General features: G+C 38.1%; 1 protein-coding gene across 1 annotated transcript; it reads left to right on the top strand.

Moving 5' to 3' along the window:
* Nucleotides 1-26,823: 26,823 nt before the first annotated feature.
* On the top strand, nucleotides 26,824-104,692 carry hs3st4 (heparan sulfate (glucosamine) 3-O-sulfotransferase 4). Its single transcript, XM_028600431.1, has 2 exons — nucleotides 26,824-27,419; nucleotides 104,038-104,692. Exons 1-2 carry the CDS (start codon nucleotides 26,824-26,826, stop codon nucleotides 104,690-104,692), a joined length of 1,251 nt encoding a protein of 416 aa, XP_028456232.1.
* The last annotated feature ends 39,487 nt before the right edge of the window (nucleotides 104,693-144,179 follow it).

The following is a 144,179-nucleotide window of genomic DNA, read 5'->3' on the forward strand; positions in this document are numbered from 1 at the left end:
ACTAATGGATATGCTCTCAATCCCATTAAGACGGTAGATAAGGTACTTAAAGGCCACTGAGTGTCGACTGCTATCAGATTGGAATCCTCTTCTCCGCTTTTTGTAAGGTAGCTCCATGGCTTACTAACAGCAGAGAAAAGATTAAAAGAGTCAAACAAGACAGTATTAATAGTAGAAGTAGTTCAGAATACAGAATATCTAATGTATTTTTTTTTTTTAACCACAAAATGTTTTTTGTGTTTTGTTTTACCATCCTTAAATGCAGTTTATTTGTTTAGAGTAAAATACATGTATAACTAAACATATTATTGTGTCTTTCATATACTGTATCATCATGGGAGTTGAGGAATAGATGATTCACAAAGAGAATGTGTTTTGGCCTCAGTGTGTGAGGTCAGAAAAATGCCTTACTGATGCTAAAATAAAGAAGAAAAAAACACTTTGTTTTGGGAAGGGAAGTTGGAAGCACTGATAAACAACCTTCAACATAGACTCAATTAACAAAAGGAAAATACATACTGTGATTCCCCAACATCCTACAATACATTTCCATTAGCAGGCCAATTATTCATGTTGCTTTGAGGTTGTTGATTTCTCTTTTGTTATCACTTAAGATGCATGCCATTAAAGTCATGCTTTGGTTTTACCTTATATTTCATAGTATAGTGATGCATTTGCTAATGGAGATATTGACAACACAATAATATCAGTTTCATTGACACCAGAATCTTGAGAAAAAAACAAGGAAAAATCAAAGGCAGGCTCGCTTGAGTGTAAAGTCAGTGTGTTGCCTTGATTGTAGGAATAGATATCTTACATTGTTCGGATGGATCGAGTCCTTAACCCTGCGTTTTAATCAGCGTAGTGACTGAAGATGTTGTTCAAGTAAAGATTTCCAAGTAAATGTGACTGTGTAGTTAAAGTGCATTTTAAATAGTTCTGAAAAAAACCAATGGAACAATTTTGTTTGAGAAAAAAAATCTGGTTCTGCATGGCGTGAAAAGAGCACCCACGGTAAACACATTCAAATATTTAGCTTCACTCCGTCTCATTCCCTCGCCTCGGAGTTAGAATAAATGCGGAGGAGTGGAAGGTCAGCTTTAGTGAGTGTGCAGGTGTGCATGTGTCAGAAGTTAATAGAGGCAACGGTGGCTCTGTAACAGATTACAGCAGCTCTGTCAAAGGAAGACGGCAGGCAAGGCCTGCAGCCCATTCATCACCAGCCCTGTCTTCTCCTCAGCTCCAGTCTCCTTAAGCCATATGATAAAGGTGCATGTCAGCTCCTCTCGGCTGCTCAACTGCATCCAGTCCCTGCAGAATCCACACAGAGGATCAGGTGCCTTTATAGTTTGACACTGTGGCCATAGAAATACCTACATTGCTGCCTGTGTGCTAATGTAATGTATATGTGGAAGGGGACTGCTTCAAATACATGGGATTTTAACTCTAAATACCTTAAAGTTCCCGCAGACTTTATAGTGCTTTGTAACTCAGGAATCTTTATTTTATGATAGGAGATTATATATGCCATAGTTTAAAGTATAGAAAATCCCCAATCAACTTGACTGCTCAGGGGACTCTGGTATTAAACTGGCCTGAAAATGTGTGGTGTTCTTATGGCATTAAAACCAGAAAGATAACTTCATTCAGGCAGCCACTTGGAAGTCATTTTTGTTGACCTAGATTATAACATCAGGGGATATTTTTCCCCCATTAATGACACAGAGTTGTGTTTGCTCTCAATCGGATGTGTAGGTGGCTGTAAGGTTGAGTCATTTTATGAAGGCTGAGCCATTAAATCACACCATGTTTCAGTATAAGAGTTGCATTTACACATATTAAGTAAAGGAAAATCACATCATCTTGATTCTTTGAAAGACTGAGTCACCCCTTTTCAACAACACATCAAATGTGTATAATCTTGAAAATAAATGCCCTTCAATAAATCAGTAATCTATGTGATAATTCCTTTTTACCTAGATAAATAATTTGACTTACCATGTACACGCATGATGAATCCCTAGCACTTGCAACATAAGAGATACATATCTGCTTGTTGCATTCAAGCAGCATTCATCTTTTTTTGAGATATTGTGTTTTTATTTCAAGATAAAACACAAAAGCCTGTTATGTTTTCCTAACACATAAACTGCCCCGGTGTCCACTACAGTCGTGACTGAAAGGACAACTTATACAGACGGTGAGTTACTAAACAAACATTAGGTCAGTCAGAGAGTTCAGGGTACTCACTGATGTGCAGTACTGATGGCTGTATAAAAGCCCTGTACGAAAACTATGCTTACAGCTGTTTTATAATTCCATGCTTTCTCATTTGTAAAGTTCTTGACATTAATTAATCAGGGTGTTTTGAATGTTTATCAGTGAGTGATAATGAACATAAAAACCTTGTTCAGTAGCGGAACCTTCATAGCTAGATGTTTTTTTGTTTTTTTTACAACAACAAATGCTACAACTCACAATGTTATTCTTTATCCTCAATAAATTCTTTGACATTTTATTCACAATAATCTATGTATTTATCTATCCAAAATGAAATATTTGATTTAATTTGGATGTTGTGTTGCATTTCAGGTATTCGTTTGATTGGTAGTTTTGGATAGCTTTTATTTCAACCTTAAACTGTTTAACCTTAACCATAACCTTTGTGATCTGACTGCCATCTTAATTAATTATTAAATCATATACATGGCTTGATGAAAGGCATTTCATTATATTTGGGATTAAACTAAGAAAATGTATTCATACTACTCCATTATTTATCCTTTTATATGTTACTGTACTATAGCTTCGGTGAGTGCAGACAATGTATCTACTAATTACTGAAGAGATTTCTTACAATTTGAATTTGTGTGGGATACAAAGGGTCCAAGAATCTGGAATCCAATTCCCTTGTCCACTTCACTTACTCATTTTGTAAATGTATCCTGGAACTTATGACTGGAGATTCTTTACTGTGCAAACAAACACACAAACATTTGCAGTAAAAATATATTTGTGACTGACTATAACAAAAAAACATCTTTGGAGCTGCATCAAACCCATAAAAAGGTCATGATCTACTGAAATTCATGACATTAACAGATGAATATAAAATATTATTCAGCCACAAGACAGCTTCCTACTTACCAGACCTCCTTAAAGACACACATGTGGATATATATATATATATATATATATATATATATATATATATATATATATTTACTGTATATATAACTGCTATTACGCACATTGCCAGACAGTTTAAATGCCTTTGTGTTTTGATTAAGTGCATGGAACAATAATCAATATTTTCACGCTTTGCTGTTTAAAAAACTTGAGATCACCAAATCTGACACATAATTTCCTCTATTGTTTATAGATCTTAAATGCCTGGAATTAATGCCCGAAGACCAATATGCTGCGGCTCTTATTTGGACTGTTTTATAAATGCACCATTTTGTTTTAATCCTCTATATCTGCCTTTGTGTATGCTAATATCTTTCCATTAGGCCTGAGAAACATGAATATTAAGATTGCAAGAAAAGACATGTGTCATACCTTTACATACGGCCATAAATACATGGTTCTGAATTGATTCACCTAAAAGAATTTAGCTATCTTTCCAGCAAGCTAAAGAGATTCATTCTCTTACAGACGCACAGATACAGGAATGAAAGATTGAATATTTCAAAGGAACAACAGTATCTGGCATAAAGACAGGCTGCAATATGATGCTCACACCTCATAATGAAACTTTACTTTTCATTCCATTTCATTTTCACCCCTTTACTACAGTATGTCCCGGTTCCTTGAGGTGCATTCGAAGAAATGTTCCCCCAGAGTGAATAAATGTCGTGCAGAAACCTGGTTAGGCCTGCGTTCATTTTGCAGTCAGTTCCCTTCTGTGCCTCCAACATAAGAAGAGTACTTCTGTTAACAACCCTGCCAGCTGAAATCTAACCCAGCTACTTGAGATCTGCTCTGAAAGGATATTTCCTCCTCCACCTAACAACACATGGTCTTAAAAATGCAACACAAATCAAAGTAGTGAGCAATTATTAGAGAAGTGTGCTGTCCGCCAGAGACAGCAGTTATTTGACTTATAAAATTATTTAATTTTAGACTGAGGATTAAGCTGGAGGAAACTATTTCTATGATGATGGGGATCAAACAGATCACATGAATTATTAATGACGAGCATTTTGTCCCTGATACCCTGAGGAAAATGTGGCTACTTCTACCACAATCCACATCTCATTTATTTTATGGAAAGTTATTACAGTATATACTTAAAATCAAACTGTTGGTGCAGGGAGGGAAACATAAAAATAATGAATATCATAACTGCGGTATCAGAGAATAAGGCATTCAATTAGAAAACAGAGATTAACTGCTAACCTATGGCCAAAATGAAGAAAAGTATTTGTTCATCTATTTTACTCAGAACTCCTAGAACTCATCCATGACATTTGGTCATTTTTTTTTTTTTAAATACAACATCAGGCAGCAGATGGAACACTCAGGGCCCTATCTTCTATGGAGGGTATATTTATTCATAATTCAAAATGAAAGTCCAAAGAGAAAACAAAGCAAGATCAAATTAAAAATATTATTATTTTCCTAGGCTACTAGGAAAAAAATCATGCCATAATTGATTTTAAAAAAGAAAAAGGAAACTAACAAAGCAAAGTTGAAATGTAAAATGATAATTTGAAAATGTTTTCATTGAATTATGAATTATGACCAGCCCATGGGCGTGCTGGTCTTACAGGGAGGTGTGTTCAGGTGAATTCTTGGCGTATTGCTATCTTGAGGCAGCGGGAAGTGCGCCATTGACCAACAAAAACCTGGTCTATAGTCAATAGCACAGCATTTCATTGTTATTTTAACAGCGCATTAGTAAAATGCGCCTAGGCTTATGCACAGCACACGCACACTATGCTTGTTACACACACACAGGGAAGCGCAGGACCACACAAACATGCAAAAGATTACAAATAAAAATATTACGGTGCAAATCCGCCATCATTATAGCAATGCGCCAAGGTACAAACTTGCCTGGCTTTTAAAGGGAATGGGAGATGACACTTTGATTGGTTTATTGCATGTTATGCCCAAAACACACCTATGAATTAATGAAGACACTAAGTACAACCCTTTGAACCATGCACCCGGCACACAGACCCTTTTTTCCACCATCAAACTAGCAAAAATGGATTTGGACACGCCCTAAATGCACCTGCGCCATGCACTTCACGCCGTGCGCTTAGATTGTTAAAATAGGGCCCTAAGAGTCTACAGATCCATCTGTCTGTACTAAGGCACAGCTGTGATTTGAGCTAAATGCTAAAGTCAGCGTGCTAAAGTGATGATGTATAGCAGGTATAATGTTTACCATGTTCACCATCTTCATTTAGCGCGTTAGCATGGGAATGTCATTAGCTCTGTAGTTAATTGGTCATAAACTAAAGTATTGGACAAATTGAAACTGTGACCTGATAATGGCTTTAAATGAAAAGTTAAGTGACCCCAAAGTAAATATAGGTCATTCTGAGGGGGACATGGATTTTAGAACCAAATTTTAATGCAATCCATGCAATAGTTGTCAAAACATTTCACTGTGAGCCAAACGTCACCCATTGGTGCTAGAGCAAAAGTCAGGGGTTATTAGGATTTGAACCAAAACTCTGTGCCAGTTCATTTAGTATATGTTGAGATCTTCCACTGGATAATTGACCTGCTGGTAATGCTACATGTAAACCCTGTCTCCAATAAATTAAGTTTATATACAAATGCATTTTGAGAGAAACATGGTGCCGTCATCATTATGTTTATGTTTGTATATGTAATTAGGACATTTTGTTAATGTGATACTGAAGGTATCAGCACATTTTTCATTAACTCAATGACTTTGCAGGATGAAACCTTTTTACGTTTCTTAAAAGCATAATCAGCAAAACAAATTAGTAGTAGCCTATCGCGATATAATTTCTAGACATGATTCCAGATGAAAAGTCAGAGGATCACTTCTTCTCTGAAGACCATGAATGTATGTACCAAATAGCCTACATGTAAATCTATATTATGGGTGTTGAGATATTTTACTAAAAGACTAAAACGGTGGCACTACAGGAAATGTGATGGACCCAATAAAGTCAAAAGGCTTTAATATCTGGGGACCATGAATGCTTGTACAACATATAATGGCAATCCATCCTGTATGTGTTGAGATATTTCAGTTTGGACTAAAGTGGTGGACTGACTGACTCACTGACATCTCTGGAGTCCCAAGACCAGCGTGGATTAACAGCGGGCAAATTAAATGAAACTTGAATAGAAACGTGATATAGCAGGGAACCTCATTCTCCTTCACTCAAAGCAGCTTCTGCTTCTGATGATACAGGTGCTGAGAAAATCCCTCTTGAGAACTGGTGCTGTTTTCAATAGTTTTTTTTACTGCTGTTATTACTGCATTTGATCTAAATACACAACCTAAAGCATGTGAATAAACCTTAACTGCGTCATAGAGTGCAGCAAAACATATCTGAAAACCATTAAATCAAATTGCTGCCGTCTTGCTGAATTATCGTCACCCTGCATTAGCTGTGTAGAACTACATACAGTCTGTGTTTTTCTTCCATACTCATTAATATAATAGCTTTGAGAGAAATATTAATGTGAAGCAAACATCCAATCATAGTGGCCCAGCTTGCTTGTGTTGATAAAAGCCCGTGCCGCATTACAGTGTGATGTAAACTCCTTGCAATAAAATTTAATTTTTTTCTATATCAACGCCGAGGGCACTTGGGCCTAAATTTTGCCAAGGAAACATCACTACAATTCAAAGCTTTGCACTCCAGAGTATAGAGCTGTTTTCCTGTCAGCCAGAGAGTCCGGTGCTTCCCTAGTGAGGATGCGGATGGCGCCTTCAGCACTCGTCTGTGATGGGGAGAACTGATGAAGAAGTACAATGCCATGGCCAGCGGTCAGCTGTGTTTATGAGGAGTGTCATCACGGCTGACAGCCTTCCCGCTCTATGATTTATACACTTCCAATCCACCTGCCGAGAACTAACAACTTGCCAGCGGAGGAGTGTAGAATTGTTTCATGCAAGAGGTGTCCTTGATGCCAGCAGACATAATGACACTGTTTGATGTCTGAAATTCATGCACTATAATACTGTGCAAACATTTGCCCGGGACTCGTTTCAGACATGTCGATCATCTGATAAAGAAGATGTGCATGCCAGTCACTTACAGTTACAGTGCCATCACTCCCATGAAAACATTTACCTTGACAGCAAATTGAATATTTGTAATAGTTCAGATGGACCTTGATATAGCTATGATGACGGATAGAATATATGGGCACAATCTTGTAAGTTTCCGCTGTGGTTAAACCAAAAGAAAATCACTCAAACTACAAAACCCTCCTTATGAATTCTCCTCTCTAAATTGCTGTGCTGCCCATTAGGAGGTTGATTCATCTCAGCGTTTCACTCATATCACTTTCTCCAGCAGTTTAATGCACCTCTAAGGATTGAATAACACACCTACTGGCTGTGTAACACTGTGTCTATAAGAAAAACCAGGATCATTTTCCCTCTTGAAAGCCATCTTTAATTGGAATCTTCGTTTGTCATATTGGGTACAATCGCCCATGGCACCCCATAAAACAGACACTGACACAAGCAGAGTTTTGAAATTATTTTATAATTAGGTAATATATTGGTGAAATATTCTGTTCTTGATTCTTTGGACAGTTACATTCACACATTTCTGTCACATTTTTCTATTAAATGACACATTTGTGTTCTTGCAAAGCACAGATAAGACTAATTGGACAGTTGAAAGTGATGGTATGGCTTGAGTTGCTTTTCATTAAAAACGTGGCATGAATTGATAAAGGTGCATGCGCAGCTTGTGCAAGTTCCCTGTGACCTTCACTGAGCTGTTTTTTGTTTGCTTCTTTTAGTTCCTTTTAATATGTGGGCCATTCAGAAACGCTCCATACACTTCACTCACACAGGCAAGGTTAAATTGTGGTTAGAATGGTTTGAAGATTTCATTTTCTATAACAATATTATAAATTAAACAACAACATGAAATCACATCGTGTCACTACTTCAAGGTGGTGATTGTGGCTGTTTTTATAGAGAGAATTTCAGTAGTGTTTGGTTAGACTTTACTGAAATGTATAATTCATCATTCTGCTTATTATTATCAGACAATATATCGAGACACTGTTTCAATATTGGGACCAATATTGATATTATGCCTGAAACAACCTGAACATTTTTATTCTATTTTGTTTATGTTTGAAAAAGAACAGATTTTCTAAATCCTAACACCTATAAAAATGTTTGAAAAATGCATGTGCAAAACATTTTTGAAAATGTTTCTTTATATTTAACTAAAAAAAAAGTAATTTGTGCTCATCACCTTCAGTTAGTGCACACTTAAGAAAGATTGCATAGTTTATTAAATAAGTCAACAGGTACAGGAGGTTCAACGTGTGTTTGTATCTCCCACAATTATCGTACTGTTGTCATCAAAAGGAGACACAGTGATACTGCAATAAATGGGATAATTAAATAAAAAATGTTGTTTAAGGAGACCATGGAAAATAGCACTTATCCGATTTTGGCAAAAATTTAAATTGTATGCATCTGCATTTGTTATGCTTCAAAATACTAACTCAATGTGACTCTAGTCTAATGATAACCAATATAATCACAACCACGCTGTCTTTAGAGTGATGTTCCGACAATCTTAGGCTTTCTGTTTTTCCACCATGTCACACTTTAGTGATAAGAACTCAGTCCTGGAAGAAATAGAAAAACCAAACCCAATTTTTTATCTCTCGACATAGTGGATAAACTTAACCTCTGTCTGGGTGTTATCAAACTCCAGTGAGCAGGACCATATTTCTTGTCCATGTGAACATTTGCCCTCTGGTCTTCTCTGAATGGAGAGGTACTATATATCCTGAATTTCACATCTGGACAAATGTTTCCTTTGCGCCCAGCATGTCTTGCCTATCATAAAATCTTCAAATTACTGCATGCTTGTTCACGGGAAGAAAACATGGAAGTCTTGCTCACAGTTCTGCCATCACACAGTAAAGAAATATGACCTATATGGAAAAAACTGTGGTGCAAACATACAACCAAAATAGCAATGTGCATTTTCACTCAAAAAGTCTGATCTTCTAATGAGGCGAAAAGAGAAGAGAAGAAATGTCTACTTTAAAGTCACTATACTATGTGAAAGAAAGGACATTTCAATTGTCAGTATAATGAAGACATAAGGTTAAAACTCCTGTGGTTGAAAGCTTTAAAAGGTACATCAGGAAAAAAAAGAGAACATGTCAGGCACAGTGAAAAGCAAATTAATAAGAATAGGGTTTTAGAACAGTTTAACCATTGGCTGATCTGATGCTTTGGGGAGAGCTTTCTATTACACAGTCTCAGGGCTGCTGCAGTTAACCCTTGTAATGTGTTAGAAAGCTGCACACATGTTATGTGTTAGCGGGTAAAATTGGACCCGTGATTTAACTCAGCTCCAAATACTCATAAAACAATGATTATCATCCAATTTTGTTTTTCACCTCATAGTTAACTTATTATGTATTCATTTACATGTAAACACTCTTTTAAATGTTATTTTTTTGGTCCCCATTGGCCTTTGATCTTAAAATATACCACCCGTTTTTAACCTAAATTCTTTTTAAATTTACTCACAATATTTCCAACAATGAAGACAATGGGTAAATGTGTTATCTCACTTATTAGAACACACCTCCAAACATTTTTTCATGTGGGCTTTTTCAACTTAATATTATTAACTGTACTGACATCTGTGGTGTTACGGGTCAAAATTGACCCGTATAGATTTAGGTTAGGAGAAGGTAAGTATTTGAACAAGAATACACATCTAATGAAGAGGAGAGTCCAAATGACCCAGATCCTTAAAAATAGTTTTTTTTAATTAAAAATAACTGGCATTTAATGGTTGTCAATCCCTTATCACACCCAAGGCAGAGCACCAACTGAGAACATCAACCCACTTGAAAGGGTGTTTGCTGGATGTGGATCGACAAAACACACCTGGATGCTAACATGGGGCGGTTGCTTCTTGCTGAGGTGTACAGATCCTGGAATGAGGTTACAGCTTATAAGATGCTTAGTCATGTCAGAGTATATTGCATGCTACCATGTCACTTCAGACTTTTATGTGTCATCCTCTGTGTCAAGAGTTATCTGCTTTCACATTCGGGAGACTAGAGTTGCTCACTATGTGAATGACAAACTTGCTCCTATTAGGGATATTTGGGTCAAATGGGTGGATCATTTGCCATACATGTATCCTCATTCGAGGATCTGTAAACCCCAGCAAGAAGCAACAGCCCCATGTAAGCATCCAGGTGTATTTTGTTGCTCTCCATCTAACAAACACCATTCCATGTTTGTTGTTGGATCTTCTCAACAGATGGCAGTATGAACAACTCAAATGCTCAGTTGGTGCTCCGCCTTGGGTGTTATGAGGGATCAATGACCATTTTGATTTGTATATTGTTCATGCCACTCCCCTAAAGATGATACTAACTAAAAAAAAAAGTGCTTCTGTGTGAGTTTTAAAGGTGCGTGTGTGTGTGTGTGTGTGTGTGTGTGTGTGTGTGTGTATATGTGTGTGTGTGTGGTGGGGGTGTGTTAACATTCAAGTTCATTTTGAGTCAAAATGTATTGATGTCCTGCGAGAAAGCCTGTGTTCCCAGGATTTTGGGGTACGTTGCGTGTAGCCTATGTGTGTGTAGGGGTGTGTGGGTGTGTGTGTGGTGTGTTTGGGGACCTTTGAGCTAAATTTCATCTACAAAGCAGCACACAACTGCCAATATTCTCTGCCGGGTCATATTTGACCCATAACACATATGTTAATTTTCTTTTAGAGACATTTAAAATGTACTAAACTTTTCATAACAACTTTTGTTGTGTTAGAATAGCCATGTCTGAGGATATCATGAGGCCTTGTTCTAATAAAAAAAGTAAATGGTAGTTTTTACACATCTGAACTTGAAAACAGGTCAAACTTGACCCTAACACAATATAAGGGTTAAAGCCCATAAGTCTTAACCAGTATGTTGAAAGAAAACAGAGCACAGAGATTTGGCCTTTCAACCCTAATTAAGATGTAGTTTTCAGATGTGAACATACAGGAGAGTCGCAGAGAAGTATATTTTAACTTGTGTCTTTCATTCTCAGTAACACTGCAATACATTGAGGAATGGCTGTGAAAAGAAGGAGGAGGTGTTGAGGAAGAAGAGATTCAGGTTGGGTATGAAGGTACCCAAGGGGAGATTTGAATCTGAACTCTTTCTGATGCCTGCAATAAACACTGACCCTCTTGTTTTTCTGACATCTGATGCAATATGTGAAACTAAATCCCAGCCCAGCAGAGCAGAACAATTGTGGAAACCCGCTCTGCATGTCAGTTATTGGCAAATCAGGTGGAGAATCAGAGACAGCTGCCTCCACTATTCTTTCTTTGCATGAAAATGTGCAGCGCTCCTCTGGGTCGCCATCTTTCAGAAAGCACTGTCATGCTGACTTTTAGACAGATTCAGTCAGGAGATATGTAATTTTTTTGCCAGAGATTTTTCAATTGATCTATGTTAACAGACATTAAACTGTGGATTATGAGTACATTATTATTACTTATTTATTATTCTTGTTTTTTGTTTACCAACATTTTATCTGAAAAAGTAAAGTAAATGGAACAACTAACCATGGCTGCACAGACAACATTTGAGGCACATTTTTCTGCGTCCATCTCACACATCTGACGAAACAGGTATACTCCTATTTTAATCATTGCGAATATCTACACAAGCCACGCAATGGCTCGGCCTTTACACATGTAAATCAATCCAAAGCACATTTTTACTCTCCAAGTCTATTTTCTTTAAGTTTTACGTGCATAATTGCAGTGATTATTATTGGGTTCTGAGTGCTGGCATAACATGGGTGACCTACACTCCATATTGTGTTTCAAGGTGTCCTGTTTAGACACAGACAGAGGACTGAGGCCGTTGCTGCTAACATGCTGATAGCAAGTATAAAGTTCATCTTATTTAAGCATGTTAGCATGCTAACATTTGCTAATTACTGTAGCACTTAACACAAAATACAGCTGAGTATGGAAATGGCATTAGTTTTGCTGCTTTTCACGGGATGACCAAAGTAATTACAACTCATCCTGTAGGGAACATAAATTACATTTTTTTTAAATACAAGGAATATAAGTTGAAATTGGTTGAGAGAAACAACAGTATAATTTTATTATTTAACAATTATTGTGCACACAGTAATTTAATCCAAGCTGAATGCATGTTTTATACTGTTAGAAGTTACATTATGCTTTAAGCTTCTATGAAACTACGGCTTGTCTGCTCTGCCTGGGGCTGGCAGCAGTAATACCAACCATTATGAACAAGCCAAGCAGACCTCACTATATAAAGAAATGTAATCTTTCAAAAAAATCTTATTTGCACATTAATAAGGGTTATTGGCCAAGTTGCCTGGCCATACCTACAAATCATCACTATGTGAAGGAAAAAAAAGAGATTTACATATGCATGACCAGCAGAATGCAGATGTATTTCTCTGCCAGCACTATTAGGGGTGTTCTTCATTCACTGCACATGGTTTGTGAACAGTATGGCATTCCAATTTGGTAATTTAAGAGGTATGGTGCACACTCCATGTAGCTCATGCCCCCGAGTCAGAGTCTACATGTCTCATCTAATGAAGGAGTTGAGGGTGAATGATTTGTTTGTGAAACACATCATGAAGCCAACTTGAGGTAACGGCATGGTGAAATTGGTAACGTCTGACACTGACTCATGTCTTTCAATTCAAAAGAAATGCTAGGAACATATGTTGTCATTCCAAATTGCAGGAATGTCAACCTAAAAATGAAGTGAGGGTCAGTTTAGTAAAGAATCACATGGAGTCGTCCAGCAGCCTAAATGACTCTGTGACCTGTTGCAAGTCTGCAGATGGTGTGCATTAAGAAAGAGTCAGCTAAAAGCAGTGACACAGCAATACTGTTGGGGAGGTGTGAAAGGAGGAAAAGGAGATTTGTTCACCAAATCTACCTATTTATCCGGCTTTTGAAATTCTCATTAACTCACCAGAAAGATTGTTGTTTTATTAGAAACGTATATCAGGTTACATTTTTGTACATTGTTTTATTTTTCCCAGAGTGTGAAGCCAACATTTCATATCTACCTACCTACCTAACAATGTGGACAGATTCCACATGGCACTCACCCATGCACCCACACAGGCACACACACACACACACACACACACACACACACACACACACACACACACACACACACACACACACACACACACACACACACACACATACACTCACCCATGCATCCACCCGCACACACACACACACAGTGCTGCCAGATCAGATGCAATGGCTTTGTATCATATAGAGCACATTCATGTAATTACACATCTTAGTTACAAAATATGCAAAGCCTTCCTATTGGAAGATTTCTCAAAACTGGAAGAAGACATTTTGATAAAAAGCCAATAGAAAAAAAAATCCATGGCTTCTTGTTCCCTTTTATAAAGTCTCTATTCATTTTTATGGATCATTCAGATATTTTAAAAGTACAAGCTGCAAAATGTTACGTTTTATAAGTATTCATGCTGTGCCAAGTTTCTGATGTGCTCTGCTGCGTATTTGTTTATGTCTTGGAGACAGAATATGTGATTTATAGTTAGACTGGTGGGGGTGGCAGCAAGGGAAGCTGTTATGTTCTTCCTTTGCTGCTTGTCGTGCGCCGCTGCTGTTCTCTCCAGCTTGCTGTATGTTCACCCCGATATGCACCCTCAGGCAGTATGCCTTTCATTTTTTCTTTTGAAACTTTCATCTGAAGTCTCAGAGGGATTAGCCCTCTTGATTCCTGACACAGTCAATGAAAAACAAGCCTCATATACAGGGAGGCTTACAGCCAGGAAAGCCGTGTTCAGCCTCCCCTCTCCTCTCAGTGTGAAACTTGGTACACAACAAGTGGAAGTTCCTCTCGTTTTTGGTCATTTTGAAATTTGCGTTGGATTTTGTATGCAAGTATTGTTTTGCATGCAGAAAATAATAATCTATATTTTTGATGTCATCTAGCTGTTGTGCTATAAAGGTTGAAGTGTATTTGAATTAAAGCATCTAGCTAAATAAATAATGCATGTAATGCAATTTAACTCTTCAAGCAATATAAACCCAACTCTGCAGCACTATAGAGGCTGTAGCTGCTTTTATGTGTTGGTGTCCCAAGCTGCACAAAGATAGTATGGTTTAGTCTCCACACTCTCTTTACCGCCGCCCCCCTCCTCCCCCCAATAAAATAAAAAAAATAAAGCAATGGGCATGATCAAATCATAGCTAAAGGGCCATTCACACCGCAGTGTGGTCACTCGCCACCTCCAGTTATTTCAATGAGGGTAAGGCTTAATATTACCTAACAAATGTATTAAAATTGAATTTATCAAATGACAATGTAAAACAATGTATGACAATGTGAAAGGGGACACTTTTAGTGATAAAGCTACATACAGTAGAGTTATCACTAAAATCTGCAGCTCCCCTGCAGCTTTCCATAGCTTTATAGGGAGTTTCAGCTCATTGTTTAGTTATCTGGCCCACAACTGTTTTAGTTCACTTTCACCACTCTCATAGCATCCTTTTTGGCTGCAGCCCTTTTCACTGAAAAAGCTCTTAAAAACCCACTGTACATGACCTGCTCTGCACCAATCAGCAGACAGACACAGTTAGCAACTAGCTGGTGAACAATGTGGAACATTTAGCAGCTAAAGAGACAGATATTTCACTCAGGAGTTGGTGGAGACCAAAAAACAGAGCTAAAAGATAGTAAATATCAGACATTTATCAACTGCTTGCTGTTATCTGTTAGCATTTGATTAGAACATTGAAATGCCGATGCTGATGCAGTCTGAATGGTCTGTCAGGTAATAAAGTGCTCATAATGTTTTTGCTTTGCAATTATCAGATTAGTAGATGTATTAACACTCTACAAAGAGTGCTACTGTGTGATTAATTAGGTAACACTGATTAGGTAACACTCACATGAAACACATTTCAAACTCTGTGTCTTTTTTTAAAGTGGCAGCGCATGATTATCAACAGAATCAATGTTAGCCAAACTGTGCTTGGATGGTGAAATGTTGCAATCTTGACTCCTTACGCTGTAAAAACGGTGACTTATCAAACAGTGTATCCGAGTCCCTTTAGGATTTACATGCTGTGTAATGACGCACTCCCCCCTCGTTCTCCTTTGAGCTTACTTTTGTCAGCAGTTTCAGTAGTTTGCACTTTGCTAATAAGCAGGTGGAGCTAATCTATCTAGTTTGCCCTTCAGTTATGGTTTACTGTCCGGGGAACTGGACACAAGTGTCTCCAATAATCCCTTAATTAGGCAATGATGGACTATTCATTTAGTATGCAAAGCTGCAAATCTCCCCATCCACTGAGCGGAGCCCTCTGCAGTCATATGGAGGCCAGCGCTAATGATCTCAGCAAGTGGCAGCAATCCATTGGAGCGCTGCAGCAAGTGCACATTAATCTTGCGGGTGATCCAGTTGATGAATGACCCTGGCCCAGAAGCCCTGGCAGATCCCACCTTAATTATGCTGAGGGAGCCACACCTGGGAGGCACCGGGGGACGTCTTGCTAACTCAGGAACAACGACCCAGGAGATGGCCTGCAGTCCACTGGCAGTTTGCTCCAGTCTCAGCGCCACTGTAATGCCTTGGGAAAAGTGAGCCTTTACAGCAACTCTGTGGAGGAAATTATAGCTGGGCCTGACTTCCGAAGCACAAGTTATGGAAAGGGCAAATGGATATCATCAATTCAAGACATTTTCCACTAATAGGTCATTAGAGGAAAGGGATTTTTAGGACAGCTCCAAAAGAAAGTAATTCAAGATGCTGTTTTTGTCTGTGATGATGCTTCAAACAGAACAATTTCACCCCTGTTCTAATTGTACCCCATTACTTGGCTGTGCTCTGACATGTGTAAAGAAAAAAAATCACAGCAGGCAAAGTGTTGCATCATTCTAACATTAACACCCTAAAGATAGCACACTTGCACAATGGAAGGATGAGTAAAACAGAACATGGGGTCAAAATGCATGAGTAAACAATATGAGGAAAAAGAAAACACTAAATCCTTTGCAAACTGTTTGATCAGACGTTACGAAGAGAAACACCATCCTCCAAAACAGTGACAAAAATGCATCATCTTTTAAGCCTGGCTCACACTACAGGAGTTTTAAAATCCTAACCGATTTTGAAATCTGGTTGCAGCACACCCTTGAGGAGAATCTTTGCAGATTTTCTTCCCTCAAATCTTAAACATGCTCACACTACAAGATTTGAAAATAGACACACTACAAGATATTCTTAAGATTATCTTACCAGATTTAGCACCTCACGTGACGCGATCTCACGGGGAAGCGCATGTAAATAAAATGGATACTGTGTCACGGAATCTTTTGTTAGACCTGAATGTAGCAGATGATCATTGACCTAGATCTAATGTTTACATTTGCTAGCTAGTGCGCTAGCAACTTTGTACACTCACCCGGTAGGTCCAAATCTGAAGCGATCTCTCCCTAGCTCTTCTCTTTATCATTCCGATTATGATACTCTTTTGATGATACATTAAACAGGCACTTGTGCTGTTGCCACATCTCCACCATCCTTTCTTCCAACTCAGTTGTCCACCGGACCCGTACTACAGCTGCTTTCGCGGACATTTTCAAAAGTTTCCGTCACTTCCGTGCAGACCTGTCTCTCATTGGCTATTGTGGAAGCACTGACGTAATCATAGTCGTGTCACGTCCGATTATAATCCTAGATATCAAACATGTTTGATATTATCGGGGCGATCTCGATTTGTCTCGATTCGATCTGTGAAAGCCTCACGTTACCAGATAATCTGCGCCGAACATCGGAACCGATCAAGGTCCTCGACAAATCGGGCATAAATCGGCCTAAAACTCCTGTAGTGTGAGCCAGGCATTAGGGAGCGTTCAAGGTCATACAGTTGGTATCTTTATATTTAAAAGGCAAAAGCCACTGATAGAGTGCATTACATTTTGGATATTGTATTGCAAAATACTGTACACTGATAACAAACTTGTTTCACGTTTGCCTTTTTGGCTTGAGAACAAGGTGGTTGAATTGTTGTCAGTGAGCAGCTGAGAAAGTGTGGGGAGTAGATGAGAAGAGGAGATTGGGTGAGTCTTGAAATGGGTTTTTGCTCCAAAACAGAGTATTGGTCATTTTGTGCTGTTGGAAAGAAATCTTGCTTTTGTCCCCTGAGAGACATTAACTATTTTGCTTCAAGGCATTCATTTTTAAATCTATTAAATATGCTTAAAATATTCTAAATGTACCATACCTTGATGGTAAAATAGGCCATATTAAAATAGTCTAGAGTTAATGTGTAAGGGCATTCTACTGTAGTGGCCTCTCACTGATCGTGCTGGGAATAGATGATCCATGTCAACTCCAAGCAGCCTTGATTTACGCCTTCTTCATTTTCCCTCCAGTAATGGTCAACTGGTCCTCACGTCCTCATTGGATGCTACTGAACATACCAGACCTGTTCATTGAGGTTATTGGATTATCTAGCACAACAATCTGCAGTAGGGATACGTTGTCCCTTTTCTTGCAGCAACGCTACTGTGACTTATCTGTGAGCAAATTTATGAAATCTCGTTATCTTGTGCTTGGAAGTGAGGATCAATAGGTATTTATCCTTTGTTTTATTCCTATAGGTGCTATGTGAAAATTGACTCATTGTGCCTTTTTTCAAAATTCTTTATCTATTGATTCTTTATCGATATATACAAAATAATATATATTATATTTTATATATATATTTAGTTGTTTTTTGTTTAGTGAATCAATGCAACAATTGCTGCATCAGGAACATCCAACAAATTGATATAACTGCATTCACCTACAATAAAGTTGGGATCCAAAAGGTCAGCTGGAAATGGGACAAAGCCCAAAGGAGTTCTCTTAAGTGCCAGCTGAATTTAATACACATTCCATCCATCACTTTTTATCATCTAATTAGTCCTTTGTGTGGCAGCCTGGTCAACATCGGAGGGAAGCAGAATTATTGATCAAGTAAAGGATAGTATCTATCATTTCACCTCAGCATCGACACTCCAGCCATTTGAAAACAGATAAGACAATGCAGCCGCATCATAGTGCGATGAAATCATGATTGCCATTCAAAAGAGAGACCATTTGTTTGTTTTCCTTGTTTGGGCCACTGACTAATACACTTGTTGATCTTGCATTGCGACTACTGGGATAAAAAACACCACAACTGGAGAAAAATAAGCAATCTGCATTTAGAATCATAATGTGAAATATAATACTGTAGTTTTTGATAATTACAGGATGTCTAAAAGCTGGAGTGCACTGTAAGTAATAGAACAGAGGTGGAAAAAGTACTAAAATATTGTACTCAAGTAACAGTACCAATACTTTGATGAAATATTACTCAAGTACAAGTAAAAATACCTATCTGAAAAAATACTCAAGTAAAAGTAATAAGTAGTTCATTTAAAATGTACTTTAAGTAAAAGTTACTTAGTTACATTAAAAAACTGCAAAACGGGGCGGATCTCTCCCATGTAATGAAAATAGGACAAGGGGTGATAAAGCCAAAACGTTTGTTTTTAATTAAAGAAAAATCTATACAAATGTATAAACATCTATACAAATGTATACACATGTAATAACAGCATAACACATGTCACACATGACATGTAAGACCCTTAGAAAGGTATAATGTGCAATTTTAGTTCAGACCATCCCATAAAACATTTATAAACAATCAACTGAAAGTGAAAGTACCACACATTGTTAGTTCTGAGGCCATCCCTTTCTTCACAAACAAATTCAGCCAAAAAAGGCTGCCATTCTTAACCACATTTGGAGTAGCCTTTGAAATGGGACAAGCTTTGTAGACCCGTTTTGATGTATTTGGTTTAGCAAATGTAAATCTTGACGGAGGTAGCTCCTGATTGGGACACAGCTACAACCATCTCCACTGAGATCTGTAATGTAAGAACAAACAAATCAATACCGTCAATCCCAGCATCAGTTAGTCACCCTGACAGTTGACCCTGCTGAGCCGCGCTAGCAAGTTAGGCAATTCAAAAACAGCATTCTAGCAATAATAATAAGATAAAGTGACAAATAACTTATCTAGCCCACTTAGTAATGCAGGAGTTATTGCAGCTATGCAACAATTACAACAAGAGGACAGTGTACAGTGTAACTATTCAGTGTGACTGTTGGAGTATGTGCATGTTCTGCAAAACTGTGCTCCCCAAACAGATTTATCTATTGCAAGATCAGAGCATTCATCAGGGTAAGAGTGTTTGTGAAGAATGACCAATAAAGACCAGTTCGCACATCGGGGGGCAAAAATTCACACACACTTTTTTCATTTACAAAATGATCTCATCAGTGCAAATGACCATTGCTATAAATCACAATAATGTGAAAGTGTAAATCAATAGCTGTCTGCTCCAACAATTAGCCATAATTTGTTATTATTTTAAATGCCTCTCTTTCTCCCTGTTTGGCTCTCTGTTTCTCTGTAACCGGATTCCACTGCATCCACATTCAACAGCATATCATAAATGGGTTAGATTTGGATCCTCACAAAATATAAATATATATTTGATATATATCAAATATGTCTCAACTTTGTCAAGGCAAAGTATTTTTGTCAAAAGCTGCAATATTGAATCTGTTAAATCAAGACAATAAAAAAAAAAATCAGCATTATGTCTGAATCCACTTTCCTGCCAAACTCTGCCGTTGTTTAAGAGTACCAACGCAGGCATTGCATCTTTTTACTTATAAATGTTATTTCAGTACAGGAACAAATGTTACAACTCTAAAGCTAGTTGGTTACTCCTCTCCCTTGATTTTTGTACTAATTTCTTTTTTGGTGACCACACCAAAATCAATCAATAGGACTTTTGCACTTGACTCTCTTGATTGAATTACGGTGCATCCAATTCCCCAATGTCCTATGGGACATGACAGATGAAAAAAAAGATCTCTTCATGTGTCAGAAACCTTTAGATCGGGCCGTCATTTCGGGTTCCAATAGGGTGATGACTTGACTGGATAAACCCAGCCTGATCTGCCGGCGATTTGATTTCGCCATGCAGCTCAGGCTGGAAACCTGTACATTTGTCTATCCTGCTTCCGTTAAACAATCTGCGGGGACCAATCACAAACTAGTGCGCTATTGGCGGGTTTAACACAATGACGACGGCAAGCAGCTTTATGTTTACATTCAACATGGCGGTCACTGAAGCGCAGCAATCCGTTGATGCCACTGTCACTGCTTTTTTAAAAGATTCCAAAGGCAAGTTTTCTCTGAAAATGGAACAGAAACTTGCCCTGGAGCAATTCCTACAAAAGAAGGATGTGTTTGTCTCACTTACTACCGACCAGCTTTGGTAAAAGCCTAATTTACCAGCTAACCCAGAGGGTGGCCAAAAGAATGGATCTCAGCTACGTCACCCGGATCATTGGTCTGATTGGTTGAAGGACTATCCAATTGCGTACAGTCATTTAAACTATTCCCGTTGATCACCCCTCTTGTGCAGTAGAAAATACAGAGCAGACGCACCAGACTAATGTTCAATCTTAAAAGATTGAGCTTGGTCTGGTGATAGCCAGACTAGGTGATGACCCAAACATACTGCTAAATTCAGGGTTGTAGCCTGGAGTTATGGGCTCAAAATACTGAGTGTAACTCTAGTCTGCCTCCATTTTATTCCCATGCCCTCACTGCCATTACTCATTGCTCACTACATTGTTTGAAACAATAACAGAACAATAACTGACTTGACCATCATAGCGAAACCTTTACTAGACATCTGTTAAAAATCTATCAAGAAAAGTTACATGAATTGTATTATCTTTTGCTCTAGATAATTTCTCCACACAACGTATACAAGCATAAAGTATTGTATTTCTGGGACACAAAAGCAATTTTAGTTAAGACACACTAATTAATTCATTAGCTAACCCTTTCTTTCATTGTTGTCATCCAACCAAATTCCTATCAAACTGTACAGTACATACCCAGGGTGCACAGCTGCAGGGTGGCACACATATTTGCACATTGTGTTTGTGTTTATACATCCCAGGTTTTCTTTATATGCATGGCCCCAGGATTTAGGTCTCTGCATGGAAGTGATATCTTTTCTTGGCCCATCTTGTTGTTCAGCTTACCTCCACATGTGCATTAACCAGATTTCTGATTATATTTGGTATGCTACTGGAAACAAAATGCTTTCTTCAGAGGTGTGTGTGTGATCCAAATGCATTTGCCAGGCTTAGAAATAAAGCATGACATTTTCACATCCCTCATTGGGCGGCTGAACGTAAAAGTGGTTAGTCGCAATAAATGTGGCATTCCTGTTTGGTGTTTCTATAGGCATTAATTCTTTTCTCAGTAGTTTGAAATTATGTGCTCCATACTGTTGTTCTATATTAATATATGTAACTAAAACAACCTATAACATATTTTAACAATCTTACTAATGGTCCAATACTGTATAAGAAATCTTTATTTATCCAATCTTTCTGCTGAGAAATTCTTCAAAGACATTCATGAGGAAAATGCCTTCAAGTATCACTCGAGGCATTTTCCTCATGAATTTTGTTATCTTCATTAAATGCAGACAACAAGACTGTAGGCTCATACTGAACCTTATCCAGCACTAAACGGTGTCGAGAGCCCAGGCTCATGCATGCTTCTTTACTTTATATAATTCTTCATAAGAATGTAACATTATTGTAACTTTATAGTACATGACTCTTTCAGAGGCTGACATTTGTGCAATAAATTATCAGGTCATGTAAATATTAATTTAGTATTACTTAGTGTTTAGATTTAACTACATTTCAAGAGAAATTTGCTTGTTTTTGTACCATCCCTTTCGTCGTTGTTTGGGGTTCCTCAGTAGGGGAAGTTAACTGATAGAGGGACAGTCACATCCTCTGTCTAATTGTAGTGTGGTAAACCATCTCTGCTGTCAGCCCCAGGGGAATGACAGGGAAAGTGCTCTGACTTAAATTACTCTGAGCACTGTAACAGACCAGACGGCTGAACCTGCCAAATTCTCCCCACATTGGCCCGTTCATCTCAGCTCCACCAGAAAGGCTCAGACTGTGGCAGAGTTCACAATCAGGTCATTTGATATTAGACGACCCTAATCTCAAGGTGGTTCAGCAGCTCTTGAGCTGTAACTATATTGAGAAAGTGCCAGGGGCCTGATGTACAGTATTTTGCATTGAAAGCACAGGAAATTCATGTGTGGCTCGTTCTTCGAAATGTGGACAGGAATTCCTTTAAAGTCTTTAGGTAGTTTTTTTTAAGCATAAAACAGTCCTCTAGGGTGTTACACATTGTGATGATGAATCAGATACTGAAGGCGCTCTCTCACCACATTAGTTTACCATAGAATCAATGGCAGGTGTTGCATGAGATGCAATTTAGTCATTAGCCTCGTCTGTGCTAACTGCATCCAGGCTGCATCCCTACCACAGCCCCCCAAAAGGAGTGCAAGTTATGTAAGATACCTTTGATTTTGATATTAAAAACACGTTGTTTTATTATTATCAATGGTTAATAATTGTTTTGTAAACTATTCATAAATATTATTTGGATGGCTATTATAAAGTTGTAACTAATGTTTATAATAATTAGTTAATAATTATTTGCTTATAAAGCATCATGGAACATTAAATGGGCCACATTAAATCTTTAATTTGGGAACTATAAAAGAGATGATTATTTGTGCACTGATAGCTATCTAAATAATGGTTATAGATGCTTTTCAAAATATGCATTAACCATTAACAAGGTATTATAATCATCATTTTATTGACATTTAAATTTACATTTATATGACATTATTTACAAATTATTTCTTAAAGGTTTACAAATCATTTGGTAATCATTAACAGCTAATAATATAAATGATAGCATTGCTAATAATAAGTCAACAATTTAATTACAATTGTATTGTTTGTTAACAGTAAATAAACTACTACTGTTTAATTAACTATCAATTTACAATTCATTAGTGATGGTAATTATAAGTTACCAAGATAAAGTAGACTCAGTGCAGTCTACTCTAAAGCTTGCGAGATGATATTTTTAATGAATTAGATGAATAATTCTGCCTTAACTGTGAGTGTATTGTCAGGATTGATGATTATAATTGAATTGGAACTGCAGATAATGTTGTGTAGCTGAGACACATTTTTAATTCTGGGTATAAATGTAATATGGATAATTCATACCTGAATACAATCTAGACACAAGGTGAATGTTAATGCGAGATTCAATTCCTGTGCTTATATGGCTCACAGCTTTGTCCTGAACACGGAGCGTGTGCTAGACTGTGACTGCAGTGGTTAGCTTGTGTCACATTTACCAAAACAATGACATAAGAGAGTCATTTCTAACTTCCTTTATCGTAAATCCTGTTAAAACTTTTAAACCTGTTGTTCAATTTGATATGGGCCTTTTCACACAACCAGTGCATTATTTTCTTCACAAAGCAGCTGCCATGACTTAAACTAAACTTTAATGAACTAAATTCTTCCTGAGTGACTTCTTTTTTGTAAATGTAAATAGACACAATCTGAGCACTTAGCTTCTGCGGGACCAGACAATGTCTGAGCGATTTATGAATGGCTCAGATAACAAACACAACAAAGGGAAGATAAAACGGGTCAATGTATTTCCTCTTGTGCTCTGATAATATTTTATTGTCAGCCCTTAGTAGCGCCAGGCATCTTAATGCCACTTCACTTTTGTGTGTTGTTAACACTGACACGTTCCTCTGCAACTGCTCCACAGCCAGTGTCTGAGCATGCTCAGAAATCACTGACAGGGTGACTCTTAGACAGGTAGGAAGTCTGATAATAGTGAGCATTTACAAACGGGGCAATTTGCTGTTAGAGAGCTCTCCACTTCTCTGAGTGGCATTTTACGAATACAACAATTTCAACAAACCCATTGAGCTCTCCCACGCTCTCTTGAATGCCAAACACCCAGTAAGCATTGTGCTCCAAACACTTGTCCAGGCTTTCCTCCCCCTCACCCAATCACCTGCATTGGTTGTATACAAGTTGAGTTTGCCAATAACATTATATTACATATTGGTTGGGACATAACATTGGAAATAATATCAGAATTGACAAATATAATGATTAAATCAATCATACAGTAGTGTTCTGGATCAGGTTTTCACTCAAGAAGATAAAACTGAATTTCCTCTCGGGATTGTTGATGTCAAGTTCTTCTTCTGCTACAAGCCATGAGAGCATCATGCAGGGTTATTTGACAAAAATGTCTGTATTTCTGTTATAACAGCAAAAACAGTTATAAACACACTGTTGACATGTCAACACCTTCTAAGTTGAAATGGCAAACTTGTTAGTTTAGTTACACATCCAGCAGTTATGGAGCAACATTATCATCCATTTGGAGTTGTGTTAGTGGCCCCCTGATGAATGCAAGTGACTGTATTCACTCTATTTTAGCTCTGTTTTGGTCTCTACCAACTCCTGAGGGAAACATGTGGATCTTTAGCTGCAAAATGCTCCACTGTGTTCACCAGCTAGTTGCTAACTGTGTCTGTTTGCCATTTGGTGCTGAGCAGGTACAATTGGATTTTAGAGCTTTTTCGCTAAAAACAGCTGCCCGCTGCAGAAGTAAACGACACTATGAGAGCAGTCAGAAAACAGTTAAGTTGCTGTCCAGAAAGCTACACAATGAGCTGAACCTTGTCATAGAACTCTGTAATGAGGGGAGATTCAGTTTAAGTGACCCCTTTCACATTGTAGACTAGACACATTGTTTTCAAAAATATAAATAGCCGCTTTAAGTTTGGACAACACCTGCAAAAAATGTTGACTGTACTGTATGTTAGCTAAGTCAGCGATGAGAAGATTTATTTTCTCTGTGCACTGGTAGCTCTCATTGGATGACATAGATTTTCTGATTTGGTGGAAAGGCACTAGCTGACTGCAAAAGAGTTGTCCTTTAGTAAGACTGCAACACTCACATAATCAAATGACTTTGTGTCACCCCTGGTTTGCATTACGAACCGACTGCACACATTTAGAATAGACAAATTTGGTCAAGCAACAGATATATCTAATTATGTTCTGAATTCCTAACATTGAACTTAAAATATAATAGTGTGCTGTTCTGAAATGTAGGGATTGCAAATTATTTGAGACCCAGTTCTTAGTGTGACGCTGGCTCTCCTGGTGTGTTGGAGGTGTGTGATGAATGAGATTCTCTAATACAGGGAGACAGTGGCATGTGATTTTAAATTCTCATATTGCAGCAACAAAGTGTACGAGTTAAGGTCTGGTGAATATTCTCATCAGTAATTATAGTCTGCACCCATGTATAATAAATTCAGTGTATAATACGCCTAAGCAGCATACCCGTTCTCAGCATAATGTTTTCTGCATGTGCTCTCTTGCATTTAGAAATATGTAGAGGAGAACTACGCCCCCCATGACTCATTGTTTTAATTTAAAATGCAGTGTTGTTTATTATCCATCTTGATTAATGAAATGCTTTTATATTTATCATAATAAACTTCTTTTTCTGTTTTTTTTTTTGCAAATTACCTTATGCATTGCTCCACAGAAAACCAGCAGGGTGCAGACATGAGCTTTCTGTAAAATGTAATCACTATTACAATAATCTTTCTGCGATTGAGTTTTATAGTGAACTTTATACAGTATGAAACAATTCACAATGTTATAAGATCTCGCATATCTCAGCACTGTGATTCCTATCTCTGCAAGCAGTCACATGAATGAGGAGACGCAACTATTTCAGATGAAGAAATCTGACGTTTACAGCCCTACTTGTTAACGGATAGAGGAAAAAGTGGGTGTACACACTAGTTGTGCTGTGTGGCTCTACGGTGCTTTAGTTCAGATGAGCTCACTCAGCCGATGCGCACATCGTAGGATTCTACCAATCTGAGAAGACGCAAGGACGGTGAGCAGAAGCCTGATAGTCAGTGGAAAGAGTGGATGCTTTTGTGCAAAGGCTGCGGACTTTCTGCTACACAAAGTAAGAGAACAGAAAAAGCATTCGTCTCTTCTTGGAAAGATACAATGGATTTTAGGTTGCCTGGATGGATGTGAACCACTCTTGTATCGCATACTAGACTGGACTTCGGACTAAGCAGCTGAGGAGAAGAAGCCCACTTAAACACTCTGCTGTTCATTTTCTTTTTTTCTTTCCCCCCTTCCATACAATGTCAGGATTCCGTCCTGTCCAGTTCAAGCCAGGCTGCTCATTTGGAAGGACGCCAGACCTCCAGCCTCTCAAATCTGCAAGTTCAGTCCAATAAATTGTGACATTGTCTTTCAGCCTTGGATTTATAAAACCAATACTCAAGAATACCGACGCGATATTCTTCCGGAATTTTAACGACCCATTTCCCGCTATCCTTATAAATATGCGATTTGGTTGGATTAGGTTGGTTTGGTCCATCTTCACGCTTTTTTGGCTGGAGAAGCGCTGATAGTGACTGATTATTGCTGTTGATTTTGTCCATGCAAGACTCGGGGTGGAAACATGTCTGGCCACTTCTTTGAGAGGATCACTGCTATCAGAGATGGCATTTTGGTCCAGCACTTCGATTTTCACCTCTAAAGTGCCCCGGAAAATCTTATTCATGTTCACCCTCTCCCTATCTGTCACCTACTTGTTCTATAGCTTGATGAGCTGCTACAACTCGCTGCAGTTCCCCCTGCAAGAGAACTACGCGTATCAAGGGAGGCTGGTGACGGATGAGACAACTTTTGTGACATTGAGGGAAAAACTTTACTCCGCTTCCCAGGGCTTAACCGAGTTCACCGAGACCGAAAGAACCACCGCAGTTTCCACCGTAAAGGATCATGCTGAAGCCGAACAAAGGACAGTGGAATGGATTAGGACTCAGGCGTCTCCAACTAAATCGGCGGCGGCGTATCACAACACCGCGGTGGAGAAGGAGCATCAGGAATTCAGCACCACGGACAGCGAACTCAGGGTGAACTGCACCATGGATTACGGAGAGAAGAAACTTCCCCAAGCCATCATCATCGGGGTGAAGAAAGGGGGGACTAGAGCCCTGCTGGAGGCTCTCAGGGTGCACCCGGACGTCAGAGCCGTTGGAAATGAGCCACATTTCTTTGACAGGAACTACGAGAAGGGGCTGGACTGGTACCGGTGAGTTACCATTTCAGTCTTATCTAGCGCCAGTGTTTTGTTTATACCCGATTTATTACAAATTAATGCATACTTAAAGCTGGTGTTTACCATTTTCCAAAGAATGCCTGTGCGTTTATATATTTCTAAATGCTTTTTTAATGATTTGCACATAGACACAGGTCTGCATTTTCTTAGAGGTAAAGAAATCAATTTGATAGGTAGGCTAATCAATCACAATGTTCGTCAAACTTAACATTGTTGCGTGGTGATGCCGCTTTACATTATTGTGAGCTAATTTTTGGTTCTGATGAAAAATAAACTCAACTCTTTTTTTGTTCACTGTGAACTGGAGTATGTATGATTGCTTAACTCAGTCCAGGAAGGAACTATTTGCAAGTTCATTTGTATTTAGCATATAGTGACATGCATGATGGCTTTCTTGGAAAGTGGCTAGTAATTCACATATCATTTGTAGAAATTAGTCCTTTAAGGCACTGTCACAGTAACTGAAGTGAGTTCTATACTCTTGTGTGAGTCTGAGAGTATACATGAACCCAGTAGTTCAGTTTTTACCTCGTTCATGAATCAGAAGGTGTATTATTATATACCAAACTGAATATGCTGAACAGGTCTGTCCATCACATATCAAGTTAGCTGAAGTTTAGAGTGTTGCACAATATTGTCACACACGTTGTGACACAAATACACACACACAGGAGTGTCAATATATTGTTTTGAGGTTTGTTTTAAGCTTTTTTTTAAATGTCTGATTCTAAGTTGTTAGTCTCCAAAATCACATTTTGTTTTACATGTTATATGAGTATTTTGAACCGAGCCATTGTGTGCTTCAGGTTGGTTCCTGTGTCCACTGGTAAAAGTAAAATACACAACACAAATCGCAGAAAATAATCTTATGATGTCCTTAATATAAAATGTTATATCCACATTAAATAATGGATATAATGTTGGTCCTTTCTAAATGCCATTTATCTGAGAAATTGTCTTATGTTTTAGTTAATTATTCCTCGGTTTTAGTTTCCCTTACACTCTCTTTCTATATATATGTATATATATGTATATATATATATATATATATATTAGGGCTGTCAAAATTAACACGTTAATTTTTGCGTTAATTTTCTCGTTAAAAAAAATTTACAAAATTAACGCAGCTGTGTTTGTTTACTTCATGTGGCGGCTGAGAAACGTAATACGTCTCCATAACAGCAGGCGGGGCTACTCTGTATTGTTGCCCAAGTAATGAAAACCGGCAGCTGATTGGACGAACGCGTCACATGGGTTTGTTTTCTCCGGATATTGAGAGCCAGACTGTCATGGCGGCCGTTCAGAATACGATCTCATATTGTACTAAGATAGTTCACTGAAATATGTTTCTGAAAATATTTTAAGCAAGAAATAGGCCGTGATGCAGTTGCTGAATCTGTCTTCATTTCAGCTCAACAAAGGTCAATTTAGAAGATTTTCGTCAGATTTTGAGAGACTAGTCACCTCGTTGCGCTCGCCATTTCCGGGTGATTCCCGACGGCCCTGCCGCCGACTGAACTCTTGGCTCGTTGGAGATGAACTGCGCCTCGCCTGTAAAGTAGACGAAAGCAGGCGACAGCAGCCGGGGACGGTGACAAAAATCTGCTCTCAAGTCAGACAGTTTCTAGGCGTTTCCAGCAGCCTTCAGCAGGACTAAGCCAAATTGTTGCTGCTATGTTGCTAAATCTACATATATTGTTGTTCTGAAAGATATTAAACATTCTGAACTTAGCAGAACCTTTCCTTGTTTGTTTTTTTCTTCATATTTGCAAAGTTAAGTGATTTAGCATTTCAATTTCCATTATTACAAGCTTCAGTCTCAATTTAAAAAAGCGATTAATCGCGATTAATTACAGCAAATTGTGCAATTAATTAGTTAATTCTTTTTAATCGATTGACAGCCCTAATATATATATATATATATATATATATATATATATATATATATATATATATATATATATATATAAGTCAGCCAGTATTCTTTCTTTCTCATCTGAACAGAACATTTCACCCATCAATTATTAGGCTAAATTGCAAATAATCTAACATGTTATAAGTGCTGTATTTTCTGAAAGACCTTTTAACTTTGCTGTGCAGCGGGTTCTCAAATAAGCGTGAATTTGTTTACACTACCATTTAGTGATAGTTGACATTCACTTTGAGTCCAGGTTTATATGCCAGAGAAGAACTTGTTTATCATCGCTGTGTTTATGGGAGAGAAAAAAAATCAATTTGAGGGTTTATTCATGGTCAGTTGGTCATGGCTCAGTTAGACGTTCTCACATAATGATGTTTGACCAAGGGGAATTCAAGATTTTTTTTAATGAAGTCAATGAGCTGATGAGAATGACGCTGACTCAAAGTCCCCTCTGTTTCTCCATGGGTCTGTTACGCTGGTGTTTGGGTTGCAGAGCATCTGCTTTCATCTTGCTGCATAGACATGGGAGCTCTCGGCTGTTCATTTAGCCTGTGTTATTGCAAGCTGTTTCATTACGCTCACGGTGAAAGGCTCATTAGACAGGAGGATGACATGCTTACATAAATAATAATAAGTGTGCTCGTGTGTTTTAGGGCCCCTGGGCAAAACAAACCCCTAATGGAGCTTTCATTTTATATCTACCATTGTCCTGTGTAGACCGCTCACCTCAGAATGATACGCTCAGGAGAAAGAAACATACATGTTGTCAAATTTGATGGTGAAATGGTTAAAACTAATCACGGGTTGAGCCACTTTTTCAGATACCAGACACTGATATTAAAATCCATTCAGACCACGTTTGTTTGTTTGCTTCTAAATGATGCATTATACTGCATCTCTCTCCTCTGTAGGCTCTGGTTAATGTAGACTTAATGGAAGTGAAATTATGATCAGTTACAGATGTTTGCAACCATTTGACATTGATGTAGTTGAATGAGACCAGCAATCTCATAAAATATGATTCATAAATTTGGGCCTGTCGCAGTAACACCTGCTCCACATTTTGATGGATATGATAGACTATGGGGAATGTAACCCAAAGGCAACTTGTAAGCGCATCCATACTCAAATACATTGAGTCTATTCTCAACACAATGAATACAATATCTTTGTTTTATCGCACTCAAAGCTTGTGTTGACTGATGATGTTTGTCCATTCACATATTCAGGTTTAGTGAACTTAAAAAAATAATTGAGATTGTGTATCTGTGTTTGTGTTGTTGTTGTTATTACTTATTCATGTTCTGTTACTAACTTACTTTGTGTTATGCTACGGAAGAAAGAAAGCAACACGAAGAAAAGTTCCATTGAATTTTGTGCTTTGAATTAATGAACCTTGAAGCCATTAATTGAAAATATACAGCGTGGATTCATTCAGGCTTGCCTGGATCCTTTGCCGCTGAAGGCACTGTATGTAGTACAGTGGAGATAGTATGGGACGTAGTGTTAGTGCACTTGAATACTAATAATACTCTAAAACAGACTGTATACATGTGTACATGCTACTTTTCAGCTGAATCTTGAAGATTTAGTTGCCACCCCTCTTCCAAGAGTAGTATAGTAAATGCTTTTTGTTGTCACTTTTCTATAGGTTAGACAAAGACACATCCAAAGATGTTGTGATTATCCTTGCAAATGTCAGAATGGATCAAACAGTAGGAAAAAAGGAAATATGTGCTCTTTTATGTAGGTAGCAGCAAACGCCCCCTCTAATTCCACAGCCGCTGTGTTGGGAGGTAAAAAAAACGCCAGGCTCTCGCTGAAGTAAATACAGGCAGCTTATACGGCTTTATATAGAGTAATAATCTTAATAACTGCACTTATATAAAGTACTGCACCTGAAACATTTTCTGGGAGGTTAGAATCTCTGTGTTGTTGTTATTTTATGAGACAATGCACAGTAAATTGCAGACTAAATCACAATTGTATCACTTTAAAAGAAATTAACATATATAATTTTACATGACTTAATTTGCATTTGATTGTGCTTCAAAAATTGCACAAGTTGGTTTTTACAGTTTACAAACTGGCCCATTCATTACTTACTCTGTCAGCAGCTGGGCGGATTTAGCAAAAGTAACTCAAACTATTCAGCATAAAATGCAAAGTAGGTAATCCATAATATATATCAGAGTATGCTTTTAAAGTTACCCCATTCCTGAAGAGAATGCGAAAAACAATCCTTTCAGAACTTTTTTATTTTTTTGGAGAGTTTGTTTTGAAATTTAAATTTAGTCTATCAAGCATTTCTTACAGTGACGATTTTAGCCTTCTGTGAAAACACAGACTTCCATGTCCATAAAAATGTCTGCACAAATACAGCACACATCTAATATTCACATCAGGATTCCAACTTTATTGTGGGTCTGGTATGAGCCTCCAGAGGTGATCCCAGATTGGTGATTGGTGCTGCTTTCTTGTTTTTAGCACTCTTGGACAGTTTCTCCAGTGTGTTTTGGGCTTACTTGAACAAGCAATTAGCAATGTAGTGCCATCGTCACCATACACAGAGGACTTTCATCAGCCTATTGGCGTTTTTAATGTTGCCTCTATTTCTGAATAAGAAGTATCGGCCACCACCGCAAAGATTTAACTTATCTATTCTCCTGAGCATGACCCAACCTGGTGAAAATGCCCATCCTGGAATAGGAAAAGTTTAATGCATGATAATCAATACAACAAATGTTGCTCCAGCTCTTTGCGAGCATTTAAATATTTTAGTGGAAAGGTAATGTGTCTCATAAATTGTGTTAAAGAATGTCATTGATTATCGATCATACATGAACATTTATACCTGCTGTGGGTAAGCATTCTCACCAGGATTTCACAATAGTTAGGGACCGCCCTAAAGCCTGGATTATACTCCCAAACGGACACGTACTGTACACGGACAGCTGTGGACACCACAGTTGCAATTAGTTGTGTGTCTAGAGTCCACTTGGAGGATGCATTCCACACATGCGAAGTTGTTCGCCATCTACAGGAAGATGTTTCCCGCGCATGCAAATCAAATCAAAATGGCTACATCCTTGCAAGAAGAAGTAGAGCTGCTTTGTCTGTTGTACTAAGCACAATTACATAAAAAAAGAAAAGCGTACAAAGCAAGAAAGTGGTGTGTGTTGCAGCTCAATGACAACAGGATCAAAGACGGGGAGTTGAGCACGTTGCTGCAGGCTATGCGTGCAATGGACGAGGGCTTGTTAGTTAGATTGACTGCTTGGTATTTTTGGCATTTTTGAAAAATGACAAAAAATTTGTTTACATTAGTGCTAACAAATAGGGTTTGATAGGAGCAACTGCCAGAGCAAGAAGCTATAAAGAACAAAAAATAATCACAAAAATGTTGAACTGCTGTCTGTAAACCTTTGCCATAATTATTTGAGACAGGTAGGAAAACATGGTCAATAACAAAACTTTTTTGATTTCATTACCAAATTGCAAATTACATATTTTAAAGCACTTTAACATTTGATTTAACTGGCAGATTAACTGGCAGTATCACTATACCACATTGTTAAAAATAACATAATTTTAAAAAGTGTCAGATTTAGATTAATTCCAGTTGAAAAGTCTGTGAGACCAGATTAAATAATTCATCAGAGAGAATGAGGTTTCCCATCTATTGAGGCTCAATGGAATTCTGCTCTGCATTGATGGGTGAACTGGAGAGTCAGCAAAGTGGGAGCAGTTATATCAGTCTTTTCACAAGGAGCAAGAATGGCTTTCTTCACACTCAAAGAACCTGGTATGGAGCAATTGTGTAATAGTACGCAGTGTAATAATGGAATTATTGAAATAAAAATGTAATTAAGTAATATTGAATGTTGAAGTATGAATGTGTCGTCAAACATCTCAGTGATTAATGAGCAAAAGCTAAGATTCAGAAGTGCATTTCACACTCTATGTGTTAGTACTCTTACTTTAGGCTTTATCAATATCTATATCTGCCAGAGGTGCAAAAGTTGGACTGATACCAATCAAAAAAATTAATACAAGACTATTGACACAGAACCACAGATCCAAACCAACTTGTGCGGGAAGTTCATCAAAAATCGATATGTTAAAATTTCAAGTAACCCTGTCTCTGTGTCCTTGTGCTTCTGGTGTGTGTGTATGTGTGTGTGTGTGTGTGTGTGTGTGTGTGTGTGTGTGTATATGTGTGTGCTACAGTACAAGCCCATGTGACACACAGTACCCACTATAAAACATCCACTTCCTCATAACAATCCTACTGTACACGGAAGAAACCAACTAAACTGTGTTGTGCAAAATGTGCAACAATAAGGTAAAATATACTAGTGGCATTTACTTTGTCACTAATTTAAAAGGTGTCAAAATATAGAATAATATGGTGCTGATGGAGAATTCCCTGATATGATCCTGTTGAATCAGTTTGAATCACAATGAAATGAGTTGTCCATTTAATCTGAACAAGCCTGTTTATAGTTTTACACTCACTTCATGTACCGCAATAATTGTCCAAAAGCTATAAATTATACTTCTCTCATAAAATTCTGCAGTATAAGACTTAACAGGACATAAAAATGAATTTATAAACTGTTCTTCATCAAATAACTGTCACTAAGAGCATAACAGCAGCCAGAAGAAAGACAACACAGAATGTATGAAGTAACATTTGTCCCTTTCTAGAACAGGAGTGTAGATCCTGCATATCAAACCACAAATAGCTTATCCTTCTGTCAACCTGCTTCTAACTCTATAGATTTGATCCAGTGTTAAAAGATTTATTGCAAAGCTCACCTGTTTATGGGGTGAACACATCATTTATCAAAATCCTAGCCCCAGAGTCGGGGCTGGCAGCACTAAATTAAGAGCATATTTTAGGGAGAAAAAGACGAAGGAGCGGCAGGTTATAAGCTAAACAACTTTTGTTTGAGGTAGTTTCATGACTTTCATCGCACTGCACAAAGTCCTGAACCTGATTTACCAGCATTAATAAATAATATGATAGTCAGTTGAAATTTATATTTCTGGTCAACATGTGAGAAAATCACCGCACAGGTCTGCGTAACATTTCCAGTGTATCCTTTGTCTTCTCTGCAAAGTATTTATACACAAGTTAAATAAGCTAACTGTGAACAAGAACTAACACTTTATTGAGGTTTGCAAGCTCTAATATTTCTGTGTTATTAAAATGACACTTTAACCCCTTATGCAATAAAAGCTGAGGGGATGGGCTTCTAAATCTTTAGAGCAGTGTTCTTATCCTTTCAGGGCTGCGTCCCCGTGCTGAGAAATAAGTCAGCAGTAGCTTCCGGCTCCGTGGTGATTAGTCCCAGTAGATTATGTTTTTATTCCAGCATACTCAACTATTTCACTTCTGTTTCTGACTATTTTTAATCATCTTTGTCTTCGTAAGACGTCTTTTTTTTATTTTTATTTTTTTAATGCATGTCACAGAATTAGCCTTGTCACTTCCATGGACTTTTCTCATTGTGCGAGTTGTAATGTGCTCTCATCAATAGATCCTACACAGCTCAAGGTCATATGATAGAGTGCATTCCCTCCTCACCTCAGTAAAGAAACTGATCCTTTCTTTGCCCTGTGAATAATGCAGCTACTTTTTTTAATGTTACAGTCTATTCATGGATACATTGTCAGTGTATCATGTGTGATTCAGCTGCTGTGGGACTTTTCAGGAACAATTTGTACTGCAGGCTTTAGTGTACCTGCAACTTCCGGTCGTAAGAAAGGACCCGGTGATAGGAGGTGTGTAATGGAGACATGTACCCACTGCCGAGACAGCAGCAGAAAGTCTAAATCCAGCGTTTATCCCTTGTTTAGCCCTTCTTTCCCTCTCTCAGCTGCTCCATGGGCAGCTTAGCCCCTGACTCTTGCCACCTGAGTGGGAACCTGTGACTCCGCTCAGTGGGGAGATGGGAAAGAGCAAGGTGGGCCAGATCCCCGAGTAGGCAGGATGCCATCCCGTCCAGCTTGGCCTGCGTGCTGCTGCAATGCCTCCCTGTCCTGCACCTTCCCAACAAAGCAGAATCTGCCTACGCCTGATAAGACGTCGCCAAGACTCACAAGGAAGCACCTCTGAGTGCTCTGATGCCAATGCAGCAGTTGTAGAATTAAACTTTTTAATTAGTAGCATACCCCAGCACTGTCAAGAGAGTGGACTGCTTCAGTACAGTCTTTCTCATTGGCTTCTCTCTTTCCATTTGATTAAACTCCCAAGCATCATGGAGCTTTGAGGTTCCAGTTACCACAAGAGCAATCATGTTTATTTCTTGTTTCTCTGTTTGGGGATCCCTTTAGATGCAGCATAGCAGAAGAAAATTACTCATAATATCCTACAGTCTGAAAGAGCAGCCTGTTTTACCTCACACACAGTAGGCCACCATATAAATCACAACCAAACACACCATACCAGTGGAATAATCGGCCTCTCGTTGTTTTAAGCCTATACATTTATGTTATTACTGTCCACCCTGTTGAATCAACAATATGATGAAGTCATCTTCTTTGTGAGCAAGTATGTGACTTCTTATTGTAAAGAGGCACTCCTCAGTGATTATCAAACATGCAGCTGATTGTTAAGGGTAATGGTGGAGTACCAGTAGTGGGTGCCTTTTCAGTCTCGAAGGTAAAACTGCATATCCACCGATTTTACTCTTGATGTAATTCTAGTTATAATGTTAATGGTCTTTTGTATATGAAAAAGTGTATATGATTGTATCGGGTTACGTGGATCATTATTGGTATGCACTGCATGTATGGTGTATGTATTTGTGTGTTCATGTATTCAGTGAAAATTGGTTCAATATTATTCAAAATTATGTCCAGAGACACCCACTGAAAACCCTGAGACATGGTATAATATATATTTATATATATATATATATATATATATATATATATATATATATATATATATATATATATAAAAACAAGTGAAATTAAAACAACTATTTCAGCACAGCTAATTAGTACAGCCCTATTAAAACAAGACTATTCTCCAGCTTTCATATGTTCTGCAGCAAATATCCTAATATGGTGGATCAGCACAGAGCACAGTGCTGAATTACCTTTCAGGAGGTTTTTCCTTTCAGTGGTTTTGTTTTGGCTGAATAGACACTCCTTTTTTCATTCCATTCCAGGATTACAGATTGGTCTGATCTTACTGAAGCGATCTGTATTGTAACATGGGAATTATGGAAGAAGTAATACCGCTCTGTCCTTTTTGCATATGGAGAGAGAAAAACCTCTTGAGAAGTTAATGGGTATAGCCAATTTCATCCTGACTGTTCAGAATTCATGTGCATTCCTCCTCTCTCTCTCTCTCTCTCTCTCTCTCTCTCTCTCTCTCTCTCTCTCACACACACACACACACACACCTTCATCTCTTTCTCCTGCCCTGCTGTAGCTACACTCCGATGCTTTCAAGTGGAAGTCTATTTTACTTATGGTTAGAATTTAATTCACCGTTTTTTCCCCTTCCATTGCTATGAAGTGGCCGTGGGTTATGGTTCACCATCAAGCCTCATATCCACTTTATTTTTGTGTCCATCAATGGAGCCGGATAGATTCAGAGCAGCCTTCTCCTCCATTGTCGCAGGGGATAGAAGGAGGACTTAGGCTTGTGTTTTTGCTCCATGACATGGACAGATTGTCTGAAAATGAAAGACATAGCTTCATCTGTTAAATTATTTATTTTGGACCCAAAATAAAGTATAAGCTAAAGTAATTTTATGCTCAGAGGGATTCAGCTCTCCCAAAAGAATATTTGCAAGCAACCAAATTGCTGTGATGTGCTTTCTAGTCTGGAGGAACAATGATTCTGTTCGGCAGAATTCTGGTTTACAGACGTCTTTAAATCTCTGCAAATAAGACTACCTTGGGACAAATACGCATGTCAATCACACTTGTCAAGATTCCAATTTTCCTTCCACATCTCCTGGAGCACTTGCGCTGCTCCTGCTTCTTATTGGCTGCAAGGGATGTGGTCTCATGACACAAACTGATGCATTTGTTCAGTCAAAGAGAAAACCCTGACAGGAATGGTCATGGAGCCAAGATACAGAGACTGCTGGGAGTGTGTTTCAAATGTGTGTCCACAAGCTGATAGGTGCCTCTGTAGTGTGTTATGCTGAGAGATGATGGGGAATGGAAATGTTGGCTTTTCCCACTAGTATGAATAGGCAGCATTATCATATGACCATTATGCCTTCAACATATGCAGCAATATATGCAGCATATGGCTTTTTTCCATCAAGAAAGCCTTGGCCATTTTGAGAAATTAGCATCTAACGCTGGCCGCCAAACATAGATGCCATTTCAGCCCATTTTTCAGCCAATTACCATTTATTTCAAGGATTTGATGAAATGAAAAGTTAGGAGCATTAATATAGGGTATCTTTGGGGCCAAATGCATCTTGTGCTCTTCGTCGCATCTACAGTTCAGCAACAACCTGACAGACTTAATTCAATTATGGCTGTGTGATGTGTTGAGACTCTGGAGGTGTGAGCTAATTCCTCTGTTTACACCCCTGAGTCACTGTCACAAACAAAGACAAACACATTCATTGGCTTCCAGGATCTTGTTTGCTATGATTGTCCCATCGCCTTTGAAGCTTCTCATCGCTTTATGTTGTTTACTTATTCATGCTCTTTCTTCTCCTCAAATCACCATGGGGTATTCCGTTTGAATAATTTTAGCACAGTGTGAGACAATGTATGAGCTAAGTATTAGATTTGTAAATTGCACTCAACACACTTTTTTACATACGGATGGATTGACAGACACATCGATCAGTAAAATCCTGATTCCATAACTCTGTGATGAAACACATTGCCAACATCTTCGCCACCAGGACTCTCAGAGTGTTGGGTATGTTGGAAGTCAATAACACAGGCTGTGCTATTTGCCAAACTCCCCTGAGACTTGGATTAAGACAATGAATTGCAAAAGGATGCTTTTAGGGTTTATGCTAATTAATAATGGCTGTATGAGGAAGTGATTGTTTTTCTTGGACAAATTGGAATATTGGCATTACAGATTAAGGAGAGAGTTGATGTGTTCTGCCTTTCCAATGAGATTGTTACCTGCTCTCTCAACCATGAAGCCAACTCTTCCCTTGTGAGGCCTTTGATATGTGTGATGTCTCCTATACGCATAATGCCCCACACAAACACACAATAAAATCAGCAATGAATTGTAATTCAAATTGAGAAAATATTAACACTTTTAGTTGAAATTCAAGTGCTCATAATACGTTGTTAGTGCTGCTCAAGGGCTAATGAAGAGTGTTTAGTTTGCCTTCACATCCTCTTTTCATTCTGTTGCTGTAATACCAACATTCACAAACCTTGTTGGCCATAGCAGCATAAATATATATATATATATATATATATATATATATATATATATATATATATATATATATATATATATATATATCATTGTTGTTCAGTTTTTCTTCATTTTGGGCTTATGGCATAATCACTACATTTTGCCATGTATATATACATATATATATATATATATATATATATATATATATATATATATATATATATATATATATATATATATATATATATATATATATATATATATATATATATATATATATATATATATATATATAAAAAATCCTACACCACTGCAGTATTGTATTAACTGTCAAGTGTGAAGAAATGTTTTACAATAAAAATCACAAATTGAATCTTCTTATATTAAACATTGATGGTATTTTTTTCATGTTATGCTAGCATCTTTATTTGATGCCAACACAGGGCCTATTACATGCACCCAATGGACATATTTTGCTTTAGAAATCAAAGCCCTTCCTTAAGTCTTAACATACTGCTATATTCTCTCTTTCCATTAATACCTGTTCTTCAATATTCATGTAGGATATATGTCTAGAAATCTGTTTTAAACCCATATAATATCAAATTCCAACTTTTTTCTGAATCAGAATTTGACTGATAGTTGAATATTAGAGAGTGCAGATTCACCAAAAGTTTAGGAGGCGAAAAAAATAAATAAAAAGAAGGGCTCAGGTGAAGCCCACAGCTTACTGGCTGACTATGCGGTATTTGGCATGGTGGCATTTCTCATTTCTTATTCTGAAGATAACAATAAGTGACATGGCGAGGAGGCAAAATGTAGTGATTATGCCATAAGCCCAAAATGAAGAAAAACTGAACAACAATGAGTCGGGACCAAAGCCCCATGACTCACCAGAGAAACATTGTTTGCTCAAATGCTTTAAATTTTCATATTTTACGGACAAAGGGACCAAGGTCAGTGTGGCTCATACCTGTAACTCTAACCCCAACCTTCAGGGTGATCTTTTCCGAATCTTAACCAAGTAGGTTTTTTTTTTTATCTTCACCACACCTTAAAAAGGGTACTGCACCAATATAGCATTCTACTTCATATCATGCAGCAAAGATACTAGCCTACTTCTACTAGAAAGTGCCATATGTACAATTGTTTTTGCATATTTCTAATTATGCTGATTGTCAACGTGTTTGTTGATATGTGAAAATTGTAGTCCACGTGTTGCTTTCAGCCCATTCAGTCTTTTGGTGCTACCACTAGAAGTCACAAAAGTTGGAAATCTTATACACAGGGGGCTTTATTGATATGTTCCTTTATATATTTTATATTATTCTGTTGGAAGTTAAGGGATACCAACAGACATTTCACTTGATGTATTTGACCTGTTTGAAATTATTATGCCTAGTAACATTACCAAAATCACCAAGATTGTATTAATTTCTGTCTATAACTGCCTCACATCTCAACCAACCAGTCAGAAGAGCATTTTGATATTATTATTTACTTTAAAGACACATATCTATATGCATAAAAACATAGGCAAAATGTCAGTATATGTTTTATTTGATGTGTCTGTCAGGGACAAAAAAAAAACATACCTGTCTGCTTTCAGGATGTTGCAGGATTAGGATCCTTGACTTCTTTGGGTATTTTTTCATAAGTGAACTGCAATTGGTTATTCATTCCATGCATTTTAAGTACGCCCATGGCAAATCTCCCAATAGTCACTCTCTGTTGTAATCGACCTCTAGTTTGTTTCATGTATACAAGACGGGGAGGCAGAATCCTAAGTATGAATTGATTTTTAAATGAGCATACATTTACTTTTAAACACCTGCAGAACAAACTGGGACTGTGCTGCGCCGCAAACAGGCTATCTTAATTGATTTGAGTAATGAACAAGGACATGCTTTCTGTCTTTTGACTCAAGGTCACTTTGCCATCACAGTGTTAAGCTGTGTCCTCTGGTCTTTATAAAGGACCAACTCACCATGAAAATGTATTTGGGCCAAGGTGAGAAGGTAGCTGCTGTAACTAATGGGTTTATTTAATTCAATTTATTGCTTCAGCCGCTGCATCATATGAGACATGCTGGTCACTGTAAGATTGAGGTTTCTTCATGAAAGAAAGAGAGATTAACCCTCTTTTCAAAAGGCCAGAATACACTCTCATGTCATGCTGGATTTTCATGCCTAGATAGTTGGATGTATAAATCTGCAGAACTAAATGAATATAGGTTTGTGGTAAAATGGTGCTCTCAAGCTTATTACGTACAAGCCTTCTAATCAGCGTCACGCTGTGGCTGTGCTCGCCGGGCTGGGAATCTGTAATAAATGAGGGCTTTGTCAACATGTCCACTGTTGGGTGGGGGGAACCAGTGTCTTTTGATTTCAATGTGTCAGCCGAAAGGCACATTTTTCCAAGCAAATGTTTAGCATTCACTGCTATCTTTACCATCTATTATGTATTTCTATGGATTGAGAATGGCATTCTATTTCCCCCCTCAGCATATTTTAATAATTAATTCATCCTTAATACTATTATGTTGGCTACATGTCAGACCATATCTGCCTCTTCACACATTGTCTCCAATTAACATTTTCCAAATTTCTGATGCAATCTGTAGAATACAAATGAAGGCGTCCCAGCAGCTGCTGGCTCTGTTGTCTCAGCTCAGAGCAAATTTCTTTCTCTTAAATTTGTTTTGTAATACACCTCATTTTTACAGGAATAAACAAGTACGCTCTGCACATTGGGTAAACTCAACAAAGGCTTCAGGGTTTAGAAAATTAATGTGCCATGACAATTAGTTAAGCAACGGAGCAATGCTAGAGGAGGGAATTTCACACCTTGATTTTAATAATATATATAGTGTAATTTGCCTCAGTTGTAATGTGCATATGTTTCTTGATCCTGGTGCTGTATTGTCACATCTGAACAGATGGATCATCACATATTGGCACAGTGGCAGCTACTTATTTCAAAACATCTTTATTTGTGAGGATATGGTCAACCTGTAACATGTTTGTATGAATTTCTCATGTATAGTATGGCCATGTTTTATAGGATCTTTGCACTGATTGTACTTTAATACTTTAATTGTATATGGTTTGAAGAGTGTAGAGTATTTTTTTGTTACTCAATGCAAAAATGCCTTGGTTTACACATTTTCAAAAAAAACATCAGTAAACCAGAGAGCATTAATGCTTTCTGCGAATTCCTCAAAAACAACTTAAAATATGAAGATACAGTATGGCATTCTAAACCACCTTAACAACAAACACCTTGTAACAAGATGTTCAATGCACCATTATTTTAATTTCAAACCTATTTGCTACTCTGGTCTTGAGGACACAGAGCACCTGCCAGGTAGTTGATTGCAGCTAATTGCCTTCACCTGGCGTCCCAGGTGTAAACCACTTCCTGATTACATGCTCAGAGTGAAAACCAGCAGGCCTTCAGGTCCAAAAGGGCTTGGATTGAGAACTAGCGCCTTAAACACTAGTCTACTTCCAAACCCGTCTACTCTAATTGCTCTCCAGCAATTCAGCATGATGTTTTCTTTATAAAAAAAAAAAGAAAAATACTAATTTAGGATTACATTTCTTCATAAATGCAGCCAGAACAATGTCAACAAAAAAGTCTACTCTAGTTCACAGAGGAATGTCTGCATAGGTGTGCTGGGAAATTATTCTGACATATAATGAGACAGTGGGTTGCACAGACACTTTGAGAGGCAGTGCCCCCTGCCCTGTATAAGTGCTAACCCACAGAGTCAGATATAGCTATTTTTCTCCATGACGTCATTGCTTTTTGTTTCCCAAGTTCTTTTGTGTGACTTGTGAAAGCTCAAAATGTGAAAAGTACAACAATGTCCACCGCATGTTCTGTCAATTTTTGAAAATTGGCAGAGAAATCTTACGGAGGAAATTAATGTAATCATGCAGCTTCCTGTTGTTTTGACGCAATTACAAAAAAAGAAAAAGAATGTCAGGTCTTGGAGCGGGTATGAGCATATCAAACAGAAAAATATCTCTCACCACCAACTACTGTATGTGGTAGAATATATGTGACTGTAGGGAGTTTGGGCAATAATTGTTTTAAAAGGTGTGAGAGTTTGCCGTTTTCTTATCTTTATGAAGAAAGTGTGGTATATGTGGAAAAGTGATAAAAAATAATTGATTCAAGCATCTATACAAAACTAGTTTCTCTTCATTTTTTGAGCAAAATAATGGAATCTCTATGAAATGTTGAACACAGCGCACCTTTCTAAAGTCGACCATCATTAACTACAAATGTGGGACATCCTTCAAACATGTAATGTATAATTTCTTCCTAAATGGTAGAACAATTTCATGTGGATATTTAGCATGGACGGTGAAGTACTTAAAGGTGCTCTAAGCAATGTTGGATGACGTTACTTGTGTGGACCCTAGGCTGTCTACAGAGACCGCGTTTTTTTACAGTGTGTTCAGGGGACCGGCAGCTCGCAGATAGTGAGGAGAGGTTTGCTGTATGTGACAAAAAATGTTGTAGCCTAAAAAACGTGTGACATCGCTTAGAGTACCTTTAAGACCACGTCATCATGTTCCGCAGCTCCTCCATCAAGCCAATACAGTTGCATTTAATTGTTCTAGAAATGTATCTTCACTGAAGTTTACAATATATCTGAATTTTCTATAACATGTCTTACGCACAGTTTTGATTTGTACATTTTCATTACATGAAGTTTGAAGATTGTTGACAGGCAAACAGTAGAGTAGCACAATTTCCCTGTTTACCCAAGGAAATTCAAAAAGCCAATTGGGTGTCACTGTGGCAATGAATTTTGCATATTAGACAATGACTGTTGGATATAAACTCAAATATACTGAGCATATATACATGAGCTTTATAGAGTATTGGCAGAGTGTGTGAGTCAATCAAAGTGTATAGGCTTGTGCAATCATTGTGAGTTTACAGACAGATCAAATAGATATGAATAGGAGTCAATAAGCTGTTTGGCTATGTTGAGGCTTCATCTAAACGCTGTTGTTTGTGTATAGCGACAGCCCTGGGGAACTAAGTGAGGTGACGCATGGTCTTGGCGATAATGACTATTAAGTCTGTGAGAGGAAGAAGTTGTGGAGCAGATGGTTGCCGGGTGTGTGCACACTACTGCTGGCATTTGACCAAGTTATCACAACGTCACTGTGAAGTCTTAATAACTGAAAAATGTATTTTGGGGCATTTTTGTGATCTTTGGGGAAATTTGATGAGAAATGACAATATGTTAACTCAATAGGGTTGACAGTTTTTGACAAAAGTGTGGATCTCTGTCTTCATGATGTTTTTAAATAAAATGTTAGGATACTTTGAAGAGTTTTCTTCCTTGTTGGTTAACGCCGATTTGACCTCTGAGAAATTGCTACCTCTGCTACCAGTTAAAACTTGCTCAACAGGCCTAACGAGCACAATATTTCAGACTGAGATCCTCTACATAATGGATCAGTTATATATTCAGTATTTGAATAGGCAAAAAATAAGTCTCTAATTTGATAACTTATCGCTTGAACCGGAAAGTGTTTTGGTTCTCCTTTGTGAAGGCCATCTCAATGCTCTTATTTCTGCCCAGAGGATCGAGGCGGGATCTCTAAGGAGCTATACACGAGAGCAGCCTTCCAGGAAGCCGTATTTACGAATAACGAATTTACGAAACGCTTCAGAGGAAAGGACGTTATTGTGTTCTATCTTTATATGTCTGCTGCATTCTACCAGTAGGCAACACTGTTGTAAAGCAGGTATTAGTTGAGACCCTGAGTACAGAGAGAAAGAAAGAAAAGATGGCAACTAGTATGTACCGTGTACCGTGCTTTGCTACCATGCTTGCTATTAAGTACTGTTGTAATAATGTTAATGCTTCCTGTTGAAGTAAACGGCACTTGTTGAACATTCCGACGTTCTTCTATTAACCACCGTACACTACAGACGTCTCATCCATCTAATGACATTTCCTTGTTTCCTCTCTCCTCGCATGATTTTCTCGCATCTCTCCCATGCTTTCTCGGTGGGATGGACTAAGACAAAAGGCAAGCAAGTGAAGAAAAACATGGATGCAATTTAACTAATATTGTTCCCACATAGCCTATATGCATAATAATATTTAATATTTTGCGAATGAGTAGTACCGATACCTGCTGTCTTAAGCCCTATTTGCACAGGATTAGTATTACAAGGGGATCTCATGTGATTTGTGAATTATCCCCCCACGTCTGTGTTTCGTGCGGCGCATTCACACAGGATAAGCGAAGTCTGTATTTTACTGGAATTTACTGATATTATCCTCCGCATACAATGTCGAGGCTCTGTCAAAACATTCATTTATAATTACCAACGCAGCAAATACGACCCCACACAGATACCGATTTGCAAGAGACTAATAGTTTCACACAATCTCTGTGTTTAGCGAAATATGGTAGGTAATTTGACTTAACCTAGTGCTGAAATCATCTCAAAATGTTCACCTTTTCAATGAAATATCACAACATCTATGGACTGGCTGGCACAGAATTCTATCAACATGTCCTCATACCTAAACAACAGACTAGGTTGTTTGCCAATGACTCCCAAAACAACATATTATCGTTCTACTTAACATTGTGAAACATGCACGGCTTTAAACACGTGGTTAACATTGTGAAATGGAACTGCTTGGTTAGGTTTAGGCAAGAAAACCACTTGCTTGGAGTAAGAATAGTCTATATCGATGTCGATTAATTCATGGGATTGCTCCGGTGCCGCTGGAAGATCCGCCGGATGTCCCTTATTTTCGGCCGTATGTCCCTCACCTTCCGCTTTCTTTGTGTTGGCATTCCAAACTCCAGTGGATTTATGGGGGCTATGGTTAACTGCTCCTCAGATCTCTGCAGGGTAAATCCAGACAGCTAGCTAGACTATCTGTCCAATCTGAGTTCTGTTGCATGACTAAAACCATTTTTGAACAAGCACATGTTCCACCAAAACAAGTTCCTTCCCAAGGCTATTTTGCAGAGGCACCGTTATTGTGTCCGCCCAAGACGATTGTGATTGGTTTAAAGAAACGCCAATTAACAACACATTTTAATCTTTTTTTAAATACATTATTTCTGATAACAATGTCAGTCAAATAGTTATAAAAATGAATAAATGCTATAAAGTTATATAAATATTGAGCCTCTTCCTTATTTCACCAGTAAACGACAATAACAACCACTGCATGGGGAAAGGATATTTTACAATAAAATAAATGCAGCACGAAACTGGCGATGCGTATTTCAAGTGAACGCAACATGTGTTGTTTTTCAGACAACGGCAGCTGCAGACTGTCGTACGTCTCGTGTTGGAAATAGAGACAAACCTTTACACCGTTTAGCTGTCAGCATTTTAACTGTGTTAAATCCAACTGCTAGCTAACGGTAGGCTAACGTTACCTGCTGCCAAGTGTAGTGTTAACTAGCGCCCCATGCAGCACGATGTTTCGGTTGACTCTAACGTCCGTTTAGGAGCATTAGAGAGAAGCGCAGGCTATTCGGTCCGGTAGATAACGGTCGTTAGGGCACTTGTCGGTGCCGTAGCACCGGGTCTCAGTAACAGCTGAATATTCTATCTCATGATGAAAAACTAGAGACAATTGTAGACAAAAATAAAGAGCGATTTTATTTTTGTTTTTATTTTATGCAAAACATTTTAGTCTCGTCTTTTTTCGTCAACAATAATGCATGTTAATTTAGTCTTAGTCAGCGTTTTTGGACATTGGTGCAGTCTCGTCATCGTCTCGTCTTAGTCATGGAAAAAAAGGTCGTTGACGAACATATTTAGTCTTGTCTCGTCTGACGAAATTAACACTATCTCACCGCAGTTTGTGATGGCATCACAATATTTTGAAGATTTCACGTTTTTTAAACTAATATATTTCAACAGGAAGCATCTTTCTTGATCACAGCACAATTCTTTCTGCCAGTCAGGCTGCAGCATAGAAGCTGTATACAGCTTTGCTATTATTGATATTTTTAGCCCAATAACCACTGTTTTAATCAACATTTATTCACCAGATCTTATCATGGTTTATATGTATTTCTTTTAATGTTATTATTTCGGTCTATTTCGACCAGGGACATTGGATTCCTTTTGTTGTTTTTTGATATTTTCAAAACTATAACGGTACATCTATCAACATTTATTTAGATGGTATCATGGTATACATTTCTTTATTTTAATAATATTATTATGGTCTTATTACTGGTGAAATATTACAGTATGCTTTAAGACATAACAGTAGCCTACAAAATGAGCCGAGCTGGACGCATTCAAAGCCGATATCCCACAATGCAATGCAGGCATTCATATCAGAGAATCGGACAGCGATCAGTGGGTCTTTAACGACAATATTGCTTCAATGTACATATTTAATCAGTGGTTTTGTCACCAGCAACAACATGTTGTTCAGTTTTGTTCCAGTAAGTTATGCACCGTAATAACGTTTAAAAGAAATCAGCAAAATATTCCGGAAGTGACGTAAATCCTGCTACAATAAGGGGAACAGGTTTTCTTATTAAGGCAGTTTTAATTTATCTTAGCACTGAGAAGGGAAAAAAAAGTTTTTTGTGTTAAATGATGCCTAACCTTTAACATTTGAGAATGAACAGTTAGCATCTGTTACCATTGTACTGAAACATCATGGTGGGCTTCCATGTTGGCTTCCTCTGTATGAGAGAAGCTTCTGGGTGTGATTTCATCCTCCTTTCCGCTAGAGTTGTGGTTTGTATGTTTTAGAGCAGGTTCACTGCCTTAGCTGGCCTCTTTATTACTGCATTCCCTAATGCCTTGATTTAATGCATTCTCAGAGGTCAGATATTGCGCTGACAGTCACAGACCACTTCCTTCAACACCGCCCCATTAATAACAGCAAATAAATCTGGGCACATTGTGAATTTCCTCACTTGCATATTGAAGCTATTTGTAAGTGCTATGGTGACATCTTTATTGCATCAAGGTGGTAAATTGCGGAACACTGATCTGTTTACACCTCAATCCCAAGTCCAAAACGTGTGGTCCATGTCCAAATTAATTAAAGGTACTACTCCCTGTGGGATGCTTACATTTGCATTCCATTAAAAACTCTCAGGGGGCCTCAAGTTAATTTGTGGAAGATTCATAAGACAATATATTGCTCACTCACTGTAAAATCTTCAACAAATTATTCTCACCTTTTCTTTTCTATAGGTGACTTTATGAAGAAATACAGACAAACATATACATCATATAAAGGCTTTGATCTCTAGTTTGTAGCATAAACTAACGTGATGAAGTTTATTTGCTTATTTGGAGCCCAGTATTTGTAACTAACCTACTTAAAATGAAACAAAGGGTTAAATGAGTCTCTCAGTCTTCTCAGCAAGCAGTACGTTGCCAGAGATTTACCTTTTGCAGCAGCCTGTATTCTGCACGTGTACATATCAGATTTTGTTTCATCATTCAATGATACGGATGTGGACAGAGAGAAGAAGTATTATTGTTGTCAGCATGTGTTTATCTCAAATAGGCCTTGCATAATCAACGTTTCCCAGCAAGCAACTTTTTGTTTTATTCAAACGCAAATATGCCATCAAAACCCTCATGTTTCCTTTGAGATTAGACTTTGAATAATGCCAAATATCTTGTCTTGTTGTCCTTAACAAACTGATTGTTTGTAGCACAGATGTGAACTGGTGTCCCACTGTATCTTTAAATGACTGAAATTACTAATAATGGGCCACCAGACAACTGAATGAGAACTGGCTTAATGATGCAAGATGTTCACCATTTCCCATACTTAGATCTGAGTGACTCATATTTGGCCAGAAAGCCGTTGTGCCGCTGTGGTTATAAAACCCAACTTTTCCTCCTGGAAGTGATTTTTTTTTTTTTTAGGTAGAAATGTATAGCAAATGTTTAATCACTGAGGTTAAGGTCTACATGTGCAAGCGCCAGATATGTTGCATATTTCAGTCCTATAGTTATATCGGCGATGTTAACCTCTGGGCAAGGTTTCCTTCTGGGCTTATGCTTTACAGAATTGCCTGAGACTAAATAAATAAATAAATGCATAAAGATAAAAGAAACATGCACAGGACACTGGTTCTATGCTTACACAGTCCTCTACATTGTTTATGTACCATTAATCTCCCACAGCATTCACCCCTTCAATTTTCACATGAAAGCATGAATTGCTCCGGGCTACTGTCATGCAACAACAGATCATACTGTCCATATTGTAACAGAGGAAAGCATATTGACACAACTGCTCCCCAAGAGTAAAAGAATCAGTCTAGGAGAAGAAAATAATACATAGGACATCACTGCTCATGGTTGGAGAGATAATTATGCTGTTGTAGAAATACATTTTGCCTAGAGTAGATATTAATTTAAACCTCTTCTCTTCTAAAGTAATCAAATACTCTGAATTAATTACATTAAGAAAGGAATCTTGTTAATGGTGATAAGTTCCTGAAGAACTTAATGCAAATAAGATCCTTGGGCAATTATTTTACACGTGTGTGTGTGTGTGTGTGTGTGTGTGTGTGTGTGTGTGTGTGTGTGTGTGTGTGTGTGTGTGTGTGTGTGTGTGCTGGCACGAGGACAGCATCTTCTATAAGTCCATAATTCTGTAATGAATAAATTTTTTCGCAAGAAAAACAAACATGTTGGTAACTGAATGATCAACATGCCTTTCTATTTTTTTCTCCCCTTGCTATTAAAAATGAACAATCCCACTATAGCATCGAAAATAGACATCAGGGACTTTGTCTTGATTTTCAAGCCAATGAAATGTATTGGTGGAGGCAGGCATTCTCTCAGATGTTAAGAAATATAAATTATGCAAAAAGCAGATATTCCAATATTTATCACTATATGTGATATTTTTATTGCATAGGAGAAAGCAGGCGTGATTACACGTCATATATTTAAAATTCCCAATTATTCGTAGCTGATGTCGCAACATTTGAGTGACAAAAGTGTCCAATTATCAGTTTTTCAGTTGTTCAATCACAATAATCTCATTACAACCCTGCAGTCAGCATAAGTGAATGCTAAGAATACAACTGGGAGAGTGAGAGTGAATGGATCTTGTGTTTTCACTCCCATGCTCCACTAAATTATGCACTGGAGCATTGTTTATCCATCAAACCAGGCCCTGTTCCAGCGATCCACTCACAAAGAAATCCAGAATTAATTGGCAACACCAAAGTGAAGACACAGCAAACAGACAACTTTCTTCCTCTGTCCATGATGCAAATAATATCCAAAATGGGAAAAAGCAGAGCCCGCTCTCATTTATGTCTCGTCCCCTTGGTTCTTATGCCAAAACTCAGTTGCACTGTGGAGTCTTTAACCTCTCCACCCCCGGTTCCCCAAGGCTCTGGCAGGAATATCCTGACTAAAATTAATGCAGTAGTGAGCAGGAGGTAAAGGAAGGATTGTGAATGACGGTCTGATAATTGGGGTCTGCTGCAGCTCTCTGTCCTCTCTCTGATCTGGGGACAGGGGCGCCAGGGCTTACTCAGCAGAAGAACCCATTTGAAGTAGGGACACACATTCCCCTTCTACCTTCTGCTCTTATAATAGCCCTTTAGTACACTCTTTAGTGACTTGCTTAGATATATTGTGTGTGGCTTACCTGTTTTGAAAGTTACTCTTCAACTGCGCTGTAAGCGGCCCTTGTGGAGAGGGCTGTTCATGTTCGAGGGGAAGTGGAGGGGGGAGCTGCTAAGTGGTCCACCTTGGCTGAAGCCGTGTTTACCCATGAGCACTCAACACGGTGACACATGCTTTCACTTTGACTAATAAATCATTGAAGGTCTGATGTGCATCGATGGGAATGCGTTGTCAGTTTTGATACTTGATTAGCATTTCTGTCACTTCCCCTTACATTGAACATAACTCCAGCTGTGCAACTCAATTCACTCTGCCCATGGGCATGACTTTGACAAGGCGTTCCTAAAACTGATAGCCTGACGTTTCAACAGGTCGACAAATGTGCAATTTTAAAGAATATTTAAAACAAATAAGATGCGATGCAAGGGTTTTTTCTGTATACATCAACGAAAATGGTAGTGTTATGATTGCTTTCTTCCCCTCTTTCTCAGTAACACATACATGTATCCTTGCGATTTGAGCTTTAATACTTCCATGTGATATGCCAAGAAAATTATCTATATATTTTTTCTTCTTTTAAATAGATAATTATGAGATATCATGTGAGAACTTCTTCTTTAACTACCATTTCAAACCGGTACACTTAGACATTGATGGTATGCGTATAGCAACAGTGCCTTAGGTAAGCTGTGGTGTTCAGATGGTTAATTAATACCAAGGAGCCTAAGCCTGTGTTAAGAAAACATTCCCTGCACCATTTCATTCATCACGCTGCCCTGACTTCATGTTTATTGTAGCTCATCACACCATTCTCAGTTAAGTATAGATACTAGAGTTTGCCAAAATCCCTGAAAATCAGCTGTTTCTGGGAGTCTGGTACCAACAGTCATGACACGTTCAAAGTTGCAATCACACGTCCTGCCTGTTCGAGCGTTTCGATGAACAGCTGATGAACCTTTTAACCCAGCCCGTGTGTTTTACACACATGCAATATTTTTTTACCATAAGGCACAGGATTACAGGGATTTTTTTGTTTTTTATGAACAAACTAATTTTTATGTTTTTTATGCATCCTGGCACCTTTTTACATTTAAAGTACATGCCTTAATCATTAAAAAGTGTCTATTTGTACCTCAAAAACTGTTGTTTACTACTCCAGATTAATTATGAAATGTGGTATTAAAATTACTAGTAGTTGGTAATAATTAGTATTAGTAGAAGAACTGCTATCATTAAACAATTTTGAGGTACTTGCACTTGAATATTTCCATATTATGTGGCTTTATACTCCTACTCCGCTACATCTCAGAGGGAAATATTGTACTTTTTACTGAACTACATTTACGTATTTGACAGCTTTAGTTACTTTGCAGATTAAGGTTATTTATACAAAATATAAATCAACTAATAAATGATGATCAATTATTATAGATAAAACTAGCAGCAGTAGGTTATATAAAGTCATTCATATGAGCGACACCTTTACAGTACCAGCACACTGCATCAATAAGTATAATAAAATAATATATAATATTCTGAAATGGAAATCTGAATGCAGGATGTGTGTATGTGTTTATTGGAATATTAAAAGGCTCTCTCTCTCACTCACACACACACACACACACACACACACAGTTTAAAGTTTAAAGACATATTTTAAGACTGCATTTCTTATGCAATATATATACCAGTGTGTGTGTGTGTGTGTGTGTGTGTGTGTGTGTGTGTATATATATATATATATATATATATATATATATTGTATATTTAGATTCCGGGGCTAATTATAAAACATTCGGAGGTGTAGCCTCGGACTTCTAGGCCTAACAACGCCACTGTATGACTCACTGATTAAAATTAGCCGTTTGCATGCCCAGTAATTATGGAGTGTATGATATTCAGAAGTATGCAGTATGTGGTTCACAACTCCCCTTAGAATATTATGTAAACAGTGTGCCTCTGTACCGATATGGGAATTACCATCCTGCCTTAGCGTATGTTAACCTACACTCGGCTCAGTCCTCCCCATCTGTTAAACTCCACTGTTCAAAACAGTGAATGGGACAAATCTGTCTGTTACACTGCCTGTGGAGCAAAACAGAAACATCAACTTAATTGTTACATCCCTATTAATATGGTATCCTCTCTCAACATGTAGCATTTAATCACAATTTGTATTTGATATTGTTGCACTTCAGAAGAGTTTCAGTGTATGATACCCAGTGTTGGGAGTAACGCGTTACAAAAGTAACGCAATTACAGTAATGTATTCCTTTTTGCTGTAACGCAGTAATATAACGCATTACTAATTAAATTTCGGTAATATTATTACCCGTTACAATCTCAGTAACGCGAGTTACAATGCATTTTAACGCAACATTTTTAAGAATTTCCCAACACCGCGAAGCATTTGTTTACAGGAAAAAAAAGCCGTGAGTATTATTTCATAACATATGTGTCCCAACAGGTAACAATACGTGGCGTGGACAGCAGTGTGTCCGAGCCGCTGACAGATTAAAACATGTCAGGAATTAATGTTTAGGCTTGCTACACGTAAATCATTGCAGTTTATCAGCCGTGGAGAGTAACTCTGCCTGTAGTGGAATGGCTTGATGACCAAAAACGCTTGTCTTTTACTGTGACCATTTACTGTTCAATATGTTTCTGTCATGAATGGTAATAATTATTACAGTTGCAGTTTTACAAACAAGAAAGTAAGCAACTTAGCTTGACGGACATGTTGCATCCATAGATAGTATTTGTTGCATCAGCATGTATAACAGTTGCATCTCAGTAAGCTAGCAAGAGTACACAAGGTACACAACCGACAACTTCCGTGTAGTCTACTTCAAAATAAAAGCACTTCCTGTGACGGTTCGCTGTAAAACTAAATTACTGTTAAACAAATAAGGTTGTGTACCTTTTCACATATAAGCTGTAAATCAAGTACTGTAAATAATGTAAATAGTGAGTTTTAATCACACTATAATTGACAATTTCCTTTAGACTGTTTTAAACTAAACAACATTAATTTCTTATTCAAGTGCTTTAAACAAACATTTTACAACAATGCCGTACTACGATACAACTGTAAGGTACTTTTAATTGAGTATTTTCATTTTCTCCTACTTGCCTATTGTACGTTTTACTTTACTCTACTTTTTTTTTTATAGCTTTAGTTACTTTGCATATTCATATTAATTATACAAAATATGAATAATCTGTGATGTATTAAAGTGGATAAAGATGAGACTTTATTGATCCAGTGGTGAAATTCACAAGCTAGCTGCCAAGTCAAACTTCCGCTGTTATTTTGGTGAAAGTAACTCAAACGTAATGCAAAAGTAGTGAAACACATTACAATTCAGAGACAGTAATATTGTAATATAACTAATTACTTTCAAATGACAGTAACTAGTAATCTATAATGTATTACATTTTGGAAGTAACTTGCCCAACACTGATGATACCCACCATCTAGTGATCTCTGCTCGCAGCACAAGCAAAAAGCATGAGAAAACTCCCTCACACTCACAAAAAAAAACCACTAACTTACTTAGCTGATAAAATAACACCCTCACATTGTTGATCCTCCTTTTCAGAGGGAATATATTGTGCTTTGAAAAGCTGATGAGACTTTTTGAAGGATCAGAGTTAATGTAACAGTGAGCTTGGAATTCAACTGTAGTTTAATTGAGGTAAGTGCTTGGGCCCCATTTTCATGCAAACTGTTAATATGGTAATGCAGGGATATGTTACATGTAATATCCATCTTCACTCTTGTCCTCATTCATCGTGGCTGTAGTGATACCTGTTCTTGGTAATGCCCGCTGCATCCTTCCTGATAGAGGCCAGCATGTCCGATCACTGGTAACAGTAGCACTGTCAGGGCAAAGCCAGAGGCGGGATGCACCTAACCCTTTCACAGACCTGACTGGCTTCCACTTCCCTGTTAAAGAGTGCAATACCCAGAGGTGGGTAGAGTAGCCAAAAATTCTATTCAAGTACAAGTACTGTTACTTCAGAATAATATGACTCAAGTAAAAGTAAAAAGTAGTCATCCAAATAATTACTTGAGTAAGAGTAAAAAAGTGCCTGGTGAAAAAACTAGTACTACTCAAGTACTGAGTAACTGTTGAGTAACGTCTGATTTATTTTTTAACACAAGCATTCAATCAGACAGACAAAAATACAAAATAATCATCTTTAGGCAAATTATAGTTCATCCAATAAATTAAAATGAATTAATTAATTACAAAATAGCTTAAATTAAAATAATCCAGGTAAATTCAAGTACTTAAAAAATAAAATAATAATAATAAAATAAATAAGCACAAGTAACACGAATTTCCAAACCTTTATATTTTTTTTACCAGGCTCTCCAGGCAGAACGAGAACAAGGTAATTTAGCTGCTATTTCGCACTTTTACTAAGGTAGACATGCTTTCAATATGAGGCCACGGGTGTTCCTCCTCGTCTGTGTCTGCATTGCCGACAGTTGATTCTGGGTGGTGGGGGGGATAAAAATAATGACGCATAGAATACCAAAGAGGTAAAAAGAAAAGTAATGAACTCATTGTAGCCTAATGTAGCGGAGTATGAGTACAGTTTCTTCTTCACAAATCTACTCAAGTAAAAGTAAAAAGTATAGTGATTTAAAACTACTCCTAGAAGTATAATGTAATGGAGTAAATGTAACTCGTTACTACCCGCCTCTGGCAATACCACATATATGTGTGCAATCATTCATTCACTCATTATGGGACTATCTAGTCAATAAGTCACTTAAACGCAACCCAGCACAAAGTACCCTTAAATGGTAATATATGGCAGTATATCTGTAATATTAGAGGAAATTAAGGTGCATATTCACTTCCAAATACAAAAGTGCATTTCATTTTCTTCATTTGAACCCTTGAACACTTGCAATGCAAAGAGCAAACCTCGTATTCATGTTAATAGTTGGTTGTAAATGAAGAAGAATTGCTGATGAATTTTTAAAAATATTACTTTGGAGTGTGAAGATCACTTAGATCACATTGCTTCATGAAATGATACTAAAATATCATGTACTGTTTGTTAAATCTTAATGAACACAGTAGCATATCTGGGTTATGAATGTTTTGATCATTGTGATTACTTTGATGCAATATTGTTTGAACTTTACTGGAGCAAAATGCTCTTGAAATGATGAGATGATCATTGTGTGAAACACAGTTTTCCATGGCAACAGTAAACCTTTTTCGCTCAGCTAGCTATCTAATCAAAATCAGCTCTTGACACTGCACAACAGATTAGCCAAAGAACTACCCTTGAATCAAGGAAAGTAATGAGTCTTGCAGCTTGTGACATTATTCAGCTGAAGAACGTTCATGTAATTTGCCACTCTGTGATGGCGGGTAAATAGGGCTGCATATGAATGCAAAATGTGCTGAAAATCCCAGGAATCTATTCTGGTATCTCATAAAGGAGTGCTTCACCCAAAAGTAACCCCGGTTACTCACCCCATGTTACCTTGACTTCTTGACAAAAAAATTGTTTTTTGGCGCATGTCTCCATGGTCAACCAATAATCAAAACACTAGAAGATTAATTGAAGCAGTGTTACCGTTCACGTCACCTGAATTCTCGCGATATTACGAGATCACACAAGAATTGCAGGATCACATATCACACGAAAATCAATCTTGTCAGGCTTGGAGGAATGCGTTTGTGTCTGAAGTACCAGCTAACCAAACCAATCAGTCATATGCTCAGCACTTCCTAAACAAATGTGCATGGACGAGTAGTGTGTCTGGGCAAGCGTGAGGCGTTAGCAAGGTTTCAGGGAGAATGCAAGAAAAGTACTGAGCATACGACTGGGTAAATGAGACTTGGATTATACTGCACGAGTTGTGTGGGAGTTTGTAAACAGATGTTTTAATATAGTTTGCAGTTGTTAAAACGCCCCCCTATTGCTTCAATTCATTAAGGATTTGGATTCTTCGTTCACGTAGAGGCAGGTAACACAGGGTGACAATATACAAATGATAATTTTGGTGGTGAAGTATTCCTTTTACTGAGTACTGACATGATGCGAAAAGAAGAGGGATGAAAGGGAATCAGCATGAACAGTTGTGTATCTACTTACAGTTTTTCTGAATTGCTAAAACACTAAACCCCATTCTCTGAACCAAATGCTCAGTGGCCTAAACCCATTTGTCAAATCAATCACTCATCTTGCACAACTCTAAACACATTCTCACTCGTTAAAATACATTTCACACTGCAATGCACTTGTGTTGCAACTTTTTGTATTTTATTTGTATAAATTGTACACACGTTTCTAGACAGTTCAGAGTGCACAAGTGGCACAGGAGCATTTGATGTTGTCTGATTTAGCTGTTTCTCAATATTTTGAAAAACTGTAATACCAATGCCCAAACTGATCCAATAGATTTTTATTTTAGACTCTAGAAACTAAACAAATTCTTTTTATTTGCTTCCGTCTAACACGTGTAATACAGTAGTAACATCTTTTCTTTTAGGCAGTGAGCGCTGCTAAATGTGTAGACGAGATGTTTACAGATGTACAGCACACTTGTGAAAGTCAACATTTCCTGGAGATAATGTGAGCAATAAAGTCACGTTTGTCTAATCTCGTCTCAGAGACATACCAGTTGTGTTTAGATGGCTTACATTTACTTTGTAGTTTTACAGCAACATGAAACTAAATGTTTCTCTTTCCCAACAGTATAACAAATTCTGTCTTTATAATTACTATTTGTGCTTTAAATCCATGAAACCCTGTATAAATCCTGGTTTTGTGAGCATAATTAGCTTCTAATAATGTATTATTAAACCGTTAGATGGTTTAATCAATCAATAAAGTTGCACACTCTAAATCCTTTGCAGCCCAGGGCTACTGTCAAGAAAAAAGCAAACTGAAAATAGTTAGTTTTATTCAGGGGAAATACTAATTCCAGATCATAAAGGAGAGAGGCACCAAAAAGGGAAAGCTTTACTTACATAAGACCAAATGTAATTATTTGTGTTCACGCATGGATTTGTTTGTTTTACTACTGTATGTAATAACTGAGCAGAGAGTAAAAAAACCACCAGACAAGTCTGAGTTTGGTGGTTTTCTCTGATTCGCTTCCAGAGTTGGTCAGAGAATATCCTGTGGGGCTTGACCCTTGCTTTAAGGCTTATGGCCTACATTGCACTGCACAAAGTAAATCTTCTTTGTCTTCCCCTCTGAGAGCCTCTGAGTCAGAAACATAATGGTTACAAAAAGAAATGGTTTGGGAGGGAAGAAAATGCTCTTGGGTATGGTGTCCTATTGCTGTAGGCCAGCTTCTGTCTGCATTATAATGTTAGTGTCCTTGTTTTGGACTTGCGGATGGATCCACACACTAAACACTTCATTTAAATTGTAGCTGTATTTGTGGAGACCAGCCTGTGAAGTCAAGTCAGTCTGAGATGAATTGAGTTTAAAATCATGCAACCAAGCAACATTAATTTATTGGAATTTATGAAGTCAAATTGACAGAATTGAACATTTTCTGTTATATATAAAAACATTCTGTCAACTGGTGAAATGGTCCACAATGAAAAATAATTTAATGTTAATTGGATTCTTTTTAACTACCAGGTTTATGACTCTGCATCCGTAGCTATCTCTATATGATTGTTGACTGTAGCACCAGTAATAGCATTTTTAGAGCTTCCAGCTGTACATCTGCCCCGCTGTTACAGGCTCTGACAGGTTTAGTGGCACAACTGCATTAACCCAATACTGAAGGAAAGAGCTGAGTCGGCCAGTCCCCTGTTCCATTTCCACAGGCTGATCTTCCACTGGACAAAGCCTCATACTGATCTGTTAAGTGAGTTCTCAGCTCAGATGTGTGCTTGTTTTGAAAGGAACAAGTGCACTAAAAAAGCACAAAAAAAGCCACTGTGTAAAGCAGTTAATGTTCATCACTATTATAATTGATGTACATTCAATCATGTTATGCCTAGATTAACATATATTAGATTCATTAGTGAAGGTAAAAAAAAATAAACATTTAGCTCAGTTGAATAATGATTCATAGTGTGAGGTATTTGGAGGTGAACACTTCATTCCAGCCGTGTTGTCATTTTTAACTATACTTGAAACGCTTGAAGTTTTGTACACAATTGTGAGTCTCAATTTACATTTGTGGCAATGTAATGATGTTCATGCCTTTTCAGTAAGAGACTGTGCCAAGTATTTCCATTTTTTTTTTTTTTTTTTTTTTTTTTTAAATTTTACTTTTACCTCATTTCAAGGTAAGATACAATAAAGAAAACATAAAAGCTTTGTCTGAATAAACCAGTCCACCGAGGTAGGGTACCAGCAATTAGAAGCAAAGTCAAAGAGGTGCAAATTGAATGGGGAAAAATTAATTTCCCCTCATCTTCACACTCTCCTCTATCATTTCAAATAAAGTATAATTTAATTAATGGATGATTTCTTTCTACAGACATCACAGCTATAGAGTTGCGCTGCCAATTTGGTTACTGTTAACAGCATTGAAGGTCATATATTTGGAGTAATTGTTACTCAAAGTATGTGTAATTATATTGTTGAATAGCCAATTAAAATCCTTGTTAGAGGTTGAGATATTCCTTTATTTATCTTCTCTCTGTGGACCTTCTTTGCTCTTGTCAGTCCTTAAAGCCATGCATGAGAAAAAACCTCTGGGGACACACTTACACACACACATGCACACGCACACACACACACACACACACACACACACACACACACACACATTCACACATATACACACACACACACACACACACACCACCACCACCACCACTGCCACTCCCACGTCTGCTCTTGTCATGCTGGTTTAATAAGAGATAGCATAGAATTAGAGAAAAGACAATACTGGGTGTTTGCACTCCCCCATACTGGAGCAATGGTCTGCAGAAGCTGATTAAATACCATGGGAGTTTCTGTCCAACCAGCTTAATCTGGACAATACAGTATGTGGGTGAACACCATTCCATAGTGTTCACACCCGCCTATACTAAAGAATGAAATTAGCCACACATCCCACACATTCAAGTCTTTTCTTTCTCTGCAATTTCTGTATGTATTTCTTTCTACACAGTAATTATATCAATTGTGGAAAGCTCAATGTGTTGACATTGTACTTTGTGTCATTTAAGGAAGCACAGCTAACAGACACCTAAAGCTACAAGAAGAATTGTAATGTGTCCGCGCCTGCACCTACATACAGTAGTATCAGCACTGAAAATCCAGTCTCCAGGTGGAACTGAGGAAGTGGGAGAGGAATCTGAAAATAAACCTCCCGATGACTAAAAAAATGAAAAAAACAGAATGAACAAATGTGAAGGACTTATTCAAGTGCTTTTTATTGTGACAATGTTTCACAAGGTGATTTTTTTATTTGTCTAGCTGTGTTTCAGCAATTTTATATTTAAAAGGTGTTCTAAGTGATGTGACGTTTTTAGGCTACAACATTTTGTCACATACAGCAAACATCTCCTCACTATCCACTAGCTGCCTGTCCCCTGAACACACTGTAAAAAACGCAGTCTCTGTAGACAGCCCAGGCTCCACAAACGGCAACAAAAACAAACCTGCCCCACGAACCATAACAAACAATGTTCCAGCCAATAACCGACAAGGAGGAGTTGGTTGTGTCATGAATATGCATTGTGGAAGTAGCCTACGTGCTAATGCTGCTGCAGTGATGGCTCGGCATTATGTTTTACGCACGGCAGACATCAGACGAACATAGCAGCTGTTCATTCACTACAGAGAGTGCTCACAAGGTGCAGCTCTTTCGAAACAGCAGCTGTAACAATAGCTGCTGCTGAAAACGGGCGAATCTCAACAAAGCTAATAGTTGACGTCAACTCGGTGGCTGTACGTCATTTGGCTCTAGTCTGTACCTTTGTCACGCCCAAAATTTACATACACCACTGATCTGACGACAGCTGGTCTTCTGAATCTAGGTTGCGCAGATCTCAGAAATGTTATACATTGTTTGTCTGCTATTTCATTACTAAATTCACTTCTGAGACTTTCTTAATGTGAGAAATCAACTATGTAGAGCTCAAATATGGGCCGTTTTACGAAAACGTATGGCTAATTGCAAATTTGGTACGACTGTGTCGGACTTGAGAAGCTCCACAGTCTGACGTTACAGCGGCCAGATCATCCCGGTGTTGCTGCCTCGCCGGTCGGCCTGCCTACCTTCACAGACCCGCTGTGAGCTGGCTGGCGCTCTATCAGGATCTCACACAGGAGCTTAGCTGCAGGCTGCGCTGTGTACTTTGGAAAGTTTGGAAGTTTTTCAAGGATATTGAAAATGAACCACTGTCGTAAATGCAGTGTATCACGCTGTACAGCGGAATACTAGCCCAGAGAAAAGTGTTTAGAATGAGTAGATATCGGACAATGGAGCGGGACGTGTGGATCGAACGCAGCGGCGCAGAGGACGTGCCTGTGGGCTTCACTCTCCGCTAAATGTCCCCGCACTGAGACACTGAACTAGCTACAGGGTGAGTTGGGATTCTTTGTCTGGAAGTCAAGTTTTTTTAATGTACCAAGGGTAACGTTACAACAACACTAGTTGTAATGAAAGTGTCCAAACTTTGCATTGGTGTGTGTGTGTGTGTGTGTGTGCGCGCGCGACACACTGGAGGATGGACATCTCTGAGCATGTCTTTAGTCTATCTGTAACATTAACAGACAGAAAAAAAGGGATTGTGAATATTCTAAATATTCATGAGCATACCATATAAGGCAGAAAAGCTCTTGTTTCATATAGGGCTGTTTAACATGGTTGCACTAGGGCGCATAGAACAGCACCCAGGCCATTTTCAGCCCAACCAATGTTACATACACTATTTGGAGACCTTAAGGAACGGTGTGAAATACCCTATATAACCATACTATCACCCCTTTAAAGCTGCTGTGACTGTGTCCACCCCTGAATACTTTTAAAGGTGCACTGTCCTTTTTGCTGGCCTTAGTCAATAACAGCCACACCATATATGCACTGCCACAGTCACCCCAGGGGGTTCTCCAAAGATGCCATACTATGCATGGACCAGGATGCTATAGAAAGCTGCAGCTGATCCTTTCTTATTTTGGTTCACTCAGCACGTTGGGCCCATAATGCCTTGAGTGCTTGCATGAGCAACATGACATCACTCAGCCCGGCCACTCTCCAATTCTAGTTTCTTCTGATATCCAGGTCCACAAGAACATAATTGGTGGAATGAGGGTTTTTTGGCGGGTGGGCAAAAACAGGCAAAAGCTTGCCCGTAGCAATGCACACCAGAGAGCTCTCTGTGGTACACACTAATCTGGCCACCCACTAGCTGTGACCCATGTATTTCCCATGTGAGCAGCGTACTCCAGGACAAGCCCACCCTTCCATCATTGTCACACGCTGCACTAATGAGTACCAGAGGGCACAAGGTCAATGACTGGGCTGATTTGCCTGCTGATAAGTGATCGCCAGGAGGCACTGCGGTGGAGAAACTGAAAAGAAGTCCTCCCTGTATTTGCTAGAGTAACTCTCTGCAACAACAACACTAAAACATTTAGGGAAGTAAACTAACCAAATAACCAAATTAATGCTAATATTACATTTGCATTATTTAGAGAACAGGATGTAACCATAAGTGTTATCACACCCTAGATGTGTTTTTACCTTAAGAAGTGTTTGGTGCATTAAAAACCCAACTCTTTATCATTCTCAGTACATGAGTCTCTGTTATTCCTAATAGCAGAATAAGTGATTTGAGAGTAAAATTGCCCCTCAGTGATTTCAGCATGCCATTGACATAGTTAAGTGATATAAGCCCCCAAAACTAATGCATGTGATTATGCAGCTGTTACTGTAGAAAATAGAGGATAGCTGTAATTGTCTTACTTTTAGCATGTGATTATATAGCAATTTACTTTCTGTAATCTGAGATGTTATAGTGAGAACTGTGGGACAAAATTAATTACAGTAAAGAAAGAGGTGTGTTGTCTTGATATACACCCCCGTTTTGTGTTCACATCTCACCACTCCTCACATTTGTCTATTTTAATAATGTGTGTTTTTCATCTTTATATAACACTCAAAGTTCTTTAGGGACACAGGTATAACTTCCCTTTCATGATGTATTGGACTCCATATCCTGTCAAAGGCAACATCTAAGTTGCGGATGAAAGGAGGGGGAGAAAAACTGGAGTAATTATCCTATACCTTGTAAAGCTGAAAATATGTTTTTCTTTTTTGCATTCTATGAATGGCTCCTTATCATCAAGTTTTCAGCTTATCTTGCTCTCTTTTAACTTTACCAAAAGCAGCATCAAGCTGTTAATGACTAATCCTCCCTAAAATGAGGCCCAAATCCAAGGGAAAGATGCAGCCTGGAGCATACGAAATTCCAGGCATCACATGGGGATGAGTCTGCAGTCCAGTTGCAGAGTGTCTTAGCTTTGTAGTTGGAGATAAACACTTGATGCCTTTATTTTGGCAAGACATTGGCAGTTCTCAGGAAGACTGGCAGTAGCTGTAATCAATCAGGTCATCTGGTGCCAGGGGGAGACAACCAAGCCCAGGCTGTTTGTCCGTCAGGGAGCGTGGCAGCCATTGCAGGCCACAGGACTATACCTGCACTGCCTCCAAACAAAGGTTGTTTTAATTACCTGGTGCCTCCTTGAAGTTTATTCAATTTTCAGACGGTTAAGTGTCATTAGAAGGTGGTTAAATAATGCATCAAGGTACACAGAGAAGAGTAGGTTTTTGTGTTCCCACTCAGAGGATTTGCAAATATCTCTGAAAGATTTAACAGTTTACTCTGAAGCTTTTTTAGCCTACTTCACAGGAAACTCATGCAGACACCAGTTGTAATAGTTCACAGTTTATAAAGGGGGTTCAGCTTGGTATGGGTGCTAAAGAGCTTCACTAGGGTGATATTGAGTACAAAACTCAACATACAAATGCGAAGATAATAACAAAATCTTTCTAATGATTAGTCATTTGAAGTCCCACAAAGCTACAATTATCCAGCAATTTTTAAGACTTATTTTTTTCATAGGCATTTAACAGTGCATAGAATGTGGAGTAAAAGTTTTGTCCTCATTTTGGATTTATTTTGAAATCATTGCACTTGATTTATTCTAGAAGGAGGACGGAGGCAACATATGCCATTGCAGGTGGTGTTTGTTATGAACCTACCAAACAGCAAGTCCATGCAACTAAATCCATACAAATTTCTTTCTTGATTTTGTCTGGTATTGAAAATAAACACACATACAAACATCTTGTAGATCCAGCTGTAAAAGTAAACACTGGCAATAAAAATATTAATTTTTTTAAGCTATCAGATTATGTATCCCTGCCACATTGGAATACATTCAAGAAATATTGTTTTTCCAAAACTAAAAGGGCACACTAGAATTTAAATATATTCTCATTTGTTTTGGCTATGTCTGTTTCTTCACATACACGGATTTACAACTAAACAACTAAAAGCCATTAATAATCAGAGTTTTAACATTTGTTAATCTTCTTCTTCTTCTTCTTATTATTATTATTATTATTATTATTATTATTATTATTATTATTATTATTATGTATAACAGTGCTTATCCTCATGTATTCAGGATTAAGGTTTTTAATGGGAAAGTCAGGAATTCCTTTAAAGTATATATCCTGCATGTATTTCGACCACCTGTGTTGACAAAAAAAGGTTTGACTCATGTGGGTGTTTGTGTATAGTTCTTTTGAATCCTGGCAAAAACTTTAGACATCCAAAGTTTTCTTGGATTTAGGAACTGTGCCTACCTCAAACGTCCAGGACAGAGTGTAACACAAGGCTAAAGAAACAAAATAATACTAATCTTTAGAAAAAAAATTTGAAAACTAATAAAGTATATTGAGCTCCTTAAATTTCAAACACACAGTCATCTTTTCACAAACTTAAATGATGTTCCTGTTTTCCTAGAATCATATTTGGTGTGTAGATGTTGTTGCCAGCCCATGAATGATGCATGCACATGTAGAGCTGCAGGGGCTTTCTAATAGTGACCCTGCGTCGCCTCGCTCCCAGGACTGCAAAGAGAAGAAAAGTGGCAGCCTGTAACCGTGTTGACATTTTGGAGTGAGTGATCCACAACAAATGTCCATTAATGGTGTGTTGCGTTTCATGAAAGTCTGTTGTATTCTTCCAGCTCAACACAGGTCACCCCCACCATGCCAGCAGAGGTGATGCTTCACCAAGCTGCACAAATGAGCTTTCCATTTTACTCTGCATGAAAGATATTTTAAAAAATGGTTTATGATATGGTTAATAAGTGGCAGCTTCCCATGATGGAAAGTAATACTTTCATTTCCATGAGCAACACACATGGTACATTGTCATGATGCTGAATTAAGGCTCTGTTGGTGCAAAGTCTACACTGTGTATCCCACCTGCAGAGTGTTTGGTAATCAGTGCTTAGGACTGGGGGAAGGGGAGCTATTAAATGGAGTTGAAACCAGACTTTATTCTGCTCTCTCTGTCCCTAAAGAAAAGGACAGTTAATGTGGATATGATCTAAGAATTTGTGACTGCAATGACTATGACTGCAATGAAGTATTTTAAAGTTGCAAAAAAAGGCCCCTTCATCCAAATGCAAGTTGTGTTTGGCAAAATAAGATGTGACATCTATCTATAAATTGCAGGAACGTCTGTCTGTGTGTGTGTGTGTGTGTGTGTGTGTGTGTGTGTGTGTGTGTGTGTGTGTGTGTTTTTTTGCGCATATCTCTTGAACCATTAGTCCGATGGATTCCAAACTTGACAGGTGTCTTGCTATGGGCACGAGTAAGTGCGGTGCCAAGTTTGACATTGTTTACATTAGAAATCCAAAAGATATAGTTAGATATATATATCGGTAAAAGAAATACACACAGGTTTTTGCCACTCCCCCTCTCAAACTGCACACTGACTGAGCTCAGCGCAGGACCAGACATAGAAAGGGTCGAAGAAAGCAGCGGAGCTTTGGCAGCTAAAATGTGAAATACACCTCAGACCCACAAAAATGTGCAAAGTTGCACTACTTTGGACTGTCTTTGACTTTGAATAAACAAACGACAATTCCCAAATTTAAGGACGTTTCAGAATTCCACACATGCAAAGCACAACCAGCTACAGACAACAAGTGGTAGGCAGAGCGTGATGCCACTTATAGGCAGGCTATCTATCTAATAAAGTGAGACGTATCTGTATGTGTGTCCGTGTTTGGGGGAAATGTAACTTGCACGTCACATGCAGACGCCACATGCAGAACGCTTTAGAACAGCGTTCAGGGGGTAGGGGGTGGGGGGTGTTACAGACTTTGACTCTTTTCCTGCTCTCGTATTAAATTGCTGTGAGCTGGCAGAACATAACTTAATCTCAGAGATTATTTCGAGAAAATATCAGAGCTGAACCGGGCAGACACAGCAGTTTTCATTAGACTCACCCTGGGTCTGGTTAATTAAGTCTACTGCTAACTAATAACACTAATAACATTACTGTGGCCAAAATACCCCCGCGAATCAAATCCCCTCCTTCACCGTTAACTGTCAAGTCACTACACCTGTATGGAAATGAGCACCTCTGCTGAAGTGATAAATTCGTTAACGATCATAGACATCACCATCTCTCTCTCTCTCTCGCTCTCTCGCTCTCTCTGCACGCACGCACACACACACACACACACACACACACACACAAAACAGTCCGGTTCCAATGGTTGATTAGCTCTCATAACGGACCGGATGGGTAGCGCACTGCCATGAGTCCATGAGGCTAATGTCTGATACTCCACATTGTCACTGTGATATTTTGTGATTAGGCTACATTCTGAATCTGCTCCGTTCTCTGTCAGGTAAATACAGTAGTAGGTAGGCCTACAATGTCTTCATCTGATGTAGACATAGCCTACACTGTAAGTCAGTAGTAGTTAATGGATTAAGTGGTTTGGGGTCCTTCTGTAAGTAATTTCGGGGTACAACTTGGTTTTGAAGAATTCTACAAGCTGCAATAACACAAGCCAAGCACTCACCCGTTCCAAACAGGCACATTTTCACCGGGCTCTGTACTAGTACAATTAGCAAAGGTCTGCACAGTGGTGGTCCTGGTGCATAAGGGACCATTTTATTACCTATTTGTTTAAAGTTTGGCGAATTTGCACTGTGGAAAGTCATGCTGCATTAGCTATTAGCAGTTTCTGTTTAAACTGTATCCATTGATGCACAGACAGCTAGAGCTATACATTTGTTCTGTGAACGAAAATCAATCAACTATTTTGATAATCTATTAATAGTTTCAGTCATGTCTCTTTTTTCAGATTTAGAACAATAGACGGAATATCTTTGGGTATTGGACTTTTGGTCAAACAAAACAAGACATTTAGGCTCTGGGAAATTGGGTAATTATTTCTCTTTTTTTATACTCTTTTTACTTTTTATCCCCTGGCAGAATGATCAATTATAAAATGTTTCAGCAGTGCACTGGATTGAAGAAAACATATAATCATGATGATTATAAGGCAAGAGCTGAAGTTATAGGAAGTGTCTTTTTTTTAAGTAGATTAATGGATCTTTATACCACTTTGTCTGTAAAGTGTAGCCTGATTCCAGGAGTGTGTATCATGTCTGTGTATTCACATTTGATTGAGTCATGACTCTTAGAAAATGGGGTGCCAAGGGAGCATCAAGCTGTTTTTTTCACATTCTCTTAGCAGATTATGTATCTTACTGGCTTCAATTGAAAACTTGAGTATTTTCCAATTGTAATTTCTAATTGTTAGCATGTTTAAGAGGGAAGATAAAAGGAAGCTTCAGGTAGCAGCTTGTGAGTCAAGTCCCAGTTATCATTGTGTGTGAAAAGAATTCTTACATTGTCTGCTTTCATGCATACTAACAAAAGCAGCACAGGACATTATCTTGCCAAAGGTCCAAAAATACTAATTATCTGCTGTTTACTGGGCTTTGTACACCCCACCTTTCTTGGGACAATCGATAATTACACACAAAGGCTGGGGGAATGAAATCACCCTGAAAACTATTAGCATGAAACTGGATGAAGTTCATTAGCGATTCTGCGGGCATACTGTGTAATATCCAATATCGGAGACAGCTACCTCTGTTATCCCTTTGTCTTTTGTTCTCATCCTGTGTAGAGGCACACAAGTTGGTATTCTGTGACAATTCATTACACCTTTACTCAGCATGCAGTCTAATATAATGCCTCATAAGATGAGCTGGTTTTGATACATTTCCTTCTTTGAATGGCCATACTGCGGTTGCAATTACTGTAACCCAGGATGACATTTTTCAGGTGTCACATTTTAACAAGTTGGATAAAATGCCAAATGTAAAGGTAACTAATGACAAGAAAAATAATTAAGTTGCAATCACAGTGTAAGGTGAGGCTGTTATTTCTGTACCTCGCAATTATTTGATGGCTTATTTATATATATGGAATATTATCTTTTCATTATCATGTGACAAGTTGCAATATCACAATCATCACCCTTTTCCCTCCCTGTCAGACTGCCTTCAAATGCATTTTGCTGTCATTAAATGGATTCTGATTTACTAACCAGGTACATTTCACAAACGTACACTATGGAGGGAATATGGCTGTGTATGCCTTTTAGCGTAATTCAACTAATGGTTTAATAGTTGTGGGCATCTGTTGTGTGGTGAAAAAATAAAAGAGGAGATTGTTTAAATTTGTTAAGCCAGAAATCCTGTGTCTCACCGTGGATACTGTGTACTCTCTTTTGCCTGAACATGCTCTTGCTGGATGCTCTAACAATTACACTGCATGACTGGCTCGCTATAGCAGTGCACAAGAAAGCTCCTTTAAAGCTTGGGATGGACGACACAAAGGGACAGCGCATGCAGCAAAATAAATAAATGAAGAGATATGTTAAAAATGAATCCCTGCTTTTCCCCCCAAATAATATGGTGAAGTAGGCAGGTGCTCAGGATCGCCATTTACTTGAGCCTCACATGCTCTCAGCAAATGGTAATGACAGCAAACAGAAATTAATACTTTGATTTCTTTCTGGTCAAAAGTAAACAACTTTATTCTCTATAAAAGTGGACCCCAAGCATTCATTCTCTGTTTAGCAACCATGTTCATCATCTGTGCGTGCTGGATTTTAACAGCAGTGAACCGTAATTTGTACCTAATGTACAATAACCCACTTTAGTCATTACAGTACATTTACATTTACTGAATATTTGTATTGAATTGCATCCAATTAAATCTTTCCAAAATGTCTTACCATTTAGACTACTTATATGCACATTTAAGTTTAGAGTAAAGTATATCATTGTTGGAACTGCTATCAACTCATAAACATCTGAAACATGACTAGACATTGTTTTATTGTAAGAAGTCACAAGTCAAAAACATGGGAAACCACTGGTTTAATCTTTAACAATATGTTATATTTTATCAATTTACTGTGTTTTTTATAAGTATAACTGTCAAATAACCATTTCAATGTAGGGGAGTAGAAAGTACAATATTTTTCTCTTAAATTATGTTGAGGTATAACATATAACATTTACTACAAGTACAGATAACTTTAAAGTCATGTACTATACTTATACATATACTCAGTTACATTCCACCACTGGAAAAGAGCATAAAAACATGTTTTATTCTTAGACTAAATAAAGACAAATTGATGCATTATTAAATGAAAATAAAAATAATGAATTAGAGAATAAAGTCTAAAGCTTACTAAATGTATGGTATTAATTAATTCATTAAAATGAATGAATGTATCATTAAGGTGAATAAGTGCCACATGCACATTTTACTTACAAGTTACTTACCCAAACAAAATACACAAAAGTGGAGGAAGGGTAAATCATGCCTACTGTACATGTGTTGATTCAGCAGAGATAACTTTAAATGAGAGAAGTTGATCTACATGTAGTCTACTGTATATCCTTGACGTTCCACTTCCGGGATTGCTCTGTTGCTGGCAGAAAATCCGCCGTATTTCACTCATTTAGGCTGGATGTCCGTTGCCTTGGGCTTCCTTTGTGTTGACATTTTAAACTCCGGTCAATTTATGAAGACTATGGTTAACCTTTTCTCAGATCTCTGCAGGGTAAATCCAAACAGATAGTCTATCTGTCCAATCTGAGTTTTCTGTTCCACAACTAAAACAGCTTTTAAACGTACACGTTCCACCAAAAAAGGTTCCCTCCGAGCCTCTTTTGCAGCAGCACCACGGCTTTTCTCTGGTGCTTTGCACCGCCAAAGGTGATTGTGATTGGTTTAAAGAAATGCCAATAAACTAGAGCACGTTTTCCTCCCATCCCCGAATTATAGGTGGAGTAGCCAGAATCTCCTCCAGCGCGCTTTGGAGAAGAGTCTGGCAAAGCAAGACTAATCTACAGGAGAAGTAATATTTGAAAGCGATACAGAATGTCTGAGAGCCTTACTGCATTATGAACAATTATGTTTTTATATGTATGTTTTGGGGGAGGACCCCCAGACCCAGTACTTCATACAGTATGTGTTCCCATGAATGTTGAATTGAGACCTATGCCATTGGGTTGTCAGGCCAGCTGTATTTAGACCAAATCCTTGTGCCATTTTACCAGGGGTTTGGAACTGGCGAACTTTGGGCCACTAGTGTGCTTCTCTAACCTCTGGGGTACCAACCGGCCAAGTTGCCCACCTATTATTTCTACCTGCCCACCCTAATATAGCAGGATAAACACCGGCGGTGCTGTATACATACATTCACTTCTGTCTTAAGGGATAAAGACATTTGCTCAACCCATTAAATGTGCATGGCTGGTTTTCCCTTTTTAAATGCCTTACCCCTTTGCCAAGGTATTGGAAACAACAGTCCATGTAAAGTGTTAAATATAGAGAACGTTTGCCACATCACCACATGTCAGGAGCAGAGAGAAAAATGTTTATTTATCACAGGAAAGGCCTTTTCACCTCTATATTAGCCACTGAAGGGATATTACAGAACTGGTACTTTATGAGAAGAAATTTAAGGAGAATATAAATCTTTTCTTATATGGTAAATGTTACATTAATGTTAAGATAATTCTTGGACAAGAAAAAGTCTCTGACATCCCTCACTGTCCCCTATATTTGTGCTCTTCAGGCCTAATTAGAAACCAGTCAATTTATATACCCCACGCACACAAATGGCACTGGATGCACACGTTATAGTTGCTGACCCCTGTCTCAATGGTTTCTCACTGCATCTAATGAAAGACATGTGGGATGTAGAAATGAGTTTTTAAACTCGCTAAATGTCACAACAAGTAAAGCAACAGTCTTTGAAAAATGTATTTAAAAATATTGACAATATATTTGAGTAGCAGCACAAGGTACAGAGTCGTATTGATAAAAAGTAATTGGATGGATTTAAAATAAGGTCAGCAACGACAACTGTGAGACAAGCAATGATCGTTTTGATGTGCTGAAGAATTTCCCATGGAAACATATATGTAAGACATAGCTATATCACTCTTAACAGATGTCCATGTCCCCCCAAAGGCTATTTTCCTAGTTCTAGTTCTGCTTCTAACTTTCAAAGTGAAAAAGATAATTTACTGTGTGTAAACCTGTCTTTCAAGTTTTCTATTTTGCAGTCTCTGCAGTAAATCAAATGAGCACACTTCTCTTTTAATTCTCTCCTGAGACATATTTTGTTTCAGTTTTCTGAAAATCACACAGTTTAGTCAGGGTTTGAGAGTGTTTACTGCAGTAGAAATATTGTTTGGGAGAAACGCTGTAATGAAACACGCTTTTTATTTTTTTTAAATGCCACCATGTCACTCAGCTACCAATGTTTGAACTGTGCAGTGTGCTCAGGTTGTGATCGTTAATGGTGGTACGTGATGACCACCGATAACCCTTCAGCGTGCTTCTCCGTGTCTGGTTGGACACTTGATGAAAGACAAAGAGTGTCTCAAGAACAGAGGGGATGTTAAAGAGCCCAGCATACCCTTCTGCTGACACTATCTCAAGTGAGACTTACTGCAAGTGGACAAGAACAAAGAGCAAAAAACATAGCAGAAAAAGGAGAGATAACATTGATCAAGGAGAAAAATAGGATCCTGATTCAGACTCATTCATCATTACCTCGCTGTGCTAAAATCCAGCTCCGGCTGAATGCCTGGCCTCTGCTGCTGCTTGCAGCTTTCTGGAGAAGCGCTCATCCAAACAACTTCACGCTCAACACTTTGCTTCCTTGCTTCCCGAGCAATACACCTGCAGTGGCGTCCTCTAGCAATGCTAGAGTATGTCATTTGCCAACAGCTATTTGGCTACATTTTGGAAACAACAGCATTAATTCTGAAAGTTACATTGCTGATGCTTGAAAGGTTTGAGTTTGTTACAATGTAACATCTCTCTATTTCTTAATCTATTCAGGGCTCAGCCCTTAAATGGTTCTCTTCCTATTTGAAGGATAGAACTTTTTCAGTCAGTTTAGGGGACTATTCTTCTTCTGTTGCCCCCCTTGTGTGTGGGGTTCCGCAGGGCTCAATACTGGGACCAATTTTATTTTCACTTTATATGCTGCCTCTAGGTTCTATTTGTGATAAATTTGGGATTCAGTATCATCTTTATGCAGATGATTCCCAAATTTATCAACCACTGAAATATGGGCAGGACAATGCCATTCAGTCTCTTCAAGCATGTTTTGGCAGAGGTCAAGTGTTGGCTTGCAAATAACTTTCTCCAATTAAATGAGAATAAGACCGAGATGATTTTTTTTGGAAATAGGGGGTGTGTGGATGATGACTGCCTGGGTTTGTTTCCTGGGAAAAAACTGGCTAGCGTGAAGAACCTTGGTGTCATTTTTGACTCTGAGCTTAAATTTGACCGGCAAATTAATGCTGTCGTTAAGAACAGTTTCTTCCATCTTAGATCAATATCTAAATTGAAATCTATCCTTACTTTTGATGATATGGAGAAGGTTGTTCATGCCTTTGTGTCATCACGTTTGGATTACTGTAATGTTTTGTATCTGGGTGTGAGTCGGGCTTCTCTGTCCCGTTTGCAGCTCGTTCAGAACTCAGTTGCCAGACTTTTAACTGGTACTAAGAAGAGAGAACACATTACTCCGGTTTTAATGAAACTACATTGGTTACCCATACGATACAGAATCCATTACAAAGCGCTGTTGTATGTTTTTAAGTCCCTGCATGGTCTTGCCCCTGAGTATGTAACTGATTTAATCAGCCAATGTCAATCCAGCAGATCTCTGCGATCAAATGATCAGTCACTTCTTGTAGTTCCACAAACGCGTTTAAAGTGTAAAGGTGATCGGGCTTTCTCTGTTGTAGCTCCTAGGCTTTGGAATGACCTTCCTCTGTCTGTAAAAACCTGTCCTTCTCTGGGGGTTTTTCAGAGTGCTCTTAAAACTCACTTGTTTTCCTCAGCATTTGATAATGCTTTGTAAGTTGTTTGTTTTGTTTGTATTGTTTTTTTAAGTTTTTATGTTTTTTTACCTTATGTACAGCACTTTGGTTCCACTTGTGGTTTTGAAAGTGCTTTATAAATAAAGTTGAGTTGAGTTGAGTTGTTCTTGAATGTACTGTAGCGAGCGGCGGAGTGCGAGTTGTACCCAGCAGTCGTTCGGCGGTGTAACAGTTAATAGGGGTCTCTTCTAAATACCATAAACAGTGTGTACATAACACAATACTAATAAAAATGTCCCGTAGAACTCCAGAGCACACACTCCACACTGCACTTTCTTTCCGTCCTCAGCAATACACTTGGCAAGTGTGAAGTCGATCGGATGAACGGTTGTCGAGAAAATTGGAGGGACAGAGAGACTTCCATTTTGGTTAGATGAAGAGTTCATGGAGAATATATAGAAAATTTTTAGTTTGTAATATTTTCAATTATGATTCTTTGAACATTATTTGTTGTTAAAGAAAATGTAAAATGTCTCTAGTTTGATGGAGATATTTTTGTGCACTCACAAATGTTGAAAAAAACTAAAGACATACAATATAATGTAAACAGACGCCATCTTCCTTTTATTTTCAGATCTTAATTTTTTTGTTGTTGAGACAACTTAAAAAAGCACTTTGATCCTGTGACCTCATTATTACTTAAATACATAACTGGTAGAGATACTCCACTATTACCAACACAAACATAAAGAAATACATCAGTTCTGCCCTTAAGAGTTTCCATGCTATTAAACATACTGTGGATCAGACTGGAGCTTTGAGCAGACCTTAGCTTTTAGCGCCTTTTCACCCCGGGCTTATTGCTTACAATGGCAGAACACCGTTTTTTTTTTAAGTCCCTGTCTTATTCATGGGATATTTTCAGCCATTCTGAGAGGAAGAGTCATCTGTAAAAAATGTCCTATAACAACTAAAGCAGTGCAATAAATAAATAAAAGCACATCCTGGTTGGCAGTTTACTCCCTGGTCTGAAGTAAAACCACTGTTTCAAGGTATGACAATTTAAGAACATCTCTTTGTTGGGTTCTTTACTTTAAACATGATTTGAACAGCAGCTAAAATTGTTTGCTTGCTCAGTTCTATTCAGTGTTTATCCATTCTGTCTGCCTATCCCACCCGGATTAGCTGGAAATCTATGTGCCAGTTTAGAGAGGTGTTAGCCCTACTTGACAGTTTTTCCTATCTTTCTAAAATGACAAATTCTATCCAAGAATCTGGAAGCTATAGTAATACTGTTTGGCTTGCATTTTCCCTGGTAATTAAAATGGGAGGGCAGCTACCTCCCTAATGTCAGAGGGATTTAGTTATCAGCTTCGCAAGGTGCTATGAAATGAGTCTCTGTGCGCCATAGTCTTAACCGTTCATGTCCCCCTCCTCAGAGTCTGGCTTGCGTTGCAGTTTTAGACAAAGTTGCCATCCTGGGCCCGTGACTCGATCATTAGAAGGTCAGAGGCAAACACAAAGAGACAGATTGTGCTGCCACCTCTCAACAGGACTCATCTCATCTTGTTTACAGCACAGTGGGTTGCTTTCACTGACAACTTGAAATGTACATAAAACGCAGCATGAGCCCACCCAGTAGAGAAAGATTCGTTTTGAGACGCAATTTCTTTTTTTTTTAGTCGCACCTCACATTTCTTACAATGTTGTCACATGGCTGAGTACTGCTCCTGAAGCTTTCAGCCTAATAATGCTGCAGTTGATGAGGTAGAGTTTGATCACACGCTATTTTAACGTCCAGTGAATATGAGAACTCTACATACAGTTCACACGATATATGGAGAGAGCTGGTATGGAAATAGGTGATTAAAGGGTGCGTTCATCACTAATATCTATAGATAGCCAACACAACACAGTGGCTGTGAATGGAATTTCATTTAGGGTTCTCAGAGCATTGAGAAATTGACGTTCAAGAGAAATTAGTCAACAATCCACAGATCTCATGGTCATTTCATCCGACGGATGGACACCAGAGGTAAAAGGTCTTCTGTCAAGGCAAAGGGTGTGATTCAGACTCCGTCAAAGAACACACATACAGCAAGCTTCAACCTTCTCATTGCATGTCTCCATATTACTTTTTTCAAACCTGAAGCACTTATTTACACACATGCTGCTCACTACCAAGAATACCCTCGCACTTAGTAATGCCTTGTAACATCTCCAATGGCTTTCTCACCCAACCAACTTCTAGCTGACGGCTGTGGTTGTTGTAATCTACACTGCAGGTTTCTGGATCTCAGTTAATGCTAAAAGTAACTCTCTGTATGAAGCAAATATATAACTGCACTGTGTTACACAGTGACTGTGCTACCAAAACTGAGTGTCATCCTCTAAAGTGCTACATCACCAGAAAAAAAAAAAATGATGCTCTCATCATCAACAGCTTTGGGGAGTAATTAAACCCGCTGTGTATGTAGCGACGGAGTATTTAATTATATCAGTTGTACACTACGAGGCACTGCTCCTTCTGGCTGTGTTGATGTTTAAATAAAATTAGACTTTATTGTCCGGTGTTTAGCAGACTGTGCAGACTGTTATTATTCTATCTTTTGTTTCCCATCAATCCCTTTTGGTTTTGTGTCCTAGTCTACTTTTAATAGGGAGGGGATTCGTCCAAATTCTAAATTCAGCGTCGCACAAACTGTCCAAAATAACTCATTTAAGGTTCCGTAAATGAGAGGTTTTAGAGACTTTAGGTGGGAAAGTGAACAAGAATGACCACCTTTTCTCTATCCACTTTTAATTCCCCAAACCCTGCTTTTCCTTTCCCCGATCCTCTCTCTAATGTTTTTTTTTTATCTTGCTTTTAGTTTATTATGCAAACCCCCCTTCGCTGCCTCTCAGTCTCTCCCTGCTTATAAAGCTTTTAAACATTGATATCGCCTGCAGAGGGCATGGAGGCCCACGTGGGAGGAGAGTTGGTGACCTCGGGTGATTTTGAGCACCTGGCTCTCAGAGGAGACGTGCGCGGAGCGCCTCCGTGGTTTCTACTTTGCTTTTAGACAGAAGTGAGCAGCAGACCCACTTCCTCTGACTGCTGATGCATTCTTTTTCTTCTTATCAGTCCCAGATGTGCCTTTGATCACTGTGTCTATTTTTACAGTCTTTCATTGTCACCAAGAAGTAAAACTAATAGAACACATATAAAGACCAGTATTTTGCGGTATGGAAATCTGGAGGAAAAAGTGTATCTCATGCTCAGATGTTTGACATCAGTGCTGTAAATTAGTGATAGAATTTTCATTTGTATTTTCTTGTGTCTGACTGCCTTCAGCACGCTCAATGGCATCACATCACAGTGTAATGAAAAAGACAAACACAGCACAAAGCTTATTTAGGATTTCTATCATAGTCACAGCACATTTAGAAATCATGGGGTTGTTCTTTGGCACGCAGTTTTCTGCTGATTGCTGATTTTACGTCTCTGGCACGAAACCATATGCCTCATGCCTCTGCATGCTGCGGTATTTGGTAAAGAATGCAATGCCTCTTTGTTTTCCAAAACCTAATGCAGCTTCATATTTCCAAGGATGCATTTAGTCATACCTCATTTGGTCTGAGGACACTTAACATGCTCAATTAGTTGGTCTGTTTTTGCTGCCATTCATTTTAATAATGATCATTGTCTTCTTCATTCTTGAATCCAATCATGTCTTACACCAATGATCAAGTGGGATATATTCCAATAAGCTGTGTGGCTGCACATTACAACTGACTGTCTCCGCACGCATGGGCTGACAAACGACGATTTAGATGTAAAAAAGGTCTCCGTTCACTACGCTGCTGTGCCAAAGCAGCATAGGCATATCAGAGCGGTCAAGCATGGCATTAGTTTCCCAAATTCCATGAATTTGTTGGGTTTTAAAGGATTAACAGAGCACACAGTTCAGTGCTGCTCTACAATTTCCAGATTTTGTATTATTTGTAATGGTTGATATTTACAGCCTTTTTTTAAAAATCTGTAGCTGCTTTTTAATTTTTGTTAATCTATTCAGGTTATGCATCAGGGACAAACCCTCAAACCCCCAAACCTTTGTACCAGTACCCTGAAAATAAAATGTGATTGTCAAACAAATCTACCTGTAAAAGGGAAATTAATCTTTGTAATATTTCTTTTGCAATCTATAAAACAGCTCTATAAAACAAATATATCTAAGATTGATAAAACACTCACACATAGGTGATTTTGTCTGAAAAGGGTATGCCTTCATTTTATGACTCAGATGCGTGACAAACTCATTTCTTTTATAGTGAGTCAAGATTGTTTCCATAATAATTCAACTTTGGTGAAAATTATAGTGTTTCCCCTCTTGGCCAATTCCTGAGAAAATGTAAATACATTTCATTAACTAAATGTGCATTATCCTTCACAGCCACAGTCATAAATAAACTCATGAAGGTTTATAATTCATTCTTTAAGCGGTTGCTGAAAAATTCATAGTGTTAGCATTTAAGCAGCCGTTAGCAATTAGGGCAATGTCGGGACAGGCACTGGGAATTAGCTTGAGGCTATGAATGCTATGATATGTGGCTTCAGTCTAATCAATGCATATTATGTTTGTGTTCCTATAAAAACAAACACATAATTTCTCATATTGCCCAGGGCTTCTCATTAACAGAAATAACTGGATACTGTATTCTGATTGTAATGTGTCAAACTGGTTCAAAACCTCTGTTGACTTTAGATAACTTTATACCAAAGGGGAGGCATTTTTTCGTACTGCATGTTATCGTTTGAGAGTTATTAGTGTGTGCTCTTTCTCAGGTCCAGTGGGACATTTCTGCCATCTTTATTAAAGCGTATGAAAAAGTGGTTGTTTTCCCAAAACAGTGGTAATATTCTCTCATTTTACTGAGATAATTTGTTGTATATTTGTATAATTAATGAAATCAGTTTTCCCTCTGATTTGCATTGTTGTGAGTATAAGCAGCAAAGCACTGGACAGAGAATTTAACAATTGCAAAGTGCTTCAGTAAAACCTACTAATGTTGGAATTCATGACAGGAAGTTTCAGAGATAGCTTGTTGAAATAAAACTCCTTTTTTCATCATTTTATGATCCCTATAGGCTATTTTGTTATTCTGTACCTCCAAGATGAGCAACAGCTGACAATCTCATGAGCTTAAAATAGTAATAAATAAACTTAAAGTGTGTTATTATATTTTGTAAATATGTTGACTTAATGCGTACTGAGTATTTATTTCATATGTATGCATAACATTAACATATTCATGCAGTAGTAGTGTGCTACTCTTATAAAATAATTAATTGCTAAATATTATATATGCACATTTTTAAGTTTACACATTTAACAATTACATTATTCATTATCTTTTTAACACATGCTCATTTAGTTGTAAAAGAAATGATCTATTATCTATCTTTCTCCACGTTATTTTTTTCTCCAATAAACAGATGGCCCTGGTATGATCCTGTCTTATTGTTACCATGGTAACCACACAGTGCAGGTGCAAACTTATCCCTCACCCAGGTTTCCGTGGATATGAAATGTTTACAGGATATGGTACATATACAGTATTGCTCTTTTTTAAACATTAGCCACACTTTTTATTCTTTTTCTGCATCAGTAGACGTGTCCGTGCCGTGCCTTTTATCGCGGCTGTCATTATCAGCCACATTTAATTTTGGCGTGCCATTTCATTTTTCCCGCCCCAGATGAAGTTATACGAATTTAAAAGTGTTTTTGACACGTAGATGATAGACGACAGGCGTGAGTAAGCCCAGCTCAGGCAGAGTCTCAAAGTAAAACTGAAAAGAGGTTACATCTGCCACCGGAAACAAAAGTGATTATATGTTCCATAAAACTATATAGTTGATCATGACAGTCATGTAACAGAAATAACTGGATACTGTATGATCATTGATTGATCATGACAGTCATAAATGCAAAAAAGGATTTTCTACCTTGATGTTAAGAGATTCAATAAAAGGAAGGATATTTATAGATGGTATTGATGGGTGAATTGTTAATGTATATTAAATTGCAACATGGAAGACAAATATCACACCTCATAATCAAGAAAGATAGTGGCACAAACTGATACTGATACAGCAGATAAATCCATATTGATATCACTAACATATGACCCCGGTGGCCCTTAAGTGATCCGCAGAAAGGCTGTGTTGTGACACTGATGCAGAGGATACCTTATTAGTTACAGGCACATATTCAATATGGTTAGTTTCATTTTACAGCTGAAATATGCCTTATTTTCGATATTCAGATATTTAAACATTTTACTGTCATCACAGTAAGTGAAAAATCGATACATTCACATCTATTAGTGTCATTGGTGCAGTAGATTATTCACTTATGCCAATTAGTGGACGGGGAGGAAAATGGAAGAGGCCCTTCAGACAACCGCACGTCTAACAGAGTACAGCTCAAGGACTGTGAAAGATGATTTTAAATAGCAGACTTGACAAACATTGGACGTCAGAATATAACATCAAAGAAATTACAAGTTAAAATGTAACAGCTGTGGACAGATTGTCAGACTACCAAAATCCTGTGAGTGTGTGTGCAGTTTTCCCAAGCACGTCCACTACACTAGCTCCCTACTGCTGAGCAGTAATGTTTAAGATATACACTATTTTTCCCTGTGATCATATCCCCTCAATGGGCCGTATTGTTTTGCTTGAATAGCCTTTGTGTCTCAATCCCTATGTGAAAAATCCATTACTTGGTCAAATACGCTGTTTTAGAAGAGAAGACAAACATCCATATTTAATGATATTGTTTGTTTCCGAATCTTTTTCTCCAGAGGGCCATCCCGGCTGGTACTGTATTTATAACATCAGATCATCCAAATTTAAGTGTTTTTTTTCTATTGCGTCCACCTGTTAAAATCTGGGCTTTAATGTTGCTGAGCGATTAACCTGCTAAACTCCAGGCAGAGTGGGATGACTGCCTCATAAAACTGACAAAAGGCATCAATAATTCAACATCTGGTGTGCTGAATGCTAGGCTGGAGATTATTGTTGCATCATCAGTTGTAGCTACTACAGTCCATAAAGTCTGATATTGCACTGGGGACATCCGGTTTATTGACAAAATAGCCTCCGGAGCATCAAGGTCCTCAAAAGTATGCTTTTTTTTTTTTGCTGGAGCCAATGCAAAGACAATATATAACATGTTAAGACAAACATATATAATTTTCAACAATATTGTTTAGATTTTAGTACTCACAGAGAGTAAGGTACAGTAACAGTGTTCAATATGTGTAGGTCAGTGCAATTCAGCAGAAATGTCAAATGAATCCTAACACCAGTTCAATCAATAAGATAATTTCATTTAAATATGTCACCTTCTACATAATCAATCAAGGTTTACTTATTTTATGCACCATGCATTTGCTACTCATTATCAAATCAGTACAAATCTCAAAAAGGCAGAATTCCCTCAGTTTAAATCATCATCAGTCAGCTTATCTTCTTTCACGATCGTTGGGGAATTAATGGCTGTTAATCTGTTTGTCGCTACCACTCCAGTTGTTGCTTTTCGTTATTCTACCCAACAGCAATCGCTTGAAGTGCAGTCTCTGCAAAGTTCTGAATAGTTTGATTCAAAAAAGCTTTTTCAACTAGTCTCTCCTGATGAAATTAGCAAATGCTCCTTGCCAGTAATTTAATAATGTCACAGAAGTGTAAATACAGTAAGTGATCACTTCTATGGCATTCAATATTTCAGAACAGTGCAGAACAGGAACAGAAGGTTACACTGTCCTTTCCACTCCGTACAAATTGTCCAAATTTCATTCATCCTTGCTATGTCTATATTAACAATGTTAGCATTGCATTTTAAACCTGAGCAAAGGTTAATCGAGTGCAGAGGAAAGAACAAGCACAAGGTGAAACTGAATGTGCTGCTTGGCTCGAATGTTGATCCCTGATAACAAGGTTCATCTCTGCTAAGGCCAATAAATAGGTATATTGAAGAAGAGGTAATTTTCTTTTTACAAGTGATCAACCATGCTGCTGCTGTTATTGTGCGTTAATTGACACAATATCCCCCCGGGTTGTGCATGAACGTGTTAAAAAAGCGCATTCATGCACATTCATGAACGTGCTCATGTTTTCATTGATCGGTTAACTGAAATTATCTGTCTGCAACTAATGAACATGAGCATCTTAACTCTTGTGAGGATCAACCCGGCTTTAGGGCACCCAGTTTCGGTTTAACAAGGGACCCTGTTAGCTGGTGACTTTCAGCCGAATGTGTTCATTGTAGTACATTATATAAATGCTTGGCGAGATAATACAATAATAATAAACACAGATGAGTATGTATAGTTGATTGCAGTAAAATGAAAGGCTTTCATGAGGACACCTACATGTTCTGTGCGTGTTTTCAACAGCTGCCGTCACTACGAGCAATTTGACTCTCTAGTCTACTCTGAGTCTCTAGTTAACACGGTCACTCGTTAACCCGAAACACTGGCATGACTAGTGCAACTGGAAATTCAGACAACACAGCTACCAGTGTTGCTGAAGCCAGTTCAAATTAATATTTGAAGGATTTTTATGAACAAATCAGTACAGAATCCGTAATTTATTTAGTTTGTGAAATGAGCAATGATGGGTGCTGGGGATGTATGGGTAGTAGGAGGTTCTACATTAAAACAAACAGCTCAGATCAGCTCATTTGCAAATAAAACTGAAGAAATGTACATGAACATAAATAAACACAAACTAGTTCATTTTACGGGACTGTGAACTTCTAAAATGTAAACTATGAACACAAACTTATTCATCTGTGTGAACTGAAGTTGCACAACACTGTCTTGTGTTTAATGCCCTTTATTTTTCCAGTTGTTTGTGTGCTGGAGGACAAGGGAGGAAAATATGTGGAACCACAGGTCGATTTTCATGGCAATGGTAGAACACTCAAAAGGTCTTCAAAGGTATTTCTTTATTTTTCAACCTTATAAAGACCCTGTGTTGTAAACATGAAGGGCATCAACAAGCAAGGGGTGAAAAGTGGCCTTGAGGTCGCAGGATCTGCCCTCTCTATGATATGTACACGCTACAAATGTAGCGAGCACTGTACAGAAAACTTGACAATCTTTGAGGCTGCAAAGGTCAGAGGCTTTGATGCGAGCTAACTGATGTTGTGTGCCAGGTCTGCGGAGCTCCTCACCACACTGCTGAGCAGCTCAGCCTTTACAGGAACTTTGACTCTACAGCACACTAATTGCTATGAAATGGAAGTGACCTGATAACCTAACGTCTCTCGTATCACTCCGTGGCATTTTTATCTTTAATTGTCTGCAATGAAGTTTTAAGCCCTGATCCATCCTGTATTTTAGATGACATTTAAGTGCTTTGACTGACATTTTCGTCATATTTTTAATCTCAAGATTGCACAAGACCATCCTATCAAGACATCTATCAAAATACTTCTGCCTATGCGGGTAATAGCCTCACAATCCCTTTGTGCAACCTTTGAAATAGCTCTACTCTGGTGGAATGACAGCCGTTTAAACACTTTTTTTTTTCTCATGTTAAAGTACAACAAGTAGTTCATGCGAGTGCAAGGAAGAACAGAAGTGCATGATAATCTTCATCAAAATATAGACAAAAAAAAGGCAGACATATTTCCTCTGTGGCCCTCGGATATACAGGATAGGCAGAATGACAATATGCTAAAAACATGGTTATAAAACAAAAGAGTAAGCGTCTTTTTTTCTTACCATGTCTTGACAGATTTAAAAATACTCTTGGAGTGTGATTGTTATGCAAAACAAGAAGGCTATTTCATCTCTTAATGTGAAGGAGTGCTATTCCCTATAGAAATCCTGAGATTGTTGATCAGTTTCTGCTGACTCTTGCTCTAATGACTATGAGACTCTGTAAAATGTGCAGTCAATCCACTGGAATAACTAGGTATAAGAAGGAAATATTGTGCACAGTTGTTAGCTTTGGCACAGCAAGCTTCCCCTATGCTGTTAACGAGAGAAGATACAGCTCTTATACTCTGTCAGAGGCAGTTTGTTGATAGAACAGTATTTGGCCTTGGTCTGGCAGGTGGTTTGTGTGGTGAAATGGACAAAAGATGCGCATTTGACAAAGGATGAAGGCCACAGCCAGTAGCTCTAACACTAAAATACAGTGTGTGTAATCATTAGAGTGATTGTAATCGTTTCCAGTGGTTTTAACAGATTTTCTTCAATTCAACCGTAACCATAAATGAATAGCATTTAAAGGAATGATTTGAGGTTTTGGGAAATACGCTTTCTTGCCAAATGTTAAATCAGAGGATTACCACTCTCATGTCTGCACAGTAAATGTGAAGCTCCAGTCTTGCATCCGGTTAACATACTGTAGCTTAGCATAAAGACTGGAAAACATGACTGTTTCCCCCTGATTCCACTCTTTATGCTATGCTAAGCTACTTCCCATACAGACATGAGATTGCTCAATCTTCTCATCTAACTCTTGACATGAAAGCAAATAAGTGTAATTTAAAAAAAAGGAATTCATGTTTTCACCATTTTACTTATTATTTGTGGAAGATTAGGCAGAAAAACTGCATCATGCATGTGTCTTCATGGGTATTGTGAGGTTTTTTTCTGACCCGAGACAAAAGATGGTCCAACCATATATTCATGCTGTGATGTAATTGTTCAATCAAGGTATTTATCTATGACGTATGCCATTTCAAAATGGTTAAATGTTTACTGTTTGTTCTCGGCGGAGATGACACAGCTAAATGATTTTGACACAGATAATGAAAACAGTAAAACGCCACAGATTTCAGTGTCAGCACAGCTGTTAATTATTTTGTTCTCTAAGGCATTGCCCCTGGGGTGGGATTGAAGACTAGCGTTCAGCATATTTAGAACAGCTTTATGTTAATTGAAACAAAACAGTGACAACTAGCTTGGTGCTACTTTTTTGCCAACAACTGTGAGTGTCTTGGCAAGTGATGTATTAAATTCAAATAAAATTTAGAGGTCACTAAAACAACTTCATTAATAGTAACATTCACTTGGCAAAGTCTAGTCCGGTAACACTAAAGCAAACTGTTTATTCCACTCACAATATAGTCCAATGAAAGTTGATGCAAATGTAAAATAATAAACTTTAACGTTGTAAAATGACAAATTATTTAATTAGATATGCTTTGAAGGTTTTCCCGATCACTATATCTCGGGATGTTTGGGATTGTGGGCAGGGGCTTTCATTGTGTTTCTTGTGCTGCAGCTTTGGTTAAAATTGACAAAAGGTAAAACAATGATGTGTCTTGACAGGTATTCAGAGCCACCTTAAAGCTACTTCTGTTACACATAGTAGTGTTGGGTTTCAGGGTCTGAACATGGTTCATTCCAGCTGAGATAGACTGTCAATGTCATAGGCAGATTATACGCAGAGGAATGTGTATGCAGCCCGCAGCCATATGTTTCTCTGTCATGGTCAGGCCAAATGACAGCCAGACGGGACACTCTGTCACTCAGCTCGCAGCACGAGGTGGAGGTTGCTGGGGCCAAGAAGCCGCTCTCGAAAACACGGCAAGAAAAGGTGTCATATCATGCAAACATCACAAAAACATCTCGCTGCAGGGGAAATTAAAACATCTAGTTATGAGGGAGGAAGGCGATGCTATGTGTCAAATAGTGAAGTTAAGTTATCAGGGATAAGACAGTAACTTATCTAATAGTTGATCATTTGCTAAACCCCACCCTCAAATAGTGATCATCTAATCATAGTTCAGCAACCCTAACTAGGCATGGCAGGCCTGTCAAGCTTTGTATTTTTTGGGATGTGGATTATTTTTTTTAGCTTTAGTAAAATGTAAAAATATAGGCGCAAAAGTGCTAGGAAGGGATTCAACTTTTAGTAGTAAGTACGGTATAGATACCTTCCACTGCTGATAAAATATAGGCCTAATGCTATTACGTGTAGAAAGCCTAAATGTTAATTTGCCGGTTCAAGTCAAGTCCATATGGACCAAAAGGATGGTGCCAATTCACCTCCTGGGCACTGCCAAGGTACCCTTGAGCAAGGCACCGAACCCCCAACAGCTCTGGGTGCTCATCCATGGCCGGCCCCCCCACTATGACATCTCTCCATGAGTGCATGTTTAGGGTTAGGGTTATAGTTAGTATATGTATAGGACCTGAGCATGTTTGTGTATTTCAGGCCTGTGTGTAATGTGTGTAAGAACTGTACCAACAGAGCGAAAATGTGAATTTCTCTTGCCGGATAAATAAAGAAATGTCATCTTCTTCTGAATTCTTAAAAGAACAAAACACCACTTATTTCTGGGTTAACATAAATTTATTATGGTTAAAATGCGTTGTAATGGGTATAATATTACCACTATTTATATAAGTAATGTGTTATATTACTGCGTTACAGCAAAAATCAATACATTACTGTAATTGCGTTAATTTTGTAACATGCTACTCCTAACACAGTTCCATCATCAAGTGCATATGAGCTTTATTTTATTTTTATTAATATTGCTGCCCTCCTCTTTGGGATGATACTGTAGTTTAACAGACTGCATTTAGAAACTGCTATTATAACTATTACTTCTTCAAAGGTGGATAATTCATGATATCCAATGTATTTGGATATTAAATCAGTAAATATGCAGTGTATATAGAATAGCTCCTTCATATTTGTTTTAACAGCTTCTTTTTAACTTGCCTGTGGTGCACTGAACATCTGCTCTGTGAATAACAGGGAAATATCATGGGTGCAATATGTTGCAAAATATTAATCAAATCAACATAATAGGTGTCTAGTTTGATTACTAGCATGTCAGTGACATTAACAAAACACAGAGCAGGATCACAGAATTAACCTTTAAGGTATACAAACACACTACTTAAAATTTTTTAATTACCTGCAAGCAATTAGAGAATGTCATAAAGAGAGAGTCTTTTCCCCACGTCAACACCTCATCCCTTTAAAGACCTTTTGTGTTTGCCAGCGCTAAATAGGGATTCAAACTGCATTGAGAAGAAAGCAAGCTCAATTTCTTTCTTCTCTTAGTAAATGAGTCACACCAAAGACTTTCTCTACTTCGGAGCACTTAAGCAACATGAATAATCACAGGCTTTATTGGGAATGTCTGACAACATGGTCATGAGATTGGTTGTGTTTGTCACAAGCTGCACATGAAGTCATCATGAATATGGAGCTGTCCAAATGGGACTTGTACCATATCTTTATCAATAATATATATATTTTTTTTTTCTCAGACGCCATCATTCTGTCCCAGAAATTCCTGAAGCAGCTGTTAAGACCTTTGTTTATTCCTCTTTGCTATCAGGTTAGACACAGTTTAACAGACGTAATGTGTAAAAAAAATTTCATGAAAAATGGCATTATCATGATGGTACCTCATCATTCTTGGTCATTTAAATGAATGCATATGAGGCTTATCTTAACTCCCCCTGACAAGCCTGAGGCTGGTCACTTCAAGGTTTTTGTTTGAGATGTCAGCATCCTTAGCTGTGAGAAATAATGAACATTCAGAAGGAGAATAAAGCATCTTTTAATAGCCTTCTGTCTCGCTGAGGTAAAAGTCAATGTGGAGACCATTTATAATGAGGCAATCATCAGGTGGACCTTGTGATAATATTGTTTCTCATAATATGCCCTGAAATTCCCCTGGCTCACAAACCTCCCCCCCAGACAAGCAGCAGCAACTCTGTTGTTACAAGTGGAAAAACCAACAGCACATTAGACATGCTTCCGCAGTCTGTGTGTGAATGTTAACATGAATCATGCAAATCGCCGAAAGGTTTTGCACACGACTTTTAGCTGGGTTTGTAAAGATTACTAGTGCCTGTTGACTTCAAAATGTACATTTGAAATGTGATCATGGGAACAACCAAGCAGAGGATTAATTGAGGAGAAAATTATTTCCGTCAGGCTTTTAACCGTTATGCTCACATATAAAAACTGTCCATTAAAAATGAATAACTCTGTACCCATTTCAGCTCATCTGAAATTATCCCTGTTTAAACCACTCTTAGTTTCATCATTTCTTCAAGATACAAGTGGTGGGAGAGGCCAACAGTTTGATATTTCCGGTTTTAACCATGAAGCATTAATCCTTGTTGTGTGAAAGATGACTGTGGTGTATAATGTTAATTATAACAAACATCTGCTCAGAGAAACTGCAGGAACTGACAAAAATGAATGAACTCTCAAACAAATTCTACTAAAACGGAGCAAAAACAAGCATGAATAATGGCGCCATCAGGGCTGGGGGATGAAGGGGACTGAGGACCCAGGGCCCTCATGTGAGGGCCTTAAAAGATGCTAGAATGAATAGCTGTGGATGCGGGGAGAGGGCGCTTTCTACAGGGCCCAGAATGTTGTGCTATGCCCCTGGGTGCCATTGAAGAACATAGTGGAATATATTTCAAAATACTGCCTGTTGCTTTTTATATTTTAAAGATGCAAGGCCAAAAGTATGACAACATTACACCTGCAGGCTATGTGATTGTTGAACCTTTCATTCCAAAACCGCCTGCGTTAATCTGCTGCTACAACAGCCTTTGCTCTTCTGGATATCTTTCTACAAGGTTCTGGAACGTGGCTGCAGGGATTTCAGGTCCACCACTGTTGTTGGGTGATGGGTCTGACTCACAGTTGGTGTTTGAGTTCAACCCAAAAGTGTTGAATGGGCCAGTCAAGTTCTTTCACACCAAAACTGGGAAAAATCCTTTATTCATGGAATATTTGTATGCTGTACCATTACATGTTTTTTTTAACTGGAACTAAGTAGCCAAGCCCAAACCATTAAAAAAACACCCCAGACCAAAAGTACAAATAACAGTGTTCAGATACACATTTGCCAAAGGACTTTGGATGAAGTCCAACATTTGCATGTAGCAATAAACAGAGTATATAAAATACCAAACTTCCTAAGCAGAAGGTATTGGCCTTGAACTGTACAGACAGTGAACCTAGGTTGGATTCTGCTCAACTTACTGTAGCTGTATTTATGTTTAGAAAATCTAACACACATCATTTACTGGAAAGCATTATTGTCATAGCCTGTGGTTCAGGAAATAAGATGGAAATAACGGTATTCTAAAAATTATGAAAATAACACAAACAACTGTCTTACTGGCAACAGTTTCCTGAGAAAACATGCACACTAAATAAAATAACAGCTGTATTTCCTGCCCTCACCTGCACACCAGAGCCCCATTTACACTACATCCTTGCACATTTATTGCCTAAAGAAAGCCTTCTCGTAGAAAATATAAAGTCACAGTTTTGTGAATTATATCTAAACTTCCATTACAAGATTACAAGACACATCTGTTAACAGAGAGCTACAAAGTGCTGTTGTTGACTGCTTTGGTAAACTCTTGAGTAAAACATAAGCCTTTCAGGAGCCCTCTATTCTATCACTGCTATCATGAGAATATATTGCTTGTATGTGCAAAAGTCATTAGGCAATTCATTTATTGTATAACACACCCGTTGTCCGATTCGACTTATGAAAGCGGATTGATAGTGAAATTATATTCTTCAAATGACCGGAGAAAAGAATTGGTCAGCTTCACTGGTGCTCCCACCAAAGACTTGTTTTTCTTGGATGCTAAATCAGTAAAGGGCTCACAGTGGTTAATGATGTATTGTACCACAGAACTCACTGCCTCACTAGGAAATGTGGGCACTGACAAAGATAAAACAGTATCCATAGGACCACATTCAATCGAAAAAATGCTTGTCTTAGTAACATACCTGCAGTGTAAGATTCTCTTGTGTTACAGCGGGAGAAGCACTAAAAAAGCCGCAATGCAGTTTGCTCTCCCAAATCATCTGATCACTGTGCTTAATTGAATACTGATGTGAAATGCAGACAGCTAGAGATAGCAGAGCAGGTTCCACAAGTAATTAAATATGCTACTCCGCCCATATGGATAATTTGCTTTAACTCATTTATCCTCTGATAGTGGAAGCATACCTGCTTTGAGTGTTGGTTATTGATAAGGGATTTTCATGGTCAGCAATATGTTTGCAGAAAATGAATGCACAGCTGTCAACATATAAAACTATGCAGTAATGAAGTTTATTCAGCTTTATAATTTACCAGGTTTTAATCAGGTAGACTTCTGAGATGTACTCCATCAGAAAATGAAATCAGAGCCATACCCCTCTACAGTAAGGAATCGGATACAATAAATGTACAATAATGTGTTTGTTTGTGCAGGAACAAACTACTGTATTCATTTACATTTTAACACAGTAAATGCTGGCAAACATGGTACAAGGAAAACAGAAACTTGGGCTCAACAGACCATAGAGTCTAAACATTGGTTTGCAAATATGCAAATATGCATTTATCTGTAGAAGTATGTGTATGGGGACGGTGTGGAACACAGTATGTCTCTCACTGCATTATTCAGTCAGCAAGTTTTCTTTGGGGGATAAAATAAACAGCCAAGCTGTGGCACATATTTGGTGAAGAATGATGTATACCATTACCATAAATTGGGAATAACTAACGTGGCTTATACCTTTTTTTCAGAATTAAATGTCATCCTCCAACCGGAGGAAACTGCTAAGATATAATGTTTAGGTATATGTGCATAGAGGCAACCAGTGGCATTGTTGAGCAGGCTGAGGTGCAGTATGGATTGCCACAAATGGTGCAGCCGCACCATGCTGCGTGGTTTTTCTAAAAATGAAACATATGTTACCCGGGAAGCTAATGGTTTCCATGGTGCTATAGGCAAACCATAGCTGTTAGTTTTTATTTGGGCTGCCACTGACTATAAAGGAATGGTGAAACATACATGTTGATGGCCCACATGCCATTTATGAGCCAGTAAATTGTCTCATGTGGCACAATAGGCTATCATTTGGACCAGAATTGTGTCTGGTCTCAACTATCAGTGCTGCCTTCAGACAAAACATCTCAAGAAACACAGCTGTTGTTTTAGTTTTATTTTGCTCACTTGCTGTCAGAGAAAATGTGACCTCATGATGCTCAAAGCAGTTTGTGGGAGCAATCAAGTGTGACTGCTCCAGCTAAGGAGTTAATTACTGGATATGTTTTGCAATTCATTCTTTTCTCCCTCCATGCCCTCTCCCAAATGATCTATGCAGAATACCAAAACATAAATTGTCATACTCACAAAACCATGTTATTATGTAAATCCAACGGCCGCACATTAAACATTGAAATAATGGACATTGTTTTTCACAGAAAATGAAACCAACATCAGAAGATATTTAAAATCTCTGTAAAAACAGGTTACTCTGTTCTCCGACTACATGATAATTGAAGCTGCAGTTTTTATCACTTTGCACTTAATACAGCAGCATGGAAGTGGCTGCACATCTCCCAACAGAATAACTTCTATTTTCTGTTTATAGGGCAGCAGACATATGTTTGTGTTTAACACACTTGTCTTTTGAATTAATTGCAAATTGCTGTGTGACAATGAAGATTTAGGTCATAACATGAAATTACTAGAAAAAAACATTTGGATGAAGATTACTTAATTTACTGACTTTGGTTTTAGCTTTCTGGATTTTCTTTTATTGGTGACATTTATTAATTTACATGACAATTAGAATTTAGTTGTTCTGCAGTTTAAAGATGAATAAAAAGTAGTAGTATTAAATTGTTTCATTTTGTAAAATACATTTTATTCAGGTTACTTACTTCATAGCTATGTAATTTAATTGTAACTGATCATCCCTATACCACTCCTATACCACTACTCCCAGAATATAGCAGAACATGTGAGGACAACAAAAGATAAAAGTCTTTAGAGATTAAGGTTTAAAATTTGGTTATATATTCTATCTATAAACATTTGACACATTTCTCTTTAAGCTCTCCCTTTGGCAGCCTGGATTACACAAGTTAATCTGTGTATCTCTAAAACATTATCCTGCATTTGTGATGGTGTTTATGGCAGATTCGCTTCACGTGTTAAACTACCTCTGCTAGGGAGATTAAGGGTGTGTACGGTGGGGGTGGTGGTGGTGGTGGTGGTGGTGGGGGGGGGTGTTACAGGAAGTGCCCAAATAAGCAGCTCAAAGGGCTGAGGGCTACACCGAGATTCTTTCAAGGATTACATTCTCATGTCTCCTTCCATCTCGAGTACTGAAAACCATGGGAGATGTTCAATGGCTTGCAACAGCCATTTCACAGTTGAGGTGTTTGTCTGTCCATTTTCCCAACGATAAATAATATCTTTTCTGTTGGTTTGAGGCTGTAACCAGCAGAAATAATGCGGAACAGATGTAATAAACAGGTTAGAGGTCCTGCAGAGGCTTCCTGTGCAGTCATTTGAGATGGTTGTTGTTTGCCCAATCTTATGGTCACAAGTCTTTGAGTTAGTGGAAGTAGGAAGGCGCTTTCTGTGCTTTGATCCTGAGAACTATTAAAAAAAAAAATGACTGAAAGAGAAGCACCTAATTGAGTGGTTGTTTAGTCACTATTATCATGTTTTATTCCTGACAGTTCTGTCCTTTTTATACTGTCTCTAATCCCTTAAGGCTTTTGCAGGTAAGAAACTCCAGGAGGAGAAGCAGCCTGTTGCCATTAATGTCTTAAATTAAATCTTACAGTGATTAAATAACCAACCATTATATGGCTGTAACAAATTAATTTCCCCTGTGTCATGTCAGCCTGGCTAACACAGTGTATCTATGGAGCCAACTGTGAGCTGCTAATATTAGCTGTAGTCATACCAGCTTCTGAATAAAGCAGCTAACCTAATGTCGGGCCTCTGAACAAAAGTCACAGTAAAAATATAAAACCAAATCATTCAAGGATGCCAAACTGTGCATTCCCAAAAATGAAGAGCTTTTCGTCAGATAGAGAAAACACTCTTGTTTTACAAGTATGCACAATAAATCTTACATGAAAGAACTTTTTTTCTGTGCTTGCCCCTGTCTGCAGTTGTAAATATAACTGTCACTCAGGACATTTCAGCATGATGTAAGTATGGCAGCTGGGGCTGTTAAGCTTGTGTCGAATGAAAGCACGCTTAAGGCACTCCGGACTGGTCATAGCTGGCATTTATTTGGTAAGCAAATAGAAAATCCACCATGAAAATGAGCTTTTCAATAGCTGAGCGTTTGTGCACATATGATTCTGAGAGATAAAGATCTTATAAATGATAGCAGTTCACATGGCAGGTTAACTATTTTAGCTTCTTTTTTTCTCCCAGCAGACCGTCTGAATTGAGCAATCTCTGCCAGCTAAAGCACAATTTGGATTAGCAAAAGCCCCACTGATAGGTCAGCTTAGCCCGTAATGGAGCAGCTTAGGCCTTGTCTGCATGATTATAACATTCTTAGCAGCCTATTTTCATGCATCCAGATGTTACAGTATGAACAGCTCTGCCTCCATTTAAGCCTGACACAAATTTAGATCACAGTGACATAAAATAACTTTTAAAATATCTATATATGTTTTGACAAGAGAACTAATTGTTACTGCACTGCAGTTGAAGCTGAATTCAAGCAATAATCATTTATTTACATGTAATTTATTGTACACGTTATCATCTCAGACATGACTTTGCTGAATCAAAGCAACATTATGACAGTTTTAGCAACATTTTCCCGCTACTTTAAATACAACAGACATTTCAGCTTTGATACTTGGAGAAATGCTTGCATGTGAAAAATGTGTTTTAGTAATTGACATTTAGCAGCTCAGTTCACACTTTGCTTTTAAATTGCCATAAATCCTTGTTCAGAAACTATATTTTTTGAACCTTTCACTTGTAATTCATTTTCAACAGCTCAGTTTGTGGCTGCGCTTTAAATAAGAGCCCCCTCTAGACTGTTCCAGCTGTTCTGATGAAACACTGATAATAAAGTGAATTATCCCTCATGTCACACATACTAGCGTGTGTGTGTATGTGTGTGTGTGTGTGTGTGTGTGTGTGTGTAAACCTCAGTGCACTCACCTACACCAATGATTCAAGGGTGTATTGTTAATAATAATACATAGTGATGCTCAGGATTCTCAGTACAATAGAGAAACAGCCACAACAAAAGTTAATGGTTAATGATGGGAAATAGTTGAAATGGATTAACAGAAATAGCTATAGTTTTTTTAGTAAATGTCTGTCAATATGTGAACTGCTGGGTGGTTTAGTCATTTTCAAGTACAGTCTGGCTTGGAGATTCTTCTGATCACACATGTAAGGACTTTACTTTATTACACCCTGAAAAAGGCTGTTTGTACCACTACCCAGCTCTATTTTTAATGTACTAATAATTTCAATATAATACTGACATCTAAATTAAGGCTTTTTGCAAGAAGAGTGCTTTGGACCTTTCTTCTTTTTTTGGACTTCTACTTTATCATTTACAATGCAAACACTTCACTGTGCATTACAGTATTTTCATTAACGCCCCCATCCTTCACATTAGTCAATACATCAACAAACCTTTCTTTTATGGGTTGAGTTCTCAGTATAAAAGTACTTTTACTATGAGTTTCGTGCTTTAAAATTAAAGTGAAATTGAAGTGGCACATGTAGGCAGTATCACTTTCCTAGCAGATTGCCCACAGCTTTATGAATGCAGAACATCCAGGAGGCAATAAGATAAATATTGTGCATTTGGATGCACAACATAGGTTTTTGGCCTTTTTGAAACAAAAAAAACATAGATTTCTGTTGTTTTGCTTGTTTTTAAAAGGTGGGTGCTATGCTAACTACTTAGCAGTTTTGTTGTTCTCGTTGTTTGGGAAGGAGAAATGTTAAGTGTCTTGTTGGATGACTTTCATTTAAAGATCTTTTGAATATAAAAAAAGGCGAAAATACATGCACTGAAAGATCAGTTTATGTGCTGGTGTTTACTACTAACTAAGAAATCCTGAATTCAAGAAGCTCCTGTGGATTTTAAAATTGGCACTGATATCCAGCCAATGTTAGCTTGACCACAATTTAGCCTTCCTCCATATCAACCAATGACCAATTTCCATCCCATCCATTCTTTCTACAATCGCTACAGCCAACATCAGTATTTTACAGCGAGTACCCAGGTGGGCCAACCTGCCACAGCAGCTAGAAAGAACTTAACTTGTACCACAGTGTTTGATTGGTATTTCAGAGGTGACTGCAGCACACAACATAGCACTGTCCATTTTGTGTGTATTAAACTATGTGAGATATGTTTGGACACAGAATTAGAGACAGGGACCTGGTAAATCTCTCATACAAAAGTTATAGATGTACTTCATTGCTCCTCTCTCTTCTTGTCTGTTGAAAGCAAAATCTTGGAGGCTTTCCATATGTAGACTAAAGTAGGAGACATTCTCAAGCACACATATGTGGGAGTATAAACATATACCTATATATTACATATGTACTACTGTGATTAGTGAGGATGCCATTACAGGAAAAACAGTCTGATAATTTACTAAACGTATCAACATGCTACACAGTAACTTATCTCACACGATTCACACCATGTTTAAAATGATATACAGTGTTTACAAAGCAGCATAGGATCATAAATATTATGGTGATCTAAACTCACACACAGCAGCAGGCTACCACACTCACCCACTAGAACAGTCCCTCCTCAAGAGATAGTCATTTCCGTTTAACACATATACTGTAGTTGCTGACCAGTTGCAGCTGGAAAATGCTGACACTTTGCATATACATTTAGAAATAAAAACAATTTTAAACTAATTTTAAGCACTTTAAATATTAGGATCAATACCCATTCAACTGCTATTCCATGTCAATGTGCTGCTGGAGATGTGGCCATTATAGCAAGTGGTCAAATGTGAGTCACAAGGCATTGCTGCTGCAGTGGAAATACAGAGGATTTACATTTTTCTTCAGGTATGACTTCACTTCTGTTCTTCATTAAATCACCTCAATTATTCAATTTAGAATTAAATAAATTATGATAAAAAAGAGCAGAGGTAGATAGATAGATAGATAGATCAAAAGGTGAGTTAGAACAATATTTATTGAGCACAGTTAGTGACACTATTTACGTCAGTCAGCAGGGGCTGCTTTCCACCGACTGCTACAGGTGGAGCTTATCACTACCGATTATGCCGCGTTCCATTGTACTCGGTAATTGGGAACTTCCTACGAGGAAAGATGCATGAATTGGGTGCCTACATTTTATTATTGCTGACTTACAATGTCAACAACTTTAAAATCAAGACAACTTTGATTTACTTTACAACCCTCAGATTAAAAGTCTAGCAACAGAATGGCCTTTCTATGTCATCATGTGTGCTTTAATGAATTAAAAAAACAATCGATTAACAATCAACTTTGTATTGATTTTTAAGTTTAGTGTGCAGTTTTGTGGTTTACTTTGTTTGGAACGTGAAGGAGGTTCATACTTTTCCCCACTTTTCCATCAAAGTGTAGCTTATAGAAGGGAAGTTGTGCCCAAGAATCATCGTGAAAACGTGCTTGTGTTGCTACTCAGAAATGGATGCTAATGTGCACGAAAACGCACTATTGAGCTTTTGATGGCAGCATTGAGACAAACTTGAATAGACATAGAGAACTGAGTTTGAAATTTTGTCATAGACTTGAACTCACTGCTACCAAAAGAACCATGTATTACTATATACACTATTTACAGTCCATTTGGTATAGTTTTATAATTGTGGCATTGTTGCATTTTGTGTTTATTTGATATTTTTTGTTCATTTACTGCTGCTAACCAGTTACAATTTATATTGTTGATTTATACTTATTCTGCTTTAAATAGTATTGGTAGGCTAACTGAAGCATTTATGGAACAAAGAAGGAGTCTAGCTTCCCTTGGTGGAAAGTGTAAATACTTAAAGGTTGATGTAGACCAGCGGTAATACATGTAATGCTGTTCACTGGGCAGACAGACACTGAGGCTGACATTCTCCAGTGTGTGCCATAAAACAGGTTTTAGTACCAATTTTTGCGATTGAGAAATGGCAAAAGTAACAAGTTTGCCTGCCATAATTATTCCCTGATATTCCTCCTGACATTTTGTGAGTTACCTTAAATTTCTATAAAAGGAGAAAAATGCCGAATTCATTGAATCAAGTTCTGTCTCTATTACTGGATATATGCTCTAATATCTCGCACAGAGAATGGAAAGAGTTTGTGCAACCTCCTCCTTCGTGGTGTCACACTGACCTACAGCTGCATAATGAATTGGAAAAAAATGGAGAAAAAAATGACTGTGATAGGTAATTTCCTGGAAAAGTTCATGTCCAGGTGTTGAACTGATAGTGCTGCCAAAAAATAACCTATTGGATATGAAAAAAGGTGGGGGAGGAAAGACAGACATCCCCTCTTTCCTTTAAGATTTCTCTACACTAAGTTCAACATATCTTAGGGCAACATTCATCCAGAGTCATGTATCCAACAGTATTCAAAATCAAACAGAAATCATTTGTGCTCTCTATTAAATGCAATCAGACACAGATGCTGTTTAATTTGGTGTATTTAATAACCGGTTTTATTCCATTTGTTTCTGATGATGGCTTCAGCCATATGGCCTAGCTCTGATGGAAACAGTTTTTATCTTCTGTAGCCACTTGTTTATCCACACAATAATTATTGATGCCCTTCAATCTTGTCATCTTATCAGATGCTGTATCACTGAAAGCTTGGTGCACAGGGTTGATCGGCAATAGTCAGGAATGCTCTCATTTCAACATTACATTTCATAATTTTACATATACTGTTGGACAATCATCTCAGATGAACCCACTTAATACAAATATCTAACCATAAATACAGGAACCTCTGTGTGTGTGTGTGTGTGTGTGTGTGTGTGTGTGTGTGTGTGTGTGTGTGTCTCCGGCATGTGCTACATCCCTAGACAGCTGATTCCAATTCACCGGCTCTGCTACAAACGGAGAGCCTACGAGCCTCTGTACAGCAGCGGGGCCAGGTTTAAAAAAAGCGGCTTGCGACAAATCTAGCTACTTTCTGTAGAAGAGATACGCCAGTAGGTGCTAGGTATTTCGCTGTTGCGGCCGCAACATTCACCTCTCTCTGTCACTTCTGACTGAGGAGCAGTGTCAACCCTATGGGCACGCCATGTAGCGGGCCAGCGCCTTGCATGGCATCTCCTCCACCATCGGTGTATGGGAATTGGGTGAATGAGAGCCAAATTGTAAAGCGCTTTGTCCGGTAAGGTGGAAAGGTGCTATATAAATGCAGTCCATTTACCATTTACCATCGGATGAGTTGTTCAGCACACCACCCGAAATCGCTGCAAGCAGCAATACTGGGAAATAGGGTTTTATAACTGCATTTTGTGACACGTTGTTTGTGAGAATTTACACAGTAAAGTTGTGGAAAACAAAATACTGGGAACCAAGCCATTGGCCTCCGAACAGGCACACGCTCCAAACGGGAACCACACTAGTGTTTTTAAAGTCTCCTGGAAATGTCATGTACTGAATGAGCAAGAACGACCAATACAGGGAAAAACATGTAAAACTTATGCGGTCATGCAGGGCAGAGTTTTCTCTGCGGTCAGCTTCAGTGAAATGATTGCATCCTAAAGTGCCGGCCATTTTTCTCAGACAAGGAAATTTATCATGTTCAAACTGTCATATTAATTGGTTCTGCTTAACTGAGCCGGATCTGCAACATTTCCAGGATGTAAATTTTAGCCTTTGACTCTGACGTATTCAGGTGTGACTTCCAATTACTGTTGGCCGTTTTATGGTTTTCTTTGAGCTAATACACATTTTGAGATGGTGTATGCTATATGGAAGATGTAGGGATGAATGAAACATAATGTGTTTAATATAGAAAAAGTCCTAAATGTAATTTAAAAAGAAAACTTGAAGGTAACTGCCGTTTTCTATTAAATAGCCTGTTGATATTGTTATGTTCTGTTTCATGCAGTATTTTCTCTGTGTTCCAAATAGAGTAAATCAATAAATTACACTGACATTTCTTCCATGGGTGTGTTTGCTGCCACTGCAAAATGGGAACCAGCACATCACAACTGCTTGTTTTTGTAGTGGCAACATCAGTAACATTGAATATTGAGGGCAGTTGTGATCAAATGAGCTCTTATCAGCTCATCCAAAGAAAAATAAACAAGCAAAGAACATTTAAAAAAGAAAATCATCTTTCAGATGAGTGGCAGACTGTTGTTGAGCCAGCACAGATGAGCCATTATGTAAGAATTTTATTTTTGGTTTAGGGTTTGTACTGTACATTTATTTCTCGGCTTTTGAGGAGACATCAGTGCCTTTTTATAGCCAGTAATGTTAAAACTAGACACGGACGTTGAAAAAAAGCAATATCCTTTGAGTTTGTGATGTGAGATAAGATTGCTTCCATTTTCTCCCACGACTTTAAGACAGTTAAAAATAAACTAATTTTCCAGCTCATATACACTGTTATGGACAAATGATGCAGGGTGCTACAGCATCCAAAACATCCCTATATTTTCCCTTGTCGCCACGCTTTATTTCATGATGTTTTATGTCCAAAGGGCATCTGAACACAGCTTCAGATCTCAGCGCTGCAGTCTGGTGATGTGGGGAGGGAAGTACCTGGCTTACCCACTGTTGGAAGTGGGACGGTCTTTAGGGAATCTTAGGAAGAGAGCCGGGAATAAGGTTTTGATCAGGACCAGCTGTCACTTCTGTCCTCAACTATTCTGTTGAAGCCCACAGTCCTGCAGAAGTACAAGTATAATTGGCTTATTTAGAGTGGGGAGGCTGTGTTGTGTTTTAATAAGTCACCTTGTTTTATTGTTCTTGCCAATCAACAGACATGGTTTACTTGTCACTAAAACTAACTTTACTTATAGACTACAATAATTATGTAGATTTATTTATGACAGGAATTATATAATATAATTTGCCTTAAATCCATGTAGTCTGTGATCCATCAAGGCCCCAGGCACTGGAGGTGGTGATCACCATATACTGTAGGCTTTAATCACGTGTTGAACAGTTAGGGGAGATTGTTTCAATGATTTTAGAAGAGCCTGTCCATGGCAAATAAATAACTGTGTTGATTCAATTAAAGCTAAAAATGTGGTTTCAAATCTGAAGTATTTCTTTATAACAATCAATTGTATTGACTAAATAAGCAAACACACTATTAAGAGTTAAACGCAGCTAATCAACTTCATTAGGACTGTTTTGACATGGTTTTATCTGATTTGATTGACAGTGATCAAACAACCTGCCAACATGTCATTAGATTGAGATTATGCTAAATCCTGATTGGTGCACAGAAGCAATAGTGCAAAGCAAAGAAACAGATTGCTTTGGGAAAAAAAGTGTGTAAAGAAGAAAAAGAAGTATTGGTTAAAGAATATGGACAAGTAATAGGTGTGAATAAGGAGCGTCAGGGTGAGGTGGCATTTGTAGTTTCCACCAGAGCTTCATTCAGGTCCAATGTATAAATGAAAGAATGTGAAGACAAGAAAAGATATGATGAAATATGTTGCCCCGTTAAGAAGCTAGTATAAAGATTATAGTCATATGGTACTGCAAATGCATGGAGTACACATTTGTCAACTTGCATGATACTAACAGAAGAAAATGTTCATGTAAAAAAAAAAAAGTACAGTATGTATATTATTACATAACTAGATCCAGTGAATAGCTTTAAGACAAGCAAAGGATCCTTCCACTACACCCAGATGAAAAGGTCAGATTTGGGTTGAGAAAAATAAAAACAAACCAAACTCTCCACCATTACTTGAGCCTGGTCTGATCACAGAGAATGGCAGCATACTCTGTATTTGTTTTCCTCCTTAAAACTGCACCTTAACCTTGACAAAACAATGCCTCCCACTCCAACAGACCCACTAAGACCCTCTGCTCTGGCCTGTAGGCTTGTTTTTTATGTGTGCCAAACATGTACGCATCCACTTGTCGAGAGCCGAGTGAAGAATGACTCATTTGACCGACCAGCCGTTTTCTTTTCTTTTTTCTCCATCTCTCACTAAACCAATGTCTCTGTTCTTTGTATTGCTGTAATCACTAACATGTCACTCAGGGTGTAATAATGGTATTATTCATTGCAAACTGACCACAGTATCTCTCACTGCAAATGTCCTGACTGACTGTTGTTGATGAATAGCCGCTTACACCCTCGATTGATATTTGAAATCAGACTCGGACTAACACCTCAATACAAATGCCTTTCGTTATCCTTTTTTATTGTCTGCCTGCACTGACAGTTAAGATGCTGGTTCACTGAGAAAAATGCCATTTTTTTTTTCAAAAAATATTTCTAGAGAGAAATGACTTACTTACTTACTAGCTTTTATCTTTCATCATTTCTTTTATAAAACATAATTGAAATATGTTTCTTGTGCACAGGGCAAATAATCGTCGTAACAGAGGGATTATTTTCTGTCTCAATATTTACAGAAAACAAAAAAATGACATTTCTGCTGTATAATTCACACCTCAGTATCATTATTTGTAGGAATTATTTAGTGGATCAGAGTAGTCTGCCCACATCACTGGCACCATCTCCAAAATGTGCTCTCCAAAGACTCAGGAGCTTATTATGAGTGGACTCCTTTAGAATAATTGATTGTATTTGACATGACATGGAGAAAGCTTGGCGGATTGACACTCTGCAGCAAAGCCCTGATCAATCCAAATGAGAGACTGGAGGAGCTTTTATTTCTCTGCCAGAGTTTATTAGAAACAACTCAGCTTCTCTGGAGAAACTCTCATCATCCAGAAACAGCTTGGACCTATTAGTATCTGGGAATGTAAATTAGCGTGATCCCTCACCTCATCATGCATTGAAATATTCCCTGTACACTAGTTTGACAAAACATAATGAAACATTGAGTTAAATGCTGGGCCATGTTCCAGAGCACTTTTGCGGTGGGCGTTAAGGCATGAAGAGCTGTGATTATCAGCGAAGATTAGTTTCTGTCCTAACAAATACAAAGATTTGCTGTGATTTGATGAACTGCACGTTTGGAATGATGAATAAACCTTGAGAGACGACTGGGCATCCTCTGGATCTGAATTTCACGTGGAATGGGTGTAAAACGGATTTCCTTCCTAAGTTATAGTACAGGATCTCAAAACAACTAGAGAAGTGTAGTTTTAAAGGTTGATGTTCTGCTTTATTATTTATTTGTCTGACTTGGATAATGTTTTAGTGACATTTAATGGATCTGGTTGCAAGGGATTTCTTTTTTGTAACGAGACTGTATTCAGCTATCCTGGGAAAACCATGACGAATTTCCAGCAAATTTGAGATTTGCTCTGCAAGTCAGTCTGGCCAAGAGCCCATTCAAGCCCATTTCCAATTTTTCCAAATCGAGGCACCAATCAAAACTGTTGAGGCAGGCTTTACACGATGACGATAGCGCAGCGACGGCAAGCAGCTTTTTATTTACATTCATTATGACGGCCACCGAAGCGCAGCAACCCGTTGATGCTGCTGTCGCTGCTACGTCACCCAGATCCCTGGTCTGATTGGTTGAAGGACTATTCAAATGCGCCCAGAGGCATTTGAGCGGCGTTTGTTGGTGACGCCCCTTTGGAAATGAGCTGTGAATGAAGCTTGTCAAGACCCACTCTCAGTTACAACTGAGAAAGGTCTGGTGTCAACCAGGCTAGCATTCAGCTGTTTTCCAAGGAAATTTAATGATTCTCAACTATGTTATTTTTTTGTATCAGAGTAATATTCTGCATGAGCTGCTATTAGTCTGTCTGTATTATTTACTTGCATCCACTTCAACGCAACCAAGTAATTCTCCTGCATGCCTCTCACCGTAGAGATCATTAAAAGTTACTCCATGCTCCAAGTGGAGACGCCTTTATCTTCACACTTCTGTTTCCTATGTAAATAAAGCTTTGGGCTTGTTTTGAAAAGCAGGAAAGTAAATGTTATGTGGTATGTCATCGGTCTAAGGCAGTAAACAGCAGATGGTTCGCAGGGCCTCTTTAGCGCTATGGATTTTATTTACCTACCCACCTGAATGACCTGTGTTGAGCTGAGCAGCTGATGCGGAGAAAGAAGAAGCGGGAGTTAACAGTTTGCTGTTGTTTACTCCAGTTCCACTAGACTGCAAGGCCAGAAGAGTCATTTGCCATGCACCGAGAAATTAGCTTGTTTATCAGCATTTTGATTTCCGTCCCGCCTCGTCGTCCCACTGACATTTTAGATGTACATGATCCATGACTGATTCCCAATCAAAGTGGAGCCTCTGTAACATATAACGTATCGTATTTGGCTCGAGCAGTTTCCATTGTTGTATAATTAAATGCATGATGATTAGCGTTGAGCCCATGAGGACAATAGCTTATGTGTACGCCTTCAAAAAGGTAACCTTGAACATTGTACATCTGTCCTGCCAATTGGATATGCTCCAAAGATGCACAGCACATAACCAGTGACACATTGCAGCTCAGGTCCATACAGTAGGATATCGGTTGTTTCAAGGTGATTTGCTGTGGTATATCTGAGCTTTTTTTTTAAATTACCATACATGGTGATGTTGCACCCTTGGACCACCTAGTCTACTCTGGAGTTGAGTTAGTCCTTGAAAGGTTACAAAAATCTTTAGCCATTCATTACTGTAAGAGAGGAAGTGTGGAAAGTGATGGAATATAATGAAAACTAATACTCTTTCTGGTCACTATGTTATCAGTAGATATGTTAAATATCCCATTACAGGCCCAGAAGTAACCACAGTTCTATGCTGTCAAGAGACAAACATAATCCTGAGGGAAATTACCCATCAGGAAGGCAATACTCTTACTGAGATGCAATTACTAGGCCACTTGTGATACTTTCAGCCCAGTATCCATGTGTGTGTGTGTGTGTGTGTATGTGTTTGTGTGTGTGTGTGTGTGTGTGTGTGTGTGTGTTGTGTGTGTGTGTGTGTGAGAGGGTGGTCGATATGTGCATAACAGCTCTTATGTTTTGCAGAGTAAATTGGATTCTTTGCTGGAGAACAGTTAATTTAGAATATGTCCAAGATGCAAAAGATTGATGTGAGTATATCGTTACAACTATAGGTTTGTGGTGCAGGGCAGCCTAATGGAAAAAATATTGCAGGGAGGAGGAAATAGTTTTTATCCCAGAATTATAGAGAATTCTTCTGCACTAACTCTGTTAATCTCCAGATTAGAAATAATTTGGATTTTGGGGTAGGCTTTTTATACATTAATTTCCAAGCAAACATGACTTAATTTGGGGAAGGAAAAACTGTGTGCATGCTCAGATTTTCTTTCACTTTATATTATATTGTGGAGCTCCTGTGCTCATGTTTGTTAGTAGTAAAATAAACAGCGTGTCTCACAGAGGATTTAATGTACCAAATTAGCACTGAATCACATAGCCTACAAACAAAGAAAAGAGCACGGATTGGAATGAGCATCAGTGTACACATTTGATGAGGATTTGCTTGAGGCAAATGCTATGCTTTATTATTGATACTAAAATAGAAAGGGTAGAAACAAGACTTGCTCCTGTGCGTATGATATACTCTGCACTGTCGTATCCTACAACTCATCAAACCAAACAACAAACTAAATTAAACATAATATTTGCGGCGGTGGCAAATGGCTTTCCATTGTTCCGGAGATACATTAATGCTGGGGACTTATCTATTGTACTACAAATTATCACCTTGAATCTGATAATTAATCACTGCTTCCTTCAATGAACAGCCCCTAACCTTAAACGTAGCACAGAGAAGAGAAGAAAAGCCTGCACCCATTGCAGGGGAAATGCATGTGCATAAGAAATAAAACTGCCTGCACAGAGCATGAGCCTTGCATGCATAATAAATGTATGACAAAACAATACCCCAGGCACCCCAGTATTAATGATATGCGGCAAACTCATTATTAAAGTTCCAAAACAGCTCCTGGAGTAACACAGATGGAGTCAATTAAGCAATGAGCATACTTGCTTGCCTGCCGTTTCATCCTCTTTCTTTTATCTCTTGCATATTACTCCATGGATGTAATTAGCTGTATGTTTCTCCTCACAAGATAATGTCCGGTGATAATAACAGTTATTTTCACTTGTAATTTCACATAATGTACTGCTTAATAAATTTGCTCCCGCTGTGTCCTTGGGTATTTTATTTGCACTGCAAGAGGTGTTGAGGATAATACTGTGCTAAGCTGCTTTTTTTTTTCTCTTCCCCTGTTTGTGTTCCCAGAGACCTGATGCCTTCAACGCTGGAAGGGCAGATCACCATGGAGAAGACGCCCAGCTACTTTGTGACTAACCATGCCCCAAAGCGGATCCACTCCATGGCCAGGGACATCAAGCTTATTATAGTGGTGCGTAATCCAGTCACTAGAGCCATTTCAGACTACACACAAACTTTGTCTAAGAAACCTGAGATCCCCACCTTTGAGGTCCTGGCTTTTAAGAATCGGACGCTGGGTCTTATAGACGCCTCATGGAGTGCGTTGCGTATAGGAATATATGCGCTCCACTTGGAGAGCTGGATGCAGTATTTCCCTCTCTCCCAAATGCATTTTGTCAGCGGGGAAAGGCTCATTGTGGATCCCGCGGGCGAAATGGCCAAAGTGCAGGACTTCTTGGGACTAAAACGGATCGTCACAGACAAACACTTTTACTTCAATAAAACTAAAGGATTTCCGTGTCTGAAGAAGCCAGAGGACAGCAGCACTCCCAGATGCCTCGGCAAGTCTAAAGGGAGAACTCACCCTAAAATTGACCCGGACGTAATTCGGCGGCTGCACAAGTTCTACAAACCCTTTAACATGATGTTCTACCAAATGACTGGCCAGAACTTTGAATGGGAGCTGGAGGGAGACAATGAATCTCGTAGCTCTCAGGACTAGTACACTGCGGCATGGCACAGCGCAGCCACACCACCAGCCTTCTTCAATAAAACTACTGTTGTCTCGCTTTGTCTTCAGAGAGAGTGCTTGAGCGCGCCAATCAATCATGGCTGTCTTTGCAGTGTCTGTATCCATTAGCAAGAGTTTACTGACATGCTTTTTCTCTCCCTTCAATACTAATGTTGTTGATGATGGCAAATCATTATTGTATATACTAAACATAAAATATATTTATATTTGTGAAAAGGAGATGATTTATTCATTTTGTTTTTAAAGCATAGAGCTGATATAAAAATCATGTTGACTATGGCAATGCATGCGATAAGTTAAGTGTCCTTACCTCATGAGCCCAAAGGCTAAACTCTGCCTATTTCTTTTCCCTTTACTTTCATTTTTGCAGTTTGTTGCCCTCACACCCACTCACCAGCATCAAGTACAAAAAGCTATTCTATTTCAATAGCTAAGGCCATGAAATGTTCTGTATTATGTCTTTACACACTGTCCTGCTGCTTTAGAAGAGAAAGAAAAATGATAAGACATATAGTACAATAATCTTCTGAACTTGTGCTGATCTTTTCAATCCTTTCATATTCTGAGTGGAGACAATCCTGTTTTTGTCTAAGTTTACCAAAGTGTTCATTACTCAGTGTTGTGGTTGCTCTGCACTCATTAATTGCACACATAGTCAAAAAGAGAGCTGATGTACAGTGGCCATCATTCAATTATTGGATTGTTTCACTGCTTAGTTAAACATTAGCATACTGATGACCATGCACTCAGACGTTGTGCAGTATCAGTGATTTTGGCATAATTTGACAAATGAATCTGTCTACTGCAAATAGAGGGTTAGCTTTAGATCAAACAATTCTGCATCTTGACAAAAACAATTTCCCGTCGCACAAAAACGCACCCAAAATATCAGGTAACTCTCGCAGTCCTCGACTGTTTGCCTCATGACCCTCCTCTTGTTGCAGTAATACATGTCAATGAGGGTGAAGAACAACACCAGAGGACCGAGCAGAAGTTTGTTAACAAACATCTGCTGTGACGCGGTCTTCTGTCGTTAGAGATTAATGGCGTGTTAAATAAGCCGCTGCCGCTGGAACACTGTCAATGTCAGAGAGAATTTGCTGTCAAGGAAAAGCTACATACATGCCCAGGTAAATTACCAAGCCATTACTGTATGTACTTAACTTGAATGAGATGCTGTGTTGCAGGGAAATGTGCTGTAATCAGAGGTTTAATTGTGATCAACAGGACTAACTGGGTGGATGAAAATAACAGGGTTTTGCTATGAAATGCTCCTTTACTCATGCAATGAAAAACCAACATGACCCATAATTTTTTCTTTATTTTTTCTTTTGCATAAATCGCTGTGCGTCTGTCTGTTGTCTCTGGACTTTTCATCAATTGAGACAATCAATACAGCCAATGAGTCAATAAATACAGTCTGCTACACATCACTGGTTGCTACAGCTATGATGCATTGCTCTGTTAATCCTCTCTGTTCTCTTGCCATGGATGGCTGGATTGGTTCACTCTCTGCAGACCTCTCTGTCACCCTGGGGAGGCCGGCACCAGCAGCTACTTACACAGAGCAACTGATTCAATCAAAGTAAGCACTATACTGCCCTTTGTAGCGCCAAGCCTGAACACTTACCTCTGAGTCTCACTATCCCAGAGTCACAACTTCCACTTTGAGGCTTCTCTGTGTAGCCATCTTTTGGTGTGTTTTTTTTTTGACAATGTCTCTGTCTCTCCTCTCTTTCTCTCTCCGCAAACGTCATCCTCAGAGCCGATATGGTTTCAGAGAAGGCACAGCGCTCTGTATTAAGATATCTACAAGCAAGACATGCTAATCATACATTTAAGAAAAGCTTCTATCATTATTTATTTATTCATGTTTTTTTTTTTTTTCCCCTCAAGCTTTGAAACGTGTATAATCCACCTTCCAAACCAGACAGTCCCTCCTACTCAGTGTAGAGATCCTCAAAGAAATCCACAGAAGGCACCCTACAGTGTTGTTAGGACAGATGAGGACTCAATTTTCCCATCTATGAATATGCACTCCTGTTATCATTTGCATTTCCAGGATGACACACATGAGGGAATTCCTTTCCTAAGTCAAAACTTGGATCCAACCTCTCGTTAACAGAAACACACACACACACACACACACACACACACACAAACACACACACTTTTTTCTTTTGTACCTCTTGCTTGTTTTAGGTACAGGCGGAGTACTGTGATACATCCTGCGAGAGTTGCGACACATGAAAGGCATGCTAAGCTGTCCTTCATGTGTTCCTCCCGGTGGGGGTCATGCAGCACTATGTGGTTCATCAACATCAAGTAAAGAAGACTGCGATGATAGACGAGCATCGCCTGCTCATCAAACTGTCACTGCTCCAGTGCCATCGTTTTAAAGTGAAGTACAAATTCATATTTGTCTGTCGTTACTGACAATGTGGCAAAGAGCTGAAACGGTAATTCGCGGCATGAAAAAGCTACCTGGATGCACTTGAAATTATTTGCAGTTGCAGCTTGTGTGTTTATTTTGGGCTGAAATGCTATAATCTGTGCATGAGAGGTGCTTCAAAGTGTTCACTTTTCTGTTATATGATCTATAATTATATAGCGCTGTAGGGAATTATTAAAGGATACAGTAAAAATAAGCTCAGTTTGAACCCAAACCAGTGTGAATAGGTTGGCTGTAGAAACATGAATGTTTGTATAGAAGAAGCCTTCATTGCTACCAACTAATTGGTTTTTCCCTTCATTTGAGTGAATGATTACAAGCTGTGTAAAGAGGCACAACGGTGTCCACTTCTACAATGAACTTCCCACTAATACACTGACTTAGCCTCTAATGTCCTTGTGATGCCCATTCACATCCAAAATCCTTAAAGACAGATGTATGTTGTGTAACAGTTTGAAATTCTATTAAAAAAAACAACAATGTGTATTTGTATTGTTAACATACAGTCAAGGTGTTTTAAAAGCTGTCAATCATTGCAAAACAAGTATCCACTGAATGAAATAAGCCGAACTGTAGACACTCCTACTACGCTCGTCTTTCTCATCCGTAATTAAATCGTTCATTTATCCATACTGCAATTGTATCTGCATGGAAATGTCCCCAAGGTGGCTTAGTTACTCATGTGGCTGCTACCCATGCACCATAATCTTATTGATCACCAAAATAAGGATTAAGCACAATCCCTCCCATGCTCTCTTCTTATTCTCTATTTTCCAATATCTTTGTCTTCAGGTGTATAGAGGAGTGAAGGCTTCTCATTCAGAAAATGAGAACAATGCAACCACTGGTTGCCAAGGACAACCTGTACACTGGTGACTGAATTATTGAGATTCAAAACCCAAATATTAACGACTATCCCCTCTGTTTCTTCAGCAAGAATCCTCATAACTACCGCTACATTTTCCATGAAGCTTACATTTATTTTAGTGTTACCCTGCTTTGTGGAGTATAAATTATATTCCACCCTATTTCACAGCTGAAACAGATGTTGAAACTAAGTTGCTGAAATAACCATTACTGTTATGAAACAATCTGAACCTGATTGTTTTGTGGTTTGTATCCTATCATCTACTGGCTTGACCTCTGTGAGTTAAGCTCAGAGAACAAAGTGACACAAAGCAGGGGATCAGTTCACAATGTTCTAAAGGTTTGATGAGACACGATAATATATACATTTTCTAATAACCATATTATTCACTTCAATGACATGAGAATACATACCTCAGGAAGGTATACAGTGTAACAATTTATGATAAAAATGTATGATACCAATTACAACTCATGAGAGAGGCTTTGTTCAGAGTTGTTACAGACTGGAATCTAACATCAAGTCCACAATGACAGAACTGAATTTTCTTTTTTTTTTTTAAATGTCTTCAATCACACATGGTTCCTATATACTCAGATCAACAGTTCCTGCCATTTCCACAGACCAGAGTCAGTAGCAGAAGTAATCATTTCATCTGCTGCTGCTTCCTGAATCAGGAACGTCCTCTTCAAGCACCTCAGGAGAGGAAGAGCATCCTCTCATGAATCTTGACTCAAAAGCTTTTCTCTCCTCTGTGCTGTTGGAATGATTTTCCATCCCCTCAGCCCCACTATACTCTTCTGCCTCGTGTCTCTCTCTCTCTCTCTCTCTCTCTCTCTCTCTCTCTCTCTCTCTCTTTCTCACACACACACACACACACACACACACACACACACACACACACACACACACACACACACACACACACACATACAGGCCTGCATGAAATCTTTACAGCGACTAAAATTTGAGTCATCTTGTGTGTTTCAGCCGTGGCCTGAATGATCTAAAATACCTATTTGAGGTATTTGAATAGAAACATTACAACTGCAGATGTTGATGATGTGATGAGAAAATGTTCAAAAATGACTAAAACGTCAATTTGATTGCCAACAATTTTGCAGAAATACAGGCTGTAGAAAAGTCCTGCACACTTAGTGCTTGCTCTAAGCTATTTTTACCCTACTTGTGTTGTTTACCATCAAATCAGTTTTCTGCGTTTTGTTAGTTAATGAGATGCTGTGTTTAGTTCAGGTATTGTGGGATATTTAAAAGGTCCGCTTGAGCAAAAACGATCATCATTCAAAAGGATAAAAAAATGCCACGCAGCATCACAGTTAATATCTAATCACCAATTAAACACTAATCACTGAAAGATAAACCTGTTGATAATGTGGACCAATAAATTAGGCATACATAGCCTAATTAATGTATGTTTAATGAAATCGGCAGAAAATCACATTGGCTTCTCAAACTGTGCTATGATGATAATGTGCAGTAATCCAGTTGCTACTGAATAATATTAACCCAGTAGTCCCTACACCCCTCCTCCTTTATTAATATTCACAATAACAACATTTCTCTCTCATTAAATTTTAATTTGCTTTATTGGCATGACAAAATCAATACATCTGTGTTGCCAAAGCATAGAAAAAAAACAACACAACAACAAGGAAATGTGAGTAAATACATGTAATAATGAGAGTAAACAGGATAACTATGATATCATTGAAGACAATAAAAAATGCTGTCCCTTGACAAGTAATATATGAAAAAACAATAATAATAAAAAATAATAATAAATACAATTCTCTACTTGTTTTGACTGATATTGTGGCAGGATAAGACATAGTTAGCTGCTAGGTATGCCATACTTGTATCTTCCCCTAACCAAAGAAAAGGAAGCTTGTTGTCCTAGGGTAAGCAGTGAAGTCTGCTATAGAATCTTCAAATTTTTAAAAATATTTTATTCTTATGTCTTTGTATTTGGGCTATGTACATATGAAATATATTTATGTTTCAGTGGTGGCCGTGTGTACAAACACATTCCTCTCTTGGTCTCTCCAATTGTAAATGGTGCCCTCTTTCTATTTCCAATTCATTGTCACTGATTCTGTATTCTGAGAGATATTCTACTTGGATATCTTCAGGGATTAATAACAGAGGAGTTTGTGTTTATTTTCATTTCTCTATTGTTCTGTATATTTATCTTTTAATTTTGTCTACAATGTTTTGATTGATGACTGAGGATTGTGTCTGTAGCTAGTCCTCAGAGGCCTATGGACCGTGGTGTTTAGCTCAGTGTACCTCAGAGCCAGCTGGTGGACAGCCGCAGGTTTTGTGATTGCTCAGGAAAGATATCATCATGACTCAAATGGTAGTGAAAGAAATATATATAAAAAAAAAGATCACATCAAATTGCTAATTGCTGTTAGTAATTCAGTGGTGTAAAAAACATATAAGCTTCTGAATATGTTTATTAAATGTTTCTGCAACATAATTTAAATGCTAAAAGAGGGGAAATGTAATTAGAAGCAAATCAGGGTTTCACATTTTCCTTGATTGTCCTCCCCAGATGATGAACAGTTATTTGGGTGTTTTGCACACCAAATAGGACATGTTTGACACTCATGATATAAATATATATATAACGAAAGAAACATGGATGAAGATTCAGCAGTGTTTTTGTACTGAAATGAAATACTCAATGTCTCTCTGGGAAGAAGATTACCGTTGAGTGTCTTATACTCTGAAGAATTCCTGACGTATTTAGTACCTTCACATGTAGCTGCAAGTGATTTGGATAAGCAAACAACAGGCAACTGGACTGTTAAAACTGCCAAAAGACATGTTACATTTAATTTCCCACATACTCTGTAGCGAGAAATAAAACCTTGATTCTGCTCTAGGCCCTTAATCTGGTCCTCTGGGGGCCAGTGTCCTGCAAATGTTTGATCCTCCTTGACAGTTAACAAGCCACACCTGGTCTGTATCTACTGTACTTAGCACCACATGGGGAACATTAACTATCAAGGAGGATCAAAAGGAGGATCAAAAACCTGGAGGACACCAGCCCTTGAGGAGCAGAATTGAGTGTTTTGGCTGCTGGCCATAACAGGGGCTTTTCATGAAGCCCCTCAAGGTGGTCCTCACCTTGTCACCTTGAACTGAAGATCGTCATACTGCAGAATAGAAAAAGCAGTAGTGTCTAGTTTTTCAAGGTCTTGAGAAAATACACTGTTGAAACAAAAACTCTGGTGATCTTGAAGCCTTGGCACTAGACAGTCATGGAGAGTTTAGTGCATGCTGCCTCTATTTATTTCATGTTCTCTGTAAACATTTGTCCCCTTTAGATCCCCAAACTGACGTCTAAGAAATAGCCTCATGCAGGACATTCGAATATGTGTACAATTCTTGTCATTTCTGCAAAATATTATACTAGTGAGAGTAGAATCATTGAGAAAATTGCAGAACTGAGCTTTTCAAAATCATTTTCTATTAAGTTATTTTAATTCTGATAAGGGTGAGCCCTCAGAAGGCATTATGATTCGGCCTGAGGCAACTACATCATAGTTGGATTCAGTCGGTTTCTTATCCAAAAGCCAAGTCTCTGTGTTGATGAACATACTCTAAAGCCTCTGCTCATAGTTAGCTGAAGGACAGCGATGTACTTTATTTATTAGCTGTGGTGTTGGAAAATCCAAGCCAGAGGAAAAACATTTTGAAGTTACTTGGCTTGTGTTGAAATAAACAACAAATATGGCATTAACAGTGTGATGTATGCGTTCATAAACAATTGTAATAAGTGGTATCATGGCTTAACAGTTCCTAGGATCAGTAGTGCTGTTTGGGTGATCATTTAAATCACTAATGGTAAAAACATCAGCAGCCTGCATTTGAAAAATTAGGACATTTCCTCTAAGAAATTAGGATCCCAGCAGACATTTGCATATGTCATATGACATATGCTGGAAAAATGGGAACCATTTGCATAACTGGAGTCATTCAGAGTTGTGAAAAGAAACAAAACAAATCCTCAAATAAATATAATATTTCTGTTCATGTCAGACAAAGATTGGAACTTTTATCGCACAAAACAACAGTAGAAACCATTTCTTCAGGACAGTTTTAATTATGGTTGTGACACTGAACATTTTGAAAAATAACCAATTCAAGATGTGGAAGTAAAGAGGCCTAATACAAATATCCTTAAAAGCTGTTTATAATGATCACTCAGGACTTTTTACTTTATGTCTGCATCATGTTACAGATTAAATGCACACAATAAAATGAGTTGTAGCAGACGGGGGAGACAGCATCTCTAGACTATAGTGTGGAGCTCTGCTTGCATACATCAAACCACACACAAGTATTTCACAAAACCTACAAAAAAAAAAAAAAAAAAACAAAACACTGTGGCCACAAATAAACAGGCATGTGATTGGCAAGGTCCAAAAAGCTAGCCTAGAAATCTAGATGCACCCTAGCGGCAGCCAATGTAATCTGCAGCCAGGGTCAGTCTAGCAACTCTCCATTGGCTTGCGAGCTGGAAAAAGTATGGTCAGGCTAATCACATCACGTATAGAGTCACGGTCTTTCGAAACGGCTCTGGAAGTCTTGGAGTTAAGCACTGTAGTCATTCTTAAAAAAGGAAGATGTGTTCGGACCGGATACGGCAAAAGTGTAATCTATCAACTAGCGTTGCTCTGGTTGGCTATGAATGCAGAGGGAATTTGAAAGACAACCATTCATCCCACCCCTCGGATTGAGCTCTGCCAATGGTGAGTTCCCAGGCCCAACATTTTGATGTGGGTCTGGCTTGTCAGGCTACCAAAAAGCAGGAAAATATATGGACCAATGCCACGCACATCATATACCACCCTCATATATTTTACTGATTTTTGTTTGTTTAACTGGTGGAACATGCAAGAAGCAATCACTGTACCTCTCTAGCACCACACATAGGGCTCAATATTAAGCTTTTTATGTTTGTGGAGGGCAACTTAGAGATCTTCCCTCAAGAAATTGGAAGGTTTTTTAATTTGGACAATTAGGAAAATTGGCAATTTTGACCTTTATTATTACTATAGATAACACACAAAACGTCCTATAGTTAAATAATTATTCCCCTCTCACGCGCACATGGTTTCACAGTGTATAGCAAATTAACATTTTTTTAACACAGTCATGGTAAGTGGAACAGGTGGACCCAAATGCAGGAGACTGCAAGCAATAGGAAGTTGAAGAAATTTTATATATATAATATATATTGTATACTTTATATACAGACTTATATAGACTTTATATATATATATAGTATATATACACATACTTTATATATAGACTTATATAGACTTATTATTTATTATTATTATATATATATATATATATATATAAATAATATTTCACATTTTGTGCAAGCCAGGCAAAACTAATAATACCAGAACAAAACCATGGGTCCAACAAAGATTGAACTGAAAGCCATACAAACTAATCTGATAAGGGGATGAAGTGCAGGTGGAGAGAATGGTAGAGAAGGTGAGGGGAATGAGGTGATTAGACAGGAGAGCAGGCAGGGAGCTGATTGGCTGGTGAAACTCTGAGAGCAGGGAAGGACTAACGATGCAGATTCAGAGCAGGTGTGTAGATGGGCAAAGGAGGGAAAAGCCGCACAGAAACACAGGAGGAAAAACACAGCAAACTGAAAACCAAAAATCCAGAAAACACAATCCTCTTAATAATCAGATCGTCTAAGAATATACATGAATATATACTATACCCTGCAACCTCTTTTATCTGTTGCAAAATGGAATGTCAAAACCCAGACGACAAAATCCTCTTAATCACTGAGCACAAAAGGTCCGAGGGCATCAGGACACTGAGCCAGACTCTGACAGCCATGGCACTAAAGAGATATTTTGCTGATTGAAATCCAGTTCTGTTTCACTGAAGTGTGGGCAGTGTGTGCAGATGAACGGTGTGTAGGTTCACTCCATGGTTGGCCGAGATCTGCCAAAGGACAGTAAATGGAGGTGTAAATAATATAACTACTTAGTGTGTTTTAACAGTTTACTATAGTAAACTGTTAAAACACACTAAGTAGTTCCAAATTGGATAGTTCTTTCCAGATACATTTCTGGAAGGTTGATAGGAATTAAATACAAAGATAAAGCATTACCATTTTATTATTTACCAATTTAGTCTAATTGCTGTTTCAATGACTTACCTTGCTGCCAGCAACATTCCTAAAAATTAATCAAATTGAGTGGAATGGAAATTGATCTTCCCAGGGTTGCTGATAAACCCAAATAGGCTGATTATATAAAAAGTAAGGTAACCTGCGGTTTTTTCTGCAAACATTTAGTTTATGTTCATAATCTTGTGAAATCTGTATGCTCACTCCAGCTAAAAGGCTGGTAATATGAAAATTTCAGTTCTGTTGCAGTTTGACTGGTTAACTTTGAAGTGCTGCTCAAATGAAGAATTGAAAGATGAATCAACCCATCTCTGGAGTCTTCTCTAAGTACTGTCTGACTCCCTGCCAATTAATAACCCAGCACAATTTTCTGCAGAGACATATTTCATGTTTATGAATCACTTCTGAAATTACTGTGGGGACCTGCTGATAGTTTAGCTCTTCAACTGCGAAAACAGGCCGCTGCAAGAAAAACCTGGAGACTCTTCAGCAAGACTTGTACTAGAACTTTTACACTGTTGGAAGAAATAGTCATTTCTTTTCAAATTTTTGAAATGTACATAGGAAACACATGCTTATTTAATTTATTGAGGTCAGTTAAGGTACAAAATACATTTCTTATTAATCATATTAAATTATATCAAGTTTTAATGAGTATGAAGGACGTTTAATTCCAATCCTAACAGTGTTTTGATTGGCTGTGACCTCCAACAGTCAGGATAGCTCAGTAGTGGCCATCTGGTCAAGGACTTCACCAACAGATGCATTATTTCTCAAGTCAATACCTCCACATCCCAGAAAGTCCTGCTTTGAAAGAAGACTAATTTCATTATCAATCCATGCAGGTAATGATCTCATTAATTCACTGTTGATTCATTTTCAGCAGAGTGGATATTAACCTTTTGCCTGTAATCATTAATTTTCTGTGGGAGAGGTGTGGTATGTTGTGATTGGAGCTATAAACAAAACAATTAATAGGCTCCTGATGTTAGAGGTCCTTCACGATGTCCAGCTGACTTCTTACACTTGAATGATCGATTTATTGACTCTCCCCTCCCAACCACCAACAGAACTGCTCTAATCTCTCACCTCACACGGAGTATGTTTTGTCCCAGAAGTGACAAGGGGGATTATTTGTGTTGTTTTGTGTAGTCATGCATGGATTTTGAGGACAATTATCATGCTCTGAATACTCATAACTTTGCAGAAGGCAATCAGGAATTACCGTACAGCACCTGGCTCCTGCTTCCCTGCTACTCAGAATAAATGCCAATAGGACACCATTGTTGATCATTTAAACGTTAAAACATCTTAATTAACTGTTTTATATTTTATATGTGGACAATGTTTTACAGACCAATCCGTTTTAATGGTGAATTATTTTCAGAATCATTAAGGACCAATCCTTCAAACTGTTTTATTTATCTCCTTGATATCTTCTGTTTACTGAAACTATCTTAAAAGTTATTTCATAGGGGGTTGAGGATTGAAGGAGGCCTAACCTATCGATCACTAACTATGCTCCCTCTTTAGACATCTAAAAAAAATAGTTCCACAGCAAAGTTTGTGATTCTTGTGAGAAGTTTCCACCAGCCCCCTGCAGTGAGCCGATACAAATTTAAAATTGCATTCAAGTTCAGACAAACTGTACTGATGCTTACTCTGTAAGTGCACTGTAAGTGATGTTTAAAGGGATAGTAATTACAGTTGCCAGGCACTAAAATGTCTTTCTGTGAAAACTCAATTCACTCTATAAAGAACCCCTACGTTCGTAAATACAAGCTTGTACTGTGCATCTTTTCTCGTAAAACCTAACCTGCATTCTGATAATCGATAATACATTGAATTTACTGTTTTTGCTCCTAGTACTCACATGAGACTCGCTTCAGTTGATGGGCTTCCACACTCATTCATTTTTACTGACTGCTCTGAAAGGCACCTACAACAGGAGTCCAGTAAATCCTCCACCAAACTGGAAGATTTACAGAAACAAGACAACTGGAAAAAAGGTGCATGAAGTGTATGTGCTCAGAATGGTAAGACCTTGATATTGTGCTGTCAGGTTTAGTAAGTCTTGGTGAAAGAAACATGCTGGTTGTATGTGGAGGAGAGAATGTTTAATGAACAGCAAAGGATACACCAAATAAGAATCATCAATCATGTCACCGTGAAGCATACAGTGCTTCAAACTACAACGTTCTGAGGAGATGAAAAAATACTATATATTTCGGTTTAAATATGAATACAGTTTATATCTTAAATGAATCAGAAGACAGTGTTCGGGTAGGGGAAGAATTCTTTGCGTAGGTAGAAGAAAGAAGGGAGTGTGTTGCTTTTCAGTGAGACTGTCTGGCACTAATTAGATCAGTTGTGTGTGTTGGGAGGGCGGTGAATGTCGAAAGTGTGTGCATTTATTTTCCAAGTTGATTTTCTTGTAATTACAAAATGAGAGCATGCAATATATGAAAAATGTCTGAAGAGTAATAGAGTAAAGTGTAGTTGATGCATTATAAATTTCAGTTGTCAGTAGGGGTGGGATGGGTGGACTGGGTGGGCTGGGGGGCCCCAGCCATGTTTACGTCCAAATTCTGGACCCATAGCTGCTCTATAGTTCTGTCGTTTTAATTTACAGACTGAAAACCTGCACTTAACCTTTTCACGAGCATTTTGGATTTATAGACCAATATTGTGATGTCATTATAGGATTGCCTAGCAATATATTGATTATAGCAGAATTGCTGTGTCATGATATTATCGTAATAGTGAGCCATGTATCATGTATCATATCATGAGGTACCCTGTGATTCCCAGCCCAGTGGTCAGTGGGCAGTATTGTAAGATACTTAAAAATTCAGCCAATGTATGTTTGAATCTTGATATAGTTATTGTAGTGTATAATGTATTTAAAACATTATTATGATGTAACATGAATAGCATACCAGAGGTACAGGGGACACATACTGTATTATGATAGACAAAATATGCCTCATTATTATTATTATTGCCCTTGTATTTAATCACACCTGAGTCAAAGCTGGTCAGGAATGCTGACAGCTGCATCTTTTTATCATGTTTGATTGCTCACTTTTCCACCTCGTCGTGACAATGGTTTACATTTCCTATCAACATAAATTTCTCCACTTAAATGTAACAAAATGATATACTATCCACTCCTGCACCAGCTTTCCCTCCATCATCCTGCAGATAAAGTTTGAGGGAGTACACTTGACCCTACATGTGGCAGGCATAAATCTTAGGATGATGAAAAGCATAGCAGGCTTGAATGCAAATAAGACCAGAATCATGATTTTAGGCTGCAAGAGGAGTAGAAACTCACTACTTCATCTGACATGCAGTACTTTTGAATGACCGACATCATCCCTCCACCTTAAACTAGGACTTGTTACATCTTCTATAATCTATATATCTTTGTTTAATCAAGACTTAATGTTCTGCTCTCAGGTCCCAAAAACAATCCTGATCATACTACATTGCATTTCTATTCCTATGAGGACCCTCTACTGACAATAGCTTCCACCGTCTGGTGGATCTATCATTACTAATGCATGCTGTATGGCCAAGTTTTGACTGACAGAGGCTTCAAATATTTCACTCAGTTTCATTGTCAGAAGTCCCCACCATGCATAGATGCTCAGAGTCCAAGTCAAATCTCTTGTGGTTATAATGAGTGTTGTCTTACCTGCTGCGTTCCACCCAAGCTGCTAGAACACTGCATAGCTATATATAACAACAGTCAGAGTTAACCTGCCGTAGGTCGTAGCTGAAGCAAGAAGCAAACTAACGTTAGATGGCCAATGCTGAGCCAAAGATTTATATTACAGATAGCGCATTTCAAGCAGAGCCAACGGTATAAAATGGTCAGTTTTGGGCAAGTTACTTTTTAAAAGTAATTAGTTACAGTTACTAGTTACTTCTAGCAGGGGTGGTGATGGCGCAGTGGATACTTCCCACTGCGATACATCAACCAATGTGTCCCTGAGCGATACATCAACCAATGTGTCCCTGAGCAAGACACTTAACCCCTAGTTGCTCCAGAGGCAAGTGACCTCTGACAGATACAGCAATTGTAAGTCACTTTGGATAAAAGCGTCAGCTAAATAACATGTAACTTAATAAAAGTAACTAAATTAGTTACTCAGTTACAAATTACAAAAGTAACTAGTTACTTCAGAAAGTAAATATTGTGTTACTTTCAAATCAAAATCATCAAATGTTACCCCACCTCCACCCCTCTTTAACGGAACTTAAAATCTCTCGGCTCAGAGATCTAGTTGGTCTGATGAATGGTAACGGCGTTATTAAGATGGGAAGAGTAATTAGATTTACTCATTAATGAAAAAAGTAACGCCGTTAGTAACACCGTTATTTATAACGCCGTTATTGCCATCACTGAAAACAGTACATACTTCCTGTCTTCTAAAGGGGCATGGCCTTGTTTGAATGTGTAGTGAACATCGTGTGGATGGATGAAAAGTTATATTTTAATAATTTATTAATACGTTCTTTTGCTAACGTTAGATATTTGCAGAGATTAGTTTTGTTAGGGCGGTCACGAACGTTAGCTGACGTTAGCTTCTCTTTGTTGCCAAATCTGGCGAGAGTTTGGTCCTGAGACAGAAACAGGTTTGAAAGAAAATTATGTATCTGTCTGAAAAATGCCATTTTAGTGTCAGAATGTTCTGGAGATTATAATAATAACAATTTATTTGATATAGCACCTTCTACAGACAGAGTCACAAAGTGCTTCACACAATAAACATTTGTTAAAATACAGTAGGATCCAAAACAGAAAATAAACAAGCAAAAACCAATACAATACCAATGAAGTTAAAAGATTAAAAGACTAAAACCCCCAAATTACAAACATGAGACAAAAGCGAGTTGAAACTCGCTTCTAAAAGCGTCAACCGAGAACGTAAGTTAATAGGAAGGGCGTTCCACAGAGTCGGAGCTACCACTTCAAAGGAACAGTCACCTTTAGTTTTCAAATGTGCGTGGTTAGAAGACCTGAGGGACCTGTTAGTAGTGTACAAATGGAGCAGGTCAGAGATATAAACAGGGGCCTGACCATGCAATGGTTTATATTTTATTTATGTAAGAACAAGAACTTTAAATTGGATCCTGAACTTGATCGGAAGCCAAATGTAACAAGGATATAACATGAGTGATGTGCGACATCCTGTTGGACCTGGTCAACAGCCTTGCAGCAGATTTTTGGACAGTCCTGGGAAGACTTGCTGAGACAGGTGAAAACGGATATAAAACCATGAATGATCACCTCAAGTTCACATTGTGAAACAACAGCTCTAAGTTTAGCAATGTTTCTTAGTTGAAATAAACATGTGCGGGTTAGTGATTTGATATGTTGGTCAAGAAACATATTATGATCAAATATAACACCCCCCCTCCCCCCAGATGCAGTCACTTCAGCTAAACGAGAGGATATGAATCCATATTCCCTTCCTTTGTTCTTTGTTTGACTTCAGCCATGTTGTGTGTGTCCTAGCCTAAACCACACACACAAAGAAATCCAAAAAGAACTGAAAAGGAAACTGCTGTGCATTCTGAACGTGGACTACTGCCTCATCTATGGGTCTCGCAAACATGCTCCAGCCTACGCACCAACCATTAGGTTAAGCATCAACATTAATTCTGTATTCACTGCTAAAGTTAAAACATTGGACAAGCCAAATATACAGAATACAATGTGGAAGTGTGGGACATTTGTTTACCAAACTTTTAGGGGAAATTTGAGAGAATGATTCAAGCACCATAACCTTTAACTCAATCCTGAGCCAAACTCGAATTCTAACATCAACCCTTAACTGATGCCCTAACCCTATAAAGGCATGTTAAAGGGGAACTATGCAGGTTTTAGCTTAATTCACATTAACTGAACAGCTTCGGAGTCATTGGAATGGTTATATGACTTTTTTCGAGTTGAACAGTGGTCGTCTCACTCCCCCATAGCGCCTGTGAGCGGAAAAACCACCCTTGCAACTTTTGGCCGGCGAGCTGCCGGCCTCAGCGTCAGGAAGTATTGCGTGATATCAGGTCTCGTGATGTAACGAATTGCTTCACAGCACTGCACACATACGGCAATTCAGGAACCGGCTAACAAGGTAGCGATGGAGTTTTGAGAAAGTGACCCACTTCTCACTTGATTTATTACCTCTGTAAACATTTTCATAATGAGTTTATGGTCTCAATTACTAGTTTTAAGTCTTCTGCAACACAGAATGATGTTCATTTTTTGAATTATGGTCTCGTTGATTTTAAAATCGGCGATAAAGCAAGGGGTGTTTTAGGACGTGGCTATGATGTGATTGCCAGTGAAAGTGTGTGACGTAACGTCAAGTGTAAGGGCTCCTCACTCACTCCTCCCTCTCGTCTAAAATCGTCACATCCACAACCAGGATGGCTTGCCTGTAACGGCAAACTCGACGACTCATAGCAGATCTCCACAAACCAATGGGTGACGTCACACATGCTCTGTCCATTAATATTAACAGTCTATGCCGCCAACACAAAATACTGTGTTCACTAAGCATGCACAGATGCATTCACATGCACGCGTACAGTAGGTAATGTTTCCCAACACATGCATTTTATGCCGGCAGGATTTTTGCTGTTTGCTATTTTTTGTTCTTTATTCTTTAACAGCTCTAATTACATCTAATTACACCCCCCCCCCCCCCCCCCCCCCCACAAACACACACACACACCACTTCATTTCTTTGTTTTCAGTCTTATCTGTCGTTGACAGACTTCAGTGTAAAATGCACCCTAAAATTAAAAAATAAAATTCATTTGTTTTCATTGGAACGACATGGAGCAAACAATTCCTCTGATTTATTCTTTTAGTGGGTGGCAACATGTCAATATGTTTGTTCACTGGACTGAGTCTGTTGCAACCATCGCATCCTGATGCCGACAAAGCATAAATGATGCAGAAGTCATGTCAGCTTTTCGCCTCAAGCAATCCAACTCCTAAGCAAAACAGTGCGGACCAGTGCTAAAGTGAAAACTATGGTTAGTGAATGAAAACATTGTTAGTCTCTTACAGAACCAGGACTCCTCTGTCTCTGAAACACATGCTTTGCCATATTAAGAGTATTGACGTCAGTATGTAGCATCACATGTTGCAATACAGATATGTTGACAAGTGACAATGAGAGAAAGACAAAGAAACTGAAAGAAAAATAAAGACAGTACAACTTCAAATATCAAGGAGTTGCGTGTGCATGTAGGTATGTGTGTATTTCTTAGATGTGTCCCATTGGGAATAAGGTTTGAGCAGGTTTAGTGTAATGAACCTTCTTGGGATTACACTGCTGTATATTCCCAGCCTGCTGTCCATGCTGTCAAACAACAAGCAATATGTTAATGTCTTCAACAAATAAGACCATCTCCTGTCTGCAGGAAATGCCAATTTGTGTATTTTACAGCAGAAACCAGGTCTCAAAGACTTTGATTATAATCAAAAAAAAGGGGTGGATTCATATTACCAGAGGTGCACACAGATTCTGCAAACATACTGCTTATAGTTTTTTTTTCTTTCTTGAGAACAGTAATGGCACAAAGCAAGATAAATCTGTTTGAACAAAAGACCTTAAATTGTAGTAGAATAACCTCTGTTCCTGAAAATTGTTTGGACACTCCACCCTCATTTGAATAGCAAAAAAGGCTTATCATTTAATTGAATGGGAAATTGACAGCATATGAAATCGCAGCAGATAGTAGGATGAGGGATGCTGTGCAGAAGAGACAAAATAACTGCATCCCATGAGGTCTAATAGAAAGACAGAGCAGGTGGGGATTCATTGTGGAGAAATGACGTTTTTATGATCCGCTGGTAAAAACTTTAATTCAATTGTTACAGAAATATGTGGATGACTGGCCACAGTGTTCAAAGTAGTACTACAGTATGTGCACCTCCCAATTATAATTTAGATACATAGCTTTCAGTGTCTGAGTCACTTATCTGTTTCAGGAAGAGGAGATTTTTTTTTATGCGTAGGCTATTAGGCTAAAGATTCTGAGTATAAACACTCTTGTTTTTTCAGTGATATGCAAACGAGACATACAGCAAGGAGAATCTGTCCCTAAATTGATACAACACTCATTTAGAGAATGTCAGTCTGCAGTGGACTGAATATAGCTCACCACTATGCGTGAGTGTCCAAAGGCATTTACAGTGTTGTGACTTGAATCAAATGGAAGCCTCAGGCCATGCACAGACAAACTAAAACATTTTGAAAACCATTTCAGCTCCTGAAAAATAAAAGGACCCTTCACCATCACATTTTTTTTTAAATTTTCTGACCTATTTTTGAAAATAGCTAAACTTGATGGCATGTCTTCCTGGGCGCCAGGACAATAGTATTCTGTTTGTCACATCATGTTTGTATTCACACACAAAAGATTATGACACATTTATGCATGTATTCACCCTGTAGGGCATGATTAAGAATTTCAACAATATCTCTCCATTTCATGATACAGAAAAGAATAGCTATTACAGAAATTAATAGCTAGTATCTATGTGGCACCACAGGTAAACAAACACACCTCCCGAAGCACTACGCCAGGCTGACATGCAGCCTTTCACCTTTCTATTTTAACACTGACTACCAGGCAGCTGCTTCTAATTTTAAATGTGTTTGATTTGGCTCAGAATCAAACCCCATGACCCCTCCTTCAGACATCCACTTCCTGCTGTTTGGGCCAACAAATCTTTGTCCAAGTCATCATAGTTAATATTATATGTCAACAACTGCTCATGCAGAAATTATCTCATGTTAAACTCTTAGCGTGTACCAACTGTTCACGCTGAAGATGCCCTCTCATACCATATTAACCTCTGGATATGTAAGAGTAAAGAGTGACGAGGGGGAGATCTTTCATCTGTTTGCATCATGTCAGTGTATGATTTTCTTTGTCAATCAGTGTTGGCAGGAAAACTGAAGATTAACCATAAGAGGTTTCCAAGTCTTTTCAAGAGGTTGACATATATGTTTCTTCATCACAGCAGGAAACCCTTCACTTCTCAAGAGATTGTATGAGGATAAAATCAGCAAGTAGAAGATGAAGAAGCCACTTATGCCAAATAAATGGTCCGTTTACGTTGTATAGATTAATAAAAGTGCTTTATCATTAGCCCAGCTATGGAATGAATTGATTGAAATGAAATTAATTGTTTGTGAAATTGCCACTTGAAAGATGAATGAAGTATTTCCAATTGTATGTAAATTAAATTGAAAAAGTATTGCCAACACATGTTAATACGTACAAATATGGCCGGGCAAAAAAGAAAGAAGGAAAAGAAAAAAAGGTTAAAGGTCGGAATGTTAATAAAACCAATATCAACACGTACAACAGAGACTGAGCAGTCGTTATATTCAATGGAAAATCATGTTGTTTTTATAACTACAATACAAAATGCAAAAGAAATTGGTACATTTCAAATTGGAATAGATTAGCAAAGATTATTCTGTTGTGTTTATTAATCAAAGTATGAAATGTGTTTGCCAAAGATATATCTTTAATATCATGTTTTCTGGCAAACAAAACATGTCTGTCTCTGATAAACACTGATGTTATCAGTGGAAGTGTGTATCAGTGCATATGGATGTTTTTTTTTGTTTACATTTGTCCCTGGGCTTAAATCAAATGTTTGAAGGCAACCCAAGCAGTCCGCCTGTTGTTTATGAGGCTCAGAGATGCAAGTGCAGAGCTTTTCAAGACTCAGGGAATCATTCTGTCTATACAAGAACTTGTTTATATTGTTTTTACTAAATAATATTTAATTTCAAGGCAGAGGTTTTATCTGCCTAACAAATCAAGGTTATACTAAGCGGCAGAAGATAAGTCATCTCATTTCTGTGGAAGAAGCATTCACTCTTTGGATGACAAAAAATCCACTATCATTGGCTGCAGTGTGCTATAGATGACGAGGTCAAAAGGAGATGGCAGAGCAGTCTTAATTAAAAGTCGCTGGGGATGCGACCCAAATTCAGCCTGTCCGGTCATTTCTTTGCTGACAAAGAATCATTACATTAGATGTCAGCCAGGATCAATATTCTGACAGGGTGAGGTACCCTCATTCTCATCTCCCTCTCCAAACCTGTGCATTGACTGCCAACCTCAAGCAACAAGAAGGATGAGGTCAAAGATTTGTTCAAATCAGCATCTCCATCTCGCAGCTCAGACAGGGGGAATCACTCTTCGTTTGTCGAGGCAGACTGTAGCAGCGAGGCATCATTAAATTCCTTCTCACTGCTTATTGTGCATAATTCATATTCAGCCGTTGAAATATAAATGTTGCTGTGTTGCAGAAACTCTGCCAGACCAAGGCATAAGATAAGGGCCAGAATCAAACCCCAAGTGGGACTTCAGGTTGAAGAAAGAAAACGGACGGGCAAAGACTCCTTTGGACAATTCTGGATCGCCTGCAGCAAAATCAATTTTGAATGTTTTTCTGAGACATGCAGGGAAACAGATAAACAAAGACTGCAATATAATTGGTCATTATGTGAAACATTTTTCTCATCCAGACTATGCTTTGCAAAGATTTCAAGTAGATGATAACACCATGTACCACTAAGATATTAAAAGCACAGCCGTACTTCATACATTGCATTGAAAGTAAAAAATGCTTTTCTCATTGCTGCAACATGCTGATGAGCAATCTGAATTATTTTGTCCGACCAAAGACATGCCCTGGACAAAGTAGTGCACAAAAGATTGTAGCTTGTTAAGTCTAACCATGAAAGAAGTTCATAATCCTGACCTTAGCAGAGACAATATCAAAATACTATAGAAAAGTCTAAGAAAAGGAGACACATTGATCACAATTTCTCTTTGGTTTACGAATAATTAATTTCCCCTGTTGGAGGGACTGCAATAAAGGAACACATATTAAAGCTCTTGACACACACATTATACCAATCCTATTGCAAAACCTTGGATTGCGTTAAATTAAAATGTTTTTACTGTTCAGTTTCAAATGATTTATTTACCAACAACCATGATGTGGGAGGGACAAATCATAAAGTACATGGCAAATAAACTATTATCAAAGCTTCTCAACACTATTTTTATGCTAACAATAAATTCCTACTCGTAATGTGAAAAAAGTCACAAGTAGTGGTGACAACAATCACCCAACTTTGCAATTCAGCTATACTGAGCGTTTTAGCGTCTTTCAGATTCATTGTTTTGGTTTTACGGCCGCCCACAACTTTACTGGTTCAGTCGCACTGCTCTCATCAGCATCATATCCAGCAGGGAGCCATTTTCAGCAAAACAAACTCTAATAAACCAACTGTACACTATCTGCTCATTACCAAACAGCAGACAGACAGACATAGTTAGCAATTAGCTGGTGAACACAGTGGTGCAGTTAGCAGCTAAAGACCCATATATTTTGCTCAGGAGTTGGTGGAGACCAAAAATAGAGCTAAAAGGAGAGTGAATATGTGACTTACATTACTTAGGTGGACACAAACACAACTTCAAATAAATGCTGATGTTGTTCTCTGTCTGCTGGGTGTGTAACTAGGCAACTGTTTGTCAGTATTGTGTTTACAGCTTGTTGCACTGCCCCCAAGTGGCCAAAGAAATATAACAATTATTGCACGTTCAAGACAACTTAAGCACTTGGTTAAGGTTACTTGATTAGTAAAAGTATATGAAAGTCGGACACACTACTTGCCCATGCACCACCCCAACCTCAACAGCTTTAAGGGCTAGAGATACTAGGCTGCGTTATACATGTTTAAGAGATGTTATAATATATAAATATATATATATATATATATATATATATATATATATATATATATATATATATATGAGATGATGGATGGAAGTACAATGGCAATGTATTTTTGCCTTTTTCACAGGGATCTAGCTCCCCCAGCTTTGCTTGCATTTACGTGAAGCTGCTCCTCTTGTGCAGTGATCCCTACAGAGTGATTCACTGTCCCATCTCTTTCCTACATCCTCCCAAATCCCTTTAATTTGGCCTGCTTTCAACCCCTGAAACATTACCAGTCAGCAAGCATCGTGTTCACCATCAAGCGCAAAGCATCATTTACGGAAACATTACATTTTCCAGCTGTTGGCGCTTTCCTGCACCAAAATGAAAAACTTCCAAATATGAAGTGCCACCTGTACCCACAATAATGGACTGGAATTTTATCTTCTCAGTGTGATGTGAACAAAAGGTTTTAGAGATTTGGTTTTATAAAAGACCAATATTGGACAAGCCCTCATCTGATTTCAGGATTAGATTGCTAAGGTTTAGTTAGTGAGTGTGTGTGTGTGTGTGTGTGTGTGTGTGTGTGTGTGTGTGTGGTCACTTATCAGTGGCCTTGAGAGCAGCTTACTTCCTGCTGTAGCACAGTATTAATGATGGGAGTGCAGGTTGGCGTACTTGATCCTATCTATATCTCATACATTTTACCTTTCCTGTCACAACGCTGTGTGGAGAATGCATGTAATGAATAATATACCAGAAGACTCGCGGCATGATAATTACAGGATAATGAATGCACCGGCATTTTGCCCACAATGTCATGAAGAAAGAAAGAAACAACTTGCAATATATTGGAAAGAGGCTTGTGCTTTCCTGAGAACTGACCAGTTTGTGTTTTTTATAGTTTCAGCTTGGCAGTTGTCTGTCAAAACAGCATTTATTTATTTTTTTTAAGATTATTTTATAGGACAGCTGAAGACATGAAAGGGGAGAGAGAGAGAGGGGGAATGACATGCGCAAAGGGCCACAGGTTGGATTCGAACCCATGGCCGCCGCTTTGAGGAGTAAACCTCTGTATATGGGTAAGTGCTCTACCAGGTGAGCTACCCAGGCACCCAAAACAGGGACCCAGAGCGATATTAGCTGGAACAATACACTAAACTATATTGACAAAGATATTACGTTTTATTTAAGTGATGTGTCCTTGGTTGTCCGGGGCAGTGGATTTACCAGACATCACTGCTCTTATGTCTGACATAAACATATTCCAGGGTTTTACTAATAATAATAACAAAACAACATTAAATCCAAGTCTTGTGAAATCATCTGGCATAAATACATTAGTAAAAGTATAGCTAGAAAGCATGCACCTTGGTTTCCTTTGGTCCTTGGTTCTTTTTTATTATAATGTGGAACATGAAATGACATAAGAAATATAGGCTTCCCTCTGGTATACATATTTTATATACAGCATTATGCTAATTTTAACTCTAATCTTTTTTATTTTATAAAATTATGTTTTTAAATGTTTTGTTCATAACACTTTAATAGGTTTGAAAAGCAAACTTCAAATCCGTTCAATAAAAGGAAGACGACCACCATGAAGCTAGGATACAGTAAATATTAAATTATTCTAAAAACAAAACAAAGTCCTTTATAGTCTGTGCTCAGGCATCTTGTCAAGACTTTTCCAATAATATATCAAACAGCTGTGTCTAATATCACAGGCCTGCCATTTTTATCACAAGAATGAGGCTCAGCACCAGTTTGGTATAAAGGGAGAGCATGTGTGTATGTGTGTCTCTTTTGTCTCTTTCTGGTCAATTTTATTCTAGGATAGAATACACTTTGTAAGATTTCTAATGTTACTGTTTACCACAACACAAACTCCTAAACTTTAGAATTAACACCTACTGTCTGTACACTATTCTTGTGGTTGCAGCGTGAAAACTGCTAATGATCCAATAGCAATTATTTACCACCAGCATGTAAGCTAAAGAAAAATCACTGTGTTTTTTTAATTAAATTGATACATATTTCTATATATTTCTAGCATTAGTAGCTATCATTATAGGAAGGTGATATACAGTATGGATGTTTTGGGGCCTGCTGTGAACATTTTGCAGTATAATTTCCAGCAAATATATAGATCAGGTAGAAAAGAATCCCTGTATACAAGCTATGTTCCTATGGGTCTGTCTAATAGAGAGAAATGCAGCATTATTACCTATGAATGCAGTCACCGCTACACACTGGCCACATCAAGCCACTGCTGAGAAGTTGAGTGTTTTGCTTTGTACCGGAGGCACAGTGTGCTATTCGTATTTTCTGGTATACTGTAGCTAATTCATGTTCAGATTTAAAAGAAATTCCCCTGATAATGGCTTCACAATTGCTCATATCCTTGCTATTCTTTCATGCTGTACCCTGGTAGTTCTATTCTACATGTCACAATGATCTTTTAAGATGCAAATTATTTTAGTATGGTTGGTCTTTAAAAAAAAAAAAGAAGCAATTGTTAACCAAAACCTGTGTTGCCGAGGGCACGTACATGGGGTGTTTGGGGATCAGTGGTGGAAATTGTTTTTTAGCAGTGTGAAGGGCATTTTCACCGTTATTGTGGCATTGTAAACCAAAATACGAAAGCATTTGAGTGGATCTTTTAGAACATGTTTTCAGAAAATACAAAAGGAAAATAATTCGATGACATGCAAAAAATAAATAACTGCCCCTTTTAAGGGCTTTGAACGTTAGTTTTTTTCAAATGCTTTTTTAATCCATCATCCGATAAACATCATTATGAGTCCGATGCATTTTCATTATTCCATTCATTAGGTAAATTTAAAGTCAAAAGTCGAAGCCTGCTGAATTAATTACTTAATTAATTAACAGTGCCTGACTTTTTGCTAGAAGCTAACAATGTAGCTTTGGCTGAACTTTGGCCTACTTTAGCATATAAACATTTGCTCACTAAGAACCTGTGAACCACAATCCAAACCAACAATTTCTGTGTACTGAATTGTTTACCTAAAGTAAAATTCTTTGATTTTTATGAACATCATGTCGTCTTTTAAATATTATTTTTTTCTAAAATTATACTTTAGAAAAATCCCAATATATCGCCTTACGCATAGTATCAAAATATATTGCAAAATATTGAAATATATTGCTAAATATTGAATCGTGACCCATGTATCGTGATACGTATCGTATTGCCAGATTCTTGCCAATACACAGCCCTAGATAGCGCTTGTCCAAAATGGGGCTAATCAGTAAATGGCATTAGCAAAAAGCTATAGTGTAGCTGCCTAGAGTACAATCATTGTCTAATGTTTTCGTACATCTTTTGTTTTGCGATCAGGACAATCCCCAAGCTTTTGCAATCACCTGCCATAATCTATTTTTAATTTCTGCATCTTTGTATTCCACACAGAACTTTGTTGTGGTGCTTTGTGCTGGGAGACATAAGTTAGTTTTTTTAGATGCTATCTTGGATGATGAAGTTTGGCATGTAAGGTGGCTCTGAGAAAATACAGACAGACGCGAATAAAGCAGAATTTGAACCTGTTCTAAAACTTGAATAGAGTCAGAATCGGTGTAAACGTTATTGATACAACGTGAGGTTGTATTTATTTTTTAACATGCAATAATTACGGACAAAAAACACTGGCCTTTTAAATTGTTTTTACATGAAATAACTTCAGCGGTTTCTATGAGTGTCAATACTAATCATATGTGCTTTAAATAGTAAAATGTACAAAATACTTAAACATACAGTATATAACCCATATAGTTTTATTTTAGAATGGATTCAGCACACACACACACACACACACACACACACACACAACTCACACAGCAGGGTTTAGATTTGCAGAACTGCCAACACATTCTCTTGAGTCTTGTTCTATTGTATGCTGCACTGTTACACTTCAATGGCCTCGGTAGCAGTGAGTGCATTCAGTAAATGACAGGACTGAAGTTTGCTAATGTTTGCTATAGTCACACATCTGACAATTGACAGTCTTTTCTTTTTGATTCCCAGCTAAAAGGAGACAGAGCTGGGCGTTTATCAAAACAGACTGCAGTATATGCAGCAAAATAATGTACGGTAAAATCTGAGCAGAAACTCAGTGGTGTTTCCCTCATGTGTACCCAGCATGTATCAATCAGTTTTCATTTGGAATTTATTCAAGGCCACATCCCATTTCAGGAGCTTTGCTGAGCATTTCCTGTCAGGTCACACAAACGGAGCTTTCACAAGAAATACTGTTTTTAGGGAGAAGGTAAGTGAAATACATCATCTGCATGTCATAGGTTGATCTTTTTCCACAAGATCAAAATATCATACACCATAACAGCATGTCACAGTAATGTCCCTTTTAATGTTAATAATGTAGGTTTTTACGTAAAACGAGGACAGTTGACCATTAAAGCTATAATCACAGTCATAATATATAAGTCTAACATTGTATTCTACTTATTCTTACTTTGTATTGTCTGTATACGCTGCAGGGAAGTGTTCTGTTTATCCAAATCTTGTTTGCTTGTTGCTACAACAATGCGCCGAGCATGTGTTAGATCATTTCAGCCTTCTTACGGCTGCCTGTGATTGCAGTTAGAATGGCTGGAAACTACTGGGACACGGTGACTGAGGAATGACCTTGTCCAGGACAATCTTTCAAAGTTATCGAGCCGCAATGGTGATGACAGTTGAGAAATGCTGGGCTACACCACTGAGGATATATCATTGGCTAAAATTGTCTTCATATTGACCTCCTTGAAAATAATGGACTCATTCTCGCAGTGGATGCAGCGGAGCTCCCAAGAACTGGGGAGAGAGCACCCTGAAACAGCTGCTGCTGTGTGTGTGTGTGTGTGTGTGTGTGTGTGTGTGTGTGTGTGTGTGTGTGTGTGTGTGTGTGCGTGTGTGTGTGTGTGTGTGTGTGTGTGTGTGTGTGTGTGTGTGTGTGTGTGTGTGTGTGTGTGTGTGTGTGTGTGTGTGTGTGTGTGTGTGTGTGTGTGTGTGCGTGTGTGTGTGTGTGTGTGTAAGTGTTGCCACATGCAACTGTCTGATTTCAGTCTTAAATCAAGCCTTTTATCCACACCAGGAAATCAAAAACTTGGGTTCAATCCATAAAACAGTAAGTGAGAAGTTTTTAATTATTGTATTGTGGTATTAGAGTTTTAGAGGAATTGTTACGCTTACTGCACTGTGAATGTGGTTTGCTTATCTTGTCAGAAACATGCATCTGTTCTCCTCGGCCTTTTTGGTGTTTGCAGAGTTTACACAAGGACATACGGCTTGTCATCAGTGTGTTGGCCTTTGAAGCTCATTGTTTTCATGAATCGAGACGATTTTCTTCTTTGAAAGCTGCTGTGTCAACAGCATGGCATTTGCAGGTGAGTAAAGGCCTTCACCTGCTAAGCAAAAATAACTGTAGCGCGATATATCACCCTTACATGACTACTCCCCCACCCACCATCTCTACAGTATATAGCCCTGGCTAAAAATATGTTGCTAAACGTTTCATGACTCAATATGTGTACCTAACATCATTTCTAAAGCAATGAAAAGTAATCAAATGTAAGCTGTAAAGGGGCCTCTTGGACTTGTGCATCTGGATTCTTTTTGCCACATCTGAAGTCGCAAGATTATCATATTTCTGGAAGATCCTATACGATGTGGGGCCAACCAATCACACTGAGGAGGACACAGGCTTTGATACTGTTTAAGAAACTATGTAAGAAAATAATAAGCTCTCTCTCTCTGCCAGGAGCAAATTGGTAAATAAATTATAGAGACACATATGCATGTACAGTACAGACAAGTTATTTTGACAGGATGTAATTATCGTGTGTCTATGTGTTGGTTCTGTACTCCTCACATTGGATTTGAAATGAAACAATAACAATTAGGTGCACACTGCTATAACTTGATGGTGAACTGTGTAGGAAAGGACTTCATATAAACTTAAAGGAATTCATCATATTGGATTTAAATCCTTGCCATGTTCTTTACTGCAGATGTCTTCACTTCTTGCTTGGAAAACTTTGTTCTTTCACTTCTCTTTATAGTAGTTGGCCCAAGCCAACTTATGTTATATCACGACGTATAGCGATAATACCTTAGAGTGCCCTTTTAACATGGTAAGTTTTTATTTGACGTATAATTTCGTAAACCAAAAATACCAAGTCAAAGATGAGCCTAAAGAATCACTACAGTGTTTTTTCAGTAACGTAAATGTAGAATTTAGTTTTTTAGCCTTTTGCACTTTTTTGTAAAATGTTAGTGTATTCAAATATTCAATACCAACATGACATTGTTCTTGAACTTTGTATGGAATAATAATAATAATAATAATAATAATAATAATAATAATAATAATAAAAAAAATAATAAACTAAAATGAATAAATTCATTGTGTATATAGGCTATAATTATAAAAAAAAAGATAATCCATTCAGCCATAATGTAAAGCTTGGCAGCTACACAAGTAACAAAGAGTAAATGGTGAAGTAGTTGATGTTGGAATAACTCTTTCAGTCTGTTATATTTTGATTACATACTAATTATATATTCCATAAGAAAGGCAGTACAGAAAATAAACAATATGTTTAGCAGTATTTCACAAAATGCAAATAATGTGTTCTTTCTTTTCCAACTATTTTTTCAGCATTATTAGGATGCCTAATTAGTGCACCTATGAACAGGATTGTTTGTATGCCAGATTGTGCTGCAAAAGAAAGGGGGTGAAGAGAACATTTCCTGCTCCTGTCTTTTATGTTGAATATTCTACTATGTTGATCATTAATTTAGTATTACTGAGGCCAGTTTTTCTTGGTCCTTGCACCCTGTGGGTCTGCTCCACTGCCCTGCTGATGGGAGTGGGTGAAGACTTTCTGTCCTGACTATGCAGTACAGCTGGGATGTTGTTTCTCCACATTGCTCCACACTACTGATCTTTATTTAATAAAACTTGAAGACATTGGACAGAGGCACATGTAGCCAGAGATAAAAGCTATTCCTTCCAGAGAGGATAAGGAAGATTTTGATTTTAATTATTTAAATTGCAATGTGGAAATAAACAAAAACTAGACGTTAAATGAAAAGGTGTTTGCCGAAATGGTTCATACAAAAGAACCAAAAAATATCCAAAACAATGTATTTAATAGGCACTTATTGTTTCCCTAGTCTCTACATATGCTGTGCTGTCTATAGCTAGAGGTAGTTCATAATGAGGATAAGTGGCTTAGTGCAGGATTTGTGAGTTATGCAGCATGTGTTTTTTCAGTGGACATCGAGTTTACTTCTCAAGTGACACTAATGCGTATACGTCCTTCATTACCCTGTAATTAAGAGAAATTCTCACTTGTTGTGATTTCCAAGCTGCTTGAGGACTGACAACAGTGGCACCAAGAACCAATCAGCTATCTCAGCTAGCCGAGGATGTTAAACACTGTTTGCCATTTGTCGACAAATCAATATCACGTTACTATTAGTGACAACGGGAAAAAACTAAAACAAAGTGAGTCATCCCATATGATTCATGCTGCATGACCCCTCATTCCCTGAAACATCTGCATTTGTTATGTTTCTCCACACCTTTATTGAAGTTTTATCTGTAAATGTTTGTTGTTGTTTTTTTGCATTCTCTAGCCCTTGTTCTCTTTTATGTTGCAAGAGTGTGGCAGGACTTGAACTGGGTTTCGGTTATCTAGCAACCTTTAAATTAACTGTGAAGCTACATCTGTTTACAATGATTATACATTGAGCACATGACCTATGGTAGAATAGGATATTTTTTTTAATACCTGATATGAGATGATGCCAACAATTTAAGTGAACGAAGTACTTTTAAAAACAGTACAGTATTAGGTATGTTACAAAAGGGAGTAAGTCAGGCATGTTCACAGCCTAAGTCAATAAAACGTCAGACACACCTAGACAGTGCCTACTGAAGGTGCTGTCCACATCTTTTCCTGTATGCACTGTACTATTTTTTACTTTAAATTCAGAGAACATGCTCTGCTGCTTGTGCCGAAACAAAGTCTGTTCTAGAGGCCAAAATGCATAATCCACCGTAAAATCCAGTCCAATTAAGATGCACCAAATAGACCTCTTGCCAGGATTTGTTTGTGACAAGACAGAATTTGAAAAGAAAATACTGAACAAAGCTCTGATTCTTAATGTAAAGATAACGCGAAGGTGCCATAATTGTAGAACACATTTTGAGACATCCGTCCAAAATAAATAACAGGGGTGTGTATTTATTTTATTATTATTATTTTTGTATTACTTGTGAATAAAGTAAGCACAGTTTCCATCCAAGAGGTTTCCAGTAGTTTCCAATCCCAGGACAGGCTCACTAAGATGAAGAGGGAAAACTCTGCAAAAACCTGAACACATGGACAAGGACAAGGAAGATAGAAACCTTTGGTGTGGTAATACAAAGAGTGAGGGGTGCTACAGCAGCGGCCTGAAACAACAACAACCATGTGTTATGTTGGCGTTGGAATCAAACTAGAGTTATACTGTACATTAACTTAATTCTCTGAAGAAAGTTGGAATATTTCCCCCTGTTTCTTACTGAGTCACTGTCTTAGTGGATAGGTTTCGTTACAAAGTTCATAACTGTAATAAGATGGCCTTGATTGGCCAAACAGTAGTATGCTAAAACCCATTAGAGCCATTCACCTCTTCTAGAAGTGGGATTAGAATGAGAAACATTTTTGTCAAAGTTTGTAAAAGAACAAACTTTACAAAAAAGAAGAAAGTGCCTCAGTAACATGTGCATTGGAACATTAATACTACAAAGGCAAATGAGTAAAATGTACACACCTGGCATTTTTAAATGCATGTAACTCTGTTATTACAAAACCCATTCATCTCTCAGTTCATGACTTTTCCTAAAATGGGTTTATTAATCATCTAGTGAGTAATGGGGGATGTGGTAGAAAAGAAATTAAAATATGATCATTTATACCTAAAACCGCCAGTGGGTAAATGTATATAGCTGCGCTTAGCATTCACAACAAGGCTGGTCGCCTAGCAACGCGTATTGTTTATAGAACAAAGAAATGCAATTAAATAAGAAATATAGGTTTAGATCTAACCATAAAGGATTATGATCACTATAACCATATGAATAAAAACATACAACTAATACTCAACTTCGCTATCTGAAAATGATATGACACTTCATGTGCCTGACCTAGAAGCAGTATTTCATGTTAGCGTATGAGGTGGCAAATTAGAACTAGCCACCAGGCAAATCAAATGCTGCTGAATCTTTGGCAGTGACAGGAAAGCCTCACACTCTGGCAGGAAGCCAGCCATCATTTCCACAATATCTCACCCATTTCGAATATCACTCCATTGAATGGGTGTAATCAGTGGTTATCAGCCTCCTAGATTTAGGTTGGAAGGAGCCTGTAGGTTCAGAAGGCCCATCCATCTGATATCATCCATATGATATTGGTCACCGTTTGCATACTCAGGACCCCTGGGTGTCACTTTTAAATGCTCTCTGTGATTTCAAACAAAACAAACGTTACTTGGTTAGGTTTAGGCAATAACATGTCCATTCAATAACGTGATAACATTCAAAGAGGGTGGTTATTTTTACCTTTTTAAAGAACATTTGGTGTGTGAATGTTATTTCCTATGTCGATGACAGCATAAAACATATTTATGTAAGAGCATTGAGCCAACCAGAGTCGCAGCAAATTAGCTAGTTAGCTGAAAATAAGACCCTGTTTGTTTTTGTACTAAATTCAAAGATATGAATTATCACATCACCGTCATAAAATCAACAAGTTGCACAGATGGTATGTGTACATCGTTATTTACCAAATTGTACTGCTCCCGAGGTGAACTTTTGATGTATATGAGTGGACTTTCCAAATGCAACTGTATATATGGCAAAGTTTTTAAGTAAGCACTGCTGTACATACAATATTGTAATGTCCATTCTTTCTTATGTCATTTAGCTAAAGTGTTTCCCATACAGATTTCTCAACAGATTTCCCATGTACTGCAACTCGCAGCTGCCTCACACAAGTCCTTGGTTCTTAGTTAGATTTCTGCTCCACAGGGTGATACAAGTTGAAAGACTCAACCGTGGCCATGGCAATGCTTTTCCTGGTATTACCTTTAACATTTACTTTTCTTAGGCTTGAAGAGACTCGTTGTGGTGTGTGCATGTCTGCATATAGCCATATTACCATAAGAATGACCTGTAGTGCAGAAAGCAGAGACATTGGTCAAATTTAAATGAGAACTTGAGACAATTTCCTTGTCCAGACCTGTGTAATCTACAGATGTGTTGCCTACAGCTCTGTAACAATTGCTATGGTAAACACTTCAAGCTCAGCACATCTTCTGCCTCAAGATTTATTGTCGCTCTTTTGTTGTCTACTTGTATGTGTTTGTGTCTGTGGATGAGATGTTATTTTACTATGTTCAACTCTACCACAGTTAAGGCCGTTTTATGCTTCTGCGTCGAATCATCGGCGTACCTCCACAGACCCCTCTGCATCTACGCCAGACCCTACGCCGTAGCCTGACGTGCACCTCTCGAAAAATGTAACTACACGTGGAGCCTACGCAGAACCATAAAACAAGCTTTACAGTATGATGGCCCTTTTCAACAAATGTTAACCTTCCATTTAGGTGAATCAATCTCAGACTTTTTCTTAGTTAAGGTTGCAAAGTGCTTCACCAAAATTTTAAAAGCCAAATATGTACAAAGCTTGTTTAATATCAGGGGAGATGTTGTTCCAGAGCACAGATGGCAAATGCACAATCCCCTTTGAATTATAACCTTGTCCTCAGGATAACCGGACCCTGGTGAGAGGACCTAAGAGATTTCACATTTTTATAGAAGGACAGACATTCAGAAATGCATTCAGGAGCTTTGCAATGTCGATTAAACACATCACTACTTTTAGTTTTCATCACAAACCATCAGCTCAATGTCTATAATGACACATTTGATTTTCACATCATATCTTAAGTGAAAGACGCATTCAGACATGGATGAAACGGTGAACAGCTTTCATTTTATGAATCTAAAACATTTGCTAACAGTGTTGATTTAATGACAGTATCTAACTGCTTCTGTCAGGTAGCCAAATGTTTAACAAACAAAAAGGCATTAAAGGCAGTAAACTATAAAGTATGAGTATGCAGGATGGCATGTTGGGAAGGTTCATATCCGTCTCTGTTACAATTCTTTCTTTCACTTTTTGGTTTTTTCCAAATAAATGAGCTCTCATGTTTGTTGCATCGACATCTACTCAAATTACCTAAAGGCAGCAGATTCCCTGGTAAACGGCTGGTAAAGGTGTAGTATTAGTTATTTTTTTTCTCTTCTGTACAGCTTATTCACATTATTTTGAGAAACTTAATCACAAGATGCAGTGTAGGTTTTACATAATTCAAGGGTTTGAGAACAATTTTACTATTAATGGCGACGTCATGAAGCCCACACTCCGATGTCTCTGAATACATTTGGATTAAATGTGGAGAAATTTAAATAAGTGCAACATAACTTCACGATCTTTTCTGATGGCTGGAAATTAAAATAAATATTGTTCTTTACAGAATTACAGCATCATAAATTGTTAAAAACATCTTACTTGCATCAGTTTTTTTTGTAGAACACGGACCGTTTGGCCAAGTAAAATACAGCTGCTGTATCTACTGTATGGAGAAACTGACTGTGTCAATAACCTATTTGAATTTCCGTAACTATTTTAAATAACTGGTTGTAAAGATTGGTTGATTATTGTGCTCAATCCTCAGTGATGGACAGGTATGGTTATTTAGTCCCTTTCTTTAGATTTTTAAAGATCACCTTTCACTGACAAACTCAAAATGTGACAATTCTTTTAACTCTCTTGAATGTTCCATTCCATTCAAGCATTTCATTTTAAATTTGTTACATATTAAATACACAATACTGAATGACATTTATGAACAATAATCACATGTAAGAAGAGTTAAAATATTAATTTTTACTCTATCACTGTAACAAACACTTTTATGAAACAATAGTTGCTTGAAGCAATTTGTAAGGAACAATATTATAATTAAACAAAATGTGTTCATTTACTCATATAACAACTTTCTGAAGGTACTTTCTGTTTCTAATATCATAAAATATGGTTCCCCTCAGTTCCTGCTGCTGAAACCCAGTTCCACTATGGAACCGGTTCCTACGCAAATGGTAGTATTTGGACCGGATTAGAACGCAAATTTCGGTTCCTCATTTCGGTTACGACTGAAATATTTTCCCTCTGTCGCTCCGGACAGTGGCAGACTCTTTTTTTCTTTCTCCCTTTTCTGCCGAGTGGCGTACGTGCCCGCTCGCGGTGTGAAGCACGTGTCTGCTCTATTCTCCGACCTGCACTCTACAATCACTGCTGATAGATGGCTTTTTGTACACGCTCCGAAATGGACGTCAAATTATCACACTTTCTCTGTAGTCTACCGTTAGCTAGCTATCGTAAATGTAGGCTACTTTTAAAATGCCATATTTTCCCTCTGGGCTCACCAAAACGGACATAAAAGCATATTAACCATTCACTGCACGTGATCGCTAGTAAACATATTACACTTGTTCTGCCGACCCTGTAGCTTGGTGGTGGGGGAAGCGGGGCAGCCTCCCCAAATTGTCTGCCCTTTCAAACACCTACCTGTGTGTACAGGCCTTTTGGACACCATCTGAGAGAGTTTTCTCCTGTGCAGGACATGCCATAAGTTAGGAGATGTGTAGTATATTGCCAGAGAAGGCAAATATGGTCATTTTTCTGCAAAAGAACTAATAAAGTTTGAAACTGGTTGGCATACCAACTCAACAACATTTATTTTGCTGTTACTTGTTAATAGTGTAACTGTTACTTGTTAAATTATTGTAGTTATGTGTTAAGTGACTTAGGTTTACTTATTATATATCTAAGTACTTTAAAATGTTAATATATTGTTACATTTAAATCATTTTCAATTTTAAAAAAAATTCATAAAAGAGCCTTTCTTTGATGTCATTTTTCAGTTTTTCAAGAATCGATTAGGAATCGGAATCGTTTTAAACGTACCGGTTCGGCATCGGAATCGTAAAAATCCAAACGGTACCCAACCCTAGTTATATGTAAGGTATTTACAAGGCTAGACCAGGAGTTCACAATCCTACTCTCACAATGCCAGACCTACAGTATCTGCAAGACTGCTACACCGCTTATCTATTCTGGGATAGGGGAAAAAAACGGTCGTTCTTGTTTGTATTTCTTTAAATCAATCCCAACCGTCCTGGGCGGCACTAAGCCCCGGATGCAGCGACGGCGCCCTTGCAAAACAGATAGCGGTGATAGCAGAAGGCCTTATGCTATCACCGCATAGGGAAGGGACATGTCCGGCTCAATCTCAGCAATGTACATCCGCTGAGCCAGACTGCAATCCTGCAGTTAGTCAGTTAGTTGATTTGGACATGGAAATTACACTTTAACTAACTTGATTGATAATAAGAATCAAATTAAGATTTAAGACCACATATACATTAACATTCAGTCATTATTATGTTGAATTATCAAAATTAATTTTCACTAGTCAAGAGCAGTAGTGCCCGAGCTATTGTATTCTTATTTTACCACACAGAAGTCTGAATGAGTCTAAAACATACAGTTTTTTAATCCTAGGTCTCGCGAGGTGTCAGATTGTTCCATTCGGCAGGAGAGGCGTGATCAGGACAAGTTAAATCTGATTTGTTGCTGTGATTAGTGAAGCAGGAGGGCATCTTCAATTAAAATTTTTACTTTGACTTGTATTGCTGAAAAGGTCCCAGAGGCTGTAGGCCCTCATCCACCACATTTCCTTGCAGGAGACGATCTCATTATGAGAAGAGAGAGGTAATGGTTTTCTTATTGTCATTACGTTTTATATGACAGCTGAATGTACTGTCTTGCTTGTTGTTTATAACAGAAGTGAGTTATTTAGTCTGGCCTCAGACTAAAAGACATTTGGAATGACTAAAGAACATAGGGAGAATTTTATATCAAGGCTGGGCAATATGACATATAGTACACTACGCCATGGACATACTGTATGTTTCTGGCTGATCCAGCAAAAAAAAGCAGTCAAAATCTAAACATGACCTCCATCACACAGGTTAGCCATTACCTTCTAGATCCACATTTTGGATGTGATACATGCTTGCAGATGCATAACCCTGCCAGCAATCACTATACCACTTGAATACAATTTACAATAACACTTTGTCATGCAAATACATTGCCAGATGGCTTAAGATCTTTTACTGTTTGATCCTACATGACAGAAATACTAAAATCGATAGAACAGTACCTGAATGATCTATCATTCAAAAAGGCATTTCTGCACTGGTGGAAGAGTTTACCTATTTTGTACTCCCTGCATATTCTCCAAACATTGTTTGTAATCAGATGTTACAAAGAAGATGCAAATGCAGTTCCAAAATACTTGCACTTGCATCCACTAATGAAGCAGTTTGGATTCCAGCACTTAAATTAGCTGTTTTATACAATAAAATACTTTTTCTTAGGAAAGTAATGGTGGTGGCTGTTCTCACTAAAACAAAGTACCAGCTGTGCCAAGCTGAGGTTTTTTGAAGCAGTGTTGAAACTGAAGAAGCGAAAGCAAAATAGTTACTCCAATTAAACACTTAAAAGCATTGCATTTTTTTGATCACTTTAAAGTGATGGTTCAGAGTAATTTCACCCTAGGGTCCTTTGCACCATGACCTCGAGCCAAACACCCCCCCAGAAGCTTTTTTCAGCTGGGTCTAACATTGGGAGAGTTAGCGTAGCAGCGTTATCAGCTGAATAGCTTAGCGCAGGGGCTAATGGACCCACGTTTGTATCTTGTAAATGACCCCACTAATAATGCCCGAAATGATACCAAACGTCTACACTAGTACATATAGGTTATGTACTCATAAAACGATGGATTGGAAAGTTTGTAAGTACACCAGAAGTTTATGAACACTTGCCTGCTGGTTTCTGCTCTCTGCTGTTGTTGCTGCTGCCGACAGTAAGACGAGAACACCGAAAAGAGATGCAACAAAAATATTTTTTAATTTAACTTTTTTTTTTAACTAAGTGCTGTAGTATAACTAGCAGGAGACAAGTAATAACTGAGGTAAGTTTGGAGACATTACCTTATTTAATCATTAAATTAATAAATATTTTTGTTGTATCTCTTTTCGGTGTAGTAAGCACTCGTCTAACTGCAAGTAGCAGCAGCAGCAGAAGCAACAGAAAGCAGAAGAGAGCAGACAAGTGTTTATAAACTTCTGGTGTACTTACAAACGTTCCAATCCATCATTTTATGAGTACATAACCTATTTGTACTAGCGTAGAAGTTTGGTATCATTTCGGGCATTATTAGTGGGGTCATTTACGAGATACAAACGTGGGTCCATTAGCGCCTGCGCTAATAAGCTATTCAACTGATAACGCTACTCTACGCTAACTCTCCCAATGTTAGATCCAGGTGAAAAAAGCTTCTAGGGGGGTGTTTGGCTCGAGGTCATGGTGCAAAGGACCCTAGGGTGAAATTACTCCGAACCATCACTTTAAATAACCGCTGGCAGGTGAGCTTCCTTGTGAAATGCTCCATGAGAAATAGGAGTAGGCCAAAAGAGTGGGCCGGGCACTGACAGCTCAAACAGCCCGGCTGTTGCAAAGGGTGCATGTGATTTATTTTGCAGAGTTTCACTAACAAGGACCACACCACAACAATATGTCATTTAAAGGTTTAATAGAAATTCAGAAGTACTGAATGTTGAGGAAGATGAATGACTGTAAAGCAGAGGGGTCAAGGTTTAAAACAGATGTCTTCTGCCAGAACGTAGCCTTCTGAAGGCGGAGGGAAACTTAGTGTGGGGGTTCCGTCCCAGGTGTGTTCCCACCCAATGCTAAATAGGAAGATAGGAAATCGATAAGGGGGGGTTGCAATGTAGAGGTAGGAAGGAGAAGGTTGGTAGGTTCAACATTTCCAAACATAGACACCCTTTAATGGGTGATTTTGTGCTGGATATTTAGTAAGATAGGGAATCTTGAAATCCTGTAAATCCGACTTAAATCTGTTGACTTTGTTTTACAGACGAAAAAAGTTTAGTTCATAAAAGGGAATGCAAGTCTTTACTTTGTTTACAAACCAAAAAATGTAATAATCGGCACAATCTAACATCACTCATGTGTCTGCCTGTAATGCAAAAGCCTTCTCACATCCTGTATAATATATTCCTTCCTGTAATTGTTCACCCAGCGAACTGTCATCATGAGAAAGCTTCTGTCGTTAGCAGCCCAGATGTCAGCAAAAGCAAATTCTCAATATGGTGTTGTGTATTTGTGAGCAGAAATAGAGATTTTAGACACCTTCTCTATTGATTATTGTTTTGTGTTACTAACAGGCCTAGTGTCATACAGTACAGGCCAAAAGTTTGGACACACTTTCTCATTCAATGCGTTTCCTTTTATTTTCAGAACTATTTACATTGTAGATTCTCACTGAAGGCATCAGAACTATGAATGAACACATATGGAATTATGTACTTAACAAAAAAGTGTGAAATAACTGAAAACATGTCTTATATTCTAGATTCTTCAAAGTGGCCACCCTTTGCTTTTTTTATTAATAAGGGAAACAATTCCACTAATTAACCCTGACAAGGCACCTGTAAAGTGAAAACCATTTCAGGTGACTACCTCATGAAGCTCATGGAGAGAACACCAAGCAAAGTTATCAAAAAAGCAAAGGGTGGCTACTTTGAGGAATCTAAAATATAAGACATGTTTTCAGTTATTTCACACTCTTTTGTTAAGTACATAATTCCATATGTGTTCATTCATAGTTTTGATGCCTTCAGTGAGAATCTACAATGTAAATAGTCAATAAAGAAACACATTGAATGAGAAGGTGTGTCCAAACTTTTGGCCTGTACTGTATACCTGTGCATTACGGGTTACTGTGGATCCCACGCAACTTCTAGGCAAGTCCCGCCCTACGAAGCAGCCTGATTGGTTGGGGTTAGGCATTTACCTTGAGTAGTTAAGGTTAGGATAGCCGACTGGTCAGGTGAGTAAGTATTGACACATGGCCAATATTAGCGAGTGAATGCTATTGAAGGGGTTAGGGTTAGGGTTAAGGTTAGGCTCAGTCCTTTCTACAAAAATGACTACATGTTTCATCACAGATTTTTTACTTTACTTACTTAATTCTGGCACTCAAAAATAAATGATGTAAATATACATACAGTAAATCTAGTGCAGGTATTTTGAGATTTAATAGGCAGCTTTATATCCATGATATACAATGGTCTCAACAGAATGCTTACAAATACGACTACATACTGTATGACTCATTGAGTTTATCATGACAGTCTCGTAGTGTTATGGAAACTTCAGGTTATTTTTGCAATATATTGTTAGGCTATCTGCAGACATTTACAATGGACAAATGTGTTAATTCAAGTTGGATTTATAAAGGACCTTTCCTATAAAGATCATCTGATGTGCAAAAATGTATTGGACATTTGTTTTGCTCAGAAAAAAATCAAGGAGGAAAATTCTGCCCGCATGAAGTCAAATGTGCTCCCATTTTCCAAAAAAAAAGTTGCAGTGTCAGAGTAATGACTACAATAAATTGAGAACAAATTGAGGGATTGTGGTGGAACTGAATAGTTTAACTTTAATACGCTATTTAAAAGAAACTGATTTGGTGGGATTGTCAGATTTTATTGTTTAGATAATGATTATTGTTGGGTCAGTAGAAATGAAAATTACACTTAAATAAATTACACTATACAAATCTCCATCCACTACTGCTGCACAGAATGCTGCATTAAATAGAATAATTGATTTTATTTTTATTTTTCTATGACAGTTAATATTTAACAATTGTGTTGAATTGGATGTTTTTGAGAGAATAACAAATGAGAATAACAAAGTATCTATCTCCACCAAAATTTACTGTCATGAAGTAACTTTCTCACCTACCAAAAACTGAAATTATTTTTGTCAGGTAATGTTCCTTGATAATAAAAAAACAACAACAACAACAACAAGTATGGCTGGCTATAGTGGATACTGTGCCATTTTATTTTTAGCGTTGGTCTTTCT

The sequence above is a fragment of the Perca flavescens genome, chromosome 15, assembly GCF_004354835.1.
Source record: "Perca flavescens isolate YP-PL-M2 chromosome 15, PFLA_1.0, whole genome shotgun sequence".
NCBI classification, from domain to species: Eukaryota; Metazoa; Chordata; class Actinopteri; order Perciformes; family Percidae; genus Perca; species Perca flavescens.

Excerpts from the sequence above, each read along its gene's own strand:
- hs3st4 (XM_028600431.1), top strand. The coding sequence starts at position 26,824 with ATGGCATTTTGGTCCAGCACTTCGATTTTCACCTCTAAAGTGCCCCGG. Across the intron at positions 27,420-104,037 it reads AAGGGGCTGGACTGGTACCG|AGACCTGATGCCTTCAACGC; the intron begins GTGAGTTACCAT and ends TTGTGTTCCCAG.